At 45.0% G+C, this 121,896-nt stretch overlaps 2 protein-coding genes across 8 annotated transcripts; both read left to right on the top strand.

Moving 5' to 3' along the window:
- Nucleotides 1-1,854: 1,854 nt before the first annotated feature.
- On the top strand, nucleotides 1,855-74,069 carry hipk2 (homeodomain interacting protein kinase 2). 5 transcript variants are annotated; one of them, XM_034587273.1, is made up of 15 exons: nucleotides 1,855-2,276; nucleotides 19,858-21,034; nucleotides 54,176-54,299; nucleotides 54,971-55,090; nucleotides 57,565-57,651; nucleotides 61,039-61,223; nucleotides 61,371-61,524; nucleotides 63,600-63,825; nucleotides 64,545-64,666; nucleotides 67,935-68,065; nucleotides 69,051-69,233; nucleotides 69,375-69,701; nucleotides 70,906-71,147; nucleotides 71,254-71,405; nucleotides 71,518-74,069. In XM_034587273.1, exons 1-15 carry the CDS (start codon nucleotides 2,258-2,260, stop codon nucleotides 71,980-71,982), a joined length of 3,714 nt encoding a protein of 1,237 aa, XP_034443164.1. In that variant the 5' UTR covers nucleotides 1,855-2,257; the 3' UTR covers nucleotides 71,983-74,069. The 5 variants fall into 5 exon arrangements, with proteins under 5 accessions (XP_034443164.1, XP_034443167.1, XP_034443166.1 ...); XM_034587276.1 differs by lacking the exon at nucleotides 1,855-2,276 and adding an exon at nucleotides 5,354-5,555 and having other exon boundaries at nucleotides 63,696-63,825; XM_034587275.1 differs by lacking the exon at nucleotides 1,855-2,276 and adding an exon at nucleotides 5,355-5,555 and having other exon boundaries at nucleotides 70,906-71,129.
- Nucleotides 74,070-79,519: 5,450 nt separating this feature from the next.
- Nucleotides 79,520-114,465, top strand: si:ch211-1e14.1 (UPF0606 protein KIAA1549). Of its 3 annotated transcripts, none has more exons than XM_034588307.1 (22): nucleotides 79,520-79,770; nucleotides 81,201-81,489; nucleotides 93,458-95,620; nucleotides 95,779-95,867; nucleotides 96,259-96,418; nucleotides 96,539-96,669; nucleotides 98,186-98,378; nucleotides 98,471-98,530; nucleotides 98,623-98,768; nucleotides 100,993-101,170; nucleotides 102,523-102,710; nucleotides 105,358-105,593; nucleotides 106,385-106,521; nucleotides 107,392-107,406; nucleotides 107,820-108,025; nucleotides 108,462-108,682; nucleotides 108,781-108,925; nucleotides 109,013-109,336; nucleotides 111,166-111,218; nucleotides 112,193-112,341; nucleotides 112,836-112,990; nucleotides 113,237-114,465. In XM_034588307.1, exons 2-22 carry the CDS (start codon nucleotides 81,357-81,359, stop codon nucleotides 113,432-113,434), a joined length of 5,280 nt encoding a protein of 1,759 aa, XP_034444198.1. In that variant the 5' UTR covers nucleotides 79,520-79,770; nucleotides 81,201-81,356; the 3' UTR covers nucleotides 113,435-114,465. The 3 variants fall into 3 exon arrangements, with proteins under 3 accessions (XP_034444198.1, XP_034444196.1, XP_034444197.1); XM_034588305.1 differs by having other exon boundaries at nucleotides 113,195-114,465; XM_034588306.1 differs by lacking the exon at nucleotides 107,392-107,406 and having other exon boundaries at nucleotides 113,195-114,465.
- The last annotated feature ends 7,431 nt before the right edge of the window (nucleotides 114,466-121,896 follow it).

Below are 121,896 nucleotides of genomic sequence, written 5' to 3'. Positions count from 1 at the left end.
GTTTTAATGCTAAACAAATGTGCGTCTGCTCACTCTGCGGCTCTGTGGGGCCTAGTTCAGAGCCTGTCCTGCAGTTACATCATCACATCACCATCATACAGATGTCGGCTGCAGCCTATATGATGCAGGCTGCGGGCCCTGTGACATTAAACTCAACGAGTAATTGCATAACTCTGCAAAAGCTGCACGGCTCAAAGAACACGATCTGCACAAGATGCAGCATTAATCATTGTTTTTTTTGACTTTGGGGGATAAAAGTTTTTTTATTACCAATGCATTTTTTTACTACTTTTTTCAATGTTTTCTCTACCTGCATTGCTGCAAGTGTGTTTTCAGATTATACTTGGTAGGCTGTGTGTAATGAAGCTGCTGTGCTCCAAAGCCCTGCTGTATTAACGGACGCCCCCATGCCGGCATGTTTAATTTAGAGGTTGCTGCGCATGTTGCTGTGGGTGCATTTTAGGGTCGCTGGTAAATGACAGATTACTCACATTTGTGTGAGCTCGTGTGTAATCCGATTCCGCTCCACTTCATTCTGTGCAAATCTCATGTCGTCATACTGTAGCCTACAGTAGGAGCGCTCAGGCAGGAGCAGTGGAACGCGGATGTCATCCGACGCAGATGCACTTTGCACGGCTGCTGCTCCACGGCCCTCAGGTCACATCATGTCCAAATAATGACACAGGAGTACGAAGCGTTATTGAATTTGTCATTAGCTTGTGCAGACATGGACTGTTTACATCCTGCTGCCTCCGAGTACTCTGACTTTTCTAAGGTAGCCCTGTTGTTATTGTCACAGTTATTATTCATACATCAGGCTGAGGACTTTTCAAACATCTTTGTGAAGGCACAATACAAAATATAAGCAAATCTGAACATTGTGGACAAAGTTATTTTTATTCATTAGTCATATTTGTCATTATTTTTGATAATGGAACAGACAGTACTTTGTTAAAAATGAGCCTATTGACACAATTGTGATGAATTAATTAGCTTAACATCAGATTCAGGACTTTTCAATTAAGTTAGTGTGACCTCCACAAAAAATAAGAGCACATTTAGAAGTGATCTTTATTTATTTCTTTTTGCAAACTGTTGTTTGCAAATCTTTGTTTTTTTATTGTACTGCATGATGCATGCGCAAGATTTCATTGCAAGATTTTTGTCATATACCTAATAACAGTGCAAACACTTTTGTCTAAACAGAAATATATTACAGTGGCAATAAAACAATAACAAAAATGATGACAAAAATACATGTAATATTAAACCTGGTTTAAAAAAAACACTTAAATGATGAAATAATTTTAAATGAATGTTAATGATGATAATATTATGGTTATTTTTATGATGATGATTAGTTGTAGTAGTATTAAAGTGTCATTATTAATATTGTTATTAGTAGTAGTGGTGGTTGTTGTAGTATTATTTAGGTATTATTATTATTAGTAGTAGCAGTAGCTGTAATAGTAGTATTTAGATATTATTATTATTATTAGTAGCTGTTGTTGTAGTAGAAGTATTTCAGTATTATTAGTATAAGTATTATTATTTGTATTAGTAGTAGCTGTTGTTGTTGTAGTAGTATTTAAGTATCATTTGTATAAGTATAAGTAGTATTACTAGTAGTAGTAGCAGCAGTAGTAGTATTCTCTACTTTTTATTTTATTATGATCATTATGATGATGATGATGATGATTATTATTATTATTATTATTATTATTCTCATTCTCATTGTTATTATTGTATTATTATTATGATGTCTATCCTGGATGATGATGCACCCTCCTCCTCCTCCTCCTCCTCCTCCTCTTCGTCCGTCCATCGACTCCATCGGGGCTCGACTGGTTGACTTCGCACTAAACTCGCTGCGCTCCGGAGCCACTGCAACTTTTGCAGCGACTCCTCACTCCACAGACATGTCGCACACGAGCTGAAGTAAACCTGTCATCGTGGCTCCTCAGCCTCCAGGATCCCACACTCACACACACACACACACACACGCACACTGGAGAGGACCTGCATCTTCCCCTTTTTTGATTTTTTTCCGCCTGCTCCTCTTCTTCCTCTTCCTCCTCTTCTTCTTGTCGTCGGGACGCGGACGTGTGGATATGAATTATGAGCCGTTTCCTCACTAATGAACCGGGCCAGTGATGCAGGAGACCACGGCGCTGTTTCAAGATGGCAGATTTTTATTGAGTTTTGAGCGGAGACCTCGCTTTATTTTTTGCCATGTATAACAGAAACCCTTGCACCGATGGCCCCTGTATACGAAGGTAAGACCTGCTGTTTGCATCCCCCCCCCCTACCCCCCACCCCCTTTTCCTCCTGCTCTCTCCGTGCGTCAGGCTCCGAAGCGATACTGTACCCGTGCGATACGACTCAACTGCGGCTGATGCGTTGCACCTTCTCCCCTTTTAACCCCCCCCCCCCCACCCCCCCGCAACACGCAGGAAACATGGTATTTTGTATCAATCCTCCACATGTGTGCTGTCAGCTTCTCGCCCCCCCCCCCCCCGCAGCTGCGTGCGTCTGGATCGCGGTGCCAGTCTTGGAGCCGTGCGCGTTAAAAGCAGCGCGGATAAACACTGCACATTCTAGCCCTCCTCCTGGATAATAAGGTCAAAGACGAGGCTGGGTTTAAAAACACACACTGATCTCCACACACACACACACACACACACGCACAGACACACACCTGTACAATGTTTGGTCCTGGTGGAAATTACAGCTCAGCTCGAAGGAGGAGGAGAAGAAGAGGGAATGAAAGAAGGTCGGAGAGCGATCGCTCGGAGTCTCGGCTCCATTCACTCTCTTTCTTCCACCTCCTGTTATTTCACGGCAGAATCGAACCCCCCGACTGACTTTGCATGTGTCACTACGTTGTTTGCATTGATTCCCGTGTTTATTGTCATTATTATTATTCCTCTTCCGGGAAGACAGTGCAGAAAAGAGGCTTCGGCATATTCGCTTTCGCTGCAGCATTGTGCCTGTGACTAATCCAATAGAGAGGATGCCTCCTCTATTGCAAAATGTTTGCTGTCGTATAGATTTTTATTCTCTAACAGCAACACACACACACACACACACATATAAACACACACAATGCGTTCCCTTTGGATTGTCGCTGCACGGTGCCTCATAATGTACAACAATGCAGACGACCCATTATAATCCGTGCGTGATCGATGTCTGTCAATACTCTCCACACAATACAACTACACAAATAAATCAGCTATAGGTGGAATAGTGTGATTGCACTCGTGCATTAGTGTGATAAATACCCTGCAGTTGCATGCTACGTCTTTGTATTCGCATCCAGCTGCAGTCTGTAGTAATGTATCATTCACAAGTACTGTACCCTGTGGAGATGCTCTCCTGACATATACATAATAGGACATATGGGCTGAACCGTTTGTATAGAATACAAACGGTTTGCATGTTGAACACGTCGAAAACCCGTCTGTGGTCTAAACCTGCTCTGCAAACCGGAATGCAGCACAAAGTAAACGCTGACCCTTCACGTTTTCCAATATTTATTTTTCTGAGCAGCCTCATGTCTCATACCTTCTTTTTCTGCTCTACAGTCCCTCTGCTGGTGTCAAAGGGAACCCCCCTTCTGTCTCTGCTCAGAAATCACCACTAAGAAAGAAAACACTGAGAAGTAACAGTTTAAAAGTGACATTATAGGAATATCAACACTAGAAGTGGCTCTTAATGGGGATAATAAGGTTGCCTAATGGCGTACTATAGAATCTACGGTATCAAGATGGCAGCGAACTCCTCGCAAAGTGCTCGCATGCGTCCCTGTAGGAAGATTGGAGTGCTCTGGGTTTTTTTTTTTCATCAGGGGTGTCGAGGCTTAGAGGCATCTGCTGGAGACAGTGCCGCCGCCGCCGCCACATGAAAAAGAAAGTTGAAATGAGACTCCTATGCAAAAGGTAATTAGTGTAAATTACATTCCCCGGCTTTTCCCTTCACCGCGGAGAGGAGGAGAAGGGAAGAGAAAGAGGCGGCGGGGGAAATTAATTACCTTGCCTGTCCTCCTCACTGTTGGAGGGGCCTGTTTTGTGGAGCAGCCATGGAAATGACCATCGTCCCCAATGGAAAAATAGGCTGTAGGTGAGGGGGGGGGTAGTGCTCCTTCGTTTAGAATGAGACCAGCTATTATGGTGATTGCTCTCCCGTGGCTATACGGGGCAACTAATAATCTATACGATTGTCTACTTCCTCTGATAGTTGAAAGCTGAGTTCTTTGGGGACAACGTGACTTTGTATTCATGATTATTTATCCAGAATTACTTAAAACATAGAGGTTTTCAGGACATCTGATTGTGGTCATTTTGCCTGCTTCAGTTTCTGTCATTTTCCTTCTAGTTCTTTTTGCTTCTTCTTTCTCGTGTTTACCTTTGGTGCTTCTTGGCCCAGGCAGAGGGCCATCAGGCAGACCTGCTGGCAGGCCGGGCCGCAGTCTGATCACCCTGGGAGCCTGTTCTCATAACCCGACCTGACACCTTGATGGATGTCTGATGAACGGAGCAGGTCCAGCAGCCCCCAGCTGTGGAAAAGCTAATATTCAGACACTGTCAAACCCTGCCTGTCTGCCCACTCGCTCCCCGGCTAGAGTTATGGGTGCTGTGGTGTGCTCGTGCATGCATGTGAGCCAGTACACATATGTGCCATCACCCATTTGTAGAGCAGGCCTTAGAGGGGACCAGGCAGCTGCAGAAATGGGCAGGAAAGCAACTTCATTTGCAGATGCCCCCTCAGAGGTCAACCAGTGCTATTCCAGAGAGGATTCATTCATTCCTGCCTGGAAAAATAGACAGAGTGTGACTCAGAAGCTGCTGATGATGGTGGTGGTGGTGTTGGTGGTGACAGGCGCTGCAGCATCACAGGGAGATTAATGTTTCATCCTTCCACACGGTCGTTATGAGTTAATGCGACTTTAAATCACCGTGTTGTTTCCAGATATGAGGAAAGCACCCTGTCCTTGTTTAGGGGAAGTGACTCATCTGACAGACGGACAGAAAGACTTTCTCAGAAACTGCCCTCGAACTCCCCGTGTCTCACCGCCCTCCCCTCCCCTCTCGCTTGTTTGGCGCTGCTTGATTGATATCTTCCTCGCAGGCCACGGCCCAGGCTCAGAGTCCAAGGTTGCAGCTTTTTAAACTTTGATTAGAATTGCAGGAAGAACCCTGGGGGGCCCTTCAGGGGCCAAGGCAGGGCCACACCCGGTGGCAGAGTCAGGGTAGCCGAGGAAGGTCTCTCTCTTCTTGCCTGTTATGACAAGCAGAGCGTTTAGCTCCTCACTGTCCACGGTGGTGAAGGGGGAAAGGCCCCGGGAGGGAGGATGGATAAACAGCCGCTAAGAGAGGAAGTGATGGCTAAATAGCTCGCAGGAAAGAACAGGCTTCACTCCACAAATCCTCGTAGGTGCCATTGTGAATGTTTATTTCTTGTCTCTCACGTTGGCTCAGTGTGAGGTTTGATCTGTTTGTTGACTCGACGCGTCACCTCATGACTTGTTAGGATGGCGGTTTGCTCAGAAAAAGGTAATGAAAATGGATAAGCTGTCTTTACAAGTATGGCTTCTTGCATTATTCAAAGCTTCCTATCTGAAAAAAAAAGAAAGAAAGTGAAATCCAGTGTTGGGGAATTCTTTGCGCTATTGATTTGTCGAAGCATTTAGTCGAGAAAGCCGGGGCTTTGGAGGGAGATAGAATGTGAGTTTTGTGTGAGATGAGGTGTGTGTGTGTGTGTGTGCGCAGCAGCAGCTCTCCTCCACAGAAGACAGGAATATGTGAGCTCTCTGATGTGCTGAAATAGTTCACAGGTGTGATCTAAGGGTTTTGGAAGCAGATGGGGAGGGGAGGAGAGGAGAGGGAGGGGAGCGTCAGCCTGAACTGAAATGACAGGTTAGCAGAGGCCAGTCCTGACACAGGAGGCCCGGCCTTGAATACAATACTTGGGCTACTTCAACAGGCTCAACTTTTCATGTACGGTTTTTCAGCAAATTTCTCCCGAGTCAAACCGGCTGCAGCACATCATTCTTCATGACTCCTGTCTTTTTTCTTTAGTGGAGGAAATTCAATTGAGGATGCAAGGGGACTGTGCAGATCTAATTTTCTCCCATTTCAGTGCTTCTGCCATATGTTTCAGAGCTCACTCGGAAACCGAGCGGCTCTGAGGTCCTTGAAGTGGGAGACCACATCAGCTGCTGACATTAGCTGGTTTTTAGTTAAGGGAAAACGAGGAGGGGGGGACGGAGCCTCGACCCTGCCGACTGCTTACACAAGGCATTTCCGTGTTGGTTGTCATGCATGTGTGAAGGGCCCTTTATTTTCTCCCTCCTTCGCTGTTGTTTCACACTGGGTTCGGTGTCGGCTTGTGTGGAACAGCTGCCTCCGGCTCTGACCACCAGTGAAACAACTCCAGGCTCTGTTAGAGGAAGGCTTTAGCTGGAGATTGGTGTGGGGGGTTATAGAGCGTGCAATAATGAGATATGTGCATTTAAACTGGAAGCATTTTCTCATGTAACAGCATAAAACATGTGACACCCTAGGCTGTGGGCAACAAGATCAATGCAGAGTATTTTAGGACATTTTCAGACATGGAACTTCAGAGAATGTCTGCACAATCGGGTCCGATCTTTCGTTGGAGTTTACCTTTCACACATTAACAACACAGTAGGAGATTCTCCGGTCAGGCACAACAAACACAGAGATGTAGACGTTTCAGACGAGGGATGGGGGAGCACGCTGAAGCAGGATATCACATGTTTTTATTTACAGCACACACCAGCGTCGGCCCTTATCTCCAACAACTCTCATACCTCATTTACATCCTGAGACATGCATTTTCTTTAGTTTTTTCAGTTTTGCATCTGTCCCGTGCTAGAAACGTCATCAACGCAGTGAATCCTCCTCTGGATCTCCTGCTGTATTCTCACATGGGCTCATTCGGACATTATCCAGAGTTTTTACAACGGGGCTGGCGGGGGAAACTCCGGAGAAAGTCTGTGACCTCTGATTCGGACGTTTGTGTTCTCGTATACAGCCCCGAGAATGTCAGGAGATTATTCTCTATGATTGAAATGCTGACTATATCATTTGTTTTCTAAATGGACTTGCAGCTCCTTCTGGCTCTCAGTGGGTTGGCGTATTACACAGAAAAAGAGTTCACCGAGCCTGTGAATGTGAGAGAGAAAAAAAAAAGTATGATCTCCTCTCATAAGTAAAGTGATGTAGTAACCTCTCCACCGCGAGGGTGATAGCAGCATCTGTTAAAAGAATGCAGTGTATCTCTGCACCTTATGACACGTCCATTGCTTTGAGCCGCGGTTCAAACGAAGGTTCAGATTTTACTTTACTTCCACGCAGCACAGAGTTAATAAGGCCTTTTGTTAACTCGGGCCTGTTAAGCAATAATTACACAGGGATTCCTGGAGCATAAAGGGCACTTTATATGCTGAGGGCGTCAATTCCTGTTTCTTTTTATATGTGAATAATATTGCACAGTGCAGCGTTAGCATAATCTGCATTTTGCTCACATGCCATATATTCCATGCTCACTTTGCGATCTCATCATCCGCCGGTGACCCCCACAGATTCCCCCCCCCCCCCCCCCCCCCCCCTGCCATGCATGCGCTTCCCTGCCCCACCCCCCACATCTATCGCTTATCTGTCCTTCCATCCTGCTCTGTTTGTTGATAAGCCGAGAGGCCATTGGCCGGCACACATGGTGCCCATGTGACACTTCTGCAACAGCCTGATGGCCAGATTGGAGGCCCCCACGTATGTGTGTGTGTTTGTGTGTGTGTTTGTGTGTGTAATTGGAGGATGGTCTGAGAAGAGGTCTGGCTACTGTAGCTTTTTTGTTCTCCCTAATCATGACCCCCCCACCCACCCACCCAAACCCTTTCAGGCTCCCCCACGGCTTCCCGCCCCACTCAGTCCCCCACCCCCACCCCCGCCCACCCCCAGGCTTGTCTTATTGCCTCGTCCCGTCACTAACCCCCCGAAACCCAAACCACCGGCTTGTTTTGGGTGCACATTGTCCCAGGTCTTAATCCTATTGTTTGTGATAATGTTCCCCGCCAAACCCGTCCGTTTGACATCGCACTCTCTGGAAGAGAGCTGGCCGCGCCGGGCCGTATTTATCACTGGCTTGTTTGGCCTTTCAACTTTACGCCTCAGGTAGCATACACACACACACAAAGCTCATAAAAAAAGTTGAACAAAGCGTCGAATGTGATGCAAAGACAAACAGATGATGTGAGGCGCTACTGCTGGACGGCCGAGGGCAACTACCACACTCACAGCCACTTTAGTTGAACAAAAGATCCTAACCGTCTCTTCATACTACGCAAGGCGCGGAGTGAAAAATGGTTTGCTGTTTTTAATCAAGCCTTTCATAACCTCCACGCTCTCCCTCCGCTTCTGAGGGGAAAAGACAGGTTAGGACCTTGAGGGGTGAGTGTTTACAGACAAATATTAAAATGAGCAGTGAGCTGAATTACACAGTAAGATTAGGGCACTGAGGTATGTGCAGACACGGCTATTGGCTCTAGCATGCACGGCCAGCCAGCGTGGACCAAGTAGCGCTGCCAGCCCCATCACCACTCCTGGCTCCGGCCCCTCTCGGTCATGGAAGGGAAGCGGAGCGATGGGCGGCTGCTGGCGGCCCCTTCACAGATGGCTGCAGGTACAGCGCCACGCTTGGCTGATAACCAAGAACTTCAAAGCTCAGACGAGCGCTCAAGCCCATTTCTGTCCAGAGCCGGGAGGCAAAAGGCACAGAACAGAGAAAGGAGGCAGCAATAGACAAGGACTATAGGTTAGTCAAAGGAGTCAACAGGCATGGAAATGAGCAGCTTTGGCCCTTTTCCCTCTTCCTCCCCTGGACATATTCTTTCTCACCTACAGTTTTCTAAATCTTTTGTCATTCTTCTCCACCGGCTGCGTCTCTTTCTATTCTTTAACCTCAAAAGCAGCTGTGATGACGCATCCCTTCGCTTACCTGAAACAGAAATACAATGTGACGGTCAGTGTTACAGAAAGTGGTCCCTACCTTCTCAAGCGATTTGTTTTCTACCTAATCTGCTTCAGATCGGGTTCTCTGAGGAATTCTGTATTCCCTGTGAAATCCCCCCCCTCCCCCGAAACGTTTTCAGTAAACCAAGACGTTTACACATCAATAGGAGAGGGAGGAGGTGGAAGTGACGAAGCGTGATGATAGAAATAGATAGAGGTGATAGGAATCTCTCAGAGGTCTGAAGAGTTAGAGTCGTTAAATGTGAAATAATTGTCTCTGGAGCTATGTAATATTCACGTATAAAGAGACAATTATTTCTTTGTCAGTGCTGAAAATGTGGTTTAAACTTTTAATAAAATGTCAACATAAGAAAATATATAAAAAGTTAAAAGTTGATATGTAGACCTATATATGTTGATATTCATATATATACACAATCGATAAATACAAATACATACATTACCACTCTTAGGTGACATTCATATAAATAGCACTTGTCATTCAGCTGCATTTTAAGTGACGGATTCTTTGAACGGCACCGTGAACCTTCAGAAAGCTCTAATAAATATTAAGGTTAACATTAGCATTATTTTATTCCGACAGATCTAATAAGTGTATTTTTTTTCAGTCATCTTATTTTGGTAGATTTATAGCAGTTTGCTGAGCTCTGAAGAACTTTGTGTTTAAAAACAGAAGTAATCAGGACATTTATTGCTGGAAATGTTCCTCATGTGTCTCTCTGCATTCACGGCAAACACATTAAACAGAATTCAGCAAGAGTAATTGCACTACCTGTTTATATTTCTGAGCCACAAACGCATTGCAGCATTAAGCATAAAGAAAATAAATAAATGAAAAGCAGGGCTGTGCACCTTTCGGATCCACTCCTCACTTCAAAGCCTCAGGCACATCATGGCCAGGCAGCAGCGCACTCTGGCAGCCTTTTGAACTGACCCCTCCATTCAGCCTGAGAGACGGCAGAATGGCAGTGAGACGGGGGGAATGACAGAGATTGCAGAAGTAAAGCAGGAACAAGCGGGAGGAGGGGGAGGAGGTGTAGCCAGGGTGGAGGGGTGGAGAGATGAATACCTTCTTCTGGAGGCCCATGGGCCTCAGGGGCACTGCCAGAGGTCAGGGGGGGTGATTGTGTATGTGTGGGTGGTGGGAGGTTAGTTCTTGGAGGGGGGGGGTCACTGCCTTAAGAGGGCTTTCGAAGGTGGTGGTGTTATTGGGGGCGGCGTAGATCCCACCTCTTGCCTCCTTCAACCTGTCTCTCCTCTTACATCGGGGAGCGGCGGTGTTTCGGTGAGGCGCCCGTCTCCTCGGCTTCCCCCTGACGCCGCCCAGCAGCTGCTATCACACACAAACACGCTCCCTGCCTCCCCGCCATCACTTTGAGAGGAGCTGGCTCAGAAAAAAAGGCCAAAAGTTGACCTTTAGCGATGAGGACCTGGTCTTCTCTCCCTACACAGGCACAGGGCGAGTTGTGCACTCACAGATACGTGGCATTAATCTCAGTAACATGGAACTCATTCAAATTCCATTTTAATAGCCTGCACACAACAACACGTCACCTCAACAGACTATTTGAATTCGTATCTTTATTGACAGTAAATCATGTTACAGAAGAGTTTCCATATCACATATGAGGAATGCAGAATGCTGTCGTCAGAATCAGACACATTAAAAACAATAAAATGTCCGGAGCAAGCGTTTTTTGCTACGGAGACCACATGTTTTTGTTTATAGCACATCGACTCTGGCGTTGGCCCTTATCATTGAAAAGTCTCAAATCTCATCATCTTTACAAGTCGACATCTTTGTTTTGGTCTTCTTCATGTATGGCAACTCTTTTTTTATCCTAACACATTTATTTGTATTCTCTGAATCTCGCGTCCTTTATTAGAAACGTCATCAACACGTCCACCAAACGCTGTGAATTATCAGGACATTTTCCTGCTGTATTTTCACATAGTGACAGAAATAAAGGGCTGGAAATGTTGTCTGAAGCAACTGACACAAACATTTGAGTTCTTTGGAAAGTTTCAGGAATAATGTCCGGACTGCGGTTCACGTCTGAAAGCGGTTCAGGATCACACCTCATCTTTTCCTTCCGTTTAAAGATTCTCAGCTGAACCTGCAGAAACATCACACTCAAATTAAATGATTGGATCTTCTTTTGTAAAGCCCACAGCTGTTCTCCTCTGTTTGAAGGTGTTTACCTCTTCTGTGAGCCAGTCCAAACGTGTACAGTTCCCCCGTGCAGCGGCCACTCAGCGTGTGGGTGTTAAATTGATGTTCAGAATGACCATATCCTGTCTGGTTTTGGCTGCTATTTGTGACTGAGGACACTGTAAATATAATCAGCTGGAGCCATGATTTTCACACTGAATCAAACACGGAGCTGAGTTGGCTGTACCCATATTTATTACCTCAGCTCTGGGGCCTGAAGGACTCAGCGGGCCGTGTTTATGACACACTGTCAGTTGGATTAAGGAAACATACAGTACAGCCTTTCTAAATTTGTATGTGCGCACATGTTTGTGTGGCGCGCGATAATCTTTTAAAAGCCGTTTGAATATATAGCGCGGCGATGGGCCTGCTCGGTTTGTCAAGGGGAGCACGGACAGAATGAGGGAGGCTATAAAAGGAGCGAGGGTTAAAAGGAAGGAGATGAAGGAGTGATTAAAACTATTTATTGAACATGCACATGGGTGAGTCACCTGCAGTATGAATGCAGGAGTTCAGGTTGCGGTGTTGTTTTGTGGGAGAGAGAAAAAAAAAAGGCATCAGTGGTTCAGATTAGTCTGATCTATGGCTCCAATAGGCCCAGAGCTGCAGAACACCCCCCCTGAAATATCACACTCCCCTGTCACCTGGGCAGGCATGTGCACCATCCGCAGTTTATATTTGATAGTGTGGAAGATAGAAAGGTGGAACACACGCGGGGGCAGATGGAAGCAGAAGACCGGCCACATGTGGGGTCATGAAGAGCTTTGGAGATTGATAGGAGTTGGTCTGTTGCCGTTTGTCGTCCTCGAGCCATTGAGCCGGGCACCAGCATCGCCGCTTATCATCATCTAACACACTGACTGGCTCGTCGGTCAGAAACACCCTGTGCCACTCCGACAGTCACTTTATTTCACATATTGTGCATAAGACAAAACAAGAAAAACATAATACATTTCCTGGCAACTCATATTTTTTTTTTTTTGCTGTTTGAATACAGCTGTGTTTTAAAAAATATAGGGAAGTGATGGCCTGGCCTGCCTGTGATTGGTCCCTGGTCAGGTTGGACCGGTTCCTCTGTTGATGGGGTTCATAGCTGGGTTTGTAGGGGTGGAGCTCTGGATTAATCCCTCAGGGTGTGTGTGTGTGTGTGTGTGTGTGTGTGTGTGTGTGTGTGTGTGTGTGTGTGTGTGTGTGTGTGTGTGTGTGTGTGTGTGTGTGTGTGTGTGTGTGTGTGTGTGTGTGTGTGTGTGTGTGTGTGTGTGTGTGTGTGTGTGTGTGTGTGTGTGTGTGTGTGTGTGTGTGTGTGTGTGTGTGTGTGTGTGTGTGTGTGTTTTGGGCCCGGTGGCTCCACGCAGGTTTTTACTACATTGCTAAGATGCTGGAGCTCTCGCAAATAGTTCAGGAAGTCCTGCAAAGCACCAGTGCTCGCAAAGTTACACCCACATAAACACACACACGTGAGGCTGTAATACTTGCATGTCTTTGCGGTTACTTAACACATCCAGTGCGTGTGATGTTTGTGTGCATCTTTGATCAAGGTGAGCGTGTGGAGCGAGGCACGCACGACTCCAGCTGTCTCTGTCGGATATTATTATATGCATCATATGCAGCAGCAGACTTTGACCCCAGAGTTCGAGAACACACCAAAACCCATTGCTTTGTAGTCTGTTCCATGGGACAGGGCAGGGGGATGATTTTCGTCTCCTCAAAACAGTTTTACCTCCAACGGACGTCTTCTCCCTGCGACAGCCTCTGCCTTCGCTCTCAGTGATTGCTCTCTCTCGAAACATTCGATTCTCTTATTCTTACTTTACGCAATAAAAATCAATAGTTCACCAACTTCAAAGAGAGCTCATATTCAAAAAATGTGGAAATGAGTAAAGACTTGTCAGATGACATAATCATATTAGTGGAGTTAATACAATTCTGAAGCGAGTACCTGCCAAAATATATTAGGAATACCCATATATAAATAATCAGGGATCGTGCGAAATGAAAAACATGGATTCTTTTTTATTTCTGTAAACTTTCTTTTTTTTTCTTTAATTCCCTTGTTTTGTTTTGTTTTGTTTTTCTCTGTCAGTTATTCATTTTGTCCGAGACCATAATTGTATTTGTTTGCCCAGGAAGAGGTTAGATCCTTTAGAAATACAATTACAGTCTCCGTCTCTGAAAGGTTCTCTGCACAAACCTCATTCTGCTCCGGGGCCTTTTGTTATCTCAGCGTTAGGCAGAACGTAAAAGTTCATAGGTGTGTATGCTGGCACGTGTGTCTCTCTTTGTGTTGTCTATACCACCGACTCTCCTTCTCTAACTGAAGCGCTTTCAAAACTAAAGGTTGCGATACACACGTGGCAAAACAAGGCCGATATTCACATTCCCCAATACCTCTGACGCCTACAACACAACACAATCAGCACGCGACAAAATCCATACCGCTCCGTCCCCTCTCAAATCAATCGCCCACGTGAACAATGCTTTCCCCCCCCCCCTGTCGGGTTGCTGTGTCTCGAACGTTAATCTCATTACAGTACATTGTGTCCGGCTGTCATCGTTGATCCCTATGACATAAGAGGAAGTGCGGTGTGGTGCGGCGGGGCGTTCTCTCGCCGTGTATGTAAAATGATAAGGAGTCTGGAGAGCACAGCTGCTTATCAGGTGCGTGTCCCTGCGTGGCCCGGCGGCGTGTTCGCAGCCATACATGCATGCAGTGGATGTCAGCAGTTAACAGGTGCTACTGGTTTATGGTTAGGCACATTGTCAAACTCCCCCCCTCCCGCTCACGTTTTGATGCCACACGCGAGACGTCTGCAGAGAAAACAAATTCTTTTTTCTGTTTCACATTCACCGTTTTGCTTTTGCTGCAGAAAGGGGCATGTATTGACAGGCTCTCTCTCTCTCTCTCTTCCTTTCGAACTTTCTTTCTTCCTCTCTGTCCGGTGGGGGAGGAAGTTGGGCGCTGTGCTTTGTGCACTTGCTCCACTCGTGATTTGATTAATAAGAAATCCAGCTCAAGCAGCAGAGCCACTCGGCCAGCCCTTCCTCCTCCTCCTCCTCCCCCCCCCCCCAATCTCCCGCTCCTCTTTCTCCTCACCCTGCGTCTTGGTTCAGTGCCTGGTTAGGCTGACCTGGCACTATAAACAAGGCACATGTTTCTCCTCGCACCAGACGCTTTTTTTATGACCACACTTACAACGTGAGACCCCCTCGGCCTCCTTATCTGCTGACAGATGCCCCGGGGAACCGGATTCGTCAGCTTTTACTTGAGAGGGGAAACGCTCGCACTGAATCTTTTACACAAAATTATCATCGCCCTGGTAAAATCCATAAGTCAATAATATATTCAGAGTTGTGTTGTCACGTCAGTTTGTGTAGCTGTATTCACCTCTTTGTATCCCGTGTTCACCCGCATGCGGACGTTTGTGCAATGGCTTATGTATCTATGCAAGAGCATTTGGACAAGCGCTGACCAAACATGTTATCTCACAGCTAACACAACATGTTGTATCTTTGGCTGTTTGTTTCCAGGAAGGGGGAGAGATGAGGGAGTGTCACATTTACAGCAGGCATGTTGCTGATTTACAAGCCCACAAGTTCTGTGCAGCACGTCTGTCAAACAGCTTTCACGTTGGCCTCGTCGGCCACTCAGATGCTCGGTGGATGTTTGTCCTCTTTGTGTGTGTGGGTAGAAGAGAGACGAGTCCAACTGGTCAAGTGTTGTGGTCAGGATGAGCAGAAGGGCCGGTGGAGCGGCAGCCTGCATGACAGTGTGTCTCCCTGCGAGCTCGTCTGATGCATTATGCTATAAATAAGCCGAGATGAGAGAGAGCTAAAAAAGCAGACAGGATGGTCAATAGTGGCCGTGGGTGAGGGAGAATATTCAGTGTCAAGCTCCAGCTCCCCCACTGCAGGGCAGAACTCAGGCAGGAGGCGGGAACACCGGGCTCGGCTGCTGTGTGTCAACAATATGTTCCAGTTCAGTGGTGTATTCACTGCTGCGTTTAACCCCCGAAGTCACCGTCACCTTCTCCATGACAGGTTTTTTCCACCGGTGGTTCTGTCGGTCACTTATGCAAAATAACATAGCTCTAAAAAAAGGATTGCATGTACAGAGTGGTTAGAAATTAACAAGAAAAGTTTGATAAATTAGTTGAGATACAAATGCAGATGATGCCTTGCACAGGGATCAGGGTGGATGAATGGTTTGATTCGTACAAAATAGAAAACTGAATCTCATGTTAGGGCCCTTAGCAGTTAAACCAGATGTTCCCTTAAGGGAGCGTTTGGACTGACATGAATCTAATGTATCATATATGTATTATATTTATGTGGAATAATAGCGTCCATTCCTCCAATTGGATTTCCGGAGATTAGGATTATATGACAAACAGAACTGAAGCTTTTCTGGTGGACTAAAACCTTACAAATATGAGGATTTATATTATGCTGCTTTTCGACATGCACTGAACTCCCAAAATTAAGTTCTGGACACTTTCCGTCTTGCAAGCTGTCAAGGAAAATGTCCACAAAATTCACATAGAGAGATGGTGTCTGTGTTGATGACATTTCTAACACCCGATGGATGCGAAACTGAAAAGAGAATACAAATATCTCAGAATGAAAAAGACGTAGAGGACACAGACGAAGATGTCAACTTGAAAAGACATAGAGATTTGAGGAGTGGTGATGGAATCCAAAACCTGTAAACAAATACACTGTGTTTTCCACAACTGAATTTGTACATCGCGTCCTGCCTCCTACTGTACTCAGGCGCCGACCCTCACCTGGATGTTCAGGATGTTTTCGTGTTATTGTGAATGCGTCAATCTCCTGCGTTCTTCATATGTGAGAGGCAGTGTCAGTTTTTGGTCTTCTCCATATGTCATATTGCACAAGAAAAGGGCTGGAGGTGAGAACAGTATTGTCCAATGCCCCCACCCCCCACCCACCCACCAACTCATCGACATATATACATGCAAACAGCAGCGAGGGGTGACATAATGCTTTGTCTAGACAGTCAGAAGTTATTTCATTAGCCATTTTATTTCATAACCCCCCCTCCAAACATGCACAAACACACACACACACACTGGGGCAGTGCTGCAGACCGCCAGTGAGGAGGCGGGGTCATCATAGTGTCTCCATCGGTGTCGGCAGCCATTAGGCCTCGGGAAGTAATCCAAATATATCCAGGCCAGGGGACATCGACCAGACAGACCTGAATGCTGTCTCTGCATAGTCTCCTAGGTGACAGCTGGGGTCTCGGTACTGTATCTATCCACTCAGACCTTTCGGTGCAGGCTGGCCATGGAACAGTTGCTCTCTGGATTATTGATTGATATATTTTTAAACGTATGGGTCTGAGTTTACTGCGTTCTTGCCCTCAGTGCAAAGAGATCAGGAAAATTCAGATTTTCACAAAGAAGAGAGCTTTGGGAACCGACACGGATGCGTTGAATGACAAGCAGGTTTCATATTAAAAGACTATTTGTAATTACAAAAGGCTACTTGGCAGGTTTGGCGGCGTCTAAAGGCGTCCTCATCAATACTCTCTTGTCATGTTGTCAGCGGAGTATAAATGACGGGTTTAATAAAAGAGAGCAAACAGAAGCAGGTCACAGGCGAGAATGTGAGGGCCACTCATGTCCCCACCTCTCAGCGCTCCGTTCCCCTTCCCTCCTTTTCAGTCCGTCTCTCAGCCTCACATGGCATGCAGATCGGCCCTGATCCTCCCAAAAAGAAGATTAACAAACCCCTGACAGAGAAGTAATCTCTCCCAAAACATTGACTATTACCATTTCAACATGCTGCCTCTAAACAGGGGAAAATACCTCTGTGGTGTGCTTAATTGCAGCGGGTGAGAGTTGCAGTGTTCCTTTAGTTATGCTAAATGGAAAGCCTTGGCTACTGAAGGCATTCCAGCATTGTAAATGTACAACAATGGCCCTTTACAGTTTTGCACTTGGCTTAGAGTTCCCGAAATTCAAATAAACTTCAAGAGGGCATTTTCAAGGGAAGGTCTTTTGCACTGTGCTGTTTCTGACGACTATGTAGAGGGTGTTGTTTGTTCAGATTCTACATCAGGAGCATGTTTGACTTTCAGTTCGGGTGAGGAGTGATTCATGGCGACTGGAGCCGCTTTCCCAATGATGTATAGTTGGTCACATTGTTGTCTGTGTATGTTGTCATGAGATAACATTCCATGCCATTCGACCTCCTACTGGTGGTTTCATTTAATCACCTATATGTGTTCTGCACAGGCAAAACCAGTTGTGCAGAAGTCACAGCTGAGTTTTTCTATGCATTTCTAAAGATTTTTCGGTCGTACCTCCCGGTTTGTGGGAGCACGTGCAGGCAATGTCATTGAACCCTTTGAACACAGTGTTAAAACGGATAGAGAGTCATTGACTGACTAAGTTCGGGGTTGATGAGGAGTTCATGTACGGTAATGCAAAAAGCAGCTAGCCTCGATTTGGCATCGTAAAAATAAATATAAAAAATCCCTGGGCTATATGCGCAGTCTTGCTGGCTTGGGGATATGCAATGCTGGAATTTTCCATAAGAAGACAGACCGGCCCCTGTGTTCGTCCATCCATCTTTACGTCCATCAGTCGGTGCCTGTGATTATCCCGTCGGGCTTTCAGTCGCACATTGTTGACGCCGCTCAGTGACGCAACCCATCATTCAAATTATTTTTAGCGTAAAGTCCAGGCACAGGAATTGGTAATCCAAGGAGTGACATCTGGCCTTCAGGGCTTATGTGATTAGCAGAGAGCCTTGCCCCTAATAGCCTAGCGGACGTTCTTCATTACCTCTCTGGACCAGCCAGACCTACGGAGGGGGGGGGGGACATGAAGTGACTATATAGGTGTGGGGAGTAACAAAAAAAAACACCACATCTTAATGATTTAGAGGATATTTGTGCAGATATCAAGGATGAGGCTTAGATAGGAACTGCAGGAAGCATGGATGCGTTAAATCAGCTACTGTACTGCACCCACCAAGCTCACAGTGAGCCTTCTAATGCGCGCTGTATCTCCAATCCTGCAGCATTAGGGCTAAGACCAGATGACCACGCAGATAACTGTGAGTCCAAGCAAAAGGGAAGAAAATAAAAATTCTCAAACGGAGAAGGAAGAGAGGTCAGGAGAGTTAAAAGGAAGAAAAAAAGCAAAAATAAAGCAGAGTGTGCTGGAGAGCTGCCAGCTTCCTACTGAATTAATCATCATCACCACTTAAAGGGCTAATAATGACAAAGTGACGGGGCACGTCCCCTCCTCCCTGCTCTCTGTCCGTAGAATGGAGCCCACAATTATGGAAGTCCTCCCATCTTGGTGGGAAATGGTCCTCTAATTATCCCTGAGCAGAACAAAACTTCCCAGCTTTCAAGATGTCTATTAAACACACAAAAGCTGCAATTCCTCCGCCAGCCAACAACGTTAAAGGGCTGTTTGCATGCATGGTATTTGTTAGTGTTGGGTGCGCATGCTGCGACCGTAACATTCTTTGAATCATGCATCAGTTGATCAACAGTGAGGCCTAATTGTGTGTGTGGGCGGTAGCATGGCCAGGTGGAAGCTCTTACTTTGTTAGCAGTAAACTAATTTTGGGTTTACTGGAAACTGTTTAAACATAGCAGCACTACAAGTCTCATATAATTTGCCTTGTGCTGTAATAATCATTTCAATGTCACAAACAAGCCTGTTTGTAAAAGAGAGAGAGATAAAGAAAGGGACTATTTTTGGGCAGTTGTTTGCTTGGAGAAGCTTTTGCTTATTCTGAGGCCGCTCGTTCCCAGGAGTTCAGAGCACAGCCTCGCTGCAGTTTTGCTTTTGTTTTGTTGTCTTGTAGTTGAGAGGGAGTTCAGTGCCCCTCTCCGGTTTTCATAGATTCATAGAGCAAGATTTCTTCCACCACCTTCCCCATAGTGAGTAATTGTGTACCAATAAATGCAAGGGGTGGTTTGTGTTGTCGGGAAGGAAATTGCAATCATTCCTCCAGACTTTTTTGTGGGCCTGTTTTTGTGTACGATCTTGTGTTGCACCTCGGTCTCAGTGGAGTGTCCCATGAAAGGGTATTCTTTATGCACTCAGCCTATTTACTTTGCTGCAGATGGGAACAGTGGGGAAATGGTATTTCCTCTTCATGAACCAGTGGTTTGCATGAGCCCTGCTCAATCTCAATCTGCTTATCTTTTTGCTTAACATTCTGGCATTTATTTATGTTATATAAGAATGTAAAAAAAAACAAATCACATTTCATGAAAAATATCCCTTTCCCTGCCATTATAATGATGTGGAATCTGATGTTTTCTTACAAAAACTGTTTCCACAAAGTAACAAATGCTTGCTGACATTTTCAAGGTTATTTACTGGCTCTTATTTATAATGATGGTAAAGAGTTCAAGAGATTAACATACTGACGCATCAGAATATACGCTTGGTGTTTTAATGACCTGCTCTGACCCAAGCTGTCTTTATTTAAAGCTTGTAGCTACCACTCGTGTTTCAGACACTCTCAAATTCCTAACCTCTCACTTTCATTCCCCTCCTGTCTACGCCCCTCCCCTCTGTTCCCCCTTTGTCACAGGTATGGCCTCGCAAGTGCAAGTGTTCTCCCCTCACACTCTCCAGTCAAGTGCCTTCTTTAGCGTGAAGAAACTGAAGGTGGAGCAGAGTTGTAACTGGGATATGACAGGGTACGGCACACACAGCAAAGTCTACAGCCACAACAGCAGCAAGAACGTGTCGACCACTAGTGGTCCCCTCTGCATCAACAGCTCCCTGCAGGTTGCCAGCTGTACCCTGCCCTACGAGCAGGCGCTCATCTTCCCAGCCAGCGCGGGCCACATCGTGGTCGCCTCAGCCAGCAGCACTTCGGGGGCCTTGGGGTCTCTGCTGGGCAGCGGGGGTGGAGGCAGCAGCAGCAACAGCAGTGGTGGTGGAGGTGGCGGCGGCAGTGGTGTGGGTAGCGGGGTTGGTGTTCACAACCTGACGCGCCGCAGTACGGTCAGTCTCCTCGACACTTACCAGCGATGCGGGCTTAAACGCAAGAGCGAGGAGCTTGACAACAACAGCAGTGTGCAGATCATTGAGGAACACGGTCCACCAATGATCCAGAACGGAGCAGCCAGTGGAGCCACGGTGGCTACAGCCGCCACCGCCACCTCCACAGCTACATCCAAAAACAGCGGCTCCAACAACGAGGGGGACTACCAGCTGGTGCAACATGAGGTGCTCTGCTCCATGACCAACACCTATGAAGTCCTGGAATTCTTGGGGCGGGGAACCTTTGGACAGGTGGTAAAGTGCTGGAAGAGGGGCACCAACGAGATTGTGGCAATCAAGATCTTAAAAAACCACCCGTCTTATGCACGGCAGGGTCAGATCGAAGTGAGCATCCTGGCGCGTCTCAGCACGGAGAATGCAGATGACTACAACTTTGTGAGGGCCTACGAGTGCTTCCAGCACAAGAACCACACGTGCCTGGTATTTGAGATGCTGGAGCAGAACCTGTACGACTTCCTCAAGCAGAACAAGTTCAGCCCGCTGCCGCTCAAATACATCAGACCCGTGCTACAGCAGGTGGCCACAGCACTGATGAAGCTGAAGAGCCTGGGGCTGATCCACGCTGACCTGAAGCCGGAGAACATCATGCTCGTGGACCCGTCCCGACAGCCCTACAGAGTCAAAGTCATTGACTTTGGCTCAGCCAGCCACGTGTCCAAAGCGGTGTGCTCCACGTATCTGCAGTCCAGATACTACAGGTAAGAGCTGCAACTTTTAAATATTTAGTTTGGTGTGACATTGCAATGAAAAAACTTGAGGTATTTTATGAAAGCAGATGCAAAGAAGAACCAACATGAAGAAAAGAAACCACACACACGTCGCTTTGTTTGCTCCTATTTGTTCTGTTTGGATGATCATTGTCTGCTGCACATCTTGTCTGATTTGTTGCTGCTTTATTAGGAATGTTTTCATAGTTGAGCTGATTATTTGGCCACACACCCACACTCGCTGCCAACGTTATGAGCTGCTGCTGAAGTCCTCTCTCTTCACTCCAGTTCTGCCTTTCCTGTTAGTGTGCCCCCCCCCTTGCAATGTGGGAGAGGGCAGTAAAATGCTTTCTGAATAGCCAGCTGCTTATTGTGTTTAATGTGATGAAACAAGCATGTTTTATTGTTTCTGAGATCATTATAGAAGCTCTGTTACCTCACAACCTGCTGCAGCTCTCGTAAAGGCGCAGACAGACCACAGGAAATATTTGAAGCTATGACATTTTTTTAGTATCACTGAGGGTCTCAGGGGAAGAACGTGTTTTTTCCTGCTTTCAATAGAGGGTTTTTTGAAAGGATCTCAGAGAAAACTCCCTCTTTGGAGAAGGGCACCAATCATGTTGGGTGGCAGCCTGCCCACAGGCTTTATTCACCCTTCTGCTCCCCCAGGCCCCAGTACCCTCAGCCCCCCATCACCATGGCTGGCTCCCATTTCCCCCAGGATAGAGATGAGGGGTCAGCCCGAGTTCTCCTGTAATATGTGCCTGTAATCCACACCAGCGGGCCCTGCATTAGAACCAGATGACTCTCTGGGAAGGCCTTTGCTTTCTTCTCCCAGTGCTTCTTAAACAGTCACTTTTCGGCCCATAGCAAACAGTGTGTTTAGGTTTCAGCGGAGGCAGTGTTGGGCGAACTGTGCGCGGAATCAAACAGTGTCCGCGTCACGTACAGAGGGAAGCTTTGTTTGGGGCTCGGGGCCTGGTGCCGGGGCCAGCGCTGAGGGAAGAACAGGTGTGTGTATGTGTCTGTGTGTGTCTGTGTGTGTGTGTGTGTGTGTGTGTGTGTGTGTGTGTGTGTGTGTGTGTGTGTGTGTGTGTGTGTGTGTGTGTGTCTGTGTGTGTGTGTGTGAGAGAGAGAGAGAGCCACGGTACCACACATGTAAACACATACCCACTCACATGCCAGGTGGTGGCTCTGCATCTGTGCATAGTGCAGAGGCCTGTGGTCCCCGTTTAGTGGATTTTGTTGATAGAAGAGTCTGGTTTTGTTGCTTTTACAGTTTATCATTAGCTCTTTAAAATATTCCACACTGAAGTCCATTGTTCCTGTGAAAATACGAAGGTGGCAATTTACAGTAGAGTGAGAAGTAATGGATTCAAATGGCTGTATTCACAACATCAGGACGTTTTATCACATCTGACAGGTGTGTTATTTTATTTGAGCTTTACTGCGTTTCAGACGCTCCTCACTAACAGGCTCCGAAACCTATATAAAGATCCCTGTATGGGAATTGGCTCGTCCATGTCAACAGGGCAGTGCTGTTATATCAGTTTAAGTAGCTCATCCTGAGGTAAATACCGCGAGTAGCCTGTTGTTGTTGCTCCTGGGCGGTAGGTCAACAAGCAGGCCATAAAATGTTCCTGTTTGTTTTCTCGGGGAGTGACGAGTGGAGGAGAGCGGAGAGATCATCCCTCCATTTCCTCTTGGCAGCGGAGGAGGGGAAAGAAAGGCTGACATTGACCAGAAAATTACAGAACCAGCCACCAAAACCTCGACCAGGGACTTGGTGACCCTGGTTTGAGGCACTGGGAGTGATGTGTGTGTGTGTGTCACAAGGTTTCCTGAACTCCGATGACATGCATGCACAATGTGAAGAATGTGTGTGTGTTCGCTTCCCCAAGATTTCTTGTGAGGAATGAGGCAAGTCTTACGTTTCAATTCAAAGAATGAACTCATGGGACACGAGCACTACGGGTGTCTTCACATCACACGCAGTTTGGGCAGCAAACAAACTTGAGCTATGGGTAGAGTTCGTGGTGAGTTCAAAAGCTTAGAGGAGAACATCAAACCATCTTTGATGATTTCAGAGGAGAAGATAGGAGGACAGTTTCTGTGGCAGACGGCACCTTTATACGAGGTAGAGATTAGTGGTTTGCCAGCTCTGACAGGCTGGTGCTGCGCTCCTCTATATCCTCCACAATAGCACAAACACATTCTCTTGTCTTCTCGGATTCTTGTTAAGTAAAATATTTATGTCTTGTGCACTTACGTTTTTTCTCAACAACTGCTGTTTTTGATTGATGAGCTGAAATTACATGAGACCGACATGCTGGCAGAGAGGAATCCTCCGAGCAGCCTGTTTGCTTTTCCTTTTCTTTTTCCTTAGAATGAAGAAAGCGTCATTTCAAACCAATCACAGACAAAATACCCACAAAGCCGTTATCACTCTCTTCTGCTTATATCCATCTTGCGGGAAGCTCATAACCTTCAAACACACGCACACATGCCTGTTTGCATTTCGGACATCAAAGCTATGCCGTTGACGTCGTATGTGCCGTAAGAGCCTTGCAAATGAGTTTTGGATTTTACACAAGGTTGACTCATGCAAATAAAACACCGGTATTCAAGGTAAACAAGTGATGTGCGATTTGCAAGAACAGCTCTCAGGGTGCTTAGAGTTTCAACTTTGTTCTCTCCGGTGCTGAGCGACTACAGGCCGGTGCAGCTGAGCTCATCTATCCTTGTCAAACGGGCCCGTCTGTAGCACTTCTGCACTCGGCGCAACTGTACTTGACTGCGCCCTCAGTCTCCCTGCAATTATTTAAATGTATTATTACCTCAATCTCTCTGCAGTCTGCTACACTGCCTCTCTGTCCTGCTCTTAATTATTCAGCGGTGTTTACATTCTGATTACGTCAACTTGTGACCTATCCATGGTCTTACTTGTTTGATCCTCCTTCCCCTCCCATTCCCTCCGCCCATTCTCTTCTCCTGCCTATAGCTAATGATGGAACAGGTAAGCCGGCTAGTCAAGCTTACCCTCTGCCAGATAAAGGGATTATTGTCTTGTCCCAGCGTGGCATATTTTTCCTATTTATCCTATCGGGTAAAGGCCATGCGATGGGCGGAATGCGTTAGGACATTATTTAAGTGTAAGTTGAGGTTCCTGAGGCAGAGCAGCTGGCAGGAGTGGGCCCTGTTGTGGCTGCTGGTGGTGGAGCGGAGGTGTAGCGTGCAGACAGAGGCAGGGATGTGAGGAGAACATGCCCTCACAACCTGTCTGCTGAGCTTTCTAAGGGCCTCTTCGTTTAGGAATGGTTGTTTTCTGTCTCCAGCTCTGTTTACTCTAAAGTCTATTATAAGTCTGCATGGGCATGCCGCTAAGTTTCTGGTCCTTGGCTGTGACTTTCAGAGCAACTGAAGCTGGGCTCAGACTACAGGACTTTCAGGGCGATTAAACCCCAATTCAGGCCCCCCGAGAATCGGAGGAGAAATCTGATGTGGAACCTTGGTCAGTACCAATGTTTGGCCCAGATTATCTGGTAGTGTGAGGGGTTACAGACCCGTTCTTAAACCTCCCGCAGAATCATCACTGCTGCGCCGATGGTGATCAAACATGTTTTATATTAAGGATTTAAAATCGCCTCCAGTTCTCATATAGACAGACCGTGTCTCCCCAAATCATTTTCTTATCCCAACTAATTTCCTCTGCTCTCGTTTTATATCACTGCCAAGTACTATTACCAGTAGAGCAACTTGTCACACTATATGCCACTCTCCATCCAGTATTATTCTTAGAGGCTCAGCTCATTAAAATAACGATAAAATATGTTTAGCTGCATTCAGTGTGTAGATTGTCCTTTCCCCCAAGTCTTCATATATCACTATCTGCTATTTCTATCTCTAAGCCAATCCAACCCAGATGAATGGAATTTGGTTCATGGTACTTGCTCTTAGTTCAGACGGTCATCACACATGCTGTTAACACTTCTCATTGAGAGTCTTTCCTTGGTGGCAAGTGGTTCCAAAGAAAACCTTTCACAGCGAGACGTGCATATTATTCAGAGGAACAGGAATGTTGTTTCTTTTTGCTTTTTGGTTCTTTTGAGGGCTGCGTGCATGGCAAGGTACCACTACAAGCAAGGACATAGATGGGTGATCGGACTTGTGAATTTCTCTTGGTGTCTTTGTTTAGGTGCCTAAATATGCATATGGACTCCTCATCACTTACAGGGTCAGTATACCTCACTGATAGTCAAACTGCTCCCAGGCCTTTTACAATGTTGGAATTGAAGGTAAACATACTTAACTGTCATAAATCAACAATCCACCAAATTCCAACAAATAATCATAATAGTCTGAAGCTATTTTTTTCAGGCCTACTTTTTGCACGTCAACATAAGTCTGAAAGTAGTAGCCATTATCTCTTATATTTAAATTGCTAATTTAAATATAAGATATATTTGAGTGCAGCTGCCTGAAACTACTATACACACTTTTACCTCCCAACATTTCCATACCCCCCCCCCCCCGCTCCGCACACATACGATAATGCTCTCTAACTGTGGATGCTTGCTTGCTCAATTACCAGCGACAGACACCGAGAAGTTTCCTCTAGTAATTAAACATCTTAATTTGAACACGTCAGGAGCCTGAAGCTGCACCGCACACATGTCAGCACCTGCCAGCTTGTACCTGTTATTTAACATGCACACATCACAGACCTCATACTCGCACATGCATGGGAAACATTGAGTACATCAGAGGCTTAATATATCCTGAGGTATTAGCCTATTAGACATTGAAGGGTGAAAGGAAAATGAGTCAATGGGATCTGAGAGGGAGGAATGGGCTTGTTGATGTCATTGGTAATCCGTCTGTGTACTATTAGTGCTACCAGTGTGAAGCTAAAGGCCTGTGGCAGAAGAGATTTTAATGCATCCGGTTGGAAACTTCATAAAAAGCTCATATTATAGAACTCGCTGCATTTTCTGACTCTACTTTCAGAGGCCATATCTTTATTCGTGTTGGCAGTAAAGATGGGTGCAGCTGATGCTACGGTGGGATCTCTGACACCCCCCGGGCTGGCGTCGTAGCCTTAATAACTGATGAAATATGTATCCGTCTCCATCGGGGTTGATGCTGCCAGTGCACGGGCTGAGGCGCAGGAGTGTAAGACGAGCCGCTGCTCTATCTGTCTCTCTATCTGTTGTTAGCGTCGCACACACAAGACAGACAGGGCCGGCGTTCCAGCACATTTACCCTGCCTCCGTGCGAAACATCAAGGGGTGTTTTAATGAATGAGGTTGCTATTAGTTACTGTTCTGTGAAGCGTGTGTTAAAGCGTATGTGCCAGGGAGGGAGAGAAAGGTAGGTAAACACCGGGATCAGGTTGCCCCAGAGGAAGGGATGGAAGGGACGGAAAGAACGCGGATTTGCTCCGTGGTCCGCGGTGCTGTTAGAAAGTGCAGGTGTTGTTTATGGGAAGATTCTCCTCTCGAAAGAGGGTGAAAGAAAGAGAATGGGGGAGAAGAGGGCGGGAGGACCGAGGCAGGAGTGTGAATAAGGTCGTGGTTTTGCGTTCCTCATCAGTACCTGGAACAGCGCTCGCTTTCCCTCAAGCAGTGGCAGATTATTACTAATGCAGATGAGCTTTCATTAGGTTCAGCCTGAATGGGCGGCTGTGGCGTGCTGTTATTTTTATCAGCTCACTTTCTTTCTTTGTTTGTTCAGTATACATCTCTATCCACCTTGTGACCACTCAGGGCCAGGGCCGCGCTGTTGTTGTTGACTGTAGATGCTGCAGTCCCTGGCTACCACCAGGACCTGACAAGTAACAGAGAAGACCCCTAAAATTGTAATTACCGCTCCTTGTATTCACCACTGTGCTTTTTTTTTATGACAGTCAGACCGTCTTAGTATGCGCAACAGAATCCTAATAACCTGTTTCTCATTTATAATTTGCCTCTGGGCAGCTCCTCCACGTGTCTCCACAGAGGAGGCGTGCAGGAGACATGTAGCAGCTAAGCTAATTAACTACCGGCAGCCGCGCATATGCATTGGAACATATACAGTCGCCAGCAGCACGCAGTCATTTTTTGGTGAATAATGAACGAGACTTATTTAACTCTGAGGGAAAAATGTGAACTTTGTCATTTTTGATAGACGTACAGGTCAGTACAATCTGATGGGCTATCCAGGCGCGTGTGTGTGAATTTGTGTGTGTGTGTGTGTGTGTGTGTGTGTGTGTGTGTGTGTGTGTGTGTGTGTGTGTGTGCGTGTGCGTGTGCGTGTGTGTGTCGCCACATCTTTTCATCCTGGATCCTTGTCTTTGTTCTCCCTCACAGTTTAATTTCCATACATTTCCCAGGATATTAAGCCGACGGAAATTAAGCCGCCTTGATAAAATGCAGCGAGCCGCCCCCTCACGCTCACTAAGGCTGCAGAGTCTCTCTTCTTTATATTGATTGGCTTATCTGAAACATGGGGCTTTTCCTCACCCGAGCTTTTGGGGGTTGGTTATGGCAAATGTGGGCAGCAACAAGTAGGAGCTTGTTCAAACTTACAGGTGTTTGTGGAGTTACTGCATAACGCTGCGGGCTAACTTAAAAAATAAATCATAAAGTGGGAGGTCATTAAAATGGCCAGACTTGACTGAAGGGTTACGACCACAGAACAATGGATTTTCCTTCATATCTCGAGTCTGAAAATCATTAACTGCACAGGTGAAATTTCTCACAGCAGCAGTCACATTAATTCTACCTCTTGCCACAGATTTGTCTTTCTTTTTCCGAGTTCGAGCACCAGCGGGTTAGCGGGGCGATAGCTGCCATCAGCGGCTGACTGGCACAGGTGCCCCCGGGTCTAAATAAATCATGAGGCCTCCTGCTGATCTATCCCCCCCCACCCCACCCTCCTCCACCACCTCCACCACTCCTGGCGTCGGGGTATAGCCCCCACCACCCTGTGCTCATTCCTGCCCTCCTTCCCCTTTCTCTCTTTCCTACCTCCCCTTCTCTCACCTTCCCTTCACCCCCCTCCCTCACCTCCTCCATCCACTTACATGAATATTTAAGAGCTAACACCAGGATGGAAAATATGCAGCAAGGACAGTGAGGAATTGCTAAAGAGAGGAGGAGAAAAAAAGAAATGTTCATTTTGGGACCCTGAGTTTCCTAATTTAAGACGGGTCATGGGAGTGCTGGTGCAAGAGAGAGAGAGACAGGGAAAAACAATCAGAGGGTGGGCAGGAGGGACGGATCCGAGCTATAGCTGTCCGGCTGGGGAGAGGACGTGGTGGGTGGGGGGGTCTCGCCAGGGACCTGTATGTGTGTTTGTGTTTGTATTGTGTGTATGTATGTATGTGTGTGTGTGTGTGTGTTCTCGGACTAACCGCCACTGTGACAGAGAATGCCTGGTGTGCAGAGGCCCATGCAGCCTTCCATGAAGTTTCCAACAGAACAAAACAGACGAATTTGTTTTCTCAACTGGAGGAATTTGCTAATGTGCATATACGAGGGTAAATAGTTTGGCTAATTTGTGGCAGGCAGGCAAGTGGGCAGAGCGCTGCGTCGCCCCGCCGGCCAGCTGGGGCCCCTGCATCCAGCAAAATAGGCTTCGATAACCCCGCCACCCTCCCATCCCATCCCATCCCATCCCATCACATCCCATCACATCCCATCTCTCTCCCCTCATTTCGCATCATCCCTGACTCAACACAATAACTTGATTTTTCCCTCCTAACTACCACTTTGACAAATTTATCTGCTCGCTTTTATGTCCCACCTCTCCCTCCCCCTTTTTTCCAAAACGTGTTCATGGCGTTTGATAGAAGATGTTCGACGGCGCAGTTAAACATAGCTCATGTTCACGGTGACAGTTGTCGCTCCATAAAAAAAAATGTTGCTGTTTTTCATTGCAGATGGCAGAATTAAACGAGGCTCTCTTCTTATCGCGCAGGCTATTTTCAGCAGCGCTCCATGGACTCATAAAGCAACACTGCTGCGTGACTTTTTGGATTCCAATTAATAAACACCACACTTTGCTCACATTTATGGAAGTCAAGGGGATCGGAAGGTGTTTTTTGAAGGTATTTCACTTTAGTTAAGGGAATGAAAATACAATAAAAAAATAGTTTTTACCAGGTTTAACGATAAATAACACAGTCATGATTTATAGGAAATGTATGTTTTACCGTTTAGGTAATTCAGGGGTCAACAGAAGGGTAAAGGAAGTTCATGACATGTTTATCAGCACAAAGTATCTGGTGCAGCATCTGTTGGTCTGAGGAGTCATCTGGGTTGAAGTCTTGCAAAGTTAAGATGTCACAGGAAAAAGAACTCGCCGCTCATTCGTGTCTCGTCACGTGTGGACGTCTCAGGGACTTCCAGGGATGAGCCATGGGAGCTTTTCATAAAATCAGATTTTTTCGCAGGGTAAAAACGGGGTCTGAAGCTTGATAAATAATTAAAAATGACTAATAGCACCTTGTGACAGAGAATGTATCGCTGTGGTGTATCAGATTGCTGCGGTTTTGGCCTGAGGCGTAATTTGTTTGGAAAAATAATTACTGCTATATTGGATCCTGGTTAAATATTTAAAGGGTTAGCATTAAGAATGGGGGCAGCATCTCGGCTGTTTCGGGGCAGACAGGCTTCCACAAAGGAGGGAAGACAGCTGTATTTTATTGGTAAATTTAAACTGCGTAAAACAAAAAATTTCCAAAAGAAGAGCAAGACGCAAACTAATGAACTTTCCCCGTGTGCTTGGCCACTAAGCTTTGAAGACTAATCCCAGTGTTTTATGAGCGCGGTGCGTCGGATCGTCTGTTGAGTTCAGCTGGTTATTGAGTGCACAAGCTGGGAGGCACCAAAGAGCATGAAGACCATATATATCAGCCCACAAAATAAAACATGTTCCAGCGAGATTGTAGATAAGAAGAAGAAGAAGAAGAAGAAGAAGAAGAAGAAGAAGAAGAAGAAGAAGAAGAAGAAAAAGCAGAAATACTAGGATCAAAAAGGGAATATTAATCACTGTGAATGTGAACAGAAGCTGCTCAAACAAACAAGGTGTGTTTGTTTGTTATATTCTGTCCCACGACACACAACCTGTTCAATGTTCACATTCTCAAACCACCAAATGGATCACAGTGACTCCGTGTGTGTTATCAGCATGAACTGGACATAACTCACGTCACCCCTTTAAACACAGCGGGGACGTCAGGGAGGCAGCACCACCACCACCACACCGTGTGCAATTACAGCCAGAATCTACAGTATATATCATCAAACAGATGGCTTCTCTTTAAACAAAGACAGTGTTGTTGTCCTTGTACCCAGCAAAAAGGGAATTACATGTATTGTCCCCCCTCGCTCTCTCTCTCCTCTTTTCATGATGGCATTTCCACACACACACACACACACACACACACACACACACACACACACACACACACACACACACACACACACACACACACACACACACACACACTGCCTTCAAACACACTTTATCTGCCATCGACTACATACCATCCTTGACACAAACTCTGTAATTATTCACTAGCACTATACACTGGCGTTTCTCACACTAATTAAGAGCAGATGAAGCTCATGTGTAAGTGGATACAGAAAATTTGCAGAATGTGTCACATTGAAAGCTTGGACACTCTATAAGCAGAAATCAAGGCTCCGTACACTCAGCATAGACGAACAACACGCAGCCCTGGATCCTGCACAAGCTGCTTTCAACACACAAATCAACTACACAACAGTAATCCCATTTATGAAAGAAATACATGTAACATAAGTGATTTACATAAAATGTCCTTGTTGTCTGTTAAGGGTGAATACAAATGTTTTATACCCCCCCCACCCACTCCTGTGTGTGTGTTTGTCAGAATAAATGAGGAACATTAACACGCTTCATTTCACATGACTTCTAAAAAGAGTCTTGCTTTTGCATCCGTCGCCATGGCGACCAAGGCTCTTGTTCCAAAATTGTTCCGTTTGCTTTCTGAAGGTGCAACACCTGAACTGGGGCTGTTTTGATCCGCCTGCTGGCCCCGACCGACAGCTGTGTACTTTAGGGACAGGGAGGGCCCTTGAGCCACGCTCTCATCTCGCTGCTATTGTTTGCCCAGGTGGGCCAGGGCCGTGTCTTTTTTCCTCCCCCTTTACCCCATCACTCTCTCACTCTCTCACTCTCTCACTCTCACTCAGCCCCGCTCGCCTTTTCTCCTCCCTTTCTCCATCTCGTTCGCTCTCTCGCTCGCGATCTCTTCCTCTTTGTCTCTTCACTCTTCTCTGTCTTTGTCCCACAGGGACCTGTGGTCCAACTGAAGCTCTCGGTTACACAAAGAAGCCCAAATTGGCTTTCATCTGCAGCCCGCTACCAGCTGTGTACATTGTGCGTTTTGTGTGCCGCTGCAGCACAGAGAAAGTATAGATATACCCATGACAATGTTATTATTACTGGCTTCCAGTGATTGCTCTCCTTGCAGACAGGGTTCATTTCTACTGCAACTCCTGGGTAGGTTTATAATTTCCTAAAGCCTTTATCGTGTCTTTGCAGTGATCAGCCCTGTTACATATGCGCCAATCTTTTTAATTGCAAACATAGGTCGATGTCGAGAAGCTCACTCTTCACTCCCTCATCCTGGGTCAATATGTGCACCATGCTCTTGACACAACACTCACATGTGCCTGCCCCCCCCACCAACCATGGCCCAAACTCCCACACCACCACTGTTATTCACAGTGTCACCATGGTGACAATGAGGCTTCAAGTCAGACACAACGATGAGAGTTTTAGGTGCGTTCAGTGTATGTGTGTGTGTGTGTGTGTGTGTGTGTGTGAGAGAGAGAGAGAGAGAGAGAGAGAGAGAGAGAGAGAGAGAGAGAGAGAGAGAGAGAGAGAGAGAGAGAGAGAGAGAGAGAGAGAGAGAGAGGGTCAGGAAGAGGGAGAGGTGGCCCATTTAGCATACCCAGAGTTTCTGGCCTTGTATACAGTACTGCTGAGGGCACTGAGAAGAACAGCTGAGAAAACAGCAGGGAACATTCATTAGTGATCTCTGCCCCTCGTCTCCTTTCCCCCCGCTCTCTTTGCTTCTTTTTTACGTCTTTCCGTCCCTCGTCATCCTCCCCCCTTAACCTCCCTCCCTTTTCTCAGATGTCCATCCCTCCCTTCCTTTCTCCATTTCCTTTATCCTGACCTCTGTCCCTCACGCAAATCTGCCTGGCATTTCAATCATCACATCCAGAAGGATGATAGGATCACAAAGCCTCATCCCTCACAGCTGGCCATAAGGGCAGAAAGTTTCAATATATATGCGACGGTGCATGCATGAGCATGTTTGAGAACGCTCCGCAGACCCCGAGGCTTTGAGATGCATTGAATCTCAGGGACAGAAACATAAATATCTAACTGAAATCATTTTTATGCCTTCATGCAGCATATGTGGATGTTATGTTATATTGTGGAAAATATGGAAATACTTGTTTCCTTTGTGTTGGTTAGGAGAAGGTCAGATACTTTATTTTTGTGTGTGTGTGTTTTGTGTTTGTGCATGCGCTAACAGTTGTCCTACAGTCGAATATCTGTACCCACAAGCCCCCCGTGCTGCTGATGGAGTCGACTCAGCTGCTCTCGAATCAGTCAAAGGCGAGCATTACCGCAGGAGCAGAGAATTTAACAGACTCCTTGAACTCATGTGCACATCTCTGTGCTCGACTCTTTCCCTTTGCGTCGTCGGCACGCTCCGCAGCTCAAATCAATCATAGCTACAGCACCTGTTCTGCAGAAATGCCAGCATCGGTTAAAAAGGCACTCGGTTTGTTTGTTTGTCCGTCCGCGTGTCTGTCACTTTTGTTTGCCTTTTCTTCAGGGGAGCGGGAGGAGAAGAATGGATGACTAAGTGCGTTGAATCATAAATGAGTGGAGGAGTGCGCCGGTGCATTGGAGGGGCTCAGTGTGATAGCACCAGCTACCTGTCACATTTCTGTCTCCTCTTTGTTTTCAGCCTACAAAAGCCCCTCTTCTCTCTCTCTCTCTCTCTCTCTCTCTCTCTCTCTCTCTCTCTCTCTCCCTCACGAGCTCTCCTAAGTCTTGATTTATGAAAAGGAGCCATTTTGTGGGGCTAATTGCATAAAGCCTGCTGCTGAAGCATCTGAGGACAAGTCACAACAGCTCATTTAGATATACTGCAGACAGCTGAAGCGGGGATGACCCTGAACCAGAGCAAATCATCGCTCACGAATGTTGAGCCTGTGTGCAACAGATGATGACCCTCGGCTTTCTCTCCCCACATGAGCCCAGTTTTAAAGGGTTCATTTTACAGGCTCATGGCGACAACAGCGAACGAAAAGGAACATATCAGGATGAATCCTTTCCAAAACATAAGAAAGCGACTGTGTTTGTGCAACGACACACCTCCCGCCTCCTTTCCCCTGTTGTTAAACCGGGTGTCAGGACTTCTATTTGCATCACAAGGTTCCCGTGGAGCAGAATGAAACGCAGACAGAGCTGTGAGTGAAACGAACGCTCTCAGGGTGGCCCCGCGCTAATTGCGACCGGGGTGCATTTACTGATTATAGTTAAGTGGTCCAAAATGGTCCCCTGCTCTCTGTTACATTGACACACTCCCTCCCCTGGTGGATGTGGTCAATAGCAGGGCTGTTGAAATGCCTTTCTGCTGAGAGAAGAGAAAACGGGGTCCAATCGTCTGCCTGTCTCCGCGCTTCATCTCCAGTCGCACACGGGAGGGGGGGTCGGAGGGAGGAAGCGCTGATGTTAAATCAGTATATGACAAGGTGGACAATGGAGTGGGGACGGCTGCGATTGTCATTTATTTCACATGAATCTGAAATGAAATACAAATATCAAATTGGATCTGCCGCGTAGGTTACAACGATTTGCCTTAAATGTGAAATATGAATAAAACAAGATTCAACTCGTTCGTGAAGTCGAGGCTCCGCGTATGTTTGCAGCTCATGACTATTCAAGTTGCCAGCAGAAACATGCAAGTGTGGTCAAATGGAAATTAATGGCATGCAAAGTGGAATGTAAATGTAGTTCCAGGAGAGGGAAATTAAATCCTCTGCAAAGGCTCCTGCAAGGCTGCATGCCTAGATGGGACCGGGTCAGTGCTTTGTGTTTCCTCTCCTCCCTGTTGCCTGCGCCGTAACAGGAGGCCCTGCAGTGGGAAAGCGGGCCGGGGGTGATATAACAGACCCTGGATCACACAGGCTTTGATCTCCCCTCTGGGTTTCTGAGGATATATGGGATGGTCTTTTAGGCGTACTGATGAGGAGGTGGAGAGCGCACACCCCCTCTAGTGCCGGCTTGCCAGCACGTCTCTCTATTTTACCACACAGAGCATATCTTTAGCCTGGGTGTCAGTGAGACCGTGTTTCTACTGGTGAAGTTTTCCCTTCATTTCCCGAGAAGAATTATAGCAACTACAGCAGTGTCCATTCTAAACCTATTTGAAATGGGCTGTTTGCTTGGCCTGTGGTAATGATGGTTGCAGCTTTCTTTCTGAAACTAACTGCAGGACTCGGTCTGCAGAACCTTGAAGCTGCTGCTGCCGCACAAAGAGCTGTTCACCTATTAAGTTCAGTGACGCTTGACTCAGTATGCACAGGCTTGATGTTGCCATAGTTGTGAATGCACCTATTGTTGTGATCGACAACGTCACATACATTGATGAGTCCTAGCAGCTGCTGCTACAGAGCGCTGGTCGCCTGACGCAGTGGCGGATCCAGGATTTTTCAAAATCAGGGGCCATAAGGGGGCCTCAATTTACATGGGGGGGCAATCATATGACCAACAGCACTGCACAATTCCTTATTCAGTCACATATCATTGAATGTATTTTGAATTATTAATTGTTTACTCAAATTGTTTCCCCGCAAATTGTCATATTTATTGTAAGTATTGTTAGCAAGTAAATAATTAATTTAAAGGGTACTTCAGGGGCCAATCAGAGTGCAGCTGGGCCAGTGCCCCCCTCGCCCTGTCCCTGCATCCGGCCCTGTCACCTGTTTATTCAAAGTTTATTATAATGAACCTATCCATCCAAATCAAACCAAATTTGACACTTAACAATAACCATGCCAGTGTGAAGCTAATGGGATGACACATATAGACAGACAGAGAGATTTCTGGAATTAGTAAGTAGATGCTTTCCTTGATTGAAAGAAAGAGAAACATTCTAGTTCAGCTCCACATCTCCTTTTGCGCCTCTCTCCTAAGGACTTGTTTCCTTCCTGAATGTTTTTCTCGGAGGGGGTTTGGAGTCTTACAGCAGGTCCAGTGTTTTTACATAACCTTTCACACAGTGATGTAATTCCGTCTCTCTCCCTGTGTTCTGCTGTGAGGAACACTGGGCCGTGACTCTCCAGTCTCTCACTCTGCCCTTGTGTCATAACCTCTCTCATGCTTGGCCCGGTCCTGCTCCAATTTCTGTAATTAACTGATGTCACCGCTCTGGATTGCTTGCAAAGGCTGTATCACTGCAGCACTGATTTCGGTAACAAAGTAAGGAATCCTTGAGGACCTGTGGTCTATTAAGGCTGTTATTCTCATGGCTTACAGTTATATGAGGAGGAGAGTGGGGGGGGGGTATTAAAAATACGAAAATAACAAGCCCCATTACATAAACATGGAGAAGTAATTGGGGTAGAAACATATATTTTATTGTAGGAGCTAGAAGAAATAGCAGCATGCCAATGAAACAGGGAGTGTTTTATGAGTCTGGCTTGCTGACTTTAGAGGGATTTGCATGTGTGCGTTGGTTGGGCTTGTTTTAGTTTCCTGGTGGAGACTTAAACCTGGAACTCTTGTCACCATGTGGGCAAATATTATACGGGAACATTATTTAGGGCTGGAATAAGGGCTTTCTCAGTGTAAGGGGTTAGCCCTTTTGTTGCAGTGGTGAAGGTAAAGCTCTAGGAAGTTAACTGAGTGGTCCCTAATTGGATAGTGAAATAAGTTTGTGTTTGTGCGTGCAAATGGATGCATAGAGCGAGATAGGGGTTTAGCCTTGTGTGACTAATACAACACACAATCTGTGCTTTTTGGGCCCAAATCCTAACAAGCACACGTGACAGGCTGGGCTTTGTTTTCTAAACTATACCCCTATCATGGCTGGGTGTGGGACTCCTTTTGTTTGTGTACATGACTGACTGTTTGCACTTCTGTATGCACATCTGTGTGTACAAGCACGAATAAACATCCAACTGTGCTGGATGATTAGATTTCCAGGGCACGGTCAGTGGCTCGTATGACTTCACGCATCCATAGGGTTTGAGCGAAGGCAGACTCTCTGGCGAGCGGAGCTGACCTATAAAGAGTCAGACAGACATATACACAGACGCTAAATCCAGGCAGGCCTGCAGGAAGACAGACAGGCAGTATGGCAAACTACGCAAGACATAGATTATAGATCGACAGGGTCTGACTGCAGGGTGATACAGGGCCTTTGGATGAACATTTAGGTTAGACAGGCTGGGGTGAACGTGTCAGACTTTGCCACTGCCCTCAGACATAGATCAAACATAGAAGCAGCCATCCAGGACACATCACATTGCTCAGGGCTCAATGTCAGCGCTCCTGACCGGGGCAGGGACTCTGCCTCCCTCCCCAAGAGGGGAGGAGATCCAAGGACATCTCCTTAAGTTTCCATGGTTGCATATCTCAGCTCAATCCGGCCTTGTTTGTTTCGCCTGCAACATGCTCTGCTGCACCGACCCACATTAATGAAGCGCTCGCAGACTTAACCCTTAGGTGGCCAACGAGCTACGACCGAACCGTTCCATGCTCTCGTCTCGTGGCTGGGGTGACATTTAGGCTAACCTGTGATGGGAAATGAGCTTGGTTTGTGTTTCCCGTGTCCCATGTACCATGCCTGATGATAATGAGGCAGAAAAAGGCCAGAGGAGTGGGGTAGGGTCAATATGCTAATAGTGGGTGTACATTTAGATGCCTCACTACCGGCGTGGAGTGGTTTGGAGAGATGGGCTATCATTCTCCACCTCCTTTGCCCTCATTATCCCCCTGGCGTCTCTCTCCATCTCTGTCCTCCCCCATCCCCTGCTTTCTGCTCTCATCCCTCTCCATGCCCTTCACAATACTCTCCCCTACCCCCCCCCCCCCCCCCCCCCCCCCTCGAAACCACTGCTCCACCTTCTTCCTAGTACTCTTCCACTTCCCCCCCCCACACAACACCCCAAACGCCCCTCTCCCAGAATATGAGATACATTTGTTTTCCTCCGCCAGGCTTCGGGAGTGGGACGCGTGGCGTGCAAAGTGCTGATGTGTTGGTTTCTGGGTAATTATAACATCCCTCGGTCTCCAAGAAAACTCTAAACTAATGTTTAATTTTCCTCTCCGCTCAAAGGAAGCCCGTCTTTGTTATTGCCGTGGCAATTAGCCGGAGCTAAGGCCCAGGCATTTCCTGAGATTGTTGTGATTTGCATAGAGAGCGAATCAGAGAGACTATCAAGACCCTATACCCCTCTCCTTGCTCTGCCATTACAGCCACCCACTCCTCCCTTCCCACCTCTTCTCCCTCCATCCCTTCCCTCCCTTGCTACATTGAATCTCCATCTGTGGCCTAGCAACCGAACCTCCAGCCCCGGTGTCTGATACCTCTGCGGCTGATTGACAGGGGAGGAAGTGACAAACTGGGGGGGGCCCAATACAATCATTTTTCTTTCTTTCCACGACAAAAATGTCAGTGGGTCATGTGTTTTCTCTGCTCAATCCCCGATAGCTTATAATTAACTGTCTGTTGGTAACCTAGCTGGTGGCACTCCGCTGAGGACGGTGCTAATGGACGCTGTTAATTGAAGGTATGAACGTGTGCAGATGAAGATGTCACACCAGTTACGCGCACGGCGGCCACACAAAAGCATCCAGTGTTTTGAACGTTGCACAGCGGCACGGAGGCCTGTGTGTAGTTAATGAGATTATCAGTCACAGAGTAAACAGCTAGATGATGGTGAACGTGCAGGTTTCGGGTCCTGAGGGGAAACCATTAACTAGAAGTGCTGCATCATGGCAGCGCCTGTGTTTTTCTGTGTTGGCCAGATAAGAAATAGATCCCCCTCCCCGACTGTTTAATCTTAAACAGGATAAAGCTGCTGTGTTTTATGGAACTATTGTAACTCTGTGTCCGAATATTTCACAAGCGGCACAAATTTCCTTATCGGTAGTTCGTATTTGTTATCTCTGAGTCCTTTTTTAATTTATGGGTTCTAATGTGTTAAACCTCACCTTAATGAACTCCTATGCAACAGCTAATTTCCATAAAAGCCTCCCTGTGTTAAGCTTTAGTGTCATTAGAATACCTGAATGAATTTGCCTTGCCTTATCAACTTGTCTACGCTTACTATAATAGCACCGCCGTGCGATATGATATCCACGTTTCCTCCACTGCTCCTCTCTTGCGCTCTCATCAGATTATTGGCACTGGTATTTTCCCATTTGTGGGTTTTAGTGCTAAGAGCTGTGGCTTCAGGGAGCCTGTTTAGTGCAGACAGAGATAGAAAAGAGGAGCAGAGAAAAAGGAAATGAGAGAACGAGGGGTAGGCAAAGAGCTAATGGTTAGATAGAGGGTAAGCTGCAGGGGCTGTTAAACCTGAGGAGTGGCTAATCCAAGAGACGGCACTCTGCGCTCATCTGTTCTGGACTGGTGTGGCATGGTTGGTGAGTGGCACATCCAGGGGCCCGGCAGTCAGACATAGCCCCCTGATCTATATTTTAAAGCCGAGAGTAGAGAGGAATTCGGTAATGAGCTCCCATCTTCCTTTTGGTAGTGGAGGACTCTCTTTGTGGAACTAATTGAAAGTGGCATGTGGAGCGCCGGGGAGCTCTTTGGGGGCTGCGCCGCGTTTCAAGGGATGTGCAGAGATAAGTCTGCATGCCGCTGTGGCTTTTGTGTCACAGGTCTAAAATAAACAGGTCTGTTAGAGGAGAGTGATGCACTTTACGGCTGCGATTGTGGGGGGTGCGTTGTGTGTGTGTGTGTTTTTTTGTCCTTGTGCAATTGTGTATGTTTTTGTCGACAACAACCTGTGTCCATTGCTGAAATTACTCCCCCACGCACATTCCGCATCTCCTCTTCGAACCCTCCCCTTAATAAATCTGGTTTTCTGTGTCAGCTCATCAGAGAGGTGTGTGTGTGTGTGTATGTGTGTGTGTGTGTGTGTGTGCACATTTGTACAGACACGTGTGTTAGTCAGGCTCGCTGAGCACGGTGGAGGAGCGGCCCTGATGGGAGATGGGCTTTCTCTATTACAGATATGGAAATGGCCCGAGATGCGTGCAGTTAGACCGATATACTGCGTGGCATTTACTGAAATGATGAAACAGAGCCCGGCCTTTACTGTTTACAGACACACACACATGCATGAACCATAATATACACACATTTTCATGCAACAACACACACTCGCATTTAAAGACAACACATACCTAGTTGGTATTTCACTAGTGTTTGGCAGGTGTGTGGATTCAACCTTGTTCTTCCTTCCTCTGTTTAACTTTATCTTGTAAACTGTGAATGAGCCAAAGGAGGAAAGAGCAGCACAATATCTCCCCTGGAACAACCACTGATGCAGGGGAGACAGAGCGACGCGTTCTGTTTTGGAGTGTGTGCGATGGTGAGCATGCAGAGGGAGGGAGGGAGGGAGGGAGACGGGGATGGTGATGGGTGAAAGTCGAGGCACGGAACAGCCCAGCCCGGTGCCCAGCTGTGAAGCTGGCCCTGGGGAGTTGGGGGGGGGCGGGGGCTGTGGAATGCGGTTGATGTGAGTCTGGGTTGGGGTTGCAGATAGCGAAGGCTTGGGGCCTGCAGCTGTGAGCAGTGATGTCTGCGAGGAGGGTGTGTGTGAGTGTGCACGTCCGTTCCTACTTGTCCAAAGAAAGAAAGGAGACAGTCTGTGGATGCATTTATTTGTTCTTGTCTCAGTGTGTGTCGGCTTATGGGCACGTTTGTCACACATGAAATGTTGTTTGCGACCTTCCCTCCGCCACAGCTGTGGCCCCCCTGTCCCAGAGAAAGGAACAGCATTCGGATTCATTTCCTGTTTGAGGCACGCTCTTTTTTCGCCTCGCTCGGAGACGTCTGGAATGTGAGACGGGACCAGATTTTAACGGGCTACCTCCCTCAAGGATCGGTCAGTCCGCCAGTCAGCTGAGAACGGCTTTGTTCAGAGCGAGGCTGTCAGGAGCAGATGACAGCTCGCTTTTGTTCTGGAGGTTTCCTGTCCTGTCCTGGGCAAAGGGGTCACTTTAAAGTGCATAGAGGAGCAGTAACAACACTCCCCTCTTCCTCCCTTTTTTTCCCCGCCACTTGAAGTCCCACCGCTCACATTTCCCACCCACCGACCAATTATAGGTGCCCTGTGTGTTGGGGGGGAAGTGATCTGATTGGCTGTGTCAGGGGTGTCTGGGAGGTCAGCGCTGTGTTCGTTTCACACAGTGTCCTTTTGGACTCCCTCCAGCAGCATCCTCAGAGCGATGGGAAGAAAACAAGAGGAATTCCTCTGTACACACATTTCAGTGCGACATGATTTCTTGCCTGAGAAATCGTAAATGTGTCATGTTTAGCACTGGTTTAAAATTCACATTGGCTCCAGCAGGCACCTCCAGTGCTGCTGCTGCCGCTCCACAGTTTGTGCTCGTACTGTAAAACTGTCTGGATACCTTTGTGTTGTGTGTCTGTCTGTGTGTGTGTGTGTGTGTGTGTGTGTGTGTGTGTGTGTGTGTGTGTGTGTGTGTGTGTGTGTGTGTGTGTGTGTGTGCGTGTGCGTATGTGCGCTCAGTGAAAGGGGATGGTCTTCCCTCTGGGCAAGGTAGGCCAAGACAGGAAAACATCTGGTTAAGGAAGGCAACCATCAGTTTTGGATCTGTCACAGGACGTGCATATCTGTGTGGAATGTTTTTTATCACACACACGAACCACGATGACAGCATTCGTTTCATCCATTCCCTCGTATCTCTAAAAAAAATCTGCCTGCATCCGCGAAAGAGCCAAACAATCTTGTCTGTCATTAGACTCCCGTGAGCAACAGTCTCAGATCTCAGGTGGCGCTATCAGTTTTAGCCTTTTTCTCTCTTTTTTTTGGGGACATTTTATCAGTTGGCTTGTAAACACGACCTTTCACCTTGTCTCTAAATGTTTTTTTAAGGATTCTTTTAGCTCTAGGGAGAAAGAGAAACGTCAGACTTTCACAATAAAAGGCAGACGATCCAGAAAAACACTATTTGCTCTCCTTTCATTCTCACCTATAGCTTTTCTGTCCTACATCAACAATAGTCAAGTTATTTTATTATTTCATCCATATATCTCAAACCAAATAATCGTTTAAATTATTAATCAAGCACAACTGAAGAACACTTGCTGTTTTTCTGATTTAAAACATTGACATTTCATTCACATATTTCCCATGGAATAAATCATGGATTTAGATTTTTAAAAAGCCATATTTAGGGCACTGATATTTATGAGTGTGTGCACTTTGGTGTGGATCCAAATAGGATGTAGTGGATTTCAATGTGTAGGTATATATGCGCTCTGCTGAGTGTTAGACCTCCACTTTATTAGAGGTGATATGTTCATCCTCTGGGACATTAACCCTCCTCGCTGTCACTCGCCTTTTAGAAAAATCCACAACATGCTCTTTGTCACTTTGACCTTTCCACAAATAATACATTTAAGTCACTCCTTTTGTAATCAGAAACATAAATCTCAGCTTCGCCTACTCTGCTCACATCACATCACAATAGATTTGACTTTTGTCAAAAACGTCTACTGAAATGAAATCATCATTGTCTGCTGTCTCCCCTGAGTGAGGCCAGTTGAAATATTAATGTCGTTTTTGTCCTTAATAATTGAATCTTCAAGTATGGCTACATGAAAAGGATAATGCCGTATTGATTGTTGCTGCAGAGTAATTGTTTTCCCTCGGTGTACGACATATTAAATGCCGTGCAGGCCTTCATTGTTCGTCATGGTTGACCATACAGTCGCGGGGGGTGAGGGAAAATTCTCTCTCTGTGTGACAGAGGGAAGGAAACACCGTACAGGGGTATTGTCACTGGGAGGTGATTAACTGTGTCTATACATACAAATGACTGCAGGGCACCGTTCCTTGGACAAATTAATTACCTGTCATTGTGACTGGTTGTTTTTGAAGAAGCCTTTTCATATTATCGCCTGCTGTAAGAAACGCATTCACAGTGCATTTCACCTTGGAAACACAAACGAGCAAAGATTAAAAGCTAAATTTCATTTTGTGGCTCAGTCAGAGATTTACTGGCAGTTTTGAAGGAGAATCATCAATGGTATTTGCTTATATTGAACTAACACGAGAAGCATCTTTTGTTTAGAAATCCATGCACATATCCACAAATTTGTGTGAGAACATTTAATTACCAGTAGTAGTTTCTCGGCTTAAGCTGTGTATTGAAAGGCTTAAGCTTTGAGACACACAAAAGCAATCTGTCCCCTTCATGACACCGTTTTGTCGTGTGCAAGCGATGATGATGACACGAGAAACTGTAACCCGTATTTACAAGAAAAGAAAAATACACATCACGCAACCACGCTCTCCGTCTCCCTTCATTTGTGTTGGAAAAGGAAGACTGTCCTGTTTTGTCCAAATTCCTCCACAAAGCCTTAATAATCCTGCTGTTGTTTCTCTACGTGATGACATTTCTAATTGTTGTCGGGGAAAGAATGCAGCGTGACGAACGGTGTTCAGAGCGTCTGACGGCACGCTGGGGCAGATAGAGTGACACGGGTCTGAGGAGGGAAGACTCATGACCGGCACACGGGCTTCACCTTTCCCGAAGGGCACTGTTAAGGACATGTGTGTGTGTGTGTGTGTGTGTGTGTGTGGTCAAGGTATCACATATGTTATGGGAACCTAAATCTATTTACAAAGTCACATTATGGGGACTTCTAAGTGTCAAGTCGCCATAACGTAAATCATCATATCAAGGTTAAGGTTTGGGTTACAGTTAGAAATCGTATATACTTGGAGAATATTATATATACGATTCCACAGTCAGAGGCTTGAAATAACTTTTATATCTGTATTCAGTTGTGATGATGATGTTGTGAAGTGTAAGTTTATTATGTTTGTTGTTTATTGTGACTCCTGACTGGACAAATGTGACAGAGAAGAAATCAGACGCTCGTGTGAGGATTCAGTTCTGGATCGGGTCATGAGAATAAAACAACTGTTCAGTTTTTTATATATTTACATGCGTGTTTCCAGGTGCAACTACAAGGTTGAGTCGCTTTAAATGTTGCTGCTGCAAAGAATTGTGGCATTTTCTCCTTTCCTTTTCATAAAGGATGGTCCAATGTTTCCTATTCTAAAGGAGATAAGTTAGGAAGCATTGAAGCTCCTTTTCTTAAGAGAATTCAAACAGCTCTTATTATGGCGGACGCTGAAATACGGGTTCCTAAGCAAAATGGACTATTCTAACGCAGCCCGTGTGTGGTCAGGGTATTACACATTATGGGGACCCTAAATCTGTTTACATAGTCACATTATGGGGTCTCGTCTTCCTTATGGGGCAGAAAGCAAGTCGCCATAACGTAAATCATCATGTTTAACGGTGAAGTCATGTTTTTAGATCAGGGTAGGGTTATGTTTAGGTGAAGGTTCAGGTTACAGTCAGAAAAATAGTAAAAAAAAAAATAGTGGTTGAGTTTAGAATGAATCTCCTGGGAATGAATACACAAAATTTAAAGCTATCTGAATTCATGGTCACATTATGGGGACGTGTCCTTTTGAGGGCAAAAAGCAATTTTCCATAACGTAAATCATTACATTTTGTCATGAAGTCAGGTTTAGGTTAAGGTTAAGGTATAGGTTTAGGTTTAGGTTTAGGTTTAGGTTAGAGTCAGTCTCCAGGGAATGAAAACACATCAATGCAATGTCCTAAATTCATGGAGTGTGTTTGTGTTTGTGTGTGTGTGTGCTTTCATGCCCAATGCATGTATGATTTTAATAGTGGCGGGGGGGGGGGGGGTAGGGGGGTCTGTGCATAAGACCTGACCACATCTGGGAGACAATCTGGATCAGCCTCAGTCAGTCTATCCTATTTACTCTCTAATTAACCATGAGCCTGCAGGGACGCACTGAAACACACACACACACACATATACACAACAAAGACAGACAGACAGACGGCGAGGCAAGCAGACAGACAGAGAGAAGCCTGGGGAATCACATCCAGGAGGTCTCTCCCCGTGTAAAAATTTTAGCGAGAGACGGGGAGCTGCTCTATAGGACCTGTGTGAGGTTCGGTTACAGCTCTCCGTGGCCCTGTAGCTTGTCATGAGGCGGCGCAGCCTTGGGCACCGAGGATTCATGTCACACACAGCAGAATTTGATTAGGCAGGAGATGGTATTACTGCCCGACTGGGTGGGAGGAAGGAAGAGGGTAGTCAAACAAGGGATAGTGATAGAGAGAGAGAGGGGGGGGGGGGGGGGGGGGGGGGGGGGATGGGTAGAGGTAGAGAAATGTAGTGCATGTACTGTATGTCAGTGCATGCTGGGGTGGGGGTAAGTAGCAGCGGGGGTTTCAGTCCGCCTTGCAAATGTCTCCCCCATGTGCTCTTTCACTTGCCCCAGAAATAAGGAACTAGTCAACCAGGGCAGCGTTTATGATTGAAACTGTGTATGCACATGTGTACTTTGTGTGTGTGTTTGTGCGTATTGAGTGGCAGGGAGACGTATGTGTCATTACGACGGTCGGGCGGCGCCCCCACGGCTCCTAGCTATATATTCTCAAGCGCTGCATTTCAAATGGATTTTTGGCGTCTGTTGTTTTACCACATATCCAGTATGTACGGCTCAGCTCGGCAACCAAATTGCCCGTGCCCCCTCTTTCTCTCCCCGCCGTCGCCATCACTTGATCTGAGCCTCAGTCACCCTAAATCAACAGAATGGGACATATCGATGCGGTGCCTTGGAGTTTCTTGCTCCGGACTTTATCGGACTAAAGCAATAGCTGGAAGGAAACTAGAGAGTAAAACGACAATAATGACTAACAACCATACTGAATAAAATAGAGACACACCACATATGAGGGAGACAGACAGATAGTTAAGATGGCAGATGATATCGGGATTGTTGGGCACACTGCATCACTGCCATGCTGAGCTTTTCAGCCTAAAAGCTGTATTAAAAATACTATGATATTCTGGCCTGGGCTTTAGGCTGCCCTGACAAATTGTTTTTTATTTTGATTGTACGTCAGTCTCAGATGAAGCCTCAACGAAAGGTTTAAAGAGCAGCTCACTGAATCCCTCGTACACTCTAATTTGCCCAAGTGATCAAAGCTTTGGGTTGCAGCATCCCTCTGCCATGAGCAGACACAATCTCCTCTGCCTGACTGACCGCCTGCGCCCGTCTGCACAGTGCGCGTCTCGCTGCCTCCCTGTCTGTTTTGGTGAATGTCTCAGCCGTGGTGACGGGCTTGCCAGCTAGTTAAGCTGGTTGACTGAGCGACTGCATGTTAGAATGTGTTATCGTCTGTCTGCATTTCGGCCTTTAGTTTGGCTTCACCCACCCTTAGCTAGCTTTCTGTTTGACCCACATATTTCCCCTGGGCCTTTTGAGAGAGGAGAGTGTCTAACACAGTATGAGGTTACGATGGCATCATTCTAAAAACGGTTTGCTGCGCCGATTTCATACTTTCCAAGAAACTTACTTGTGTCTGACTTCTCATGTAAGATTTACTGCCAGGGTGCGATATTAATCACCCATGTTCGAGTTATTATTTTTAGAGATTCTGCTGAAGTCTGATTTTCATGGAGACTCGAGTCTGACCAGGCAGAGCAGCACATGCCTCAGGGTCGGGTCTGAGTCTGACCAGTGGCTGGCAAACTGGCCTAAAACTGTCTGGCTGTCAGTCCACTACCCTAATAGGGCTGCAGAGACTGGAGGCTCCCTCTCGGCGTCCCCCCCTACATCTTCTCCTCAGGCTGCTGTTGTGCAGAGAGTGTCACTGAATGGCAGATACCCGTCATTCACCGATTGCAAATCCTTCCCGGCACTCTTTCCTTTGAGAGGAGAGGCAGAAGGCGCCATGTGTGTGTACGTGAGGGTATCCGTCTTCCATTGTTGTTCCCATCCCACCCCTCTCTGTCTTTGCCTCCCTCATCTACTTTCTGTTGTTGCTCCCTCTTCTCCCTCCACCCTCGTCGAAGGAGGTCTATCCCTTTGACCCCTGAACCAAGCGGTGGGGGTTGGGGGTACAGAGGGTGGTGCAGGGGAGCTGGGGAGACCCTGTGTTGGTTGCAGGTGGAAATGAGATGAGATGTGTCAGTGATAGGATCAGCCACATGCTGGATAATAATAATAACCACAGGAAAGAGGTACTTACCAACCGGGAACGATGAAGCCCTGCACACATGTCTAAATGAGCAACTGAGCTGCACTTAAGCTGCGCGGTCATTGTTTGGTTTTTGTAGATGTTAGCATTGCTAATGGAGGCTTTTGCGAGCAGAGGGAGAAGAAAAGGGGAGAGTGGGAAAAGGTACTAAACTGCTTGTCCAAGGGGCTGGCGGGGGCGGGGGGGAGAAATTCACCATGGCAGCAAATGTATTGCCAGGGCAGTAAAATGTGTGTTTGATGTTCTGTGTTACCCAACAGTAAATCTGATACGTTATCTAACGCCGCTGTGAACACAGTCATTTGAAAAACAGCCTGTGTGTAATGACATAAGGTGATGCCATGTGAGAATGCGGTGTATCCTGTGAGCTAATATTGACTGTGCCTGCGCTGCAACGGCAGGACGCCATGTGCCATGTGTGCCACAGCGACAGGGGTGGCTCTCTGCCCACTGACATTATATAAAAGGCTTCAGAGAGGAGAGCAGGGTTAAATGTGAGATAGTGAGACTGGCAGAGGGAACAGGGTGCACCTCTGAAGGTACAAATGTAATGTACGTCAGTTAGAGTTTACGCACTCTGACTTTCCTGAGCGGAACTGCACTTCAGTTTGTGTTGAATCGACGTGAGCGTCCACCATAGAGAAATGCTCCCATAAAGTGAAGCCAAAGCATCTCAATGGCCCCCTGGTGGCTGGCTGCAGTAGAGGTCATAAACCCTACCTTCTCCATGTTAGTGGACGGGACAAGTTTGGTTTTTCGTTATAATTTCAGCTTTGATCTAAGTAGTTAGTTGAGCATGTGTATCAGTGGGACCTTAATACCATGGCTCCATTGCCTCATCGCTACTGTGCAGACTCTGGCTCCAAAAGACGTTATCGGAAACCGGATGGGTAGGAGACAAATGTTTAAATGATGTTTGGGTTTGGTCACATTGGCTGGGCTATCAATTGTATTCTCTTCGCTGCATCTGTTATCGGCAAAAAACGTTATCGGGTTTGGTCAGGACAACAAAACAACAGTGCCTCTCTTGTTCGGATAGTAAAATGTGGCCCATGCCGCTAGTGGAGGCGTGTCATCCATCTAAATACAGTATATACTGTTTGTGGTGCGCACACATCTGGCACCCATGTCACCTATGATGCATTGGAGTTAATCACAACTTCCTCAACAGCTGAATTGCTAATGTTGCCATATTGCTTTTTGCAGCATCATGAGTCTTTCACCGGCTCCTTCTTTGAATGTTGATGCCTACCTTTGTATGAAACAATCCTCGCTCCCTCTCTCCTTTCCATAGACTTTCATTCATGTTTTTTGCATCGGCAGACGCACAGAGAATTTTAATACTTGATCTGGAAAAGCAGCGGCAGCCTCGTCAGCACTTTCCCTGTGCGTTTTTCTTGGAGAGAGAAAAAAGAGAGAGGGAGGCCTGTTTTCAGGACCTTGAGCACTAATGTCGCTACAGCTTAGCGAGTGAGACAACATTTATCAAGGACTCTGTGAAAAAGTTTGCCTTGTCAAGACGCCCCCCCCCCCCCACCCCCCCACCCCCCCCCCCCCCCCACACCCCCCACCCCCCCCCCCCCCCCCCCCCACCCCCCACCCCTCTTCCCTCCTTCAACCCCTCAACCACCCCGAACACCCAAGCTCTAAATTTAAAAGATCACATGATTGCTGCATCTTATGCCTGGCCTGACAAAACGAGATCAGGTGGAGTGGTTTACGAGGTGTATGAGTGTGTGTGTGTGTGTGTGTCCTGTGGTGGGTTGGATTCCCTGCGAGCCACAGGTGGGCTGCAGGGGACGTAACTCCGCACATTGATTTCACAGTCACCGACCACCATGCAATATATGGAGAAAAGTGCTCCTCTATGGTGCATCTTCAAAGAGGCTGTGGAGGAACCTTTGAGGGAATGAATATGTAGATGAAATACCCCAGGGGGGGAAGGGAGTCATTCACGGCACCAACCCGAGCCTTTTACATTAGGCAAGGGCAAAGCGTGGGATGGAGAGAGCGGAAGAGGCGAGGAGACGGGAGGAAAAGGAAAAAAGTTAATGGCAGGCCCTTTTCTTATGAAGTGCTTTTTCCTGTTCGCAGCGGACAGCTATCTCTCTCCCCAGCCAGGGCTTTCAAAATAGCCAGTATAAGATCTTAGTTACCTCCAGTATTCATGCTGCTCTTTGCTTATAACTGCCTGCCTCCCTATATGAATAATACATAGTGTAATACGTACACAAGGACCAATGATGAAGTCTTTTAAATGGAGTGGTGTGTGTCTGTGTGTGTGGTCGAGGTAGTTCTCATGTTGTGTGGACCTTAATCTCTTTACACACTCACATCAGGGATACTTGACTTCCTTATGGGGACGTTGTCCTCATAAATTATGGGGACAAAGCCCATAAAGTAAATCGTTAAATTTCAAGGTGAAGTTATGGTTAAGATTAGAGTGAGGCATGTAGTAGTTAAGGTTAAGGTTACACTAAGTCTATGCGGAATTATTGCAAGTAAATGTAATATCCTGTGAAGTCATGGAGACAAGAGCATGTGTGTGTGTGTGTGTGTGTGTGTGTGTGTGTGTGTGTGTGTGTGTGTGTGTGTGTGTGTGTGTGTGTGTGTGTGTGTGTGTGTGTGTGTGTGTGTGTGTGTGTGTGTGTGTGTGTTGTGTGCACATGCTGAGGGGGTTCCAGGGATCCATCAGTCTCCCGTCTGGAGCCGAGCTAAGGGAAGGTCAGCCTGATAGATACATCCTGACATGCACACAGCCTGTGATGTCAGCTGCGTGTGTGTCTCTGTGAGTGCATCTGCATGTGTGTTTATGCGTGTGTGTGGGCTGGCAGGCCAGCCAAGCGCAGGCATGGTTCAACAGAGCAGAGGACGGAGAGGCGGGCAGGGAGGGGAGAGCGCTATTGCTTGGCCTCTGCGCCCTAGTTTTGGCGGTTTCAAAGGGGTTTTGCTGGCAGAGGGGTCGCAAGGAGGGGGTAGGTGTCAGAGCAGGGTGAGGTGTAGGGGCTGGCCGAGCCGGCAGAAGGGGTGGGTGAAGGGGCTGAGGTGTAAGGGTGGGCTGGGGTGGCAGAAGAAAGGCCCCATTCATGAGCCGTGCCATCTCTGGCTCCCAAGGGGACCGGGGCTCATCAATGACCAGGCCAGCTGGGAGGATGTCAGTATGCAGACACTCTCTCGTTCCCTCTCCATCCCGACCTCCCTCTTTCTTTTGTCAGGGGCCAGTGCTGTCGGAGCCTCTAGCCCGAACACTGAGGCCTCTTTCGCAGTTGTATTCCCACTGAAATCCAGAAAAAAAGCCTTTGGCCAGCCAGCGTTTTGCACACCATATGTACTGTATGGTGTGCAGCAAGATGCTCACCTCCACCCCCCGAGTGGCAGTGTCTGTGGTGGTCATGCCAGCTGGAGATGGGTGAGGTGGGAGGCAGCTTAAAGGGTCACAAATTGGCAGTGTCTGCTGAATGCTGCACGCTCAGGTGCTGTATCCAAGTACCTCGATTCTGGAGCTCACCCGGTTTTAAGAGTGTCGTTGTTTTCAGTCTTTGAGCCTCTGGAAGCTAAAATACAATATTCTTTTGTATCTTTATATATTGAGGCACTTTGGTCAAGTCTTTGTTTCCCAGATTTATATCATATGCTGCTTTTACTTAATAAGAGATTAAGGATTAATCTCATATTTGCAATAAACTGTCAGTCTCTTGTGCTCTGCTACTCTAGGAAGGAAAGGGGGACAGGAAAGGAGCGAGGTTTCTGAGCTGCGCAGATGTGTGCGCTGTTTATCACTGCCAGTGAAAGGCCTGCATCAGCAGCAGCTGTGGGGCGCTTTGCATGCCATGGCAGCGGTGTGCTGGTAGGGGCACATTTGCATTTGTGGTTTCATATCATGAGCAACGATGTTACTCCCTCTTTCTTCCGTCCTCCCTTCCTTCGCTCTCTGGCTCTCTCGCTTTCTATCTCTCTCTCGCTTTCTCTCTCTCTCTCTCGCTCTCTCTCTCTCTCTCTCTCTCTCTCTCTCTCTCTCTCTCTCTCTCTCTGCCTTTCGCTACACCGGAGGAGCCTTGGGTGAGAGGCGGAGGAGCCATGAGAACAGCCTAAGTAGAGCACTGGAGCATAACCCAGGAAGGTTCAGGCAGAAATGGATCCAAGCATAACATCAACACCAGCAAATCTCTCCATCACAGACAAGGGCAAAGTACAAGTGGTTGCACAGCTACAGACACACATGCATGCTGTACTAAAGATGAACACCTGGTGCGCTAATTGTGCTCTAATGAAAGTAGGTTTTGCTGATGATGCCCTGTTATAAAAAACACCTTTATATGACATCAAGCTGCATCAGCTGCACCTTAGCTCTTCTTTTATTTATTGAGTGATTGATGTTGGAAGTTGTCTGGGTTTTTAAAAAGGAGAGTTGAAGGTCCTGTGGCTGGCATGTGTCCGTTGGAATTGCGGTGATTCTAGAAGACCATCTGATGAAAGTGTTTCCTGCAGCTTTCGTTTCCACAATGCATTTTGATGGGGAGAGGTTTCCTTGCCGCCGAGTCAAAAAGCCGCCTCACGTTGTGAAAGCAGCCTCTTCTTTTTGCAACTTGCAATGACTCATCCATATTTAGGGTTTCTTAAAGTCAAATAAGGTTTTGCAGAGCTCACACTCATGCAAATAAGAGGGTGTGTACTTAGTTTTTTTATAAGAATGTGTGATTCCTTTGCAGATGATAAAATCCACTGCAGAACTGCAGAACTGCTGTAGTGTATAGGTTTGATTTTATCCTGAAAATATTGCATAGGTAAAAACACTTGCTGTGATGAAGATCTCACACTTCTGCCTGCATCTGTTATCAACTTGAAGAAGAACATAATCCTCACTAACTTCTGCAAAGTGGGATTTGTTCAGGAAACAAAGTGTTTAAGTGATTTTACTTCAGTTTCTGAAGACTTTAAATTGACCTCGACTTCAAAGCACTGCTGGATAATAGGATGGTTAAGTGTGTGTTTGAACATGTGCTCTTGAATTCTTCATCAAAGACGTTTTTGAACATGAACTCGGGGGGGGGGGGGGGGTGGGTGTCTGGACAATTGGGTCAAGACATTCTCTTGACAACAGGAAAATCCCTGGAGCATTCAGGTGAGGGGTTGTGCCTGGGTAGAGCATGCAGGAGGCATCTTGTTGTCTTTCCATGTTGATATCTTCAACGTTTTCCACGTGTATGGCACAGGTCCTCAAAGTGGCCACTCGCGCAAAGGTGAATTATCTGGAAATAATCCTGCTGTTTTCTCACATGGGCTCACTTGCACAATCTCCTGAGTTTTTACTATAGGGGGCTGGCAGGAAAAACACCCAGAGAATGGCCCCAGCAACTGACTCAGAAGTTTTCGTTCTCACAGACGGCCTCGCTGAATAATTTCAGGAGTTTATCTGGACTCACGTACACGTCTGAAAGCAGCATGTCTCCGTCAAACTGTGAAAGAGACACTGGAAGAGCTTTTTTTTTTTATGACTTTCTTGATGTTTCGGCTTATCTGTGTGTTGGTGTACCTGAGGTGTGCAGCTGTTATTGTTCCCTCTGCCTGACAGGCTGTGAGAGGATATATGCTGACTCCGTTCCTCCTGTTGTCCAGCTCCTCTCTTCCCTTCCTTCAGTAGACCTCGCTGCTCCCTCTGCTATCTCCTCCAAGCAGGCTCCGTAATGCTTCTTTGGCAGAGCCATGATAGACGTTGCGGCTCATTGTGTGTGAAGGTGTCTTTGTGTTGGTGGTGCCCTAAGATACTGTTGCTAGAGTGTTGTCTTGGTGTCTGTTCCCTGGCTGCCCTCGAGACCCCAATAACCACCTTCTGTGACAGGCGCTCCCCGGCATTTGCTTTATTTCTGTCTCTGCCCTCTCTTGAACCCCCGTCTCTCGGTCTCTTCTTCTGGTTCTGGTTTTTATTTTCCCTAATCGTCTATCCTGTTGCCGTCTTCTGCTTCTATATGTCAACCATATCTTAGTGCACCAGGAATCGCCTAAGCCCTCTTTTGATTTCACCCATCTGCAACCAGTCAATCAGGGAATATGGGGGCAGTGGGCTACAGTTGGAAACTTGCTTTTAAATGCTGAGGTGTGATCATTTTATTCTCCTCCAAACCCTCCAGCTGCCCTCAGACCACTCAAACAGCGCCCCCTGCAGGCTGTTAAACACCCATAACATCACTCCCCCCTATGCTGTTTTCCTCATTGTCTGTTTCCCTGGTACCTACAGTTCCAGCAGGCCCGAGGCCAGGCCCCTTGTTTCTCTCCCTGCGACCGTAAAACCCTGCCAGAGCCCGCCACGGCTTAGGAGGGGTGTGCTGGCCTTGTTACCATGGTGACAGTATCAGCATCGTGAACTCGGCTGTGAACAAGAAACTTTCCAAGATCAGCCCTAAGCTCCTGTGATCGGTGTGTCATGCTGTTAATATGTAATTAACTGATAGAGGAGGATTTTGCTTTTATCAATTGAGTCTCGATTGAAGTTACAGATAGAGCAAGAGCTTTGCCTGTTTCACTTTGCGGAGAATACGTTTTTGGAGTAAAGAGTAAGTACATTTTGGCAGGAACTTAAAGTCGACTATAGTGATGTCGGCCTCTTGACAGTGGTTTGGATTGTAAGTGAGCAGTTTCTGTGTTCTTGGTTATTTTAAATCCCATCAGAGACGCGAGTTCACAAGAAGTGTATTAGTCTTTCTGACAGGACATAAAATGTGCTGAGTGAAATTTGGGAATTGTCGGGGAATGCAGTGCTGTTCAAATCACTGAAACAACATTTCCTCTCTTTCATCAAATCATAGACATTAAGCTCTTTAACCATTGAAGGGGTCTAAAGTGGCGTATCACTCTATGTGTGTGTCTGGGAATCAAGCACAGGCATTATTACCTCAAACGCAGCCTATTAAAAGCCCAGATGAAGCTCATTGCATTCTCAAGAGAATATTTCTGTTGGTTTTACTTTTCACGGCGTAATTGCTTCCACATTGCTTTGAGGCTGTGGCTCGTGAAACACAGTAACACATACATTTCTACCTTTTATACAGTCGCTGTGGTTGACAACCTGAGATGGGGATCGGTCATTGGTGCTCCTGCATGGAGATCCCACTATATTGCTGTTCAGGAGACCCCCCCATGATGCCGGCTTTGGCTGCCTCTACGCGTGACTTCTAAATCAGAGAATCAGAGGCTTCACATGTAGCGCAACAGTGTTTTGCGTCTCTCCCGCCATGGAGACTTTGTTTGCACCTTTTATACAGCGGAATAAAGGGGCAACATTCTCGCCTTGAACAGACTATATAAACAGGAGCTAATCGGTTTTCTGCAAAGTGCCACCTCTGAAACTGCCGACATGAGAGCCTTCAGCGGCAGCAAATTAATTCAGTCATTTGTTTTGCTGCGGAACTGTGGTCTGTGCAACAACAAAAAAAAAAAAAGGAGTGCACCTAATTTGTTGTGTGTTTGTGTGATTAAATCGTATCGGCTCTGGGAATGTGGCGATTGTAGCTCACTCATTTTCGGCAGAGATAACTTCCTCCTCTGACTTGTTCCTACTCCACTGGGCCGCTCCCCGTGAGCTCACAGGGAGTGTGAGAAGAAGCGCGTCACGTTGCATTTTGTGTCTTTGTCAGTCAACGCAGTGTCTCAATGAAGCACCAGCTCTGCTCGGTTTTGGACTAAACAACACTGTCTCGATTTCTCTCTCCACAGGGCTCCAGAGATCATCCTGGGCCTGCCGTTCTGCGAGGCCATCGACATGTGGTCCCTGGGCTGTGTGATAGCGGAGCTCTTCCTGGGATGGCCCCTCTACCCTGGAGCCTCGGAGTTCGATCAGGTAACACATGATTGCCGTCTCCCGGCTCCTGAGCAACTCATGATTGTGTATGTCGGGGGGGTTCTAGCCATACCCATGAATCTGTGCTGCCATGCGATCATGTTTACGTGTGTGTGTGTTTTTCCGCTCTCAGTGAGTGTGTGCTCGTGAGGTTGGGCTGCTTCTGTAATCCCCCTGACAGCCCCTGATGATTCTTGCGCAGCCTCCCTGTTTATCTGAACAGATGCCACAGAGCCACTTGTCCAATTAGCGCAGCCCCTGTGCTCCAGAGCAAGACATCGCCGTGTTCCCCACTCTCTATCAGTCAGATGAGGCTCAGTGGGAAAACCTTCAGCAAGTTGTGCTCCATCACTGAACAAGCTCGTCTGAGTTTTTTATTTTTTTTCACGGGTCTGAAAACTTAGCAAAGTGTCTCATTTACAAGTCTCAAATCAATCTTCGACTCTTGAGCGGAGGTCATGTTTGGGTGCTGTGCATATATCAGCCAGATACGTTTGGATTAGTTAATGTCAGCCCAGATTTTCAAACTGCCAAAAGAACATCCTTCTTAAAGTTTTAGCCGTTCTGCAGCGGGGGGGGGGACGACGACTCACAGTTCTCTCCAATTAAATGCAAAATATGGTTCAATCATGCATGTGATGTAACTGGATTTTTCATCGTCTGTCTTGCAGATCCGGTACATCTCCCAGACGCAGGGTCTGCCTGCAGAGTATCTGTTGAGTGCAGGGACAAAGACCACCAGGTTCTTCAACAGAGACCCCGACTCCACCTATCCCCTCTGGAGACTCAAGGTAAAGCTGGAACGACACAGATGCATCCACACACACGCCCACAAAGACTCCCAGCTGGAGGCATCAAGAAACATCTTTTGTAGCTGCACCGGTTCAATGAGATAATGGCCACGAAACGCACAGAAGTCTTTTGAAGATTTATTTTTCTCTCACTCCGTTTTCCTCATTAGACTCTGTGAAAACTAGAAAAATAAAAGAACAAAGGTTTCAGACATACATCTCTCCATAGTTTTTCTGAAAGTCTCTCGAGTTAATGTCCCTCGATAAACATGTCAGCACAACAGAAATGTGCCGAAATTAAATTTAATATCAAAATGTTCAAATACAGTCACTTAAACAAGTATTACGCACAAACAATGAAATACAGTTACTGTGTTCGCCTCTTCAACCATGTAGAGAACGTGGTTATTCTAGGATCAGATGTGTTTTCTCTGCGTCCATGTTAGCTATATCCCATAATGCAAAGCTTACATACGTAACCTCTGTGTACTGTGACTACTTACATCACACATCAAATGAACTGTACACTTTTAACCTCTTATTTATTACACTTTAAATCAATTTTAATGACAGTATGAACTCACATGCTTATCTATGACATGAAATATATAAAATGAATTATTTTACGAACGTGTCTCTCAGGCGGAGACATCTTTGTAGGACGAAGGTCAAAAGCTGATGTTAATATTCCAGAAACTCTGGATACACCATGTGAGCCACAGACGGACCTATTCCTGGATATAAACAAAGCACGAGGATAATCAGAGCAAAATGGATCAGTGCGAGAGGATTTGACAAATGGAAAACCAGCCTGGTGAATCCAGCTCAGAGTCTTTTCTTACCCCCTGCCACCGTCCCTTTATGTAGGCCACCCAATGAGGAGGTCTTTTTTTTTTTCACCCTGATTAACTAAAACTGTGTGTGTCACGCGGCGAATTTGCGCGCCAAGTTCTCGACTGTGTCAAATTGCAAACGCTGATCCATCTCTGCAGGGTACGACGATGTTTCTCTGCCTTGGACTGATCTCTTTCTTTAAAAAGGCTACATCTAGGAGTTTCTTATGAGGGCCATGAACATACCACACTGACATCAGCTGAAGGTGGTGATAGTGAAACGAAGACACATTAAGTGCATAGTGAACATTCTTTCAAGTCTGCCGCCCACAGGCTTTTTAGCAGGTGCCAGGTAAACAGGTTTTCACGTGTTTGCTTAGGTTAAGAATTTCTCAATCCTCAATTAAAACTAAGACATGTGGGCTCCTGAGGCCTTTTGAAAACACATTGTTGTCGGTTAAAAATAGATAGAGTCGGAGATCCTGAAAGACAGATAGATTATTAGTCAGGGATAAATTCTTCTGATGCTTATCGCCGCCATTACCTCTTTGAAAAACAGTGGAGTGACTCATGGGAAGTGTTGGGACGGATCCACCTGGTAGAGCCTCCGTTGCTCGGGGGGTAGAAGGACACATTTGTCTGCCGCACTTGGAGGAACCTTCGAATTGGGACAGTCTATCACGCCCGCTGTGACGTAATTGGTCAACAAATGTGGCTTCTGAAGGACGCGGCCCCCGAATTGAGACACAGTTATGAAGACTTATCAGCCTGTGGACAAGTGAACTAATGTAGTTAGCATGACTTTAATACTGCGCCATCGGGTTTATAGTAATGCTGCTGCTGAAATACAATTTGATGGCATATGATGTTCATTGTTTTAGGAAATATGACTCTATTATATCTAGAAGTGTATTGATCGGCTTTTCCCCATTGTCTAGTGCTTAAAAGTAAATAAGAATCATACTGTCGAATCACATATTTGGAAACAGATTGCTTAAAAAAAACGTACTTAACAAATCAATAGGAATTGAAGGAGAAGCAAATCGGCCCTGATAATTAATTTGAACTCACCGCTGATGTAACTCATCTTGATTTTCAGGTGGAAAGTCAAACATCAAGGCTCGGTCCTGACCACTTTTTATCTCAAGAGTGATTGCTCAGCTTCACTTTGACCTTGCCATGTGTTTCCATGTAAAAGCAGCTGCACTGCTTCGCTGACTCTAATTAAAACTATCATGTGTTCAGTCAGGAGGTTTCTGAAGTCGACGCAGATTTGTTTTGTGTAAATGTTCAACCTTTGAAAGAGGAGGATCACAAAGCGTTCATTCCTGCATTTTTCATTTTCATATACTTTATGTAAATGCGTCGCCCCGTGAACTTGTGCAAAACGTTTCTTTTTGTGTAGCGCAGCGTGCACTCGCGCTCCGTGTGAGACTGTGTGCGCCTCCACGTGCAGTCTCCCCGTCTTCCCTGGCTGTTAGATGAGTGTTTGTGTGCTACCCCAGGGTTGCTCAGAGGGCGAGCCGAGTCCTGCTGCACATCAACAACAAGAGGCCGTAATGAGCCAAATGTAAATAGTGCGTTTCCAGAGGGGAAGTGTGATGGGATTTGGGATGAACATCTGCTTCTTGTCTCCCACAGACTCAAGACGACCATGAGGGCGAAACGGGGATCAAGTCGAAGGAGGCTCGAAAGTACATCTTCAACTGTCTGGACGATATGGCGCAGGTATGCTGTTAACAGAATCACAAAGCTTGACTCTTCCCTTCCTACAAAAAAGATGTTTTTTTTGTTTTTTTTGACACTCTCTTCAATCACATCCGCCTGTCTCGCATTTGAAGCTTCCTCTGACGGGGGGCTGCTCAGATCTCAGGCCAGTTTGATCCATCACACCCCGAGAACTATCTATCAAATATGTGAAGTCCTTTTAAAATATTTATCCTTTTCCATGCTTCGACTCCAGATGCGGGCGTAGCTCTGCTCCGCTGCTATATAGAGTTTTACAGAGCGAAATGAAAGCAGCTGTCCACCGAAACCCCTCCTCGGGTCCGCCTCTGCTCTTCGTTTGACTTAACCACGATCTAATAAGTCACAGGCGGACATTTGAGTCGAACATGTGGCGAGGCTGGTTAGCTTGTTTGATAAGTGCAGTTTGCTCTCTTATTCAAGCAGGAATGAGTGTTGTGGCTACGTCTTCACTTTGTACGTCTGCGGCGCATGTCAGCATGTCGAGGGGCAAGGGGACAAAATGTTTATCTCTTACACACACACACACACACACGAAGGAGGAAACACATACGTGCACACATTCCAGAAGGTCCCGACCAGTTTTTCCGACCGGCTCCGTGGGACCCGCACCACGCTGTGTCTGCATGACTCAGCTGGTTAGCGCCTCGCTCCACGCAGCCCTGCACGTCACCTGCCTGAATCTGTTTAGGAGATCTTACATAAACCACAGGAAGTGACTTATATAGCCAACGTCTATATGGAGAAGTGTTGTCACAGAACATCTAATGTCACTTTCCTCTGTGACTCAGTGGGAATTTGTCCCTCCACGGTGGGAAAGTTCACATGCAGCCCTGACATTTTGATAGGACGTGCCTGACAGTGAGGCGATAGTGAGTGTTGTTTTGTTCGCCCTCGCTCGGCCAAATACTGGTTCTGCTGGCGGATATGGCAGCAGTGATGGAAAATTACAATGTTTTTCCCAGGCCCCCTTTAGGATATCTTGACAGTTACTCTGTTGTCATCGCGCTCCTCCGTCCTGCCTCCGAAAATGACTCGCCCGAGAGATAAGCGTTAAGCAGGTGAATTGTTTCTTTTGGAATATGGTCACCTCGGTGCAAAGCCAGCAGCAGCAGCCTCGGTCTGAAGCTGTCTGTGTGGATATATGCAACACACCAAACTACTTAAGTTATGGAGACAATTATGGTTGTCCAGTAGCGCCCAGGGCCGCTGTCATGCCTGTCTGGAATAACATGCTGTCGGCTGGGACAGGAAGCTGCCTGGGTTTGTTGAATTTACAGTTACCGTACACACACACGCACACACACACACTCTCTCATGGAGGGTTTAATGAAACCAACCTGCACTGGTATGATATCCCCTGGGTCATCTCTGTCTCCGACGCTTCAAGCTCTGTGTCCCATCTTCCTCTCACTGTTGCAGACAGACCGGGCTTACTACAAAAACACAGAGGAGCTACCGCAGAGCAGCACAAGCTTAATGTGGGAGAAAACTGCCTGTTTTGCCCCCATCTCACTATGCTGACCGTATAAACAAGGCAGCCTTGTGGACATCTGTCTCCGCGTGTATAATGGATGATCTAGCTGAAGGCCCTGCAAGACAGAAGGGGCTAGGTGCCAGGAAGAGATAATGAACCTCCTCTCAGTCGTGGGAAATATGGGGAGGCTTTAGTCACAAGTATATCTAATTTGAGTAAATCAGAGACCGTCTTACAGCAAATTCAGGAACCATGGTGGAGGTAGAGGCGAGACAGGCCGGAACCGCTTTAAAATGGATTCACTTTCATCTGCAATCCCTCAATATCTCTGCTGATAGCAGCGAAGCCACGGCAGGAGGGGCAGCATGTCCCTCGCCTTATCGTCCCCTCATTACATGCACTTACAGCAATGCACTCCTTCCTTTCTTCTATTCCTCCTCCTACTGGGGAAATGAAGTCTGTACAGATGGATCTGTGCACGGTGTGGTGCCGTGTAGACGACGGGCCTGCACCTCGCAAGCCGAGCTCCGCATCTCCTGAGGTGCGGCCCGATCTGTCCCCCTGCTCGACATCTGCCATCCCTGCCCTTGCTCCGCTGTAAACAGCAGTTGACATGCGAGACACGCAAGGCTGACCATGTTAGCTGCAGCCCCTGTGTTCATATGCAGCCTTTTTCATTAAGATTTGGAAATGTGAAAACGTTGCCTCTCTCTGTTAGCGGAGCATGAAGATGTGGTTCCTCTTTAGTAAATTCACACGCTTAAATTAAATCAGTGACAGCAAGCTTCCCTTTCACTGTTCCTGTTATCCTGATTATTGTGGCGCACCTTCGGCCAACTCCCAAACCGCTTTGCATGTGCCACCAAACTGTGCATGTGTACATTTCCCAAAGTCATCTCTTCCACTGGCAGAGGACAATGTGATTATTTCTCACCTCATTCTGCAGATTATTCCTTTATCGCAGCCAGCGGAGATGGCAAGCAGAGAGGAATGGTTACAGAGCCTGAATAACCTGCACGGAGAAAGAAAATTTAATCAGATTTGCAGCGTTGACGGGCAGCACATCTGATAGCCCCTGGAGCAGGCCTACAGATAAGCGCTGCGTCCTTATGAAAAACAGGCCTGCTACCTCTGCATGGCAGTCACAATAAACAAGGCTGCCTGTCCCTGTCGCTGTCCTTGCATCGCCTGACAACCTGCTTGTTCGCTTAAACCCAGACAGGATATATCATGACCTTGTCCTGCTTCCTTCATTACATGCATTCCTTCACAAACCTAAAAGCCAAACCAGAACCCAGAGTTAGCTTCCTGCCTAGCAAATCAATTCCTGCCAGCTATGTACTTTCGCATTAAAACAAATATGTCCCTCTTTCCCTCGTATTTATCCACAACCCAAGCTGCAGTGTTTAATTGAAATGAAGCAACGTGATATTCCTCATCGGCTTCCCAGAGCTGCCTCAGATCATATTTAGGTTAAGTTGTCTCATGTCAGCTCTTTCAGAGGCACTGAGGAAATTGTGTCCTACGTGAAAGGCTTCTTTTTACGACCCCGCTAATGGCGGCATTTATTGGCGTCATGTTTTTTGTTTGTTTTCACATCTTTGGAAATAGATACAAATCTCAGCGAAGGCGCCAGGAGATATTTCAGGCGGCGCTATGAATACCAGTGCAAATGTTTATAATGTCACTAAGGTGCAAGGTTATCACTGGGCTCTGCAGCACACAAACTGACACCCTAACTGATGAGGCCTTGTGAGTATTAATAGGTCTCTCTATGGGAACGAACTGCAGGAGCGATTTGTCTCTCTGTCGTCTGTACAAACATCAGAGACCTTGAATACTCAATCACCCGCTTGAAATCCTGTGTTTGTGTGTTTGTCCCGCGCGTCCAGGTGAACATGGCGTCGGATCTGGAGGGGACCGAGATGCTGGCGGAGAAGGCCGACCGGAGGGAGTTCATCGACCTGTTAACCAAGATGCTGACCATCGACGCGGACAAGAGGATCACCCCCATCGAAACGCTCAACCACCCCTTCGTCACCATGTCACACCTCCTCGATTTCCCGCACAGCACACAGTACGAGCTCTTGTTGTTTTGCATAATTATCATCTCGAAACAGTGCGGCAACATCTGTCGAAAAGACTCAAGACGCTCATTCCCTGTCCGTCCGTCCCCCCCCCCCCCCCCCCCCCCCGCTCTCTCTCTCTCTCTCTCTCCGTGCAGCGTGAAGTCATGCTTCCAAAACATGGAGATCTGTAAGCGTCGTGTCAACATGTACGACCAGAGCAAGACGCCCTTTATCACCCACGTGGCCCCCAGCACCTCCACCAACCTCACCATGACCTTCAACAACCAGCTGAACACTGTGCACAGCCAGGTAAAGAACACAAACTCCATCAGTCATCAGTATGCTCCGTGGCCGCCACTGATAATGAACTCCTTCGCTGTCAGATGTCGAGTGTGTGAATTATAGATGCTTTGGTTTACTGCAATTCCACAGTGAGGAAGTAAATGAACGTGGCAATTACATTCTGTCGATAAAAGATACATCTGAAAATAGGTAAATAGTATTAAATAAACGTGTTTAGAATGTGTCAGGATGGATAATTAAAGCTGAGTCCGAACTCTTGAAGAAACAATATGAATGATGCGTTTGCTAACACAGCGAGTCAAATGTCGTCTCAATCAAAAACACCCGAATGTCAGTGATTGAACAGCGTCGCAGCCCGTGAGCGGCGACGTGTCCCTTTGTTCTGTGTTCTTTTCCCCGTTCCTCCCGTCTGTCTGTCTGCACGTTTCCTTTGCTCGCTGGCCTGCCTTTCAGCCGTGGTGCATGTACTTTATATCTGTCTGCCTGCATTTCTGTCTGTGCCCCAGGTCCTGTGGGATTGTCACAAAGTGCTGATTACACACATGACAAGCCCTACTTCCTGCTTGCCTTGCATTCTGGGGCTTTCAGGCCTTAAGAATCCCTTTAGCAGGCTTCCTCTCTTCTCCCTTCCTCTCCCTCCTGTCCTCCTCTCTCTTTTTTTTTTTTTTTTTGTATTCTTCTTTCCTCCCGTTTCTCTGGGTTTGAGCCTGTGGTGCTTTGCCGCTTTACTCACGTTCAGCCGGTGAATTGAAAGTGCTGACTTCTGTCTACCGCGCGTCAAGGTTTTTTTCGAGAGTGCGCTTAGTTACGACTCCCTCCCTCCCCCTCACCCTAACCCCTTTTTTTAGTAAACGGAGTTCTTTATCACCGGCAATATCGAGCCGACTCACGCTGTGTAGCATGCGACAAAATTCCCATCTTGCTGATTTAAATGGATTAGCGTTCCCTCGGCTTGTCTTTCCCGCCGCCCGGCTCTCTGAACATATAGACAGACTTAAGTTCGTGATTTATTCAGCTCGACTCCTTTGCGAGGCTCAGAATGCATCTTTCGCTTGTATTTTGCTGCTTCTGTACTTGTTTATGATGAATGCCAGAGTGCCATATTGATTATGTTTCCTCCCCTGGTGTGCATTGAGCACGCTAAAGAGAGCAAATGAAAAATGAAAGCGCTGTCTCCGTATTTCCCTCCACCCCTATGTACACTTAATGAAAGGGCTAAAATTAGACGGCATCTCGCGGAGCAAATACTACTCGGAGCAAACGGTCTCTTAAAAGCGTTTGTTTGTCTCTGGGAGGTTCCTGGGCGGTCTTGGTATTCCGCATGTCTTATTAATGGTCGTGCTGGAGTTGCCTTACATAAGCTTTCATAATTATAGGGATGTGAAATATTACTCCTGTCAGTCGTATTGATTTGGAGATAGGTAGTGAAGCTGTGACATCACATTGTGCTGCGGCTCATTATATTGACTCATGGTTCTGTAACATGTGAGATATAATAACATGAGCTCCTCTTGTCTTTAAAACTCATTTAAATGTGATAATAGGGGAAAAGGTTACTGCTTTTAAATAGCACTCTGAGACGTATAAAGCATCATTACATTCATATTCAGTATATTGTCACTATATAGACGTTTAGTGTACATTTCCTGTTAAGTGGCACATTATTCTAGTCTTAAATAAAGGCTCAGTAAACACTGTAAATTCAAAACAAGATCAAAATCTCTGTCTGAATTTGCTCTGGTGGCATTTTGCTCATTGATGATTGATTATTCTAAGAATTGTTGCATTGATTGCATCTCTCCTCACGTTCCCTCTCTCCCTCTAATTAATCAAATCAACAATGCGCATATTTTAAGAAGTGTTCAAATCACTCGTCCAATTTCCTCATTCTTCCATCGGCTCTCATCAGTGATGGATGCCCTGCTATCCATCCTGCGGTTGTTTTGTATCTTTGTTATTTTGCTGTTTCCTACCCTGCTTGCTATTCCGCTCTCCCTCCTTGGAGTGCTTCCACTTCCCTGTCATTCCCATCACTACCTCCACTCTCATGATTTTTATTTTGGGTCCCATCATTCCTTTAGGCCACCAACCTGGCTCCCTCCTCCACCAACAATGCCACCCTTTCCTTTGCAAGTCCCGATGTCTCCATACTAAACTACCAATCTGCACTCTACCAGCCTGCAGCTGCCTCCATGGCAGCAGTGGCCCAGAGGAGCATGCCCCTGCAGCCGGGGGCTCCTCAGCTCTGCGCCGCCCGGCCCGACCCCTTCCAGCAGGCGCTCATCGTCTGCCCACCTGGCTTCCAAGGTAAGAGAGAACTGACGAGTCGGTTTGCATTAGCCAAAGTGAGCTGTGTGGTGATCTGTGAGAAACGCAAGGTCATGGGTACATGAAACAGAACAGCCTGTGATATGAAGAGAAAACACAATACAGCTGCATATTAGTTAAAACCTAAGAGCAGCCTTTGTTTTAAGCATTTATCTGATGCCATAAATATATGACTACTCTGTTTGAGCTCTGTCTCTGGGCCCAGACAGTCCCTCTTTTACTCGCATTTGTCTTTTTGTTTTGCAGCTTAAGCCTATCACCAGACAAACAGAGAGCAGCAGTGATTTAATGATAAGTTGATGAGGCAGTTCATCATTTGAAAGGAAATTTAATATCTTTGTGAAATGCTTACTCACACCCCTTTTGTCTCCTCTGTGTATGCACTGGGAGGACAGAAGGACTCCAAGGCATTATTGTATCTGTTTATTTATTCTTTCTGTGGAATGGCTGATTCTATTATCCTTAACAATTGTTATTCCATTGCCATGACTACTGTTTTTGTTTTTCTCTGTAGCATTGCTATATTTGAACATAGGGTTTTGACATCTGTTGAATGCAGATACATCAGCTTTCATTATATGTATATGTCGTTATATGTGGAAGATTGCAGATGCAGCAAGACGTTGTTTGTTGATGTGGAGGGCACTGCTGTACTTATTTGTTGACTTCCTCGATGCATGTGCTTAATTTGTGCACAGGGCTGCAGGCGTCCCCTTCCAAGCACACCAGTTACTCTGTGCGGATGGAGAACGCCGTTCCCATAGTGACGCAGGCCCCTGGTGCCCAGCCCCTGCAGATCCAACCTGGTCTGCTTACACAGGTAGGAAGATCACGGAGAAAACTGAAAGAGTTTTGTGGGTCTTAACAATACCGCTGCCTGTGCAACTTGGAGCTGCTCACATTCAAACAAAGCTCTCCACATGCTTTTTTTTTTTTTCACAAGCCCTTCACTAAGAATAGTATCTTATCGATGGAGGCTGGAAATTACTCAGTGTTCGTGACCCTGCTCCCGCTGGCAGCTGTTTTTTTCCTGAGCGCTCTTCTGTGCATTGCTCCCTGCCTCTCTCTCTCTCTCTCTCTCTCTCTCTCTCTCTCTCTCTCTCTCTCTCTCTCTCTCTCTCTCTCTCTCTCTCCCCCCCCTCGCTCCCTCTGCTAACCCGCTCTCCTGGAGGCTGAGGCTGCCACGGTCTGATGCACACGAAGGCAGGAGCCTTTCACACAGAGTGGGCCTTCACTGGAGCCTGCACAGTGGAGCCGGAGCTTTAGCTGCTAATATACAGTTGTTGGAAGTAACAGGGAGTGACTGTGCATCACTCTCCCTGCACGCATGCACACTGTCGACCACTTCCATTGCCACACCGTCTTTTTCCCTATGGAAATTTCCATGAGGGCTTTAAATATCCCTGAGAATCCAGGGAGTTTGAAGTGCTCCCTTATCTCCAGTTAATCATGCAGTAGGCAGGCAGGAAGCAAGCGCTGTGTGTGTGTGTGTGTGTGTGTGTGTGTGTGTGTGTGTGTGTGTGTGTGTGTGTGTGTGTGTGTGTGTGTGTGTGTGTGTGTGTGTGTGTGTGTGTGTGTGTGTGTGTGTGTGTGTGTGTGTGTGTGTGTGTGTGTGTGTGTGTGTGTGTGTGTGTGTGTGTGTGTGTGTGTGTGTGTATTTCTATGGCGGGTTAATCTGTCAGATACCAAATGGTGATTAGCTCCAGGGCTGGTTCCAAGTCAGGCGCTCCAAATTACAGGCCTCAGAGGATCCTGGAAGGTCAGGGGAAGCTCTGCAGAGGCTCTGCATGACCAGATAACTCACAACATCCCCAGATTCATTGATATGATGGATCTGTCAAATGTAAACATCTTTGTCTTCCCCAGGAAAATACAAGCTACTGTAATTGATGTATCACGTATATAGATCACATGCTGCCGCCACGTCCTGCAGGTGTTCACTGCAGCCTCATGTCTGCACACATGTTAAACAAAAACAGGCACTAGTTAACGTAAGCAGATGGTTTATATAGGCCAGTACACCTAATAACTGGGTGTGTGCGTGTTTCTCCATGTTTATTGCTTTACTGTGGGAGGTCTCACTGGCTTGGCTGAGGCATTGTTTGCCTCTTTCCTGCATCCTCCCCACCTGTGCCCTCACCCACCCGCTGCTCACCGCCACCTCTCCTGCACCCTTCGCTTACCTGGGGCCCATGCAAGGTGACCCCCTGAGCTCTTTGGGTGTGTTGTGAGAGGAGGCAGAGGGAAGGAGGCTCCAAGCAGGGAGGCAGCGAAAACCAGCAGGACCTTTATCTGGTGCAGGAATGCAGAAAATGTGGAAACAATTGGGGAGTGAGAGCCGGGGCTTTCAAAGCCCCGAGGTGACAAAGGGTTTTCACCCAGGGAGTGTAGGTCGAGGTGGGAGGCGGTGGGCCGCTGATAGTGATGGTGGGCTCGGAGAAGAAAGAAAACCGTCCCTTAACTGGGTTACCATTTCAGGGCAGACAGGCTGGTTACACAACACAGACGCCTTGTACAAGAGGCATGTAGAGTGCCAGGAAGGGTGATAGAGGGAGCAGCATGAGGAGCAGGAGATGGATGGATGTATTAGTGACTCCTAATGGCATGTTGATAAAAGGCCTCGGACGTGTTCTTAGATGTAAGACCATCTCCAGCTCCAGAATGTTCCATTAGAGACGTCAGTCATCAGCGCACAGACAAGGAGCTGTGCTGGCCTGCAGCTGCCCCCCTGCAGCACTTCAACTACACACACGGGCTGCTCTTAGCTCTGCAGCCGACCTCAGACAAAAACAATTCAACATCCACAAACCTGCAGCCAGACGACAGAACAGAGCAGCCACTTAAAGTCAGAATATAGTGGGAACAAATGAAAATTAAGGTAAAGGTTAAGATAAAGTTAAAGATAAAACTAAGGTAAAATATAGTTGCTCTGCTACATGCATAAATTACCTGCTTTCATTTAGCGTGCTCCCTCTTTCTCTCTTCCTCTCCTACTCTCTCTCCTCTCTCTGTCTCTCTCTCTCTCCCTCTGTTTAAACATGTGCGTCGCAGTACATACTGATGCTGTTGTAAATAGATGTGCAAATGGTATTAAAGGAACAATTCATTAGCCCTGACATTAAAGTGCTAATCAATAGCACTGCATTAAACTATTAGGGTTACACACACACGGCAGCGCACAAACATGCTCAGGCAGGCATGCGCACACACACTCATCCTGGCACATCTCGGGGGGGAATTATGCCCGATACTCCTCCAGCTCCGCATCAGAAATACAAAGTAGCTTCTTTATAAGCAGCTTGAATAGGCTGATGAATTTAATTAGAATATAGGTTGATTTGACTTAAGTCCAACGCATAATCACGGTAGCTGGAAGACGCACACACACACACACATAAAGCTGTAGGCTCAGTCACTCTCATACACAAGCACACAAAGACCTGCTCTTATCTCTTTTGTCTCCTTGAAGCTGGCGGAGTTCATTTTGCATGCCCACTAGCAAGTTTGAACCAGCTGTTACGCACTTTTGAGAAGATACAGTCATTTATCACAACACCCTCAAACCAATCAGTCAGGTCCACTGAGTTTCTTTTCTTCACACATTTTGATTGTGAAAAAAAAAAGAAAAGAAAAATCAATCATGGTCATGTGCAGTCCTGTGAAAAGTAGAATGGCACTCAGTAGATCGTGAACCGCCGCCGACGCCCAACAGTCCCTTTTAAATTCAATCAAGCTGCACACTCGTGGATAACAGTCCCTTCAATGTGATACAGAAATGTTGGAAATGTAAAAGATAATATATCTCAAAGTATTAACGAAAGTGACAAAAATTCCTGAATCCGCCCCTTTGTCCAGATCCACACCAAACTTGTATTGGTTCTTCCTTAACTGTCCCACCCTTCCACCAGGTTTCATTAAAAATGTGTTGACTAGAGGTAACAAATTGATATATTCACAATTTTCCAACATGGCAGCTGACAATTTTGTTTGTGTCTCCTCTTTCTGTCCTTTCAATCCCCCCCCCCCCCTCCTCCCTCGTCCTCTCCCCCTCTTTGTCCGTCCCCCCGCTCTGTGTTGTCCTTCCTCAGCAGGCCTGGCCCAGCGGCACCCAGCAGATCTTGCTGCCTCCTGCCTGGCAGCAGCTCACCCACACCTCAGTCCAGCATGCCACTGTCATCCCCGACTCCATGAGCAGCGCACAGCCTCTCGGCAACTGGAGGTGAACACCGCTTCCTTTCTGATTTGTATTTTTTTAAAACCTGCTCCCAGCCAGTTTAATCCGTCACCGATACTTTGATGTCTGAATATTGTGGTCTACACCTTTTTGGACCCACCCTTCTTCACACAGGATTTAGCTGGATAAATATATTTCCAAAAGGTTGACACATCAAATTTAAAAATCAAAGCCCTCTGTAAATCCAAGTCACGTAATCCAGTAAGTGGAAAGTGTGTAGTTGTGTTTTGTCGGATAAATAGATTTCAAAGGCCAGCAGTGGTTTTATGGCCTTTATAGGTCAAAACATGCTATAGGAAGATGGCACGGCATCGAGCTGATTGACCGTGGAGTCTCTCCCTCCCTGACAGCTTGTCCTTTATCTTCAGTGAATCACAGTCCCCCACGTGAACACTGGTGCTTTTATAAGAGCGGCTCTACCTCAGGGAGATGGGGTATATGTATATGTAGAGACATCATGTGGAGTACAGCCTGTCAGGGAGACGACTTAATAAATGGATGGATAGGTGGAAGAGGGCAATCTGCAGGGAGATGAGGAGGATGCAGGTATATAATGTGAACGTGTGGAAGGCTGCTGGGGCCGTGCACGCTGAGATGCATTCAGAGCTGTCCATCTGTGACCAGACACCACCCTCCCCATCCCTCTCCCTCCCTTCCCCGGCCAGTGGCAGCTCTGTTGTCCTCTGAGAGGCGACGGGAAAGTGTCGCACTTCCTCTGCAGAGCTATCGCTCCACAGCTGCTGGTGTCAGCTCCTCTGCCCTCCCTCCCTGCTCTCGCTCCCTCTCCTCCTTCGGTCGTCTTTTGAAAAGTTGGCTGCTGCCACCGGCTGGCTTCTGTGGGAAATACTCAATCTGTCCTTATCCTCTCCCCGACCCTGTGTTGGATCTGATACAGTGCATGAATGTGTTTTTTCAGTATTTCTTGCAGCGATACTTTACTTACTGGTTTCTGATGTGTTTTTTATTACAGGAATTCCCACCCTCATGGCAGCCATTATAATCCCATCATGCAGCAGCCAGCCTTGTTGGCTGGACACGTCACACTCCCATCCAACCAGACGCTTAATGTGGGAGTGGCACATGTTATGAGGCAGCACTCGACCAATAACAACTCCTCTTCCAAAAAGAACAAACAGCACCAGATGAGTGCCAGGTACTATTCAACAGTCTCACTATAAATCTCCATCCTGTCAGAAAAAGATCATCACAAAAACATCATGAAGTCTCGTTTTGATTTCTGAGGTTTTTGATCTTCAGCTTCTCTGACTTCACCCCATCTCTGTCTCTCCGTCAGGAACATGTCGGCCTATGAGGTGTCGTCCTCGCAGGCCGTGCTGTCCCCGCAGCGCTCAAAGAGGGTGAAGGAGAACACGCCCCCGCGTTGCGCCGTGCTGCAGAACGGCTCGGCCCCCAACAACTGTCCGCCCCCGCAGCCATGTGGCGGCAGCGGGTGGGGGGCTGGCGAAGCAGAGCAGGCCTCCAGCACCACGCGCGACCATCAGCACCAGCACCACGTCCCCAGACAGACCATCATCATCCCCGACACGCCCAGCCCCGCAGTCAGCATCATCACCATCAGCAGCGACACGGATGAGGAAGAGGACCGGAAACAAAACAAACGGTCTGTTAATGGGATTTGTTTCACACACAACTTGAGCTCAACAGAGTTTTTTCATTTTACTATGATTTGCTCCTTTATAAGAGATTTGCAGGCTTTCCACTGCAACATAAACGTCCATAATAACAACATCTCAAGGGGCTACAGACTTAGATCAGCTAAGATTAAGACTAAAGAGTCTTTGCAAAAACATGGCGTTCATCTGTTTTGACTTTGGATAAAGAAATGTTCTCACCAATGCCAACATAACTAAGAATTCTCTGTCATCTTTTTTATTCTAGAGTTCAAAGTAGCATATAACATACTGACGGCATTTCCAGCAACAAATCTTTGTGTATCTGCAAAATATGGTTTGATCTAAAGTCTTTAAATTAGTCAAACAAACATGATGACATGTCAGTGACATAACCCAGCTGGTGCGATGTGTTAGTATCGGTATGAGATGTTAGCGGGAATGGGAAGTGACAGAAAGTTAACAAGCAAATGCAAAAGAGAGATTTGCTACTTGCTAAAAGAAATCAGATTTTTTTTGTCTCACTTTAGATTAACATGTTCACTCAGATTGAAAACTTGGCTGCAGAACATATGATCAAAGAGCCATCCATCCATTGTCTTCCGCTTATTCAAGCTAGTAAGTAGGGTAATCCAGGAATCCCTCTCCCCAGCCACGCTCTTCCTGGGGGATCCTGAGGCCTTCTCAGCGAGATGTGGGTCTTACCCGGGTCTCCTTCCAGTTGGCTGTGCCTGGTAAACCTGGTAAATCCTGACCAGATGCCCGAGCCACCTCAACTGTCCCCTTTCGACCTAAAGGAGCACAGTTCTACTCCGAGCTCCCGCCAGATGTCTGAACTAATTTCTTCCGCTTGTATTCACATTGTCGTTTGTCCGGTCACTTCCCAGAGCTCGCTGTGACAGGCGAGGGTAGGAACATAGCTGTTAAGACAAAAACCTTGTAGTTCAGCTCCTTCTTCACCATAACGATCTGGTAGCAAGATTGCAACCGGACCCCGAGATTCTCAAACTCCTTCACTTGGAGCAACTCACCCCCAACCTGGAGAGAGAAATCCTTGATTTTCCAGCAGAGAACCATGGCCTGATCAAAGATTGATAATTATAGATATAGTCAAATTTAACTACCGTCTCAAATGTGTTCCTAGTTATTGGAATTGATTTAGCATTCTAAGTTACTTTCCTCTTCTTCCTCCAGCTCAACTTCAAAGCAAAGGAAGAATGTCATCAGCTGCGTGACGGTCCATGATTCCCCCGACTCTGACTGCTCCAGCAACAGCCCCTACACTGTGCAGTCCAGACCCCCCAACAACAACAGCTACGACACAAAGACCACCATACTGGACAACTACAACAACGGGAACCCCCGCACCATCATCATCCCCCCTCTCAAGACCCAGAACATCGAGGTCCCGATTGAATGTGAGCGCCTGATGACAGGTAAGAGACGCAATCTCTTTCCTGACCCTAACACCTCATACTATGTTGTTAGTTAATAAAAGCTGCTGCTTCCCAATCAATCAAACCTGTGTCCTCTCCTTCGCAGATGCAATGAACCATCATAATTCAGCTTACAAGTTCAAATCCAACATGATGTCTGGCAATAATCACATACCAGGTTGCATCACTGGAGGGTCCTACCGACAGCAGCGCTCAGGGCCACACCCCCTCCAGCAGCAGCCCCTCAATCTCAGCCAGGTACAGAGAAACATGTCGATCAGTGTGATGTGTGTAAACAACCTCAGGAACAGGTTTTAAGCAGAGTATTCTAACCTTTTGGGATGTTTTATTCTGTCATCCTCTCCTCCAGGCCCAGCAGCACATGGTAGCAGAGCGAAACGGAGGTCATCGGCGCCAGCAGGCCTACATCACCCCCACCATCGCCACTCAGGCCCCGTACTCCTTCCATCACAACAGCCCCTCTCACACGGGGAACATCCACCCGCACTTGGCTGCCACACACCTGCCTAGCCAGCCCCACCTCTACGCCTACACAGCCCCCGCTGCTCTGGGCTCCACCGGAACAGTGGCCCACCTGGTGGCGTCGCAAGGCACGGCGCGCCACGCGGTCCAGCACGGAAGCTACCCGCCCAGCATCGTCCACCAGGTCCCAGTCAGCATGGGCCATGGCGTGCTGCCCTCGCCCACCCTGCACCACAGTCAGTACCAGGCCCAGTTTGCCCACCAGGCCTACATCAGCGCCTCGCCCGCCTCCGCTGTCTACACTGGATACCCGCTGAGCCCCACCAAGGTCAACCAGTACCCATACCTCTAGAGAAGACACTGACTGACACTGGAGAGCCTGACCCAGCACTGCTGCTTCCCCCTCGAACCCGCCCGCACCCCCTTCGACGCCCTAAACATCCTCTCCTCAACCTCAGACATAAACAGGGACAGAGGAACATGCAATCCTCGCAAAACTTCACGTATAACTTGAAGATGTAACGAGAGAGAAAAACAAACGAAAAGATTCACAGCCTCTCTGGAAAGGAAAGATGGGGGTTGGTTTTTTGAGGGGTACTGTTCAAGATGTTTTCTTTCACTTTTTGTTTTCTTCTTCCTGAAAAGGGCCAGTTTTTGTTTTTTTTACTTCCCTATTCTTCGCTTTATTTTACGAGGAAAGAAACGTCTCATTAGTTTCGCAGGGAGGTTTTGAACGAGGCCTTTTGGGACAGCGGAGATTTTCTGGTTTGTTTTTCTTTTTTCTTTTCCCCTCTTCAATTTGGGAAGTGACTGTTGAACAGGGGTTACTGACTGGAAGTTTGGAATCCCAAGAGATTTTTTGGGAGAAGGTGAAATACGGAAACCTGCTGCTCTTCAAAGAAAAAAAAATATTGATGGCCTTGAACTGTCTTAATATTTCCAAATCATTCATGGCGTGGGGAGTAAAGAGAAGAGAGGCATCTTCCCCCACTCCACCTTCTCCGGTCGAGGAGGCTTCTGGAAATATAACCAACAGAAGACAACAAACTTTTTCGTGTATTTATAGATATTTGTTTTTTCTTTTGTTTTGTTTCACCGTTACGATGATACTTCAGTTTTAGCTAGGTGTCTTAGCTGGGCCCCGTTCTTAGAATGTAGCAGTCAGCACCTGTTTGTTTGAAGATTATTTTATCTCCTGATACCAATAGATTTATTTGTTCCTTTTACTTTCAATGTGATTGCACAAAGTGGTTATAATAACATAGGCATGTACAACGTGATTGTCTGTGTGTGCTACTGTCAGCCATGCGTGTGTAGTCCACTCCCTCAGAACCCTCTTCAGTCTGTAGGTTTTTGACCATTGTTCCCTCGTAGTGCCTTACAGATATAACAACACAGTTTACTCGGCTTGGATCCTGAAAGCCACAAGAGACTATAGCTATACTTAGAGAGACATGATTCCCTGGTTTCCACATCCGAGTCGGGGCAGTTGTAGCTCTCTTCCAGGTGTAGGCGCAGCCCTTGCTGTTTCTCGTCGTTAGCGTAGATTAATGGAGATTAACGTCAGATTCGGTATCACGCTGAGCTCCTTTATGATGTGTGCATGAGATAACTTGCCTGGGGTACTTACCAAAGTCATAGATTAAAATTCTTGTTACACTCGCTCTGGATATTCATGTAAATAGGAAAATGTACAGTATAGCTGTAGCTGTAAACCTCTTATCACGGTGGAACCCCAAGATGTGGCGTTAGTTTGGCATATTTGTTTTTTGGGGGGGAAATCACACAAGGGAATGCATGCGTCGTGATTACAGAGCAGATATTGGAGCTCGGTTTTCCAGGGGATGAGTTGCAGTACAATGTTTTTGCGACACAGTAGAGGTCGGTTTTTTTTGTTGTTGTTGATGTTTTAAAGGTTAAAAGCTAGTCCGAAAGAAGGGCCTGACAGAAAGTGATTGTTGCCATGAGGGTGAGTCTGTGAGGCTAGCGATAGCCCGGCTGCAGCAGAGAGACAGAGTATCGATGGGTTGTTTGAGAGAGAGATGCTGTGTAGACACGAGTGAAGGGGCTGGTTGAGGGCGTGGGGTCAGTTTAGGTAGGGCAAACTCTCTATCTTAAATGGGACTTAAAACGGTAGCAAGTTGGCACTGAGCAGGTTGATAGTAACACTGAGCCCGGGTGGTCGGTAGGAGCCGCGGGAGGCACTGCCTTACCTGAATGCACGCGTAGAATTCTGACATGAAGCCTTTTTATCGTTGTCTCTTTTGTTGTTTTTGTTTTTTTTGGGAAGTCGTTCGTTGTGTTTTGAGGTTTGCGTAGCGTCATCGCAGAGCTGCAGGAAACAGAGCAGACGGGAAATGCCACAGCGTACACCTGGAAGGGCGCCTCGTGGACGATTTGTCGCCACTGTCCATTTGTCTTCGATTAAAAAAAAGGAAAAGAAACCCAGATACACCACAGACACATCGCCACGCCAGCCAGACGGGAAAGCCGAACACTTAGAGAACCAATAGGGCTGTCGCTTTTTTATGTGTTTGCTGCTCGATTTCATTTATTCTCGTAAGCCGACGATACAAATAATCTCCTCTGTTCACCTTTTGTCCTCTTGACCGTGGGCACATCCGAACTCTTAGTGAAGGCCTTCCCCTCTTCTTCATGGTATGCCATAGTACTTGCATTTGAAGTGATTATGTTTGTTTTTTTTGTTTTGTTTTTTAACTTAACATTATCTTGAACTCTTTTGGACATGGCTGTAGTAGGCTACATGTTGTGTTTCATTTTTTAGAGATTGTTGCAATAATTCTTGTGGACGTTTTATCAGAGTATGTGTGTGTTTTTATTAAATGTCAGGCTCATTTCTATTTTGTAACCCGGGGGTTGATGTACAGTGATATTTAGTATTCCATGGAGGTGGGTGCACCTGTGTAAAGTGCTGATGATAGTAAGTGTTGAGTTGATGATAATCCAACAAGGGGGGGGGGGCTCTTATAGATATGTAGGGTGCCACGTGGTCCATCATCCTGGTACTTGTTCCCCCTCTCCACTCTCTCTCTCCCCCCCCCCCCCCCCCCCCCCCCCCCCCCCCCCCCCCGTCAGCTCCAGCATGCAAAGCCTTGGGTCCGGGCACTTAAAGATGTGATTACATTGTACGTTGCCTGTTACATCTTCTCTTGTTCTGTCGTTGTCGTTTTATTTTTATTTTTATTTTATTTGATCTACTTAATTTCCTCTTCGTCATTTGGGGCCTAAGCACATGTGCATAAGGGAGATGATTATTATTTTTTCTTTTCATTGAAATCTTCTGGCTCCTCTGTTTTGAGACAGACTACTGAAACATTCCACTGTTGGAGGGAATTTGGCGTTACCCATGCTACACTGCTGTCTTGTCCCCTGCCCCCCCCTGTCAGAATTTCGCTGTCGCTGCGCTCTTGACTTTTCTTTCCGCTCCTCCCACCAAAGAATGAAGCAGATTGACCATGTACAGCACAGCACAGAACAGTACAAGCAATCCTCTCTACACCATCGCTAGAGCAGATAGGCAATAACTCCTTTTCATGTCGTTGTTTTTTAAAACCCGCCAAGCGAGCGGGTTCCTGCACGGGGAGGATTTAACGTAGCTAACGCACACAGCTCCATCTTGACTTGGTTTCAAATCGTCACATTCAACTTTCTCTGTTGTTTTTCGTTTGACTCCACACACTTGGCCCCTGTCGATAGGCTGACTGATCAATAATGATTATTATTATGAGTAACCTCCTCTCTCCGAATTGTTTTATAAGCCAGTTTTTTTTTTTTTTTTATGTTGTTCATGTTGTAGCTTTATCGGTGTTGTAAGAAAATTAATTTGTAAAAACGTTATCGTGTGACATGGAATAGAATGATCTGTTAAAAATGAATTAATCAAAAAAAAAAGAAGAAAAACGTACCAGGTATACCTTTAAAACCGTGGTCACCTGCACAAAATGAATGTAATATGTGACCCGCGACATCTGAAATGGCTTTAGATTTTCTCTCCTCTGTGGGTGACCACTCATTTGATTTCACTGTTTGTGGCCATGCATGATGCAATAATTATACATCAGATCTCCAGCAGAATCCCATACGAGACAAATAATGTAAAATTACCACTGTCCTCATGATTAGGGGGGGGTTAGAGAATAATCACTATTTTCACAAATGAAAGCATCCAATTAAGAGAAGCCCTGTGTGCGCAGCATTGTGGAGAATAACGTGACGTGTATGATGTGTGTTCATCTTTCACGCTGTTTCACATAACCGATGTTTTGTGTTTGGTTTTTAAAAGGGGGAATCAGACATGTGAGCGTTAACGTAGATTGAGTGACCTTACAATTACCAAAATGTTCTTAAGTAGAGTGTAAAGAAATGTTGTGTGTTGTTGAGGCGAGCGTAGCCTTCCCAGCTAGTGGCTTTATTGTTAGAGTACTGCCTTCTAAAAAAAACAAAAAACAACGATACCTCTGAAGCTTTAAGGTGACATTCGAATCAGAGAAAACAGAATAAGGCAGAATCTCACTCTCTACATAAAGCCTGGCGTTCTTCTACTGAATACACTCAAACTTCCCGAGTTTTGCTCGTGGTGTTATTGTGAATAATAATCTCGGAGAAACACGAGGAAACATTCCTGAGAGCGAACATACAACTCCTCTAAGGTGACTTAGTTAGAAGTGAACAGACGCAACATAAATGGACAGACTCTTAACAGTAAAAAAAAAATGTTTGGCAAAGTCGCAGCTTTACAAAAAGGGTTCAGAGCAGGTGTTAATGTGGATGAATCATGTGCGGATGAGCTCTCTGTCACCGGGAAACACACAATCCAGCTACACAATATTCTTAAAGCCCTTCTTTTTTGGATGAGAGTGTGTGTGTGTTTCGTTTTTTCTTTTGTAACCTTTGGTTGAGGAGATCTGCTCCTTTTGCTGGCTTTTCCTTGTGGGGGATTCAGGGTGAGGTGGTCAAGGTTTGATGCCATCACTGATACAGGGCGTCAGGTGAATGCAGCGAATGAATTTAAGAACCAAAATCGATGCAATTATTATCGTTTTCCCCAGCATTTCCATTTATTCTAATTTTGTACAACCAGGCAAGGATTCGGATTCATTTCTACCAATCTTAAATCCCCAATATGCTGTGGTGTTAGATGTTTTGGTCCTAATTAACACGAATGGAATTCTTCTCAATGCTTTTTCCGACTAGTTTCAGAGAGAGCTCTAGCCATAGTCCGTTATTTTTGTAGTGTTGAATAGAATGAATAGAATCTGGAAGTGGTAGAGCAAAGCCATGTTCAAATACAGACTCTTCACACTACAAAAATATCCATCTTTACCTGGAGTTCACGTTCCACGTCACAATCCCCTTTCTGGGTAACCGTCAGAATGAAAGCTAGTGTAGATAACTACTTTCACAACAAGTGATTTATCAGTTTATTTACATTAACTGAAGACCTAAGAGCGCATCAAACCCTGACCCCCTTGTGTGTCCATTGCTGTATGGTGTAAAATCTCATTCTTTGTCGATAAAGCTAATGTGTGCTGCAGTATTTCCTAATATAATTCTCTGATAATTGTCTTTTCTTATTTACTTTTGTTTTATTCGGGTGTGACGTCTCATTATTTCAATCTGTTGACGTAGCGTTCTATGTATACCCTGTTCCTTAGCCTAATATTATTAAGTATGTTATGAGAATGGATATTTTACTGGCTTTATAGAATGTTTAAATGAATATAATAATGACAATAAGAAGAAGGATTAATTAAACCTCCTAACAAGTTGAGTACTTGCTACTAAGCGCTTGTGTTACCATTATGATGTTGTGTGCTTCTCTTAATCATTTTCGTTGTAGAAAAATGGAGTGAATTTATATTAGGCTTCGGGGAAAAAATTAATGATAGCATTGTAAATTTCACAGGAGGATTTTAACAGACAAACGGCTTCGTCAAATAGAAGAATATAGCTATTTTAACTGTCCTCTTTACTAACTGTAGGGTGAGAAGGGGCTCGCGTTGTGGTGAACTATGTTATAGCTTGTTATTCACTGTTACTTTTGATCATTTTTTCGGTCTCCGAGGTGAATCGAGTTATTAATGAGAATTTGTATGCTCACATATGCATATTGTATATGTGTAGAAATGTAATCACACTTTGTCTTGGATTTACATTAAACTGTTAAGTCACGGCACCGCCGTCCAGTCCTTTCTTCTATCTCTATGTGTGTGTGTGTGTGTGTGTGTCTGTGTGTGTGTGTGTGTGTGTGATGATATGAAATATATCATTATAGTATAATATTATATTATTATGATATTTATATTGTTATATATGATATATGTTATTCCTTCATGTGTTAATCTTAAATTCAAAAGGGGTTGTAAAGCAACTTTCAATTAAATATAATAAATTTGATGTATTTGGTTGAGATTAAGATATTTTATCTATTTTGTGGGTTTTATAATCCATAATTTGTTTCATAAACTCATCATGAATTTGGTTAAACCTGAATTGGCAAACTAATCAGTAAATATGTCAGTTATATGTTGTTGAGTTGAAGGTACAAAAAATAAATCTAAATTTTAGTTAATAACAGTAGTTAATTAAACTGCTTGTGTGCCAAACATCCTCCTTATAAAACAACATGTTTCTGTAGGATAATGTGTAAAACTATTAAATGATGTTTTGAAAACAATGGAAGGATGTAATGGCATCTGAACCATGGTACAAACAGCACCAGCTAAACTAAAACTATACGTTCTGAGGAAATCAAAAGCCAAACTGATCCGAGCAAGTGGGAATGGAAACCACACATGAATTTTATGGAAAATGGAAAATAAAGGCCTTTGTCTGAAAAAGAAAAACTCATCACCAACATGAGTCTCATGATTCTACCACTAGATGGCGCTGTGCACCAAAACGTTGAAGCACCTGGCTTGACAATGACGTCATCAGGTTGCTCTGGTGTCTCCATTTATTTTCAACCACAGAACCATGAGGGGGATGACGTTTGCAACAGTGGACAATATGCATCATTAAATAGGCTTTTAAACAGTGATGCACAGCCACTTACAATAACAATAATAATACACTTTAATTATGAAGCACTTTTTTCAACATTGTTACAAAGCGCAGAGGAAATAAAAGCAATAAAACGAGTAAGATCAAATGAATACAGATGAAAACAGTATAAATAAAAACATGTATCAAACATTAACAAAAGCTGTATCTTGAAAATAATGAATAGAGGAAAACGAGTCCATGCATGAGGTATAATTCATCTGCAGTGGTTGTATATTGAAAAATGTCTCTTTAAGGGGTCATTTCTAGTTTCATTGTCATTCTCGTACACATGCAAGTGATTGTTGATGGTCAGTTCAACAGCCATTTGCAGCTCGTGCAGCAACTCACTGCAAATTGCAAAAAACAACGACAACGGAAGTGTTTCCAGGGGACCCAGATAAGTGATGAACCAGGCTGTAGTTCAATGCTTTGTGAAGTTCCATCACCACTGACGAGCAGCAGCCTTCAACAACTACAGTCAGGTTCATCACTTTTGGGGGGGGGGGGGGGGGGGGGGTCACCTGGAAACATTTCCGTTGTCGTTTTTGCAATTTGCAGCGTAATACCACTGTTATTATTATTATTTTATTATTATTTCATTTTCATTATTATTACTTTATCATTATTATTCTTTTGAATATCAAAGCAGCTCGTGACAGTGACATGAAGCCGAAGCATCATCACGTTGCCGTGGAAGCCGCAGACGCCAGCGGAGGAGGACCAACCTACTTCTAAAACCCCTCCCCTCTTTTTGATGGAACAGCGCTGCGGCCAATGGGAGCGGGTTTCGATAAACCACCAGCCAATCACCTCTACCTGGAGGCGGGGCTAACCCGATGCTAAGGACGACAACCGTCAGAGCTTCACGTGAAAAAACCAGCGACCAGAAAACGCGCAACACGTCTGCACCGGAAAAAAATCTAGACAAGCGCTTTAAAACACGCAGGCGGGTTTTGTCCCACATGAGGGTGAATGACGGAGCCTCGGAGGACATCTGGACATCTGGACATCTTCCTCCTCACGCGGACACAGGAAGGGACAGAGTTTGAGCCCCATTGTTTGAAGGGGGGTGGAGGTAAGTGTGAATGCGCAGCTATGAGGATTCACGGGGGAATGGCTGTTGTGGGTGGTGGGGGGGGGGAAATGAAGGGGAACATAGTCGTGTTGTCAGTGCACCCACAGCTCGCTATGGGGGGGGGGGGGGGGACATGTCCCTGCTTGTGAGCTAGTGTTTGCTAGCTAACAGCTAAACCCCAGCTCCCTCGCGTGACGCTCGGACTCTGGTGAAGGAGTCATGACCGTGAAGCTGGAGAGTAACGGGACGCGGGGGGGGGGCAGGAGATGATGGCTGAGAGCAGGTCGTCCAGGCTGAGGATGAAGTGTGTGAAGCTGCTTCCTCAGACCCTCCTCTTCCTCTCCACCACCTCATGAAGCCCCAATGCAGGGTGTAGATATTAGTTCTCTAATGGGATGAGAGTCTGTCGTTTGTGGTGAGGTCACCTGATGGCAATGTGCAGGGAAACTGTCTTTTTTTTTTTTGGGACAAACCTGTGAATTCTCTTCTTGGAAGATTTATCATTTATCTTTGTTTGTACATGCAGGGAAATACAACACAAACATGCATGACAAACTTATTTACTTTAACAGTACAAATTTAATGCAGCAGAAAGTGTCAGGAAATGAAAAATACCATTTGGCGCTTTGGGAATGTTAATCAGACGAGAATGACACCTTGTTGGCCATCTGCATGGAATACGTCAAGTTTATAGGCAATATACAAAACTCAGGACAAACCTTTAACATTTTTATTTCCGATATTCTGCTTCTGTGGTAAGATGCATCTTTTATCTGTTTGTGTTTGTATGGACTGAAATACTGTTCAAACATATACTTTAAGAATCCAAATGAATTGCAGCAGACACTGTCAGGAAAATGAAAATAGAAATTGGTATTATCCTGATTGTGTGGCTTTGGGAATGTAACTCTAATCAAACTAGAATGGCACCTTATTATCATTGATAATATATGTCTTATAACAAAACACAAATTGTGAGCACTCAAACATTTTGCTGCTAATTTTAAACATTTATTCGGATATTCGGCTTCTATGGCAAGATACATATTTTGTCTGTGTGGAGAAATCAACGAAAATGTTGCAATGTTAAAGAAAGTGAGAAAACAACCTTCCTGGATCCACCTCCTGATCCGGATCCACTCCAAAAATAAAATGGGGTCCTCCTTACGTCATGACCCATCCCTCCACAAAATTTCATGAAAATCGGTTGAGTAGTTTTTGCGTAATCCTGCTAAATAACAAACAAACAAATTCAGACGACAGCACAACCTCCTTGGTTTAGGTGATAAAATGTTGAATTATTTAAGAAGAGCATGTGCTTATAGTTCTTTCAGTTTATATCTGCATAATGAAGCGACGCTCAAGTAATAACTGTGAACGTGGTTGCTTTGTTTTGAGAGTCACACTGTTGCTCTTTTGTTTTCCCACAGCCACTATTCACTGCAAGCACATGTTATGGAAGGAGGGGCCTTAAACTGAAGCAGACCAAACCAGGCAATCCTGAATAACCCAAACCTGATTTGTCTCTGGCACGAGTCTTCTTTACCGACCTGGATGAAATGCCTTGACCTCACTTCTGCCGCACCATGGCGGGTTTAGTCTCCTCTGTGGGTTTGGTGCTGATGCTCAAGGCTCTTGTGCGAGGCCATGGCCAGAGGGCTGTGTTCCTGGGGATGACGGTGTTGGTAACACTGATCGTGGCTGACTCACCGGTTGCAGGTAAGATATCCCCCCTTCGCTGACTCACACAACGTGAGCTTTAAATTTGTACCTCGTGTTGCGTAACTGACACTGATCGTTGTCTTGTAAAGCATTTGGTCAGCTTTGAAGAACAGCTTTCACAAGTTATAGACACCTTGCACTTGCAAATGCAGCTGTGGTGATAAAATAACCATTCATGTTTTCGATTTTAGTTTATATAAGGTCACCTTCAGCAAATGTTCAAAGTGACTAAACATTTTAACACAATCAAGCATTTTTATGGTGTTAATCACCTAATCTCACTGAGTAGCTGCACAAATTGCACTGAACTGGAAGTACAAAAGTAAACATCCTACGTAGACTTGAGGATCCAAGATCCTGCACGGGTCTTATCAAGATCTTTGTCTTTTTCAGTTTCTGGTGAAGCTTATCTTTTCCCTTCCTGAGGATTGAGTTTGAGATAAATCAGAAGCCTTCACCAATTTATTTATTAGGGTTTGAATCAAATTAACTACAAATTTTAACCGTCATGGTCTTTTTCCCCATTAGCTTTATTGACTTAGGTAGATTTACTGTGCATGAATAGCACATTTTCAGGAATACTTGACACTGTTAGATCCAGGAAATGCTTGGTAGATCTACAGTCACTGAGCAGCTGCCCTGGGGCAGTGGGGGTTATTATGTACCTTGCTCAAAGTCAACTTAACCTGTGACCTTTCAGTCATTAGCTTGATGCCACAGCCTTCAGATTCTCATTCTCCTTCTTAAAACTAGTTTTCCAGATGACATAATGTCCCTTCTGCTTTTCTTTACCTTTAGTTTACTTCTGTACACATCTGTAGTTTGACACAAAGAGTATGAGGTAGTTTAACTTAGCACAGATTAACTAATGTCTTCACTTTATTGTGAAAAGTCAAGGTTGCTGTGTGACCTTGGATGACTCTGATATTCTTAACGAGGCCACTCAAATCTTTGATTCAGAGGAAAAGTCACAACTCTCCCCCTACACAGACTTTGGAGTTAAACCAATTTCCAGTCATTAGGGAAAGAGAAAGGGTCTTAATCCATCCACTTGATGGGTGTTTGCTCCCAGCTTACTTTTATAAATAATGACATGATCCCAGCAACTTCCCTCCCCCTGCACATTGCCCAGTGAAAACCTGTTTTCATCTACAGCCAAAAACTCATGATATTAAGTGGTAATAGGATTAGGTGGTCAATGCCAGGGTGAAAGCCTAATACTGGAAATCACGAATTAGTAAAACTCATATGATAACACAGCCATTCACAACATTTAAATTTTCGTGACCAATAATATATGTTACAGATTTTCCTAAGTTTACTGCAACTGCCTTTGTGCAGCCATCATAACATTCTATATATATATATATATATTCAATCTATATACCTGGTTTAGATAAAACACACAAAAGATTGTATGAGTTTGAAGTTTTGATATTTTTGAATGAAGTATCGTCCTTCCTGTTTCTGTCATTTTACATTGGTTCATATAACTACAGATAGATCAGTGTGTTTAATAACCAGTTTGCACGAAGTCTTCCTGATGGTTTGTTCAGTTGTGGCGTTACAACTCTATTCATAGTTACCACAAACGAGTGTCTATGGCGGCTTTTGCTCAGGGATGTAAGTCCACATTCACTTTGATATATTGTGTGACTCCCACGCTTTGTCTCGATGCAGCAGTGGAAGTTGTACAACAAAGCCTGGAGAAGATGTTCCTCTCACACACTGATTGCTTTGCAGAAGATATTCACATTTTTAGCAAGTGGCTCGACCTGTGTAATCGAATGGGGGGAAATTGAAAAGTTAACTTATATAAGCTCAAGCTTGTTGCCTTCTGTATTTTTGTCGGAAAACTACATTTGCCCAGAAAGGGTTTTATCAGGGTTGTTTCATCTCTTTTTCTGGGAACATCTCCTCCACCAAAGCTAAGCTGCTGGTTTTGGTTGATTGTATCCTCATGGTTTTGACGATCACACCATCTCATACAACACTTTGAGGAGCATCTCACAGACACTTCTACTGTGGCCGACCGCAAACCACTGTTTCACATGAAGATACATATATCAGCTGGGGCTTGGACAGACTTCAGATAACCGCACACTGTTCTGAATTAGCTTGTTCATTTCTGTAGATTTGAGTGAACATTATCGCTGAGTCATGGGATTATCAAGGATTGGGGCTTGAGTATATATTTCTTTTAATGAAGAATAGTAAGTATACAGTACAACGCACAACGGCAAAAACTGTACTGTAATTCAGAACAACCCTGGTGTGTTGGCTCATTCACCTCCTTGTCTATAATGTTCAGGAATACAAGCTTTTACTTTTGGCACCATTATATATATTAGGTACTTACGAATGTGCAGCAATGGACAGCATGAGGAGAGTGATGTGTTTTGTGAACATTACAGCATGAAAAACATTTGACTTATTCATCACTCAAATTAAAAAGAGATGTGACCCACTTTTAAACTGTTGAATCATCTTTATACTGAATTAAGTTAGTTAAGCTGAGAACATGTATATTAAAGTTTTTAAAAAACTGTGTTACCTGTAAATTACTGCTAATGATCGAATTAGTCAGTGAGGCAAAATGAACATGTAATAATCTAATAGTGCTTTCTTTTCTTAAAGTGGGAATCAGCTGGAACAGCCTTAATTATTGTATGACTTGGGATGTTTATTATCTTAACTTATTCCCATACTGTTCCCAACATTCATTTGCAGCATGTCAGCTGTGTTTCCAAGGTCTATTTCAGCAGTGAAACCATGCACCAGTCGTACAGCTCTCCCTTTTCCAGACTCATAAAAGCACACTTCAGAGTTTCTGGGTCAGACCGAGCATGACGACGTACTTATAATTGCTCCTCCAGACAGAACATCATGCAGTAATTTCCCTCTTTCTGGCTTCCCTGCTTCTTTTACTCTTTCTTCATTTCTGCCTAATTTCAGTGAAAGAAACATTTGTACATTTGACTATACCCTCGATCTAAAGTGATTGTTACAAATGTAAAGAATATAATCCTAAACTTCAATCCTAAATCTATGGTAGTACATCTAAAGTTTAGAATATAATCCTAAACTTTAGATGTGCTACCATAGATTGCCCTTGCAATTACGACTGAACAGTAATCATCTCTGCTCTGCACTTCCTGGCAAGTTCAACACAGCAAGCTGCAGGCCAGCAGCATCCTGGCTAATTACCAGTTCAGTCCATCGCCATGTGAAATGTGATCTGTGGGTGATGACAATATGGCCATTCATTATTCATTAGAGCTGGGAGCCGGTTGCACATCAATGGGTCGAACCCATCAAAAGCCAAACACAAGGTTCTTTTGCACTCACCATGCCTGCGGCCTCATCATACAGATCTATTGGAAAGCAGTCGGTGGGCGACCCTGCCTATCTACTGACTGACCCTTCCCAGCTTTTATTTGGCTGTGATGAGAGCGACGGAAGCCCCTCTGCTTATTGAGGGCCGGTCAATGATAGCAGGCTGACACATCTTCTAATAAAAAGTGTTAATGTTATTCTTCCTCTTCATAATCTGTGTCCATCATAATCTTTTTATGTTCACACATCAAAGTTATGATGTGATCAGTCAGCTATTCTGAGGACGGTTGTCGTCTCATTTGCATAATTTGTACCACTTGTCTGGTTTTACCTACGTCATCTACTGGTGGGCTGTGATGTGAAGGTAGCACAGTGGGGGCCTCTAAATACACATCTGTTAGTGATTTTGTGTACTTTACCAAGGCAAGTTTCCATTACAGTTTCAGCATCTCAATGTCCAAACTTAACCGGAGTGTTGTTTAGAGCCACAGACGTATTTGATCGTGTACTTAAAACAGATCACTAGAATCTTCTGTTGTTATTTGTTTAGTTTTTTACCATCCAGACATAATAATTGTAATTTAAAAAGTTTCCTGATTATGATTTAAAAAACTGCTTTAACTGCACTGTTTGGATACTTTAATCAAATTTGAGCAATGATATTGATTTTGAATGTTATTTATTGTTTTATACTATTTATTAACAGTATATGAGACATTGTATACAGATACAATGATTACAACTAACACTACATTTACTTTATATTCATAACCTTTAGCTTATAAAGTATAAGTTTATTAGTCTTGTAATCATGTCACAATCATTTAGGAGCATAGAGAGCAACTATTCTAGTTTTCTCTCTTTCTTTAAGCACTTTTGTAAAAACCAGAGTTTCTGTTTCAGGATCAAGTAACAGTTCTCTTGGAAAAAGTTAAGGGTAGAAAATACCTGAAACCTGGATTCATTACAAATAGATACTGCTGCTATCTAGTCGCATAGTTTCTTGTGCTAAGTCCCTGTCAGTGTGTTGCAGTGCTTGAAATGTGCAACATTAAGTTCACAATTTGACAGAAAGCAGCAGAATGGACGTCATATTGTGATGAGCTGAAATCACAAAGCTCTGATGAACAGCAGGTGATTACTTCTATATTCATCAGAACAGATTATGCAGTTCAGCCAATCGGAGTCAAATCACTTTATCTTGGCTTTTCAACATCCCCGTTGTTACAGTTAAGTATTTAACCTCACACGGATATTTCCCCTTTAACTGCTCACATATTGACTTTTAGGCCGAATGGGAAACAGCTTTCTTCCAGGACAGCTCAGCGAAGTTTGTTCTCCCAGGACCTAAAGCCTGAGAGTGGCCTGTGTGTGGAGGACTGAGGCAGAGCGGAGGAGGTCGCTGAGGGACACAGTCCTCTGGGCGTCTCTGGTTACAGGTTTTTGCCTTCCTGTCTTTTTGACAAATTCAGGACTGCGGAAAGTGAAGGAGTGTGTCCAGATTTGTGTGCGTGTCAAAGAATTACTTAGTGGCATTCCACCATAATCTACCCTTTGAAACTGATTACACCATGAATTCTGGGGAGACCCCTGTGAGCTGGCAGGTCTGTCGTGGAGCTTATACGAACTTTGTTCTTAAAGCTGTTATACAGTGGCCCCCACATGCTGTACATCCCTGAAAACAGACTGAAATCTTGAGTTTAGAAAGTCAACTTTCCTCGTAGCTAACTACACCTTTAACTCAGATTCCCTGATACTCTGCCTGCTACCTCTCCTCCTCTCTCTCAATCAGTCTCTACTGTTCCCCTCCCCCTTATCCTGCTAACCTTCTTCCTCTCACTCCCTTTTCTCTTCAAAAAAGGAAAACAAAACAAGTATCACATGAATATTTGATGAAGTGCAGCCGTGACCTCAGTTAGTGCTTATTTTTAGCCAAATCAGATGAATAAGTTTACGGTGGATGTCGGTAACTTCTCCAACTGCAGGACATTATTTTGTCTTCTTTCTTTATTGACTGATTCATGGCAAGATTTAGAACTCAGAGGTGGTTTCTATTTATAACCTGTGCTTTATTGATTTAAACCTGTTCTTTAATCCATGGTTGAATACAACAAGTAGGTGCACTGTAAAGCAGCCGCTGCAGGTTTGTAATTAATGCACCCTTTGTGGGGCTTTTATTTTCTATGTGGGGGGGGTGAGTTGCTGGCGCTTTGACAGAGAGCTTGATCTAATTGAACTCCGCCGATAAAAACAATGGAATCTTTCCCATCTTAAAAGCTTCCCCGATAAACCAAACGTCAACACAGCCATATCTTGATTGTTGGACTGCACTCAGCGTACGCAGCTCCCTGCCAACTGAAAAGAGCCAGTCACGCAAAGGGGCTCAGCTAAAAACAGAACCATGTGTGGGGTTGTAGTTAGCTAGCATTAATACCAAAAGATCCTTTCTTCTTCTTCTTCTCTTCTTCTTTCAAATTATACAACCATTAAAGTTACTTTCTTTGGCAATAAGGAGTCTGGCAAACATAGGAAATGATATCATTAGAGGGCTCTGTAATTGGTGTCTCAGGTTTCTTGACACACATGGGAATATATGTTTCCCTGTGTGGGGCAAGCACAGCTTTTTGGGCTGATGCCTAACTTTTGACATCTGAAGTAATATTTTTTCCGATGATTAAATGCAGGTTGTAAAACAAGTCACTTATGCCATTGGTCATCAATTCTTTGAAGTGTGTACTTTTCTATTGGTGTGTACACGTTTTGTACTGAGACCTAAATAACTTGGCTTTATCATGGAATTACTGTTGAAAATGAGCATACTCTCTATTTCACCACCAGGCTAATCATATCTGAGCTCCTCCCAGCAACTTGCATTAAACCAGAAGAGACAGAAACATATTTATTGTCCCTTTTAAAATATTTAATTGTGTTAAAGGTCACAGATTCAGTTTTCAGTATAACCTTGTTCCCCTTCTCTACTGTATGTGAGTGCAGGGCCTGGTTCAGAGACTAGGGGAAGGCATTTTCTGATTCAATTCCAGACATCAGCAAAGTGCTGTCTGCAGACAGGCATTATCAGGTTAACTCCATTTCAGCCTCAGGATCAGTTAGCATGAGAGGACAGTAAAGCCAAATTCCCTTTTTCTAAGTTGGTTTGTGTTTATTGTTGTCAGCTTTATTCCAGTAACCATTATATACCTGTTGTTCTCAGTTTTCACTCTTTTTTGTATTGTTTACTCTACCGGTTTTGCTTTTAAAACATTGATTTATTCCTTCAAATTAATCTTAAATTAAGATTTAAATGTACAAGAGCTGTAAAAGAGAAAAAGAGATTTCTTGCCCTCTGTATCATGAGATGTATCTGAACAAATTCTCACTCGTTTTACTTCAGAGGAGGTAGGTGGCTTAGCAATGAAATCATCCCACTGCCATTTAAAGAAAGGAACAGTTAACATAACAAAAAACTAGCACCTAGGGAAGTGACTACCTCCACCAAGGCCCAACAGCTCCCTTACTTTCAATCAAGATTTCAGTCTACATGTATTCTTCCCTGTGAAATTGGTGAAAATGTTGCAGTCTCGCAATGTAAAAGAAACTGTTTGTCTCGATCAAAATTTAATTGGATCCTTCTTGGCCAATGTCCCGTTCAGTAGTTTTTACGTAATCTGGCTAAAAAAACTAACAAATGAACAGGGGTGAAAACAGCAGGGACAACAAAGTACATGTAAGAAAGCAAAACAAAAATTTGCTACTGATAGGAACGCTGTAGTTAAATAAAAAAATCCATGTGAAGTAACTGGTAACACATCTCTTCTGACACACTGAGCCTCTTTAAAGCAATAAGCAGTCAGACACATATATAGGTTAGTGGAGAGCTGTGATGATCCAATAGATGATCTCATAAGATTTTGCCAATATCCATCCTGGCTAAGTGGGTTAGTGCTATTTCAGATGCCTGCAGTTGTGTCTGGCCTCAGCACACACACCCTCTCTCTCTCTCTCTCTCTCTCTCCCTCTCTCTCTCTCCACCCCGTCCCATCTCTCTTTGTTCCATTGTAGGGGTTTTATAAAGCAACATCACAGATCAGCCACCAGCAGTAATAATCCCTCTCTTGTCAGAATCCTTTTTACAAGATGACTGGCTGCGATCCAAGCCTGCGACCGGATGTGGACACAAAAGCCGAACAAACCAAACAAGCCACGATGGGCATTATTTATGTGTCATCATCTGCTTGAATATGGACGGGTGGGTTTTTACTAAATCAGCTTTCTATAGATGGAAATTCACTAATGGGCTTACAGGAAAAAAAGCAACAGAGGTGTTTTGAAAACGATTCCCACATAGTACCTCCACTTTCTTGCCATTTGCTGCTGCAACTGTTAAATTAATGAGATGCAGTAACAACTTGTTTTCAGTCACATACACTAGATAGAAGACCCAGAGTAAATGAACAGAGACTTCCAGGATTAGTTAACTTGTCAATTCGGTCAAATGCAAATTTAGTTCAGTGCCATGTACAAGGCAGCTATTCATGAGACCAAGAGTAGGCTAAAAGAAACATCAAGGCCTGATGAATGGAAATTGAATCTCATTAGCCCGGGACTTTTCATGTCATGAATAAATGAGAATCTCGCTGCATTAAATCTTCAGTGTTTCTTGAAGACTGTGAGAAGGTGCCATCATTTTTATTGACTTGTTTTACACCCAACACAAAGGGTCCTTGCTAGTTTCAGACAAACATCACCATCCAGCTCCAATGTTGTTTGAGTACTTGTGTCCATCTGAACAACATCTCAAAGATGGTCTGCACACTTACCCTTTGCACATGAGGGGATCTCTGCACAGAAGTGTTCCTCATACTACAAGGCAAGTCAATAGCAATGCCAAAAAACACAGCTGGCTTTTAAAGGCAACGGGTGATGGCAGCCTGATTGCTTTATTGCATGTTCTGCCCCCAAATCACCCATTAATAATAAAGAGACTAAGTACAACCCCTTTGAACAATGCACCTGGTGCAGCAATCTTTATTTCGACCTTCAAACTTGCTAAAGTGGATTTGGATAAACCCTGAATGCTCTTGCTCCTTGACCTTTAGACCAGGCTATTGAAACTTTTGTGAAAGAGCAGTTTTTTTCAGCTACTGTATGTGAGTCTTCATAAAATTGTACTTATAGTGACCTCCACTGAAAAGGTTATGGATTCATCCACGTGTGTTTGTAGATTTAATTGTCAGCAGGATCTTGAAAAAAGTACTAAACCAGTTTCCACCAAATAATGTGTGGGATTGTTCAGCCTTGGTAGAGGTATGGTAACTTATTGCTTTTGAATACTGCTAATGAAACAACAGTCTGACCTTGTTTTTGTGATGCGTTTTTGTTGCCAGTGAAGGAAATGAGGAAGAATGATGGCAAACTACACTGGAACATTCATTTACATGAGCTGAGTGTTTGACATTCATGCTCTCGGGACCTGATATTTGATGGTGTCCTGCTACGTGCGCCTCAGTTCTCAGTTTCATGGACAGGCCCTAACAATGTGTGGCCAGTCAAGTGTGTCACTCTCGTGTTTCGAGGGACAGGTGGCAGTGCTGCTTGGTCTTTAAGGCCTTTGTCAGTTATCGTCTACTGTAATGTCAGCCCAGACACAAGCTGGTCTCACTTGCTCTTTTCCCCTAACTGCTGTCTGTTGCCCTGAGCTCTGACTGTCATTACCTAAGATTAGCCTTCAAGTATTAAGACCATGCCTGCTTAGTTATTAAGAATAACCAGTCAGTTCTTTTTTACAAACTAATTAAGATTTGTATTTATCTGCTTTTTGATATCAATCTTATCAGTGGTCTGATAAAAATTGGCCAATCATAGTCATAACCACATCGTATTCGTATTGTTACAACCATATCAATATTATCATCAAACATCAACCATCAGCACTCACCTGCCAATGTTTGTCTTTGTCCTCTGTCATCCCTTCATGCATGTGTAATCGTCCTAACTGGGACTGTAAATGAATGAGTTCGTCACTGTAGACACGTGCTGACGTGAGGTGGCATTTTGAGGTCACGTAGCACAGGATGACCTCAGATGTCAGCATGTTCTCACAAACAAGGTCTCCTGTAGAACTCGTCTATACAGTGTTGGCTTGTTTTCAATAGATCTACAGTAAATGTGGTGTTTGTTTGCATCCAAACGCAAGGTCTAAACCAAAAAATACCAAAGCCTGTACTTCAAATTGGACTTTTTTCATTCGGTCTCTTCTCAATTGCAGTATGAAATCACTTTATTTCTAATCCAGCTACATGAAATCTTTACCAGGTTTAGGCAGAGATATAATCTTTGTATATTGTATTTTGTGTGAACACAGAGGCCCAAACACATCCACACTAGTGCTAGCTACATGTGAACTCATACAACTGAGGCTGGACACAGCTTCTTTCTTGTTGCTGTGTGGGACTTGACAGATCACGGTGCAGCAAATGCTGTGGATTCTTTTTTCTATGCTTTGGTCTTGTGACTATTAAACTATCAATAAACAGCCTGAACATAACAGGCCACTGCATGATGCCAACCGCTCTGTTTCAGTTTTTAATGGCCAAGCTCATTGTTTGGTGTGTTGAGAGTTTGATTCTGTGTGTGTGTGTGCGTGCGTCTACCCAGCTGTGTGGTGCATCCCACAGGGTTTCAAACACTTGGCACAGCAGACAAGAAGCTTTGCGGCACTTTGGAGAATCTGCAGCACACACTAACTTTCAGAGAAGAAAGTCTTTGCTCTCCATGTCTTTTCCTATGGTCTCTGTTATAATAGCATGTTCACTCAATTAAGGTACCAGTGTAGGTTGTAATTAAGTTGGGAGTTTTCTCTTGGCTCCAGACAGAGGCAGCCATGCTTGCATGAAGCGATGCAATAAATTGAAGATGACGTTCTAGAAGTATATTTCTTTTTGTTGATGCCTTTTTATAAGTCATCTGTTCTGTGCTCCCAGTGTTAAAAATAGTCTGCTCCCTTTGCTGATTCTGTGGTGAATATGATTCTGCAGCTTCTGAAGACTACAGATACCAGCAGCATTACCAGCCGCTGCTGAGTCACTATGTGGAAGCTATTGGTTGTTTCTGGAAAAGTCTTTCTTCGTTCAAGACGTCGTTTCGAGGACAAATTCTGTTGTCTGTATTGGACTTAAGATTATTATGTTTATTAGAACCATAAGATTCATGTTCTTTAATGTAAGCTGGCGCGTCAACTCATCCCCCTTCTTCTTTCTGTTTGTCTGCCATCAGCACCCGAGTTCCAGTAATCTGGGACACATCTGAGCAAACAGTCCTTTTCAAACAGGCATGGGATGGGAACTGCACATGTACACTATAAAAGAGGCAAAGTTATACAGCTAACTGTTAAAAGGTCTATTGCCATTAATTATTTAGGAATTACTCTATGCCTTTCCCACTCTGAACATGCAGTGCAATCAAGGTTGTACACAAATTAAATACATGCATGTGATGTATGCATGATGCAATATGTTAGACAATAAGGCTGGGCGATTAAATTATATGTCAATATAATATTCATCAACAGCATGAAAAGTCTAATATATATTTATATAAAGCTGCATTTTCCAAGCACAGTGAAGAGGTATAATACATAATTGATAGTAGCAAAGTGGCAAATCTTGTTGCTACTTAAATTGAATACTAGTGAGCTATTGATCAGATCTATTTTCAGGCTACTTTAGACATGCTGCAATACCAGTGTTTTGTAATTTTTCATGAATCTCAAATTACCATTGTGTCGATTGTTGCTGTCAATATATAGTATTGATTTGATCTTAATATTAGTCAAGGTCACACAGAATATCCTAAACCCACCAGAGCTTTCGCCTGCCGATTCAATGAAGGTTCCTACTTAACAGTCTAATTTATTCATTCATGACCTTTACCCCAGAGATGACCAGTGTTAGAATAACTAATTTCATGATGAATGGGAATCCTATAAAAACGACCTTGTGAAGCAGGTTTTTGTCTTTTTCCCTCGAAGATAAATGTCATTTTCAGACTAAGGTTATCCCACCATGTCCAATTATACAATATAGCTTTCACTAAGGTACCTACCTGTCTCCTATGGAAGGTCATGGTTGATCACAGCAGAACAACCTGGCTACATATTTTTCCAAAAAATTATGGGGTTTTGGACCCGTTTTTAGTTTTATGTTTGATTTTGAACAATGCAGAGAACGAAGTACACTCTTTAAAGAGATATACAAGTACAGTTACCAACTAGAATTGGTACTCAGTTGAGCATGTACGTCCGCCAATCGGCTATCAATCAACCCAATAGACAGGGGTGAAAACATAACCTTCTTGGCTTGGTTTATTGAATCTAAGAATCAGATTATAGATTGATATGTTACTGTGTATAAAGTCATCTGGTTGTTTACAGCTTTGGAGAAAAAACTCACTTTCAGTTATAATCATGTGATGGTCCCTGTATTGTTGAGTAAACAAAGCATTAGGCCTTTGACAAGTGGAATAATTTAACCACATCAAGCCCTAATCCCTGTAGTTAACCTTTTTAAAACTTTGTCATGAATCATTCAATGATTCACGACTAAACCGAGGTATTCTCTTCTTTCACCTGTAGATGAGTCTCTGTTAGACTCACCACACCACGCCACGGGACTTCTTGGAGAGGTTACAAGTTCAGGATTACCGCCATCTCATTCACCAACCTCATATCACACTGCCTTTGAGAGCCTCGACTCACCTGGCGAACCCACCCATGAAGCTGGGGCTGCTGACATTCTCTTTCCGTGGCGGCATGTTCCTTCTGAAAACTCCAACTCCTTCACGCCAAGTGACTTCCCTGCAAAAGAACCACATCCCCTTCCCACTCCATCATTAAGCCCCTCTGAACATGCACTGGGGTCTAGTCCGCAACTTGAGGCACCGGCTAATCCCCCCCCAGACTGGAGGCTGGCCAGGATAAATTCTGCCAAGCAATCTTCCTCTCTCCCTCCAACTCTTACAAGACCTCAGCTACAGCCTCAGTCAAATATATCCTTAACACCATTAAACCAAACAACATCTCAGCTCAGCCTTAATTCTGAGCAGAAGGCTCTAGATGCAACTCTCACGGCTCTCACCAAGGAGCAGGGTGGTGCTTCAGAGCAAACCCCGACAATCATGAGCTCACAGCCTGGTCAGCCTCTTGAGCCCCCTAATCTGGCTTTCACTGACTTCCAGGCAGATGAATCTTACAGTAAAATCTTTGATGTGACCCCGCTGAGCCCCAGCCGTGCCCCCTTGCAAGAGAACAAACCAGCTCATGGCGTAAATATGCGACCTGACTCAAATGAGTTTCTGGCCCCTGGCTACAATGTGCCTTTCATTGCCCCCCACCTTACATCACCTTTGTCTGAGCCCACTGAGGTCCCTCCAGAGGAGTTCTACCCCACCAACACCATGGACTTCGCCTGGGGGTCCGGCGACTACTTGGAGACAATGTCATTCCTAAATGCAGATGGAGATGACTACTCTATGGTCACCAAGGTGCCCATTGACTCGTATGATGTAGAGGACTATACAGAAACTTACGACACCTCTTTCCCTTCCAGAGTGGGCATTTCTCCTTCTTCTTTGAATCCCCTTCACATCTCACCTTCTCCCAGCCTTGTGACAACATACAGTACCATTGTTCCTCTGAAATCCATCCATCCTTCCTCTTCTTCCTCCACAATTCACTTTACACTGGAACCTACACCCACAGCTAACAGTGATATACCTGATGCCTCGGACATAGATTGGCCTGATACTTACACAATCCAACCAACAGATGTCCTCTTACCTGACATGAACAGCCTGGAGTATTACACCATTCAGTTGACTAAGGAGAACAGTGGTTCAGGCACTGGAGCTGAACACAGAGGGAATGTTACCGTAGTGTCTATTACTGCTACAGACGTCACACCCAGCGGCAGCTCCACCAATGATACCAAACTGACTGAGGAAGAGTCGTCCAGTGATCTGTCAGGGTTTGAGCCTCATCATGAATCAACTACAGAAGTAACCACAGAGCAGAGTCCTCAGCTGGTCAATGCCTCTGAGCCTTTTCTGGATCTGTCAGTAGCCCCAAGCCACTACTTTGATCTCTCTCCTTCCCTCTGGGGTGGTAAGGTATCCACCACAGACTGGTCTGCACCTACAGTTGGCCTGGACAGCACTGTACTAACAGAAGCTATACTACCCAGTGCCACGTCCTTGCTGTCAGATTATGTATTATCTTCCTCCTCTATGCAAGATGTCCATTGGTTTGCTACAGAGGAACTCGTACAAAGTACCATACACACCACTCCTGCGTTTACGTCAACCATAGCCTTCTCTCCTGGTTTAACTGAACCTGTTGCCAACACAACTGCTAGTGCAACCGGCTCTACTCCCCAACTCTCGGCTTTCACAACTGAACCAACTCATGATACCAGTGTTGTTTCAACCAAACCCACCACGAATGTCACTAGCGGCCCCCCAGTCATCCTGGGTGATCAGGGAAGAGAAGATGAAGTTGACAACCCAGCCACAATGACCTTGATCCCGATTAGCAGTGAAGCTAATACGGTGGCTGCTGTACCCACAACTACAACTGCCACCGTGAATTCTCATCAACCCACAACTAAAATCACTGCCACCACTAAAGCCTCAACTAGCATCAGCGTCATCTCTACGACAAGTGGAAAGACCACATCTACAGCACCGACATCAAGACAATATCTCTGCAATGTTGACAATACTGCTTACTTAGTCAAAATTGGTGAGTTGGACATTTCTTTTTGCAACTAACTGTACCGTAGTCCATGTGTACGGCAAATGAAATACATCAGAATTGTGTCACTTTAAACTAATTTGAATATGATAAATGTTTTATAGTGGAACAAGACCCTAACCACGGGTTCATTCTTTGTTCTGTAGGTTTTCCCTCTGGGGCCACTGTTGGCTATGCCAAATCTCAAATCAGAGACATACTGAAAGTAGAATTCAACAAGTCTGTGGAGCTGCAGGTAAATGTATTTCTGTGGTAGAGTAAAGCTATTCTATTCATTTCAAGACCATGGTGTTCAAGATGTTAGTCTATTTTGGAAATAAGAAAAATATACAATCTAAACATTTAACATTTTGACATAAGAGAGATCCTGTGGTGATTCTTAGGTGAATGGGCTTTGTCATGTAATGGCTCTTATGTACACATATACATTACTGTGGTGCAGCTGAACCATGAAGGCTAGACCACATCCTGTGTTTTTTTTAAATCCTCCAATAAACAAACCACAGGAGTAGACCCAGAGTGACCTTTCAAAAGCACCAGCTGCTTATTTAAGACGGGCTGTTGATCTGAGAATACATGGCCACTGAGCGATTTGTCTGTCATATATTTCTGCTTTGTCTGTGAAGGTTGTGGACCCACCACCAAAGTTTATGTTTCGGGTGGTGTCTGGCCCAGTTGTGTACACAGCCATATCTGTCATCAACACTCTGCGAAGGTCTGGCCGCCGCTTCCTGTCTGTGTCTCCCAACTGGACAACACCAGATAATAAGTATCAAGTCCACACAGGTATGTGACCTTTCACCATCTGTCTTTCAGGATTAACGGAAGCACTACAGTGTCAGAAAGTAAGATCTTGAGATAACTGTTTAACGCTTGATCAAATCTCTGCATGGTTTTGCTCTGCAGTGCTGCAGTTTGTTCCCAGTCACATTGATGTGCGGTTCTGCAACTTCAGCGAGAGCATTACGAAAGGCCTGACCATGGCCTTTGCAGAATTGCGTCGCCGCTCAAAGGAGTCGACAAACTTCACAGTGCACGTGAGTGGAAGCAGAAGCCAGGGAACTTGTGATTTCAGCTGAGATGTTGATATGGCAGCACTTTTTTTGTAGAAACTGAGATTTCCATGTATTTTTTTTATTACAAAGCAGGGTTTTATAGGTATTATATAAGAACTGTGAAATAATTAATTTGCATAAAAAAGAAGCATGAGTGAGGAGATGTAAAACTATATTGAAATGTTTACTGGTACTAAAAACTATATATATATATATATATCTTATGAATATCAAAAGTGTGAATAAAACTTTTTACTCAGTTTTAAATATTTGACCTTTAAGCAATACGACACTTGAACCTTCTGAATAACAGCCATTGTTTGTCAGTGCTGCTAATCTCCAGTGGAAGCTATAGATTTACTAAACGTATTGTTTTATCTGTCTGAATGAAATCAAAGATTTGTATTTTTTGTTGCACAAATTAATTTAAAAAAAGATTGGCTGCTATCCTATTTGCGCAATCAAACAATTGTTGCCTGATTTGACTTTGCCTGCAGTCACATCACCAGTTGATGGCTGTGATAGCTGCAGCACAGGTTGCTTTTGATAGGGATACATCTTGGCAAAGAGCAGCTGTTCTGCTTTATCAGAATTGTTTGGAATTAGGGGTTACAGTAAATGCATGGTGGCAGAAAGGGTTTTCTGGGGAGGGAGAGAAAGCTAGTTAATTTAAATCAATACTTTCTGGAAGCCCTAAATTACTAGTTAGGTTTGATTTGAATTAGACTCATCTATCCAGCCAGCAATTTCCCATAATTTATTAGGTCCATGGTGGAAATAAACATGGTAGCCAAAACAACAACTGACTGTTGTGTCTTATCTTAAAACCCTTAAACGGGTCCTTTCAGCACAAAAGAGAGGCTGTTCTACACCAAGCCTCCTTTCTAAGCACAGACGTCTAGTAAAGGAAACTCATTATGACCCACACTATGCAGATGTTATGACCATAGAGGAGGGTTCAGGCAACTTCACGTTTAGTTTTTTTCTTACTATGACTGTGGACGTCACAACAGTCCTCCCATGCACCTCTCTCTCCCTCTTTACTGCACTTATGAACAAGACCCCAGGATACTTCACTCTGAGGGAGTTCATGCTCTAGTTGTTGAGTATTAAAAAAGATTAGGTTGTTAATAAAGAACTAATTTGGCTATGTGGTTAGTTGGCTTCAGTAGAGTTTTGCGTAATCCTGTTACACTGATGGCTGTATTATAGTTTTTGAAATAAATGTAAGGATTAAAGCAAGGATTTGTTGCAGCAAGGGAAATGTTTAATGAAGAACTAGCAAACTGTGCCCTGGGCCACACACAACTCAACATTGTGTTCTGCTTTCAAGTCACCGAAGCCAACGATTTTCAGATTGGGAACTACATTGTAACGCTTTAACAGACATACAAGCTTCCCCAGAAACTGCCTCAACAGCAGAATGGAAAATGTTTATAATTTTGTTATGTAATCTTGTGTCTACGAGTCAGTACATCTCTGTCTAATTGTGTTTCAGATTGTAAACATAACCATGGATGCTCCAAAATACCAGGAGCAGCGGCTAGTGAGGCAGCCGGTGGACATTACCTTCACCGTGCATGGTTCTAGGGGTTATCTGATGGGGTCCGAGGTCAGCAACGCTCTGATGAAGCTCACCATGGTGGAATTCAGCTATTACATGGGCTTTCCTGTGCTGCAGATTGCTGAACGTGAGTACCACTGAGTCGTCTCACTATATTTTTGCCATTTCCGTGTTGTATTACTCCGCATAAACATTATTACCCCCTTTTTCTCCAAATAGCTTTCCATTATCCAGAGCTGAACACCAGCCAAGTGCTTCGCTCCTCCTGGGTTAAAACAGGTATAATGGATTTTAGATCTTACTGTTATTACTTGCAGCATATATGACATTATTTTTACACTGTATCATAATTCTGGTGTCTGTGCACATAGTGCTCTTGGGTGTACTTGACCAGAAAGTGGAAGAAAGAACTTTCCAAGCCTACATGGAGCGTCGAGTGGCCATGTTACTAGGGGAGGCGATGGGACAAGCCAGACGTGTTAGGAGAGCCACCTCCATAGGCAACAGCAGCGTGCAGGTACGTCCTCTGCACATACCTTTAATGCTCAATGCTAGATTTAAACTGCTTGTAAAGATAATACTGACTTACAATATGTTTCTCTGGAAACTGTATACAATATTTATTGAATTACTTGTTTCTTACATAACAAAAAAAAACAACGTAGGAGTTTCTGAATGGATTAGTCACTAAATCTTTAAAAATCTTCCTTCCTTGTACCATTTATAACATTGTTCCCTGATGCAAGCTCTCTCTATCCACCTTCCCTGAGCACTGAGGGCTCATTATGTGTGTTCGTTACCACTGAAAGCCGTTACTGCTTTACTAATCAGGCTCTAGCTTTTGTGAGCTCGCTCCGCACCTGCTCGGTTCATCTCTTAGGGTACAGAATAGGGCTCGGTCACCATGGCAACACCATCCCATTCGGCCCAGGGGCCAGCCACTCAACGACGACAACATCACGAGTCCTCGTTCTTTCTCCTCTTCCTCATTTCTCTGGTCCCGTTACTTGATGGCTCCTGTGAGCCACAGAGCTGCTAAGAGCAGATCAATTATTAATTTCTCTTTCTCTGTCAGTATCCGACAGTCGGGATGATTAAGAGTGTGTGTGTGTGTGTGTGTGTGTGTGTGTGTGTGTGTCTGTGTCTGAGGGTAAGCATTATGGAGGGAGAGATAGAGTGAGGGTTAGGTAAAAGATTCAAAAATTGGTGAAACAGGGAAAGCAAAAGACTTGGATTATAGAGACATGTTGAGAGAGAAGAGATGCATAACTGATCCAACATCATGAAGTCAGAGTGCACATGGTGGTCTTTAACAAGAGGGATGTCAGAGTGATGAATATCATCCTTGGCTGAGTCGCAGCTTCACTGTTTCTGACCTTTCTCCCTCTTGCATCGCTGTCTCCATAAAACCGGCAGACCAATTTAGGACAAGTGAGGACCACACAGTTGGTGTGAACCTTTAATGTCTGTGCTAAGATTAGATTTCTAATTTTAGGCTGTGACATCATTTCTACGTTAAAAATGATATTTTCACAGTCACAAATATGACTGTGTTATTTGAAGAAGCCTTATTCTGGGCTTGTGTTCCTTCCAGCTTCAATGGGACACTTTCATTCAGGAAGCTTATTGAAAGATTTTTTTTTATATTACATTTCAAAGACAAAGATACGTCTTTTATTGTCTGTTGGATATAATGAGAGTGAGATGACTCACACTGAATTTAAGGAAAATCACACACACACACACATCCAGTTTCAGTGTGGTGTTGTCACCTATGAGAATTTCTTATGAGTCTGCCTAGACAGATAAAAGAGGAGGTTGAATTGGGGTCATGCAATAACACACACATTCACACTGCTGTCTTTCCACTCTAATAACCATGCATGGGCCGGATTATATCCTGGATGAGGGAGCCCGCCCAGCCGTTTTTCTGTGTCAGCCCAGGCATGACCTGCGCTTTACTCTTTCCAGTAATGCAGACAGCAGACTGTGCTGTGCCTCGGGGCACCCAGAGGGAGACGGCACGCACACACACACACACACACACACCCACACACACACACAGGGAGTGAGCGAGAGAAAGAGAGAGAGCGATAATAGACGACATGGAGAAATATTTCAACAATGAAATACTCTGATGGGAATACAGAATGCAAGTTGATATATCATGAGTGGGATTCTCACAAGATAAAAGTACAAGTGTGTGTGTGTTTTGTTTGTGTATACATGTGTATGTGCATGCAGTTTTTTGTCAAATCAATGCAGCTGTAATGTAATGTTATAGCAGTGTACAATTTATACAGTACAATAAACAATACACAGTTTCACTTGGATTAATCCGCTTGTGTCCCAAGTTTCAGTCCAACATCCAGGAGCTAAAAAAATCCAAATAGTCCGTGCCTTCATTTTAGTTTCTGCAGTCACAAATCGTGTAAAATGATTAATGTGACTGGATTCCATAGAAGATGAGGTGCCATACTCGCCATTAAAAAGTCATTTTTATGACTGAAATAGTGACTCTGCTCATTAGGGCCCAAATTAGCCCACTGATTTTTAATGCAGAGAGTGTGGTGCATCATTACGACGGATCTCATGCAAATTTTTGGAAGTGCTTCTTTTCATGTTGTTGCATGTGCAAAAAAACATTTTCTATGTGCATACTTCCTCATGTACCATATTATTTTGTACAGATATTTGGGATAATGACAAATTGTCCCTTCCTAACTCGTTTCAACTCCTAGGTTGTAAGCGCGAGCCGGCTGCAGGGTGAGGACCACCCGTTGGAGATAGTGTATTTTGTGGAGGGTCCCAGTGGTCAGAGAGTTCCTGCGGTCCAAACAGCCGGCCTACTCAACAACCTGGATGTTCAAAGGGCGGCCATCGTCTTGGGATATCGTGTCCAGGGTGTTTTGGCACAGCGTGAGTACCTCTTTCATCGTACATAACTGACATTCAAGGGCAGCCAAGTGATGTCGTGATTCAGAACATGGTCCTCGACATGGACAAACTAGATTAGTTTTAGCCTCTCTCTTTTAGGATCTGCATTTCTGTCGTGTCCTAGGGAAAAATCATTTATTTGAGTGCTGTCATGGAGTGGGAGTTAGGCTATAAAACTTCATCACTAGAAAGAGAGTGAGATCTTTATTTGGGTCTGCTCCAAATTTGATGCGGTTAGTTTTGGTTTCACATTGCAATTCAGGGAGAGGTGTTGTATTACATATAAACGTTGTGTCCTCATCATGTGCGTGGGCTGCATCCACCTCTGTGAATTTGATTTGTTGTGTGTCTGACATCTTTGTGTCGTCAATTCAGTGTTTTTCAGTTTGAATGGAGGAAATGAATGAATCGGTTTACTTTGTTGATTTTGTTGCCACTTGTAATACGATGGTATTACCTCCAGCAAAATTAATTTCCTCGTCATCCAAACCATTAATTTTATCTCTTGCCTACAAGCAATCCTGCCACCTCCTTCCACCTTGTTTTCTTCCCCCTTGTTAAACGATGTCTCAACTTCCTGCAACTTTTCCAAAAGTCTGAACTATTCAAAGAAAATAGTTTGGAGCTGCAAACTATGGTTCAGTTTGATCTGGAGGGAGGTTTGCACTCTACTGAGTGCCCTTCTAGATTTTACTGTTATCATTATTGTTTTGTACTCATGACTACTGCAAAGACTGATTTGCCTTAGTCATGTGTGTTGCAATTAAAAACAGCTTTTCGCGGTTGCACTTACTGACTAAAGCTAAATCTATGTTGGAGGGAATGAAAGGAAAAAGACACAATATTAGGGAAATAGTTCAAAAGAAAAAAGCAGCTTAACTGATGGCTGTGTGTGTTCCTTTGTATGTTTATAGTAACATCTGAGCTTATTACCTCTGCTTGTTCTCACTGTACCAAAAGCCTGTCTTCCTCATTAAGAATCTAAACAGGGGATGAAGGCCTAATGAGGGCATCTCAAGGGGGTTGGTTTTCTGTGCTGACTGTGTTCTCCTATGGTCTTTTCCCAGGGGATGAAATGAGTGTTAATTAAAACGAATGAAGGTCTGCATTGAAGATTATAACAGTGAGGCAGGAGCCAGCACTCAAACAATGCTGCGTGTTTAGCTTAGCATCTGTGTCTGTTAATAGGCTTAAGGGAATAAAAGGGTATGTTTGGAATATTGAACCACGTACAGGAAGGAAATGACGCTTGCAAACACAAATAGGGACCATGTCTGTTAAGGAGCAATGTTAAACTAACTACTCCGGCATGTTCCTTATCTCCTCGTCTACAGCGGTAGAGAAAGTGACGGCTTCCCCCTCCGACAAAGAGAACACCAACATGTGGATCATCATCGGGGTGGTGATTCCCCTCCTCGTCGTCATCGTCATCATTTCAATCCTCTACTGGAAACTGTGTCGTACAGACAAGCTGGAATTCCAGCCAGACGCCATGACCTCCATCCAGCAGCAGAGACAGAAGGTAGAGTCCAGTCGGTGTTGTGCAGTGTCTGACCAAAGCTTCGTGGAATCAGCATTTCAAAGTAACTTCAAGAAAAAGAAATAGTATGCTTCTTGTCATTATTTAATTACCTTAAATTGATAATTCATGCCATTGTGCTCAAGGTCAGAAGTGAGCCCCTTTTTTTTACCTGTTTTCCAAGTGTTGAATCACAGGCAGCTGAGTTGTTGGTAGATATTTGAAAATATCATCCAAGATTCATATAAAGAAGAAATGCAGACAAAGGTTTAAGGCAACGGATCTGTAAGAGAAAGCTGAGCCCACTTTTAAATTCAAATGAGCTGCTAATTAGTTGGATGTATCCGTCACTGCCATGAATCTGGACTTCTTCTTCATCATTTCTTCTTTTAGATTAGGTTAGTAAAACTTTAATGATCCCAGTAAAGAGACTTTTTAAAGGATGTGAGATTCGCACTTGATTTATTTCAAACTTTTTAGATTTTTCTGTTAGAGTCACATGGTCAGATTCATGGGAAAATCAGAAGCAGTTTTATATGATGCTGAATTATTTATCATTCTGGTGTTTATATCTAAAGGTGCAATATATATCTCCCATATAGTGTACTAGTGGAGAACTAATAACTTTGCATTAAAAGTGATTTTATTTTGGACAGTTGCATTAATGTGAGGGGGGTGTGCAGCATCTCTGCTCTGCTGCACTGACCAACAACAACAACAGAGAGTTTTGTACTTTCTGTTGTGCATCACTAATCTCTGAGTAACACAACTGCAGTGCTCTCTCTGCTCCTTCTGACTCTCTCATCATTAAATCAGAAGGTTTAACACAAAAACAACAACTATGATCCGACAGTTAAAATAGATTCTTTTGCATGTTAAATTACAACCATCCTGTTTGTCAGCTTCCAGACCCACTGGTTGATCTTTCTGTCTGTGTCTGTCTTCCATTCCCTTCCACATGCTTTCCTTGGTTTCTTTGAGCTGTGATTCAATCCATTTGTATTGAGCCGATGCAATGAATCTAATGTGCAGAATCACTTATCCTGCTCTCTCTGCTTTACACAATCATCTGTCACCTAACACCACTCCTCTTCTCTCAGTCTACTACGTCATTCAGCGAGTCCAGGAGTCTTCAGCACACCCTCCCTCCAGTGAAACAGGATGTAGAGTTTAGTGAGGAGGAGGGGGAGTATGAGGAGGAAGAGGAAGAAGAGGAGGAGGAGGAAGAGAAGGAGGTTAAAAGGGGGAAGGTACAGAGCAGTGTCTGGTGGTTTGTAGGAGATGTAGTTTGTGTGTTTTTTTGCTGTGAACTGTTGCCGTTCTATGGTATTTAGTCATATATTGCACAGTTAAATTATTAAAGTACATAGTCGTTACTGGTTAATTGTCTAGATTTTGAGTTTTGGGGATATGACAGTATCATCACTATTACTCTATCCGCCATTGCTTCTGCTTAGAGTCCAGTAGCTCTTTCCAAGAGCAAAAACAATATGAGCAGTGAAGAGGAGGAGGAGGAAGAAGAAGAGGAAGAGGAGGAGGAAGAAGAAGAAGAAGAAGAAGAAGAAGAGGAAGAGGAGGAGGAGGAGGAAGAAGAAGAGGAGGAGGAGGAGGAAGAAGAAGAAGAAGATGAGGACCAAGATGAGGAAAAGGAGAAAATTAAAAAGAAAGGAATTAAACCAGAGGAGCCAAAAAGACAAGAGAGCAGAGCAATGCCGAAGAGAACAGGGGGGATGAAGAAAGATGAGAAAAAGAAAGTGTTGTCTAAAGGACGGGGAGCCAAAGAGGAGGTATAATGTGACGTAGCCGTAGAGACAAGTGCTTGTTTGCAGTAGTGGACATTAGGATCCTGCTTTCCCCAATTACCAGAAAATCTGGTATCGGTGAATGTCCCTGTGGACGTCGCATTGGTGTGTTTGTGTTTAGATCTTGTGAAGTTGTAGAGTTATTGACGTCATGCTGCATGTCTGTTGTCGGTGATTTCCTAATTTACCGTTAGAACAGATGAAGTAGTAATTATAGATAATAATGTGACGCTAGCTGTCTGTTTGCTTTCATTCAGCTTCAGTGTTAATTATACATAACAACCTCAAGCTTTTTGACCTTATACACGCACTCATAGCAGTTTTTAGCGCTTTTATACTGACAAACATCCAACTGGATTAGTTTTATACCAACAAGCCTCAGCTGCACATGTTTGTTTCAACTCAGAGAATGAACAGGAACATGTCTCTTCTCTCGTAGCTTCATTTCAATGTCACAGGACCAGAGTTTCACAAACTGCAAGCACTCACACTGAGATCTGACATCCTCTGTTTACTCTTGCTGGAAGGTCCTGAGGGCTTTACACTCAAATAGTCTCACTGCTTCCATCGCCAGCCTCCATCCCCCCCCCCCACCCACCTCAAAGGAGAGCAAGCAGCTCAGTGTCTCCCACTCATCCCCGTCCCTCTCTCTCTTTATTCATTAATGTCTGTCTGTCTGTCTGAGTCTCCCTCCTGGACATGCATTCATCAGGCATTCAGCCTAATTGTGAACTCAGAACTTGTCTCTCCATGTATCCGGCTGTCGCATACATTCACTGCAGATCCAAAGTCTTGAGAGAATTTCATTGTGTGTTCTCTCTTTCCGTTTCTCCCACCCGTCTCCTTAGTTGCAGGCTCCCAGTGTAAAAGGCTTCGACTTTGCCAAGCTGCACTTTGGCCAGCCGAGTAAGGATGATGTCATGGTGATCCAGGAGCCCATGCCGTCAGGGCCTGGCCCCGGGTCCCTCCCCATGTCCATTAAAGACGGCTTCAGTCCCTCTGAGAACGGAGAGATCCCCACGCCCATATCCAAACACTCAGCCTCCTCCACCAAGGCGTCCCGCAGCGGCCGAAGACGAGAAAGGTCAGAAAAGGAATGCCATGAATTAGCATCATCTGTTTTTCTGTGATGCTTTACTCAGTTATGTTATGGTCATTAGTTTTCCACTGACTGAAATATATTCTGGATTTATTTCACTACCCTGGACAGATACTGTATTTAGCTTTTTATGTGGATATTTAATTGAGCTTGTTATTTTCTTCTCACCTGAGTTGGAACAGTCAGTCATCCGGACCAAAAAGCTTTTGACAGATCCTCTGATCAATTATTGATGCATTAGACATCGAGGGACCTCACAGACCTCTACATAGCTGACAGTATATGAAGTCAATATATGTGTATATTTTATGTTTTAGTTTTTGCAGTTAAAAGTTTATTTTATCATTTATTTATAGTATAACTTAAATAAATATGTGTATTATTACTATTACCTCCTAGCTATGCTAATAGACAGTTTATGATACCAACAGCATTGTACACCAGTTGCTTCTCAGTACATTTATTAATTTGTGTCCTTTTTGTATGGGGGGGGGGGGGGGGGGGTGATATATATATATATTTTATTAGCTTTTATTAATTTTATTGTCAGCCATGAAAAAATTGTTGTAAATGTAATCATTGTGTTGTTAAAAATACTTTTCCATTTAGCGCTAAGCCTGAAATCATATTATAATTTCTTAGAAGTCTATCCCCAGCTTTTACCTTCCTGGAATAAAAAGTATTTTCGATAATGCATGGCATTCCAGCATGTTAGTGTGACCTCACGCTTCTATTATTCATGTAAGTGTGTGTGTGTGTGTGTGTTTTCCTGGTAGAATCTCTCCATCAGACGGTGACTCGGTGGTAAGTGACCATTCCAGTGTGCAGGAATCAACTGAGGAGAACCTGAGAGGCCACGCCACGCCCAGCGACGGCAAGCAGACCCGCAAGGTCCCCATCAATGTTTTAAATGGCAAGTGGCCTTGGCAACACTCACATCACTCCTCCCAACACAGAGAGAGAGTGATTACCAAGTGGGGGAGGGAGGAAGCTGAAGGGATTGGGCAGATATAAAGAGATAAAGAGAGAACAACTCGTGCAGGCGTGCCTTGATTGACAAGAGGGTCAGACTGAGAGCAAGGGAGAATGTGAAGCGCTGAAAAAAAAGGCAAAGTAGAAAACTACTGAGGAAAAAAGTGCAGCGTCAAGCCCAGCCGTGACTTAAAGGTTAGAGGGGGAAACAGTGAGAGTAGAACTTACTGGTAGGAAGTGGTGGAAAGAAGTCCAGAGAGAATGAAGTGTGCAGGGAACAGGAGGGAAGAAAAACACTGAAGTCGCTCTGACAGCTTGTTGATAGATTCAAGCCTGTGCTGCCACTCACAGACTCCGAGCTGGAGCCAGACGCAGTCAGGCACAGAGACCTCAGCCTGACTCACCCACAGAGGAATGGTCTCTGTTTTGTTAATGATAAATCTCAAGCCCGAGACTGTGTATACTCGACCGCAATGTTTATAAGTAGATTGTGTATGAGGCACACTCACTCTTCTGTAATGAGCTATCTTTCTTTTTAAGCTTGTCTTTAGATTCCTGTTTTGTCTGTTCATTAGTGGCAGAAGCTTTTATCAGCTGTGGAAAATGATCGCTCTAAATGACTCACTTGCCTTTCCACCTCTCTGTCCTTCTCTGCTGCACTTATTTTCATTTCTAACGATTGAAACTGCCAGACTTCACGTCACTAGTGTTTTATTATTAACTTACAGTAACCACTTCTATGTTTGGTGCTTTTATTTGATCTCCTTCCCCTCAATAAAACTCTATTTTTCCTTTCTGTTGTGGTTTGCAGGCAAGAATAGAATCGGTAAGGGTTTGTCCTCTTTTACGTCTTTGTGTCTTTAGACCTCAGGCTTGACCTCCAGCAGCTGTGTCTGTGTGTTCGTCGTGTCCCTGTGGTAGCTTTGTGCTCAGCTCGTTCTCACCATCCGTCACTGTCTCCTGAGCCGCCACTCCCTGAGTAGAAACAATCAGCTTTACAAACAAAAGGCAAAGCCCTTGTTTGATATGAAGTTTAAAATTTGTGTCCATTTCACATCACCTCTGGAAGGATTTACTCCACGTTTTTGTGATTAAAAAGTCAGATTTCAAATAAATCGTTCCAATAGAATTAAATCCTTGCACAGTAGTTGCCATTGCTCTGCTGCCATTTTATGCTTATTAGTATTTCGATCCTTAAAAAAACACTCTGTGCTGACTTACCTCTGTTTCCTTCCTCAGGTCCTCCACCCATAAACGGTACGAGCGAGAAGCTGTCATCAGCCGCCATCTTTGAACACGTCGATCGAATGTCTCGCGCCACCGACTCGAGCAGAAGGCTCCCCAATAAAGTGCAGCTTATCGCCATGCAGCCCATACCTGTCCCACCGCTGCACAGCCCACCTGTCAACGGCAAACTGTCAGGCTCCAACCAAATCGACAAAGAGGTTTGCTCTTTTCACTCTCTTCACAGTCATCATACTAGTACAACCACAATGAAAAAAATTGGCTTAATTTTTGTTTAAAAAAAAAAAAGGTTTCGATCAAATAGGTGAACACTTGTTCGTCCAAATTGAAAACACATGCACATCTGTTTTATCCGGAGTACCAAAATAAACATCTAATCTGGCAGCTCTGTCATCTGCTGTCAACCTTTCTTCTTTATTACAAGAGAAAGTTACGATATTTGAGCCAAACTGGCTCAAGTACAGAGAAATTAGAGACTTAATTACTTTTATAAATGTAATAAAACAGACTGGATTCGAGCTAATGACAGTGTTACAAGTCCTTTTGATAAAATGATTATTATTTTCCCTCGGGCACTGCTTGTTTGGATTTGTCGCTGGCAAGTGTGTTTTTTTTATGATGTCATTTTCTCCTCAGATCCAGGTAGCATTGAGGCACAAGTCAGAAATCGAGCACCACCGCAACAAAATTCGTCTGCGGGCCAAGAGGAAGGGCCACTACGACTTCCCCACCATGGACGAAGTGAACGGTAGCCCCACAGACCAGGATCACATCTATCACAAAGCACAGATGCAGATCGATAAGATCCTGGATCCGGACACTCAGATGCCCTCAATCTTCATGGAATCCAAGAAAAGGTTTGGGCTCAGATTTTGGGTCCGGCCCCTTGTTTGGTATCGTGTTAGAAAGTTGTTTGAAAAAATGTATGAACATTCCTCCCATTGTTTTTCTTCAGTGGTCGAGGGCGGCGCTCTCCCAAACAGAGGATGAAGGATCAGCTGAACGGAGGCATGATGGACGCGGACAAAGACCACCTGATCACTGAAGACAGTGATGCTGCTTACAGAAAGTGTCCAGGGGTCAACAATGTGGCTTACGTAGTGAGTAGAGCAGACGCATGATGAGATATATGCAATCTTACATAAAATCTTGTCTAATCGCCTATAAATATGTTTTATTCATTCCAGTCGGACCCCGACCAAGGCCCACTGTCCCCTTACGGGAGCCCCTCCCCCACCGACGATGTCTTCATGGGTCCCGCCTCCTCTCCTCCAGGTCACGCACCTCCCCCACCGCCCTACATGCCTCCGCAGCCCTCCATCGAGGAGGCGCGGCAGCAGATGCACTCGCTGCTGGACGATGCCTTCGCCCTCGTGTCGCCCACGTCTCAGGGCAGCACGGCAGGCATCACTCTCCCAGGGGTCAACAGCAACCCCCCTAGCTCCAGCCCTCCAGCCCGGGGCCCCAGGCCTTGGGGGCCCTCTTACCAACCTCTTAACCCTTTCCCTAATGTAAGTAAACCATCCCGGGTGATTGTATGTGCTGAAAACTTTTGGCACAGCTTTAATCTTTCAGTCAACACCAAATGTTGCACTGAGCAAAATTATGTTCTGGAAACAAATTGTTCTTTCCTGCATCTAAGCTTTCGCTAGTTAAACATCCTCCAAAGCTGTGGTCCGTCATGCATCTGTTCATTTCACTAATCTGGGGACAGGCTCACAGAAATCCCTGTGCAAATTTGTAACTGCCCAAACTGTAAACACACAGACACATGTAACGATCCCTGGCATTCACTGTCTCTTCCCTTTCTCAACGTTTGTTCAGCTCGTTCCCAGCGTGGCGCCCATAGCTTCAACTTTAAATCGTGTCCTCTTAGCAAACTAATCAGTTAAGTATTCCTCCATCTGTCGCCCCCGCAGAGCTGCGACCTTACAACCCCCCATCAGCTATCTACAACTCCTAAGACCCTACAGTGATATACCCTACATATGTTTTCATCTGGTCATTGTGGGCTGGTTTCACAGAACACACACTCATCGACGTGCTCTGTGGTTTTCACAGATTGTTTTATCTTAAATTTAGACAATAACACCGTGCCTGTATATCACAGTGTGTCAAGAGGCAACGAGGAAGTTATCTGTAGCATATCCACGGCTTTGAAATTCAAATTGAAGAAAGTTTGTCAGTGCTCGTGGGCTTTATATGAGAAATATTGAATAACATGAAATTATATGGATATGAATTCATGAAAAGAGAATTATATTAGTGGTTAGGAAACTGTAAAGACTGTTTCCTGTTCAATCCCTCAGATTAGATTAGCATAGAGGCTTACGTATGCTGTCAGCATTATGACTGTGTTGATAACAAGCGTTCATTCCACACACACTATCAAGGGAAACCTAGAAGCACAGTGGGTATATAACTAAGACAGGACTGTATTGACCATAGTTTAACTATCACTATGCTACTTTAATGTTTAATTTTCTGAAGGATATACAGCAAACCCTCGCTTTTAAAAACAAATTTTAGATCCCGTCAGATATTGATTTCTGTGGCCAATACTGATATTAGGGAGTAAAACGTTTCCTAAACTAATATGTCGGCCAATATCCATATTAAAAAATGTGGCAATGATTTCAGAGAGAAAACACAAATGCACAAACTATGGTTTATTCTGTCAAATTAAACTTTTTCTATTGGTAAACATAAACGCTGATACCAATATGTCTGTGAAAGGCTCCTATCTAATTTATCGGTTGGCCTCTAATATGATTTTAGCTCTCACTGCCAAAATAAAAAATAGGCACAGTAAATTGCTTTGCTTTCATAAGCAATATGAACATCCACTGCAAACTCTATTTGCATCAATAACAACATTTCATTCTGCCTTATCACGTTACAGCATCAAAGCCGTGCCTGCCAGTTTTTTAATACCTCTAAGTTGATTATATTCGAGAACCACAAACACAGACAGTGTCTCCTCTAGTTTCACGGTGCGTGTCATGAATACGTAATATGATATAATAATAATAAAACTTTAAATTCTATAGCACCTTTTTAAAACACGGTTGTAAAGTGCTTTACAAAACACATTGGAACAAGACAACACAAGAAAATGATATCCATTAAAACCAGTTAACAATCAGGCATTAAAAGGTTTTCCTCTAAAAAATATGTTTTCAGCAATGATTTAAAATGCAGAGCCTTGGAGCCCTGATGGCAAAAGCCTGGTCGCCCTTAGTTACCACCCTGGACTTTTCTAGGATCTACAAACAAGTGTTGGTTGAATTTCTTTTCACCTCCTTCTAAGCACTGTGTGTTTGTCTCTGTCTCCCTCCAGAGGTTCACCGAGCTGGCTCTGTCCCCTCCTCCAGCCCAAGGCCTGACACCAAGGTTAGTGGAGCAGTCCGAGAAAATTGATGATTCGTGTATGAATGAATGAATAATGCCCCTATTTCACTTCTTCCAACACCAAAATTATTTCTTATTGATCAGTGCAGCCCCGGATTTCCACCACCTCACCAGTGGGAATATTTTTCCTTTAGGTGCATTGGGCCTCGTGAATAATGAAGGAAGAGTCATCTTTATTTTATTGGTTTAATGGATCAGGTCCGAGCAGTGGTCTCTTAACACGCTCCAAAAAGACCAAGGCACCCGTACACACACACACACACACACAGCACCACAATAACATGATCAGCTTCCATTCATGTTCTTGTGAGCCGAGCGGCCAGAGGAAACCAAACGGATGCGTTTGTGGTGACAAAACTTATCACCACTGGAAATTTGAGCCCAGTGGAAATGAAATATCAGCAGCAGCCGTCAAACTGTTTGTTGCAGCTACTTTGTGGTTGTGAGATGTGAAACCTCAGGTCTATATGAACTGAATAAGACTCATTTAATTTACGTATATATTTTTCCTATAGATTGTATGTAGCATTGGAGACATGGCAGCTCCTCAAAAGTTAAGGCAAAGCATCTCGATTGCCCCCTGGTGGCTGGCTGCAGTATTGGTCATAAAACCCTTCTCTGTGTAGGATGGAACATGGGACAAACTTTTTAACAAACTACATGTTGAATAATTAAAATGACAAATTAAAATGTGGTTTCTGTCATTACAGGGAGATCTTATCACACTCAAGTGTAAATTTTCAACGTAATTTTGGTTTTAATAACTTATTTGACAATGACCTCTTGGTCTCTGTTTTCATATGTTGGCCCAGAAAGATTAGTTGGCTTAACCATGAAGTTGTGTTAGTGAGTTGGATTATACTGTTCTGTATTTTCAAAGATCTGTGGAATGACAGTGTAGAGGCTGGATATAAGAAAAAGTAACTTTAAAGCATGTGGACCTCTCTGTGTTTCAGGCAGGGCCTTGGCTCCAGCTACCTGCCACCAGGAGAACCAGCAGGCCTCAGCGAGCAGTTCCAGTCAGACAGCCTGTACTCCAGCAGGGGGCTGTACGCTGATGAGCTCCCCTCGTCTGCAAGACCCAGACCAGTGGGGGGAACTACTGGTACGAGTGGAAATTACAAATGTGCAAACACAATGTGCAGACAGCCTTAAACTATTAATACGGCCCTACAAACCTTTTCTAAGTTAAATTCTGCATGAAATGTCCCCACAGCCACATGAAATGAAAAGCTGAAAAAAGAAACGGGCAATAACACTTGAAGGTTGAACATTATTGTCTGTACACAGAGAGTTTGTCTGTGGACTCTCTGTTCTGGATGTGAGCCACAGATTCACCCTTTAAACCTGTCAAACTTAAACAGCCTCGTCTTTGTCTTAAGTTATTAAAGGAACTGGAACGATGCTGCTGTCGTCATGTGACTTAGACCAACAGAAATGGATTCTGGCTTTTACCGACAGACAGAGACAGACAGAGACAGACAGACAGAGACTGTAATGATTGTATCAAAGTATATTAGAGGAGCTGCTGAGGATTGAGTGTCAGGCACTGTAGCCCTGACGTGATGCGTGTGTGTGTGTGTGTGTGTCTGTGTGCAGGCGCCCAGCTCCATCATCTCACACAAGTGGGACTGTCCAGTCGGCTCAACGGTTACCCAGGAGGGGTCCGAGCTGCTCCGGGCCAGAATGGAGGCATCGGCTGGAACCACTACCACGATGACAACTACTCCAGAGCGAAGGCTGAAAAAGACGCAGTGAGTGAAGCAAAGATCTGTTGTGAAACTTTTTCTTTATTTAGCGGAGTGGATTTTTGATGCCATACTGCTCTGAAAAAACATCTCCTTCTAGTTCTCTACCACTTTATATTTCCTTCTTGTTCCCTTTTTCTTCATTTTTCCTGCCTTTTCCTCACTTTCTCCTCCTCCTCTTCCTCTTTGTCTTCTCTTCCCTCCCTTCAGTTCCTGGACTGTCCTGACTACTCATGCTCCCCTATCTTCCAGATGCCTAGAGGTGGTATGAGGGAGCCCTCGGCGCCCCCGGCCCTCCTGGATCCCCCTGTGAGCGGCTACATGTCAGCCCCACCGCCCCTGGATACATGTCCTCCCACCCACTCCTCTGCCTCCCTGATCAAGGCCATCAGGGAGGAGCTGTTGCGTCTCTCCCAGAAACAGGCAGCTATGCCCGGCTACCACAGCTGAAGACCCGGCCTTCTGTTGCCGTAGCTCTAACCAGTCATGCCACTGACCCTGCCTGCCTGCTTCGCCTAATCCGACAATGCTTCCCATGGAAGTCCCCGAGGGTGTACAGCAGAGAGATCCAGTCCTGCTAACGTCGAGAGGGGGCCTCGCTTCTGAGTGAAGAGGCCGCTCTCGTGAAAAAAACTGACTGACAGGATGTTTGACACAGAATCAGCTGCGGTGTCAAATGAGAGACAGTGTTATGAAACGAGGAACAATTTGAACAGTATTCTTTAGATGCCGGGACGAGAGGACGTATATATTTCTGTGGATCAGGGGAAGGATCCCAGCCGAGTTCTGGCTGCTGTGGATCCACATGAAGGACTTTAACTTAGACTTTAACTTAGACTTTAACTTTCAGACTCAGTATTCTGTGTCGTGGTTTCATTCCCATGCTGCCTTCACTTAACAGACAAACCCTACATGAAAACCTTTGATCGTGTCACTTTACCTGCCCTACAGGTATCTGTTGTTTTCCATCACAGGCCCTTAACCTCCTTCTAACCATCAGGTGCTACTTCATGTTTTCTGCCATGATGAGCCAATGCCTTGACAATGTGACGTAGCTCCCCCCCCGACCCGGTCTACTGTACGAGGCTACAGTAAAGGTCAAAGTTCACAGGAGCCGGTTCAGACAGTAGGCACAGAGAAGCATCCGCAGAGACTAATAACATTAACACTACCTACTCATCCCTTACTTAACTGAAGTAGCACAGATTTATTCTGGGTTAGTATTTTTTAGATCCTTTTGACTAACAGTATGTAATTGTTTCTTTTTTCTTTCATGCTAACGTCCTGTCTCTTGTTTGTGTTTATGTTTCGTGGCTGACGGACAACTTGACCAAATGGCCTTGGAACACACAAAATCTTCAAACATGTTTTTCCAAGGTGGATTTTAAAGATACGAATATTCAATTAGAGAGTCGCTCATTAGAGAAGACGCAGCCGCCAAAGGCCCAACAGTCTCCTTGAGTTTAATCGAGCCGCACCCAAATCTGTCATGTTTGTGTGGACAAAGTTCTGCAGGGTTTCAGCTGGGTCTTAAAAAAGTCTCAATACAAATAATCCGATTTTTAGGCCTTTAAAAAATTGAATACATTAAAATATAACGACTTAGGCAGGTCTTGATTATGTTCACTTTCATTTAACGCTAACGCCTCTGGGTGTTGTAGTTGTTTCTCAATGATGCAGATATTAGCTCGCTGTAATAAAACTACAAGCATAGAAGCGGTCAGAATTATTATCTGTGGGAAAGACCATGGACACGTTCTGTTGCTGCCTGTAGTTCGAGAGATAACGTGATGTTTCCAGGGTTTTTCTCGACCAGGCTACTTCACCTTATCTTCAATTATGGCTCTGATATTCCTAGATTCCATTCATTATGCTCTGACAGTCTTGAATTTAACTTGTTCAAACCTGCAGAAACCCTGTTGATCCATTTAAACTGTGGATTCCTGACTGAATTCACATTATCTCAACTGCACATTGGTGGTAGTTAAAGGTTTTTAACCCTATTTAAATCCACTAAATCTGGATTTCTATTTGGATCCAAACCAAATTGCACATAGATATCAGTCCCCTACATATGCCTGAATACTTTTCCCATCAAGAGCCATGAATATTCCCTGCAAAAAAATTCCTGGATCCACCCTTTTTGCAGATTCATGCCAAAAAATCATATTTGGCCCGTTTTCCATCCTGCCTCCAAGTTCTGTGGAAATCTGTTCCGTAGGTTTTTGTGTAATCCTGCTAACGAACGGACAATTAAATAAATGACGACAGTATTTACTTGACAGTGATGTACAGTTAGCGCTGTGTGTCCTCAGTATTTGGCTGTAATAGATGCACTGTATGCAGACTACTTGGTACAGCTCAGGGCTTTAAAGAAAAGAGGGATTGCTAATGGACAAATCAGTATAAAGACACTTTGATAGGTGACATGGGTGAAAAGCTAACGAGGGAAAGTCCTTTTAGTTTGAACATTATCCTGAATTAACTCTATACGGAATCAACCCTCTCTGTTTCGTGCAGTATTTAAACTTTGCTTTGCCTTGTTGACAGCACAGGAAGAAGAGAAACATGTATTTGTTGTCACTTATGTTCGTGTTCATGTGCTTTTTTTTTTACATTCTCTTTGGATTTAACTTGCCTCGTGTAATGTTCACCTTCAACGTCTCGTAGTCATCGTACTGGTTGGAAATCAGTTTTTTTTGTAATTTTTTTTATTGACATGACATTCCCCTGATATTTTGTTATGTTCTGGGACCTGAAGTTATATTTTATTTAAACGAAATAAAAGGAGAAAGTTATTGAAGTTAAAGGGCAGGGCCTGGAAATATGTGTTTGGACTGTGGTACCAGTATCATGCGGTGGATTATAAATCCTCCTGACATGAGACACCAACCGTTTGGAAGTGAGGTGACACATTTTTTTTACAGACATTACCAAAGCATAGTTACAGGTTTATTTAATTGTTTTCAATCTGATGTGCCTTTTGGACTCACCTGAACAGATAGGGGGCGACAGACGTTCCCTGATTGGGATTATCAAGCTAAATCACAACAATCGTTCACTACAGAGAAGTCGTTAATGTCCCATAATGGCTGTTGATTTGTTTGGTGCTTTGGAAAACTGAAATGAAGACGATCAAACATTGTTTTTCATCCTTATTGTTCATTTCACTGTTCATGTCAGCGACCTCACACTGTATGCCTCCATCTGCTGGTTGTGTGCTGTAACAACAGCCCGTCTACTCGTGCTCATCATGTTGCTTTGTTTTGTTTTTTATTTGATTTTATAGTTGTTGTTTTTTCATCTGTTTTTACCTCCTTGTACTTTGTGAAATCTGAATCTGTTGGCTGGTCCAACGTTACATGTTTTTTTGGACTGATGCTGGCTGCATGTTTCATTATTGTGTTTCTTTTTGTTGTTGTTGTTTTTTGTGCATGCTGTTCTCAATTTCATGAAATACAAAAAATAATCTTTCACTCGATGTGTCTTTGAATTTTAACCACATTACATTCGATTGTTTACAGTTTTGTTTGATCGGCTTCAACACACATTTCATCCATCTAGTATTTATTATTTTTAAAATGCGTACTTGGAGGAGGTGTTGCACTTACCACAAACAACCAGAAGGGGGCAGCACATGACAAGAGAACCATCTGCTTTAATGCTCGGTTGCTGCAGATGATGTAACCAGCTCCCAGGATGTTTTGTGTGGGTCTCTGAAAGGAGGTTGTGTTGTTTTATCTTTACTCAAGAACATGTCGTGGAATATTTATGGTTATGAAACTCTGACAGTAGATAACGGATCCCATTTTGATGCTTTGACTATATTTTGATCATGATTTAGTCATTTTCTTAGGAGCAGTGTAGTTTAGCTATAAATAACAAAATGTTATAAGAAAACAAGGCAGCATTTCCCCCTGAAACTACTTGTCTAGATTGTCACAACCCTACACATGATTGTCTAGTTCTTATGGAATAAACATAAAAGACAAAAGGAAGTGGTCTGAAAACCTAAATGATTTATTTGTCATGAAACAGTTTAAAGAAAGGGAAATAAAAACACCCTGGATCTGCCTCTTACTCAACATCTGCCACCAAAATGTGATGTTTTCTTCTCGGGCCCTCGTCCCGTCCCTCGACCGAGTTTGGTGGAAATCAGTTAAGTGTTTTTTGCCAACAAACAAACAGACACGAGTGAAAACAACAACCTCTGCGACGGAGGTGATGAAATACTATCAATCCCTTGTGATCGGCTTGTGGGTTTTACTCTTCTTCTTGCGCTAACGGACAACTTCCTGCTCACGTACCGACTTCCGTCTCATCCCATCAGATGCTTCCCCCTCCTTTAATCCCATCACAGCACCTAAAGCCACCGGGTGATGCAGCTAAACGCTCCGACAAATCTCCTGAACACACTGCACACAGGGGGGGGGACATGGACGAGGCACAAATCAACAACTTGAAGAGTCAGAGCATTGATCTTTTCACAGGTTGTGTTTGTATAGAAAGTGAATGGGAGGAAACATCCCAGTGAAGTGCTACAGTGAGAAATGAGGATGATTCAGACGACGGCCTCCCGCCTCTGCTTGATCTGCTGCCCGGTTTTAAGCTATTTAACCCTGGTCTCCTCCATGACACTGGAGATTACACCTCAGTGCATGGTGTTGTGTGTTTGTGGCCGTAAATATGAGCAAAAACGACACAAAATCCAAGTGATGACCTTTAATTTCACCTTTTATTTGACTTCTTTTATTGTGATAGTCTCTCATTGTCTCCATGTCTCGTCCCCTACAGAGCTGTAAGAGCGTCCTGTCCTGTCTGACCGCCCCTGGCCCTCCTTGTGGGGTCTAAACCTCCCAACAGTAATCCTGTCTGTGAGAGTGTGTGTGTGTGTGTGTGTGTGTGTGTGTGTGTGTGTGTGTGTGTGTGTGTGTTGTCCCGTCCCAGCTCAGCTAGCTGAATCCAACCCCCCCGGCCCATGCAGCATATAGGCCTTAGCACAACAAGAGCACACCCGGGAGTTAATCTGGATCATGACGGTAATTAGTGGCCAGGGTGTCCAGTCCGGTCTGCAGGAGGGGATGTGAGGAGGGGAGCAATTGTCCGACCCAGGGAGGAGTCAACACGGGCCGGTTCTACCCACTGACCTTGGAGAAAACTGTGAGGGCGGGAGGGGAGGAGAGGGGAGGAGAGGGGAGGGGAGGGAGGAGAGAAAACAGAGAGGGAGGCAGTTCCAGGCGTTAGCTCACTGACAGAGTTCCAGCACTGCAGATCTCCCTCTCTCTCTCTCCCTCTCTTTCTTTAGTCTGCCAGTGAAAGACAGAAAGACAAGAGGAGCAGGGAGGAGGAGAAGGAGGAGTGTGAAACAAATCCCTTCACAGATGAGAGAGAAGGATATGTGGACTTTTTCTACTGATCCCAGAAATCTGAAGCACTTGTGAGTAGACTGCTATCAGTGTGTGTGTGTGTGTGTGTGTGTGTGTGTGTGTGTGTGTGTGTGTGTGTGTGTGTGTGTGTGTGTGTGTGTGTGTGTGTTCTGTTTGGCTGTAATAATGAGTCTCAGGAATTTATGGATGCAATAGTTTCTAAACCAGATCAGCGCGGACAGGAAGTCTTTAGAGTGTTTGTTGTTTCTGTAACCAAGGTGTGTGTGTGTGTGTGTGTGTGTGTGGGTGTGTGTGGGTGTGTGGGTGGGTGGGTGGGTGCGTGGGTGTGTGTGTGTGTGTGTGTGTGGTCCTCGCCCTCCTTGTTTTCCAGCGTGTGTGTGTGTCTGTGTGTGTGTGTGTGTGTGTGTGTGTTTTATTATGCAACAATCTGCCTGCTGCTGTTTCAAAGCATCACCAGAGTTTCTGCCCATGAATCAATGGCAGCAGGATGTGTTGGCGAGCAGAGACACTGCAGCAGCCCGGCACCTTCTGCAGCATCGGGCCGAGTGGACGAGCTGTCACCGAGTGATGTCACTGTTTTCACTCTCCCAGTCTGTGTCAGGAGGTTCAAATGGTTTTCACCTCCAACGCAACAAGTTTCTCAACCAGTTTCTGCACTTTTCTGAATATCTATTACTTTCTTTTTAAGTCCCTCTCCCACCGGCCTCTCCTCTCCACCGGCCCTCCTCGGTGCACTGTTGGTAATCTTTGCTCTGTAATTGGGTTGGTTTCTCCCCCGCCCCCCCCCCCCACAGTCTTGGCGTCTTGGCGTCAGGAACCAGGGGGGGAGGCCGAGCTGGTTCCTGAGCTCGACGTGCAGAAACAAAAGGTTGGAAGGCAAACGTGTCATTTAGCTCCGGCGTGAGCTCCAGGAGCAGACACACACACACGTGTGGTAATAAGAGAAGAGGAGGAGGCGTGGGGCCTGCAGCACAGTCTGTTTTCATAACAGATGAATAAGCAGCTGTGGGGAAATGAGGGTGAAGGTGAGAGAAGGGGAAAGAAAATAATGTGATGATGCTCTTTTCTTTACTTCTGCCAGCGGCTTGTGCTGCCCCACTTCCTGCTGCTGGACACAGGAATATATATATTCTCCCTCAGGCTGGAACCAAAAGCTCCTTGTGATGTGCACAGTGGACATTCACTGTCCTCAAGGTCACGGTGCAGGTTGTCCGCTGCCTCCCTGCCTCCCTGCCCCCCCCCCCCCACGCCAGGCCGCACTGTATCAGAACACACAGAGTTGATATTGTGTGAGTTGGAGGCAGCGCTCATGTGATGTTCAAGGGGGAGGTGAATAGCTGTCATTCATAGGACGGTGCCCGTTTGCTCAGCAGCTGCCCTCTGCTCCGACTTCAGACACTGATCCTGCCTGTCAGCTGCTGCTGCTGCTGCTGCTGCTGCTGCTGCTGCTGCTGCTGCTGCTGCTTCCACCGGAGACCTGTCCTCCCCCTGGAGTCCATCGCAGAGGTTGAACCCGTTGAACCCGTTTGTTGTGCTCGAACAGAGGCGTAGAGAAGAGACAAATGGGATAAACTCCACTTCACGACTGAAACATGAATTTGTAAGATCAGAGTGTTTCTTTCAATGTGAAAGTAGAAGTTTTAGGTTAAATGTTAAAGGAAGTGAACTATTATCAACTTTTTATCTCAACCCCAAAACCTTAAAGGGATCATTCTTCCATAAATGAAAAGTCACTCATTATCTCATATTATGCCGATGGAGGTGGTGGGTGAAGTGTTTGAGTCCACAAAACACTTCTGGAGTTTCAGAGTTAAACAGTGTTGCAGCCAAATCCAAAACAATTTAAGTAAATGGCGACCACTTCTTCAAATGTAAATAAGCAACAGAAAAAATCATACAATGTCTCCATATTGCTCCTTAATTTTAGAACAATATGCATCAGTTCATGTAGAATCGGTGCAGTGCATGTAGCCCTGGTGGCAGTGGCCTGACTTTATTAAACTACCCAGTGTGTCTCAGCTGATCCTCTGACAGAGTGAATCTCTGCTGGCAGACACTGGATCTCTCTGCGCTGCTGCCGCTCAAACCTCAGCCTCTGGACATTTACAGGAGAGTCAGCAGCAGCAGCAGCAGCAGCAGCAGCAGCAGCAGCAGAATGCAGCTCTGGCAGGAAGCAGCTCCCTGCCAGTGACTGGAGTGAGTGAGTGACATGTGGGAGAGGAGGCCTCTGCAGGATGTAGAGTGAAACCCACCAGGAAGCAGACTGTGGGTGTTTAGAAGGTAGAACGGGTGAAAGAGAAGATTGTTTCTATGCATGAACCTGTTTTACATTCTGAGGAGCCTCAGACCTGGTGTTTCGGTCGTGAACAGTCCGGACAATAATCAGCAGATAATCCTGTTGAGCTGTTATTACTCTAATAGCCGTGTTGTGGTCAGCAGATGGACACTGCAGGGGTGTGCTTTGTCTGATCTGACTGTTCTGGTCAACAACACAACTAACCTGCGCATATATTTATTAATCAGATTTTATGTTTTCAACCCTCGCCCTCCATTTGTTGGTTCGCTTGTCCGTTAGTTAGCAAATGTCTCATTCCCCTCCTCGCTCCCACAGATTGGAAGTGAACCAGGAAGTTCGCCGCTGCTACATTCGCGTATTTGCTACACAAAAACTCAGATTCCCCCAAAAGCTTTCTTTACCATAAATTTTTCAACATTTTCCTTGATTTCTCAGAGAATAATTCATTAAGATCCATGAAAACATCAGGTTGATTTGGTTTTGTTCCAATTAAAAACCTGGATCCAGTGAATTTAAACGTGGTTTCATAGGGGGGACTGTTATTTTGTAGCTCATCATGGGAGTAAATGGAAGGAATTTGTTCTGTTAGATCACAAAGTATCGTTACTGTGATCCCTGCAGACCGGACAGGATGTGACCCCAAGTTGCTTCTATAAACCTGTGTCTCTTTGTGATTGTATCTATGGAGCAAACCAAAGAATCCAAAACAAAGCACAGTTTCCCCGAACACGACTTGGACTCATCTTCTAAAGGTTGCAGGAAACATTCTCATCAGCTCACTCGGCGCTCGTTATAAACCGAAGCAACCGGCCACAACATCGACATGAATGCAGGACGGAGTGTTTCATTCTGATCTGCAGTGGATTCTTTTGGGTCTGATGTACACGGTTTATGCAAAATCAATTGGGCTGAGCAGGTTGTTACTGGGATTGGCTTCATGTTCCTCCTGAGCTGGGAGTCGGAGTTTGGCTGCATCAGCAGACGTCAGCAAAATACAGATAAAGCAGTGTCATGGTTTAGGGGCAGAAAGTGAAACAGGTAATGTTTAAATCTTGTAAATGAGCCATTATCTGTGCCTGTCTTCTCTGGGTGCAGCACTGTGCAGGTGCATGTAGGGATCAGCACGTCCGTCTGTCTGTGTCTGTCTGTTTTGCGTCTGTGTTTCTGGAGCAGAACTTAAAAACTTACTTTCATCGACAAGGTTCATTAGGTAGTTTGATATTTTGGGT

The sequence above is a fragment of the Hippoglossus hippoglossus genome, chromosome 6 (assembly GCF_009819705.1).
Source record: "Hippoglossus hippoglossus isolate fHipHip1 chromosome 6, fHipHip1.pri, whole genome shotgun sequence".
Taxonomy (NCBI): Eukaryota; Metazoa; Chordata; class Actinopteri; order Pleuronectiformes; family Pleuronectidae; genus Hippoglossus; species Hippoglossus hippoglossus.
The sequence above is the reverse complement of the archived record's forward strand: the minus strand, read 5'-3'. Positions and strand labels throughout refer to the sequence as shown.

Bases quoted from the DNA above. Each gene is read 5' to 3' on its own strand.
- si:ch211-1e14.1 (XM_034588305.1), top strand. From the start codon at position 81,357: ATGGCGGGTTTAGTCTCCTCTGTGGGTTTGGTGCTGATGCTCAAGGCT. The intron at 81,490-93,457 runs GTAAGATATCCC...TTTCACCTGTAG, and splicing joins GGCTGACTCACCGGTTGCAG to ATGAGTCTCTGTTAGACTCA. The intron at 108,026-108,461 runs GTTTGCTCTTTT...TTTTCTCCTCAG, and splicing joins CCAACCAAATCGACAAAGAG to ATCCAGGTAGCATTGAGGCA.
- hipk2 (XM_034587272.1), top strand. From the start codon at position 5,534: ATGGCGGTTTGCTCAGAAAAAG. The intron at 63,826-64,544 runs GTAAGAGAGAAC...ATTTGTGCACAG, and splicing joins CTGCCCACCTGGCTTCCAAG to GGCTGCAGGCGTCCCCTTCC. The intron at 71,406-71,517 runs GTACAGAGAAAC...CCTCTCCTCCAG, and splicing joins AGCCCCTCAATCTCAGCCAG to GCCCAGCAGCACATGGTAGC.